This window comes from Eschscholzia californica, unplaced genomic scaffold, assembly GCF_041429995.1.
Source record: "Eschscholzia californica isolate CP2 unplaced genomic scaffold, dmEscCali1.0.p SCAF_6, whole genome shotgun sequence".
Classification (NCBI taxonomy): domain Eukaryota; kingdom Viridiplantae; phylum Streptophyta; class Magnoliopsida; order Ranunculales; family Papaveraceae; genus Eschscholzia; species Eschscholzia californica.
The window spans coordinates 31507893-31641690 of record NW_028238483.1 but is presented as its reverse complement, the minus strand read 5'-3'; the positions used below and the strand labels follow the sequence as shown (position 1 = coordinate 31641690).

General features: G+C 37.5%; 16 protein-coding genes across 18 annotated transcripts; 4 read left to right on the top strand and 12 right to left on the bottom strand.

Moving 5' to 3' along the window:
* Nucleotides 1-323: 323 nt before the first annotated feature.
* LOC147533567 (uncharacterized) lies at nt 324-2778 on the bottom strand. Its single transcript, XM_086648095.1, has one exon. It carries the CDS (start codon nt 2659-2661, stop codon nt 448-450), a length of 2214 nt encoding a protein of 737 aa, XP_086504221.1. The 5' UTR covers nt 2662-2778; the 3' UTR covers nt 324-447.
* A 2867-nt stretch (nt 2779-5645) lies between these two features.
* On the bottom strand, nt 5646-8013 carry LOC147533566 (uncharacterized). Its single transcript, XM_086646487.1, has one exon. It carries the CDS (start codon nt 7972-7974, stop codon nt 5764-5766), a length of 2211 nt encoding a protein of 736 aa, XP_086502613.1. The 5' UTR covers nt 7975-8013; the 3' UTR covers nt 5646-5763.
* A 1187-nt stretch (nt 8014-9200) lies between these two features.
* LOC147533565 (uncharacterized) lies at nt 9201-11280 on the bottom strand. The gene has a single exon (XM_086646490.1). The coding sequence runs from the start codon at nt 11114-11116 to the stop codon at nt 9515-9517; it is 1602 nt and encodes a 533-aa protein (XP_086502616.1). The 5' UTR covers nt 11117-11280; the 3' UTR covers nt 9201-9514.
* Nucleotides 11281-60164: 48884 nt separating this feature from the next.
* On the bottom strand, nt 60165-61887 carry LOC147533564 (uncharacterized). Its single transcript, XM_086646489.1, has one exon. It carries the CDS (start codon nt 61877-61879, stop codon nt 60275-60277), a length of 1605 nt encoding a protein of 534 aa, XP_086502615.1. The 5' UTR covers nt 61880-61887; the 3' UTR covers nt 60165-60274.
* Nucleotides 61888-63276: 1389 nt separating this feature from the next.
* LOC147533563 (uncharacterized) lies at nt 63277-64940 on the bottom strand. The gene has a single exon (XM_086646491.1). It carries the CDS (start codon nt 64908-64910, stop codon nt 63309-63311), a length of 1602 nt encoding a protein of 533 aa, XP_086502617.1. The 5' UTR covers nt 64911-64940; the 3' UTR covers nt 63277-63308.
* A 954-nt stretch (nt 64941-65894) lies between these two features.
* LOC147533562 (uncharacterized) lies at nt 65895-68013 on the bottom strand. The gene has a single exon (XM_086646488.1). It carries the CDS (start codon nt 67904-67906, stop codon nt 65981-65983), a length of 1926 nt encoding a protein of 641 aa, XP_086502614.1. The 5' UTR covers nt 67907-68013; the 3' UTR covers nt 65895-65980.
* A 3054-nt stretch (nt 68014-71067) lies between these two features.
* LOC147533561 (uncharacterized) lies at nt 71068-72981 on the bottom strand. The gene has a single exon (XM_086650042.1). It carries the CDS (start codon nt 72979-72981, stop codon nt 71068-71070), a length of 1914 nt encoding a protein of 637 aa, XP_086506168.1.
* Nucleotides 72982-74310: 1329 nt separating this feature from the next.
* LOC147533560 (B-box zinc finger protein 20-like) lies at nt 74311-76286 on the bottom strand. Its single transcript, XM_086650363.1, has 3 exons — nt 75603-76286; nt 74942-75418; nt 74311-74835 (listed from the first exon to the last, which is right to left on the bottom strand). Exons 1-3 carry the CDS (start codon nt 75783-75785, stop codon nt 74533-74535), a joined length of 963 nt encoding a protein of 320 aa, XP_086506489.1. The 5' UTR covers nt 75786-76286; the 3' UTR covers nt 74311-74532.
* Nucleotides 76287-82159: 5873 nt separating this feature from the next.
* LOC147533559 (uncharacterized) lies at nt 82160-87323 on the bottom strand. Of its 2 annotated transcripts, XM_086647145.1 has the most exons (7): nt 86800-87323; nt 83707-85680; nt 83558-83603; nt 83251-83399; nt 82998-83084; nt 82613-82741; nt 82160-82523 (listed from the first exon to the last, which is right to left on the bottom strand). In XM_086647145.1, exons 1-7 carry the CDS (start codon nt 86866-86868, stop codon nt 82395-82397), a joined length of 2583 nt encoding a protein of 860 aa, XP_086503271.1. In that variant the 5' UTR covers nt 86869-87323; the 3' UTR covers nt 82160-82394. The 2 variants fall into 2 exon arrangements, 1 of the variants encoding a protein (XP_086503271.1); XR_015227496.1 differs by lacking the exon at nt 83251-83399 and having other exon boundaries at nt 86800-87071.
* An 800-nt stretch (nt 87324-88123) lies between these two features.
* LOC147533558 (uncharacterized) lies at nt 88124-90555 on the bottom strand. The gene has a single exon (XM_086647736.1). It carries the CDS (start codon nt 90429-90431, stop codon nt 88197-88199), a length of 2235 nt encoding a protein of 744 aa, XP_086503862.1. The 5' UTR covers nt 90432-90555; the 3' UTR covers nt 88124-88196.
* Nucleotides 90556-102594: 12039 nt separating this feature from the next.
* Nucleotides 102595-105368, bottom strand: LOC147533557 (agamous-like MADS-box protein TM6). Of its 2 annotated transcripts, XM_086647144.1 has the most exons (7): nt 104936-105368; nt 104775-104841; nt 104629-104690; nt 104451-104550; nt 103379-103420; nt 103244-103291; nt 102595-102964 (listed from the first exon to the last, which is right to left on the bottom strand). In XM_086647144.1, exons 1-7 carry the CDS (start codon nt 105121-105123, stop codon nt 102791-102793), a joined length of 681 nt encoding a protein of 226 aa, XP_086503270.1. In that variant the 5' UTR covers nt 105124-105368; the 3' UTR covers nt 102595-102790. The 2 variants fall into 2 exon arrangements, with proteins under 2 accessions (XP_086503270.1, XP_086503268.1); XM_086647142.1 differs by having other exon boundaries at nt 104451-104690; nt 104936-105337.
* Nucleotides 105369-107093: 1725 nt separating this feature from the next.
* On the top strand, nt 107094-111216 carry LOC147533556 (aldehyde dehydrogenase family 3 member F1-like). Its single transcript, XM_086647141.1, has 10 exons — nt 107094-107693; nt 107868-107936; nt 108068-108164; nt 108390-108596; nt 108769-108893; nt 109126-109230; nt 109353-109525; nt 109742-109832; nt 109907-110056; nt 110371-111216. The coding sequence occupies exons 1-10, from the start codon at nt 107508-107510 to the stop codon at nt 110608-110610; spliced, it is 1443 nt and encodes a 480-aa protein (XP_086503267.1). The 5' UTR covers nt 107094-107507; the 3' UTR covers nt 110611-111216.
* Nucleotides 111217-111919: 703 nt separating this feature from the next.
* LOC147533555 (coatomer subunit alpha-1) lies at nt 111920-117548 on the top strand. Its single transcript, XM_086647140.1, has 4 exons — nt 111920-112446; nt 112724-112960; nt 113706-114200; nt 114338-117548. Exons 2-4 carry the CDS (start codon nt 112753-112755, stop codon nt 117283-117285), a joined length of 3651 nt encoding a protein of 1216 aa, XP_086503266.1. The 5' UTR covers nt 111920-112446; nt 112724-112752; the 3' UTR covers nt 117286-117548.
* Nucleotides 117549-121323: 3775 nt separating this feature from the next.
* LOC147533554 (uncharacterized) lies at nt 121324-123192 on the top strand. Its single transcript, XM_086647139.1, has one exon. The coding sequence runs from the start codon at nt 121398-121400 to the stop codon at nt 123021-123023; it is 1626 nt and encodes a 541-aa protein (XP_086503265.1). The 5' UTR covers nt 121324-121397; the 3' UTR covers nt 123024-123192.
* Nucleotides 123193-123680: 488 nt separating this feature from the next.
* Nucleotides 123681-126061, top strand: LOC147533553 (monothiol glutaredoxin-S6-like). Its single transcript, XM_086647138.1, has 4 exons — nt 123681-124105; nt 125385-125458; nt 125581-125679; nt 125808-126061. The coding sequence occupies exons 1-4, from the start codon at nt 123933-123935 to the stop codon at nt 125864-125866; spliced, it is 405 nt and encodes a 134-aa protein (XP_086503264.1). The 5' UTR covers nt 123681-123932; the 3' UTR covers nt 125867-126061.
* A 310-nt stretch (nt 126062-126371) lies between these two features.
* Nucleotides 126372-131144, bottom strand: LOC147533552 (S-adenosyl-L-methionine-dependent methyltransferases superfamily protein). Its single transcript, XM_086647137.1, has 8 exons — nt 129212-131144; nt 128973-129122; nt 128015-128285; nt 127817-127927; nt 127564-127738; nt 127188-127460; nt 126896-127090; nt 126372-126808 (listed from the first exon to the last, which is right to left on the bottom strand). Exons 1-8 carry the CDS (start codon nt 130790-130792, stop codon nt 126592-126594), a joined length of 2973 nt encoding a protein of 990 aa, XP_086503263.1. The 5' UTR covers nt 130793-131144; the 3' UTR covers nt 126372-126591.
* Between the last annotated feature and the right edge of the window lie 2654 nt (nt 131145-133798).

The window sequence follows — 133798 nt, the reverse complement described above, 5'->3', positions numbered from 1 at the left end:
TTGAACTAAAAAATTCTATAATTGTTAGCATATAACATTGACTCAATGTCAATCTATCTGATAATTCCAAAATAACTATCAAATCTTGTGACTACAGGAAAACATATTCATAAATCGAGTGCTGACCCATTTTCTTATTGGATTGACCTTATTCTATTATAAAAAACAAACCTTACTTATTGTGGGTCTAAGGTTTCAAAGACCTGTAACGCTCCAAATCCAGATTTTCACGTCGGCCGCCATGAAAAGTTAAACTTAAAGCATTTCTACCCAGAATAGTAAACACAATCGATATACACAATATCCGCCTTGTAAAGTTTATGTAACAAAGGAAAAACCCAACCATCAACTCTTTTATTTATTGATAATTAAATGACAAAAGCCTAGGACTTTTCCCTTATTTTCTTCGTCGACGACAAGGTGTGGGTACAGTAATTAATTGTGAACTTAAGTTGTCATACAAGGAGGAAGTGGACTGTCGCATAAGCCTATGTTTCCCTCAAAAGAAGATGCTGAGAAATTGGTCGTATGAGGAGGTATTTTCCCGCTTAGCTGATTAACTGATACATTAAATTCTTCAAGCCTTGGCAAGTTTATTACCTCAGAAGGTATGGCTCCCGTAAGTTTATTATTGGATAATATAATTGACTTTAAAAATGTCGCCTTTCTGAGCTCAACTGGTATGTTACCTGATAAGCTATTGTTTTTAAGATCTAAAACTTCCATTAAAACTAAATCTCCTAGGGAACTTGGCAGTGACCCTGCTAACTGGTTATTCGAAAGTACTAATCGTCTAATGTACAACATAGCAGGATAGTTTGCAATATTTTCATCGATAGAACCTTCAAACTTGTTGTTAGATAGATTAAGTCCATTATAAAGGCCAGTTCCTCCATAAGGTGAAATCTTCTTCGCGAAAAGCACCTCCATTCCTCCGGTGAAGTTGTTTGACTGAAGATCGAGTTCCACAAGAAAACTTAGGTTTTTGAAGGAGTCAGGAACAGCTGAATGGAATTGATTGTTTGCTAAATTTAGTGTACTAAGACTAACCATATTACCTAACCACTGTGGTAATTCTCCGGTTAGTCTATTATTCGATAAATCAAGTAAGCTCACTCGAGGAAATGGTGATTCCAGAGGTGGAAGCTCACCTGTTATCCCTGTATTAGCTAACTTGAGTGTGAGAAGATGCTGTAGATTTACTAACAAGTTTGGTATGCTAACTAGACCCAGCGGATTAAATGACAAATCTAGATATTGTAAATTCGTCAAGTTACCCAACTGTTCAGGAAGTGGTCCTGATAGCCTATTTCTTGATAAATCAACATATTGAAGCCTCTGAAGATTGCCAAAACTTGAAGGGATTTCACCCGAAATATGGTTGTTTGCTAAGAACACATTGGTTAGACTCTGCATATCTCCTATGGATGATGGCAAACTACCGGATAGCTTGTTATTGTCAATAACCAAAAATACAAGTTTCCGGAGCTTCCCAATCGATGCGGGTAATCTACCAGTTAGCCTGTTACTGGATAACCAACACCACTCGAGAGAAACTAGATTGGAAAATGAATCAGGTATATTACCGGATAGCCTATTTCCGTCCATATAGAGTCGGACTAATTTGGTCAATCCTCCAACTGAACGCGGAATGGACCCATTTAACTGGTTTCCAGACAAGTGTAGGTACATAAGATTCTTTAAAGAACCAATTGTGCTTGGGATTCTTCCAGAGAGTTTGTTTCCTCGGAAAGTAAGAAATGATACTGACGCTAATTTCCCAATACTTGGTGGAATAGGACCAGATAGTTCGTTCTGGCTTAGATCAAGATCCGTAACGGATGTCATAGATTCGAAAACAGAAGATGGGAGTACACCAGAAAGATGAGTATAAGTGATAGACAACTGGACCAGTTTAGATAAGTTACCAAATGAACTTGGAATGGATCCAAAGATCTGGTTCCTGCTCAAATCTAGGACTGTTAGGTTCTTTAAATTACCTATTGTGCTTGGAATTGTTCCTGAAAATTGGTTTCCATTCAAACTGAAATAAGTTAACGATCCCAATTTTCCAACGCTGGGTGGAATGACACCGGATAACTGATTGAAGCTAACGTCAAGCTTAGTAAGGGAAGTCATAGATGTGAAAATGGAGGGTGGAATTTCACCCGACAACTGATTGTTTTGGAGGTAAAGCTCACTGAGTTTGTAAAGATTTTGGAATTCTGGAATTGAACCTGAGAGTTGATTCTCACTGAGAAAGAGTTGAACAAGGTTTGACAGATTTCCAAGTTCGATTGGTATTTCTCCACTCAACCCAATGGCACTAAGATCAAGAATGCGAAGAAATGAAAGATCGCCTAGAGATGGAGATATGGTTCCAGTCATATCTATGTACTCGTCGCTAGTTATCGACGTTGCTCCAAGTTGAACGCTAATGACACGACCTGTGCTCCGGTCGCAAGTAATACCATTCCATCTGGTGCAACAATCAGAGTATGTATTCCAAGTTATTAACCTTTGATTAATATCATTGGTGATCTTATCCTTGAAACCTAGCAAAGCTGTTCTGTCTATCCCATTACATGCTTGGGTTGTCTTTGAAAATGTAGAGATAATGGAGAAACAAACTAGGAAGTGGAGAAATGAGAAGAATCTCATGATTGGTTTAGAACAATGTGATGAAACTTAATGGATGAATGAAAGATGGGAAAACTAGATCCTTTTGTAGTCGGTTTGACAGGAAGGTTTGACTCGAAAACGCATTGCGTACGGGCACAATCCAAGTTTGGAGAGTTTATCATATTAAAAGAATACCGACGTAATGACTAGTTGCTAAATCTGGATTTAATTATAATATATAATAGATGCATGTGGGATAAAAATATGAATCCTATAACTCTACGTCTCCTATGGTGCATTGGATTGGATAAGAATGCCATCAAAATTTTCGGTTCGAAAAGCATTAAGAGTGGCGGAGTCAACTCTCTTATCGATTCAAGAGCTTTAATGTTTTTACGAAGTGGTATTCATTCATTGATGCTTAAACCAAGTCATTACATAAGACATCAAAGTTGGAATTTTGACTTCTCAAATAAAAAACAAGTCCCATATAGTGTCCACTTCACTAAAAGTAATACAAACTGTAGACAAATACAAAACATCCAGGTTGAAAGGATGCTGCAAAAGCATACAGGGGGATGAAGAAATTTAGCCTAATTAATACAAAATATAGAAACATCAGCAAAATCGAAGAACATAAACAAAATGCAAATTCCAACTAGATAACAAGATTGCACAGTTAACAAATTATTAAGAAAATAAACTATTCGAATTTCTAAGTAGTTTTATGCATTTTCGCTTCACTAGTTACCTCAAAGTATATATTCGAATTGCTTAATTGACGTTTTCCTATGTGGACTTGAAACAAAACTAATGGCGTATCACGCTTATGTGGACATCTAGAAAGCATGGGTTGTGGGTATTAGTCTTCCTCATCATGGGTAGGGCCTTATGGTTAGATTTTGGATGTAGAATAAGTGCTTAAGTTTCTATAGTGTTTTCTATCTTGATATATACTAGTATCAAGATAATGTTGGATAAGCATTAATATTAGGTTTCTTATTTTCTGTTTTCTGTTTTTATTATTTAAAGGAATACTTAGTATTAAGGTCAAACGAAATTATCAACATTAGCATTTGGATCAAGAGTTTGTTCGTTATAGGGTCTGAGTCATATGCTAACCGTTGACCCAGTTGACTACAGACAGTCGTTAACAATCGTTAGTTTTCGGACCCAAATGCTAATGCCGGTACTTTTTCATTGACCCTAGCATTAACTTTACCTTTTAATCATTGGAACATGGACGTCTTAAGGAAAAATGGTGAAAGATGTGTGGGTTTCAGGGGTGTAAACATATCGATGGGGAACTTGTCAGACGTAGAGCAGAGCCTAGTCCTTAGCTAGCCCTTCCATCATCATTAGCGCTACGAAAGACGCAAGCCCTGACCCACGAACCCGCCAGTAGAGAGTCAGAGACACCGACGACCTACCAGTAGTAGAAAGACAAGTTGTGTTAGCATAAGTCACTCCAACGGATCTACTCCTTAGCATATGACCCTTCAATGTATCAAGGAAATAGTCCTGAGAACTTATCCGATGAGATTATTAGAGGGCAACTGTATCAAACGCTCGGGAAGAAAATTAAGTCCATGTGATATTTGTAAAAACTATCTTGGAAAGTATAGAGAGTTCCAGTAGAAGAAAGACGAGTGTCATGAGAACAAAGAGAAAGTGATCTAGAGCATTTGTAGGGAAATAATATGATATTTCCAGCCACTGGTAAAACAATTTTCCCGTCGGCGAGACGCCACTGAATCGAGCCTGAAACATTATGGTGATTGACCACTCCTTTCCTACCGAGACGAATACTACATCTCTCTGAACTAGATGCTTATTGTTGTGGCATCAATAACAAAAGCGACATCCACCCGCACTATCGCTTTTACTGTTGTGGCATCAACAACAAAAGCAACAGTAAGTTGCACTGTCACCTTTTTCACAATTAAAGACTCATTGGGATGAACGTGAGACCATTATGCCTCCCCACCCTTGTGTTATGGTGTTTGGAAGGCGAGTTTTAAATATCGCAACACAATCTGCATTATGGAGTGTTTAGAAGGCCTTCATGACAAGTTTGTTGTCGTTCGTAGCAGTATCCTTCACATGGACCATCTTCTTCCATTCGGGAAAATTTATAATCTTATCAAGCAGGAGTAGCAACAAGATAGCTTTGTTGGCTCTTCCTTCGATTATGCTGCCCTGGGGGCCAAGTTTCAAGTGGCTCACCTACCAACTCCAGATGCTCCACAACAAGGAAGGAAACACCTCTGCTATTATGTTGCAAAATGGTTGGTAACTCCATACAAAAAAGTTCTGACCATGGCAAGAGACAGGGTCATTCCACATTTTGGTCCTTCCTCCGAGGAAGTCCTTGCCCCCCCCCCCCGGGATCCTTCACGCGAATTAACCTCTAGCTTCCACTTTTTCTTCTTCTGTCTCTAGCACTACACCACCTAGTGACCCTATGGTTACTCTCGGTCTATTCAGGATCGACATAAACCCAGCCATTAGGCAGACTACATTCTCTCTAGTTTTGAATCTTTGCATTCCAGAACTCCTTATAGTTGGTTGACTATATCGCCTTTGACAATCTTAGCCCTTCCATAAGGCCTTTCTCACTTCTATCATCACGGCTGAAGAACCAACGTCTTATAAGGTTGCTTCTTCTTCTCCTGTCTGGCGTGAGGCCATGGTGAAGGAGCTGACTTCTGCTCTCGAGGCCAACAATACCTCGACCCTGACTTCTCTGCCACCTGGAAAGCGACCCCTTGGTTATAAATGAGTCTACAAAATTAAATGTCGCTATGATTCTTCCCCTGCTCCAACTTGCTGGGGGGATGGGTGATGGTTAACAAGGGTGCCCCGACCGATGAGCAACCTCAATTCGACCAAAATAGAAGATAGGGATCAAAGATCCTCCCTAATTTGAATATGTATCGTTCTATTTTTGTAATTATCCTTCAAACCTCAATGTAATATTATAATTGACAAATATCTGCCTTGTAAAGTTATCTAACAAAGGAGAACCCCAACCATCAACTCTTTTATTTATTGATAATAATTAAATGACAAAAGCCTAGGGACTTTTCCCTTATTTTCTTCGTCGACGACAAATTGTGGGTACAGTAATTAGTTGTGAACTTAAGTACAAGGAGGAAGTGGACTGTCACATAGGCCGATGTTACCCTCAAAAGAAGATGCTGAGAAATTGGTCGTATGAGGAGGTATTTTCCCGCTTAGCTGATTAACTGATACATTAAGTTCTTCAAGCCTTGGCAAGTTTATTACCTCGGACGGTATGGCTCCCGTAAGTTTATTGTTGGATAATATAATTGACCTTAAAAATGTCGCCTTTTTGAGCTCAACTGGTATCTCCCCTGATAAGCTATTGTTTTTAAGATCCAAAACTTCCATTAGAACTAGATCTCCTATTGAACTTGGTATTGACCCTCCTAACTGGTTATTCGAAAGTACTAATTGTTTGATGTAAACCATAGCAGGATAGTTTGCAAGATTGTCAGCGATAGGACCATCAAACTTGTTGTTAGATAGATTAAGTCCATTATAAATGCCAGTTCCTCCGTAAGGTGAAATTTTCTTTGCGAAAAGCACCTCCATTCCTCCGCTGAAGTTGTTTGAGTGAAGATCTAGGTCCACGAGAAAACTTAGGTTCTTGAAGGAGTCAGGAATAGCTGAGTGGAAACGATTGTTAGCTAAATTTAGCAAACTAAGACTAACCATATTACCCATCCACTCTGGTAATTCTCCAGTTAGTTTATTATTCGATAAATCAAGTAAGCTCACTGGAGGAAATGGTGATTCCGACGGTGGAAGCTCACCTGTTATCCCTGTATTAGATAACTTGAGTGTGAGAAGATTTTGTAATTTTGATAACCAGTTTGGTAGGCTAACTAGACCCAGTGGATTAAACGACAAATCTAGAGATTGTAAACCTGTCAAGCTGCCCAAATGTTCAGGTAGTGGTCCTGATAGCCTATTTCTTGATAAATCAACAGTTAGAAGCTTAGTAAGATTGCCGAAACTTGAAGGGATTTCACCAGAAATATGGTTGTTTGTTAAGAACACATATGTTAGACTCTGCATATCTCCGATGGATGATGGTAAACTGCCGGATAGCTTGTTATTCTCAATAACCAAAAATACAAGTTTCTTGAGGTTCCCAATTGATGTGGGTAATCTACCAGTTAGCCTGTTATTTGATAACCAACACCACTCTAGAGAAACTAGATTGGAAAATGACTCAGGTAAATTACCGGATAGTCTATTTCCATCCATAAAGAGTCGGACTAATTTGGTTAATCCTCCAAATGAACGTGGAATGGACCCATTTAGCTGGTTTCCAGCCAAGTGTAGATACATAAGATTTTTTAGAGAACCAATTGTGCTTGGGATTCTCCCAGAGAGTTTGTTTCCTCGGAAAGTAAGAAATGAAACTGACGCTAATTTCCCAATACTAGGTGGAATGGGACCAGAGAGTTCGTTCGAGCTTAGATCAAGATCCGTAAGAGATGTCATAGATTTGAAAACGGAGGATGGAAGTACACCGGAAAGATGGGTAGAACTGATAGACAACTTGACCAGTTTGGATAAGTTACTAAATGAACTTGGAATGGATCCAAAGATCTGGTTCCTGCTCAAATCTAGGACTTTTAGGTTCTTTAAATTACCTATTGTGCTTGGAATTGTTCCTGAGAATTTGTTTCCATTCAAATCGAGATAAGTTAACGACACTAAATTTCCAATGCTCGGTGGAATGACGCCAGATAGTTGATTGAAGCTTACGTCAAGCTTAGTAAGGGAAGTCATAGATGTGAAAATGGAGGGTGGAATTTCCCCAGATAGTTGGTTGTTTTGGAGGTAAAGCTCACTGAGTTTGAGAAGATTTTGGAATTCTGGAATTGAACCTGAGAGTTGATTCTCACTGAGAAAGAGTTGAACAAGGTTTGATAGTTTTCCAAGTTCGAGTGGTATTTCTCCACTCAACCCAATGCCACTAAGATCAAGAATGCGAAGATCTGAAAGATCGCCAAGAGATGGAGATATGGTTCCAGTCATATCTATGTACTCGTCGCTCTCCGTCGACGTTGCTGATCCACGTTTTAGGCTAATGACACGACCTGTGCTCCGATCGCAAGTGATACCTTCCCATCTGGTGCAACAATCAGTTTGTGAAACCCAAGTTATTAACCTTTGCATAGGATCATTGGTGATCTTAGCCTTGAAACCAAGCAAAGCTGCTCTATCAATGGGATGACATGCTTGGGTTGTCTTTGAAAATGTAGAGATAAAGGAGAAACAGACTAGGAAGAGGAGAAATGAGAAGAATCTCATGGTGATTTTAGAATAATGTGATGAAAGTTATAGCATGAGATGAATGAATGATGAGAAAACTAGCTCCTTTTATAGAAGATTTGACAGGAAGAGTTTTGGAGTTATTATAATATTATAATAGTTTGACCCGAAGACGCATTGAGTACGGGCACAACCTAAGTTCCGAGAGTTGAACATATTAAAATAATACTGACGTAATGTCGTTGTTCACTACTTGCTAAATCTGGATTTAATTAAAATATATAATATAGACATGAGGGGGAAAATATGAATGCTATAAGTCGACGTCTCCCATGGTGCATTGTATTGGATAAGAATGCCATCAAAATTTTCGGTTCGAAAAGCATTAAGAGTGGTAGAGTCAACTCTGTTATCGATTCAAGAGATTTAATATTCTTACGAAGTGGTATTCATTCATTGATGCTTAAACCAAGCCATTACATAAGGCACGAAAATTGGAACTTTGACTCGTCAAATAAAAAAGAAGTCCCATAGGGTGTGCATTTTGCTAAAAGTAATACCAACTATAGACAAATATAAGACATCCAAAAAACAATTGTTGGAAAGGTTGAAAGGATGCCGAAGAAGCATAGAGGGCAATGGATAAGTTTATCAAAATTAAACTAAGATAAAGTATAAGAAAAATTAAGAAAATTGAAGAGTCTAGCTGCGCATAAACAAAAGGGAAATGCTAACCCCAACTAGATAACGAGAGAACGATTATAATCAATTGCACTGTGAACTAACGAAACTAACGTTGAGAAGTCATTGCGATTTTGTTTGTGTCTTGAGTTTGAAACCTAAACTTTACCCTAGACGCTTGCCGTTTTAGCCAGTTTACTTGGATCTAAGATTCCAGTCGAGATATACTTGGTGAAACAAGATTTTGCCTTTGAGAAAACACATAATTGATGTAAATTTTTTTTTTCTAGTGACCTATATTTCTTTATTATTGTAGGACTATGAGAAGAATCTTTCAATTGAGACATGGAAGAATGAAACATTTTGTATTTGCAACGATTATTTTCTCCGTAGAAGTAAATGTGATCATGTGAAAGATGTTGTATTAGGTTTCGTTAATTAGGATCTCAAATGGTTGGCCAATTCAAGCATCATCTTTGTTGGTTGTGTACGTTTTATTGTTGTGTCTACTTCGATAGCAGATCAAAATGTTTGTAGATGTCGAACTAAAAACTAATCGATAATGAGCATAAAGACCCTTGCTATTATTTAAGTTGTCATGAGACTTTTATTTTAATCGTGACAAACTATTCTCACAAGTTGAAATTGAGGTTATTTATATCAACAAAAACAAAATCAACTAATTAAAAGGAAAACCAGAACTAAGTAAATAAAATAAAAAAAAACGTTTTGGTAGAAACTAGAAAGGCATGATCAGCTCTATCTTTATGCTTTGAACAAAAAAAAAAGAACTCTTCTTCATGCTAGGATTCACTATTTTATTCATCCACTGGGCTCAAAATCCCCCCATATTTCCATTTGTTGAGAGCTAATTGTGAGTACAGTTACTTGTTATGAACTAAGTTAACTTACAAGGAGGTAGTGGATTGTCACACAACTCTATGTTGCCTTCAAATGAAGAGGCCGGAATTTCGGCATTATAAGGCGGTATTTTGCCACTCAGATGGTTCATGGACACGTTAAATTCTTGAAGTTTCGGCAAGTTCAGTACTTCTGAAGGTATAGAACCTGTAAGGTTATTATTAGATAACACAATGGAAATCAACTCTGTAGCATTACCGAGCTCAAAAGGTATTGGACCTGATAGATTATTTCTTGACATGTCAACAAATTGAAGTCCTTGAAGATTTCCTAAACTTGAAGGGATTTCACCCGAAATATGATTGTTGAAAAGATACAAATATTTTAGGCTATGAAGATCTCCAATAGATGATGGTAAACTACCTCTTAGCTTGTTGTAGTCAAGAGACAAAGACTGAAGTTTTTGGAGCTTCCCAATTGATGTTGGTAAACTACCAGTCAGCTTGTTATTAGATAAAAACCAATACTCAAGAGAACCTAGGTTGGAAATTGAACTAGGAATATTACCCGATAGCCTATTGTTATTCATATAGGCTCGGATTAAATTTGATAATCCACCAAAGGAGCGTGGAATGGACCCGTTTAATTGGTTACCAGCCAAATTAAGGAAATTCAAGTTCTTGAGATAACCAATTGTGCTTGGGATTCTTCCAGAGAGTTTGTTCTCTTGCAGAGTGAGTAAGCGGACGGACGCTAATTTCCCAATGCCCGGGGGTATGGCTCCAGATAGTTCATTTTGGCTCAGATCGAGCTGCCAAACGGATGTCATTCTCTCGAAAAAGGAGGATGGTATTGCACCGGATAGATGATTGAAGGCAAAAGAGAGGTAGCCTAATTTAGAAAATCCTGTTAAGGAGCTTGGAATGGATCCGGATAGTTGGTTAGCACTCAAATCTAGTAGTGTTAGGTTCTTAAGAGAACCCACTGAGCTTGGAATTGTACCGGAGAATTGGTTTCCGCTAAGAGCAAGATAGGTTAACGATGCTAAGTTCCCAATGCTTGGTGGTATGTCACCGGATAGTAGATTTCCATCCAAACGAAGCTCTGTAAGGGATGTCATAGATGTGAAGATGGAGGGTGAAATTACTTCGGATAGATCATTGTATTGAAGGTAAAGCTTATTGAGTTGGTGAAGATTTTGGAAAGTTGTTGGGATTGGACCATAGAGGCCGTTGTTGTTAAGATGGAGTTCATTAAGATTTGATAGTTTTCCAATTTCTGGTGGTATTGTTCCACCCAAATCAAGGGCACCAAGATGAAGAATGCGAAGCGATGAAAGATTCCCAAGAGATGGAGATATAGTTCCATGCATATATGCTACGTTATCACCAGTCACCGAACCCCCACGTACTAGGCTAATGACACGACCAGTGGTGGGATCACAAGTAATACCAGCCCACTTAGTGCAACAATCGGTGGAGTTAGTCCAAGTCAGTAACCGTGAACTATCATCACTGACATTAGCCTTGAAGGCAAGCAAAGCTTCTCTATCGATGGGATGACATGCTTGGGTTGTCTTTAAAAATTTAGAGATGAAAGGGAAATAGACTATGAAGAGGAAGAGTGAGAAGAACCTCATGGTCTTTAAAGTTCACTACTGAGATGTTTGATGAATGAAAAGATGAGAAAACTTAGCACCTCTTAAAGAAGGTTTTAAGAAGAGAAAGGGTTTGGAAAGAAGCTAAGTTGACAAGTTAAGGAACCATTAATTAATTAAGTTTGGATAATTGGTAACTAATTAACTCACACAAACAGAAATAATAAAGGTTACTTGTTAAATCTTGATTTGATGATGATAAACTATATGCATGTTGGTGAAGAGTCAACTCTTATGGATTGTAGAGCCTCTCATGGTCAAATCCTGCCAATACACAAGGCATCAATGTTGAAACTTGTTTAAAAATGGTTCCATAAGATGTGGGTTGACTTGACTTTGGAGTTGCATATAATTTTCTGATCAAGGATGAACATGTTATCTTTGAAAATAGAACTAAATTTGAAGATTTGAATCACTACTTTCCATTCTAACTCTTTATCTTTTAATGCCCATCCATCATTTATACAACATTCTTCAGCCTAACTTTTCAAATTCTGATTTTTTTTTTTTTTAATCGTCAAATATCAATGCAAATTCTCTAAAGCAGATAGTTGGAGAAAGGGGGAAGAAAAATGATAAAAGAGGCTACAAAAGTAGACCTACGTTCGACCTATATAGGAATTAATCGTCCATAAAGAGTGAACAACTTCATCAAGAGAAAGAAAGAAAGAGTTGAAATTGATCAAAGAATTTGTTTTATTCCTTGATGGTTTACAAAAGAAATATAAGACTCTATTTATAGAGTTAAAATACTACTAGTTTCAAATTTTACTAGTTCCTAATATTTTACTAGTTTCTAATTGTTTTATGCTAATATATTTACTAGTTCCTAATATCTTACTAGTTTCTAATATTTGATATTTCCTAATATTATTATATGGGATATCTTAACATATAGAAAGATATTTCAACACTCCCCTCAAGTTGGTGCATAGATATCGCACATGCCCAACTTGTCTACCAATTGCGAAAATATTCGAGTTGAAACTGTCATCATGGCCCGACTTAGACTTTAAAACATAAATTTCTTTACTGAGCTTGTCATTCTCCTGCTCCAATGATTTTAGTCTTTGTGCTTCGTTGTTTAGCCGTTCATTGAGCAGGTTTATCTCGTTATGCTGGTGAGTCATGACCTACTTTTCTGATAATTTACTTTGCAGTTCTTTGCTGGAGGATTCCTTTCTATCAAGTGATGCCTCCAATTCCTAAATAAAGTTCCTTGCTTTGTTGTTCTCTATATTTCCACATTCTTGTGCATCTTCAATTCAATAGCCTCCTTTTTTACTCTTTCTGTTTCTTCAGTAAGACAATTGATCATCAATTCACACCGTTTAACTTCAGATTCCAAATCTTCTGCCTTCTGGAGTCCTGGTTGGCTAATGAGGCCACAAATTCTACATGTTGTCTACCAAGTTCAGCTACTTTCAGAGTTACCTCCATTTGCTTCATACATGTGAATACTTGACCAACTGTCGTCATATTTTCAATCACCTCTTTCTGCAAGCTTGTGAACTTTATACGTATGTCACTTGGACATGAAAACCAGGAATATCATTGGTTAATGACTTCCATGCCATTAGTTCATTCTCCACTTCGCACTTTTGGTGCAGACACTCGTTTAGTTGATTTCTGAGATTCTTTAATTGCTTCACGTAGCATAGTTTATCTCTAAAGTTCTCTATCTTCGTTTCTACGTTACCTGTAGTGACTACCGTTGCTGAAGCTTGTCTAACAATTGGATTTTCTTCCTCTGTCTCAGCAAGTGTAGCTACAAGGGGTTTCTTAGAGTTTTTCTTTCGATTATGATCCCACCATTCTGGATAACCTACTAATTCGTAACAATGATTTTTGGTATGACCAGTTTTGTTGCAGTGGGTACATTTATAATAAGAAGATTTGTCGGATTGACAAATAGCTCTAACAATATTATTTTTTGTCTTATTTCGAATCAACATTGCGGAAGCATCAGTTGTTTCAGATTCACTGTTCATTGTTGTGCGTAGAACAAGCTCACGACGAACCAAAGCATAACAATCTTCTAAATCGGGAATGGGATCCTTTCTCAAAATTTCACCACGAATTTGTTCAAATTCACCATCTAACCCAGCAAGAAAAATATGCACGCGTTGTCATCGAATTGATTTACGATAAGATACAATATCGTTTTCGTTTTCCATGATCACTTTATCACGGTGATCTAATTCACTAAAGATCTCAACCAGTAATAAACCAAGAGTATCCTCTCATTCTGTTTGGCAGAAAATGCCCTCTGATCCAAAGAGAAGACTTGCAATTCATTAGATCCATCATAAAAAGCTTTAGATAAAGCTTTCCAAATATCACGAGCTGTAGGTAAACGAATGTCTCTCTTCATAATTTCTGGAGTCATTGACATCAACAACCATCTCTTGACTTTTTGATTTTCTGCATACCACTTCTCATATTTAACATCATCTTCAGCAGGTGGTAATGAATTACCTCGAATAAACGAAAGTTTTTCTTTTTCAGCAATATGCATCTCCATAATTTGAGACCACATATCATAATTTTTTTCATTCAACATAATCATTGAATTAAAGGATCCTCCTGACTGAAAAATTGTACCAATTGTCTGATTCATATTTTTTACTATATTAATTATGAAGAACAATTTATATCAGAAAATTTTAGAAACTGAATCTTTGAGAAGATGTGTTATACCAACTCAAAGTTTTGTAAATTGTGAGACAATATAGATCACACAATAACAATTGAAGTTATTGTTTTGTCTTTTTGCCTTCTTTTTAATACCAAAACTGATGAAGGATTTTTTTCCTTCTGTGGAATTAAGATAGGAAAAGAAAATGAAGGTGAAGGTTCTTTCTCCTTCAATCGACAAAATTTTTAACAAAAATAAATTTAAGATCGTTGGCTCTGATACCAAGTTGAAATTGATCAAAGAATTTGTTTTATTCCTTGATGGTTTACAAAAGAAATATAAGACTCTATTTATAGAGTTAAAATACTACTAGTTTCTAATTTTACTAGTTCCTAATATTTTACTAGTTCCTAATATTTTACTAGTTTCTAATTGTTTTATACTAATATATTTACTAGTTCCTAATATCTTACTAGTTTCTAATATTTGATATTTCTTAATATTATTATATGGGATATCTTAACATATAGAAATATATTTCAACAGAAAGTTGAAGACCCCTGATTTCGTGTAGGTCTTGATAGACTTTGACTTGTTGCACTTTAAAAATTACTCAATAAGGAATCATGTTGAAATATCTTTCCATATTATGAGATATCTAATATAATAATTTTCCTGTATTTTTTTTTTTTTTTTTTTTTTTTTTTGAATCCAAGGGAAACATATCCATTAATAAGTGATAAAATCACGATGTTACATGGATGATAATTTATAATTTCTCTCCTCTGAAGACTTCATGAGAGTTACATACCTTTAAATGCAAAGTACCTCATAAAGGGAAAAAAATTTGGACTAGACACAGACACGAAGGATCCTTAAAGATCCGAGAAAAGAGACCCTAAAGATCTGACAAAAGGATCCTAAAGATCCGACAAAAATAACTGAAAAAAACTAAAATAACCATCGCCCATAAACCTTCAATGCCGCCGGAAAACCGCCTTTGTTCACCGACAAACCGCCACCATCACTGGAGAACCGCCGCCACCATAGAAGACCCGTCGGTTCATCATCAACGTCGCCGCCACACTTCTCCATCACCACCTTCATATCGTCTGCAACAAAACACCACCACTGAACCCCCACTACCACCACACCACCATCTCATCAACACCACCACCATCATTATCACCATCTCCAAACACCACCACCATCTTCATTAAAACACCACCACAAAACTGACCCGCAACCCTCTTCTCAACCACCACCCACCCCCATCATAAAAACACCACCACATAAATAACCCCCAACCCTCTTCTTCTCCACCACCACCCACCACCATCAATAAAAACACTCCCACCATCTCTTCACCACCATCCCACCATTAAACCAATCGCTCCACCAACAGATCCGAAACTGACGACACCATTAACCTAACCTACACCACCAGATTTTGGCAAGAACATCTCACGACTACAAAGATTTACGGTAAAAGAGAGAAAGAGAGAGAGGAAAACATAAATTAGGGTATTTTATGGTCCCTAAATACCATTAATGGAGGAAAAACAAAACTACATAGAAAGGATAACGGATTCCGGCAAAGGGATGACCCTTTGCCAGAAGGAAAAAACTAAGAACACAACCGGTTGAAAAGAGAGAGAAGAGGGAGAGAGAGAGAGCAGTTTTTTACTCAATAAGGAATCATGTTGAAATATCTTTCCATATTATGAGATATCTAATATAATATTTTTCCTGTATTGAGATATTAAAAATTAATAAATATTATAAACTAGTAAAAATATTAAAAACTATTAAATATTAGAAACTGTTAGATATTAGCAACTAATAAGTTAGAAACTACAATTTTTCAAACTCTATAAATAGAGTCTTGTATTTAAAAAAAAAATATATCAAAAAGTAAAATGATATTAGAAAATAGTCTTGTATTGAGATATTAAAAAGTAGTGAATATTAGAAACTAGTAAACATATTAAAAACTAATAATTTTTAATAACTATTAGATACTAGCAACAAGTAAATTGGAAACTACTAGTTTTCTAACTCTATAAATAGAGTCTTCTATTTATTTATTTTTTAAATTACCGGATCACTTAGCCTTTAAATGGTGGAAAGTTGGGATTTTATTACAAAATGCATGAACTTCTTCCTCCTCTCCCAATTGGTTTCCATCATTGTGTTCTCAATACTTCATTGGAGAAGCATTGGATGGGTTCAAAGACCATTAAAACAGAAGAATTAATGCAAAGAGGTATATGGAGATTGATGGGACTAATCCTTCATGTATCTAACGTCTTCGCTGAAATGCTTCTTAGAGAGATCAATGAGATAGGTATTTTTGCTACGATACCTTCTACGAAAAGAAAAACTTCGGCCAAAGATATTATTTATGGTGCTATGTTGATTCGGAAAGTAACTAAATTTCCACATCATTACCGAGTTAGCGTATATAAACTTCACGAAGATGAACGTGGGAAGGTAGATTTTGAGTGCCATATCAACACTACACGTTTCGACCTCGAAAACTTAATTGAAGTTGGTTACGTTTCGACTTTGACTCTTAATAACGAATTTTGGGAGGACGGCGAGATGCATGTTCTTCATTCACTAAAGTTAATTTTGCGAGAATCATTGGCATATGAGATTGAGTATGAGGTCGGCGATTTCTTGCAACGTAGTGTCCTTCACTTCCAATGCAAACTTCGTACGAAGTGGAAGTTACGAATCGCCTTGGTGGAATTCCTCTTATGCAGGTACATCAAACTTTTCTTCATCAAACGGTTCGGGACGAACCTCGAGAGAGAAGGGGAGGCTGATGCAGGACCACCCGAGCCGGTCCCGTTTTCCATGGACCTCTCGGCCATATAGGTCAGTCTGCCATAACATTAGGTTTTTGGAAGAGTCCTAGTTTAGTAAGATCCGTATTGAATTTAGGTTTAGGAAGTTGCATTATTTCAGTATTTCTATTATTTAGGAAAGTCCAGTTTGAGTCTATCTAGAAAAGTCTAATATCCTATAAAAAGAAATCCAGTTATTTAGAGTTATTTGATCGTTATTTTATCGTTCTTCGTTTACTTTTATTGTCTTCTTTTAATTCCGCTGCCACTACATCATTAACTCACACCAACATAAATAATAAAGGTTACTTGTTAAATCTGGATTTGATGATGATAAACTATATGCATGTTGGTGAAGAATATGAATGAGGCCATAAGGTGTTTGAGATATCAAAGTGTGACATTGGATTGGATTTCCTTTGAGAAGAAGAAGAGCGGGAAGAGTCAACTCTTATGGATTGCAGAGCCTCTCGTGGTTGAATCCTGCCAATACACAAGGCATCAATGTTGAAACTTGTTTAAAAATAGTTCCATAAGATGTGGGTTGACTTGACTTTGGAGCTGCATATAATTTTCCAATTAAGGATTAACATGTTATCTTTGAAAGAAAGAACCAAATCTGAAGATTTGAGTCACTACTTTTCATTCAACTCTTTATCTTCTCATGCTCATCGATCATTTTACAACATTCTTCAGCCTAATTTTTCAAATTCTGATTTTTTTAATCGTCAAATATCAATGCAAATTCTTTAAAACAGAGAAAGGGGGAAGGAAAATGATAAAAGAGGCTACAAAAGTAGACCTCAGTGACGTGGCTGAGAATTTGGAGGTCCGGTGTGGGAAAATATTGGGGTTCCTTTTCCGATAACGTTAAAACGCAATTTTCTTTTCCAAATAAAATACATTTAGCAAAATTCAAATAAGTTAAGTTAGAAAAAAAAATTATCTCAGATGAATCTAAGTTGTGTATTTCTTTTCTCCAAAAAATTTGTTTACTACGAATAGTTCGAAAGAATAATGAATCGAGATAATAAACAAAAAAATTGATAAGGGGGAGTGTATCGAACTTGTGACCTCATGCTTGTTGCGCAAAATATTTACCAACTAAGCTACAATTCATATTTTAAATTATTTTACATTTTGTTGTTATTAGACTTAATTTAAGATTTAGGGGTCTTCGTCTAAATAAACATGCTTATGAAATAATAATGACATGTCGTCCAGAGTCATGCTGGAACCAACTTACCCAGTATCTACCTAAATGTCTGTGTTGGGGCTACAAAATATTGACATTGGGCCTTATAACATCATATCCCATATCAAGTCTTGTTACCCCATAAAATGGATAAAACAAAAAAGAAAAAAAAAACCTAAATTGTAGCTCAAGGAACTCGAACGCACGACCTTGATAGGAAGAGGCAAGGGACTAACAAACAGAGCTAACATGATCACACATAATACATTGGCTTTTAAATTATAAGTGTGTTGCTTACTTCGATTTTTCAAATATGAGGCCCTTGGGAAGTGTGGGGCCCGGTGCGACTGCACCGGTCACACCCCCTCACCCACACCCCTGGTAGACCTACATCACCTAAATAGAAATGAATAGTCCATAGAGAGTGAAAACGTTCATTAAGAAAAAGAAAGAAAGTTGACTTAGAAATTGAGACTTGTAGCACTTTTAGCATTACTCAAGGAGGAAATCTTGTTGAAATATCTTTCCATATTTTGAGATGTCTCATATGGAAAAGGATACTATGCCAAGCATAGAGAGAGAAATTTCTCTCTCTATATTTGGCCCGACCACGTCACCCCACCGGGATTCACTCGGGAGAGTGGTCGGGCATAGTACCACGGTTTATCTTATATAGTATCTTTCTTATATTTAGATAGTAAAAGTAGTAAATATTAGAAACTACAGTAAAAATATTAAAAGCTATTAAAAATTAGCAACTAGTAAATTGGAAACTAGTCGTTTTCTAACTATAAATAGAGTATTGTATTTCTTTTGAAAATCATTAAGGAATAAAATAATTTATTTGATCACTTTGAACTTGGTATCAGAGTCGGTGGTCCTAAATTTGTTTTGTGAATTTCTATTGATTGAAGGAAAAAAGAGTCTTCATATTCATCTTATTTTTCCTGCTTAGCTAAAGTAAATAAATAAAAAGAACTTTTTGGTAAAAGGCTTGATCAACTTTATCTTCATGCTTTCAACAAAAACAAAATCCCCCCCATAGTTCCATTTGTTGAGAGCTAATTGTGAGTACAATATCTTGTTACGAATTAAGTTATCTTACAAGGAGGAAGTGGATTGTCACACAAGCCTATGTTGCCTTCAAATGAAGAGGCTGGAATTTCGGCATTATGAGGTTGAGGCGGTATTTTGCCACTCAAATGGTTCACGGAGACGTTAAATTCTTGAAGTTTGGGCAAGTTTAGTACGCTTGAAGGTACAGAACCCATAAGGTTATTATGAGATAACAGAATGGAATACAACTCTGGCGTTACCGAGCTCAAAAGGTATTGGACCTGACAGATTATTTCGGCAAGTCCTTGAAGTTTGGGCAAGTTTCGGCAAGTCCTTGAAGATTGCCGAAACTTGAAGGGATTTTACCAGAAATATGATTGTTGAAGAGATACAAATTGTTCAGGCTCTGAAGATCTCCCATAGATGATGGTAAACTACCTCTTAGCTTGTTGTACTCAAGAGACAAATAAAGAAGGTTTTGGAGCTTCCCAATTGATGTTGGTATACCGGTCAGCTTGTTATTAGATAAAAACCAATACTCAAGAGAACCTAGGTTGGAAATTGAACTAGGAATGTTACCGGATAGCCTATTGTTATTCATATAGGCCTTTTTTAAATTGGATAATCCACCAAAGGAGCGTGGAATGGACCCATTTAGTTGGTTATCTTCCAAGAGTAAGGATTCCAAGTTCTTGAGAGAACCAAATAACCAATTGTGCTTGGGATTCTTCCATAGAGTTTGTTCCCTTGCAAAATAAGTAACTGGATGGAAGCTAATTCCCCAATACTCGGGGGTATGGCTCCAGATAGTTCATTTTGGCTCAGATCGAGCTGCCTAACGGATGTCATAGACTCGAAAAAGGAGGGTGGTATTGCACCAGATAGATGATTGACGGCAAAAGAGAGGTAGTCTAATTTGGAAAATCCTTTTATGGAGCTTGGAATGGATCCGGTTAGCTGGTTCCCACTCAAATCTAGTAGTGTTAGGTTCTTAAGAGAACCCATTGAGCTTGGAATTGTACCGGAGAATTGGTTTATATTAAGAGTAAGATAAATTAACGATGCTAGTTTTCCAATGCTAGGTGGTATGGCACCAGAGAATCCATTTCCATCCAAACGAAGCTCTGCAAGGGATGTCATAGATGTGAAGATGGAGGGTGGAATTACACCGGATAGATAGTTGCCTTGGAGGTAAAGCTTATTGAGTTTGTGAAGATTTTGGAAAGTTGTTGGGATTGGACCTGAGACGCCGTTGTCGTTAAGATGGAGTTCATTAAGGTTTGATAGTTTTCCAATTTCTGGTGGTATTGTTCCTCCGAAACTAAGGGCACCAAGATGAAGAATGCGAAGCGATGTAAGATTCGCAAGAGATGGAGATATAGTTCCATACAAATCTGTTATTCTTTCCTCATATACCACTACGCCACGTACGAGGCTAATGACACGACCAGTTGTGGGATCACAAGTAATACCATCCCATCTGGTGCAACAATCAGTTTTTGCAACCCAAGTTTTTAACATTTGCATAGGATCACCAGTGATTTCAGCCTTGAAACCAAGCAAAGCTGCTCTATCAATGGGATGACATGCTTGGGTTGTCTTTAAAATTTGAGAGATGAAGGAGAAATAGACTATGAAGAGGAAGAGTGAGAAGAACCTCATGGTCATTAAAGTTCAGTACTGAGAGGTTTGATGAATGAAACATGAGAAAACTTACCACCTATTAAACTAAAAAGTTAATGATGATAAAAACTTAGTGATAATAAAATAAGAAAGTTTGGATAGTTAATTATTGGTAATTAACGCACACCCACATAAACAATAAATTTTACATGTTAAATGTGGATTTGATAGTGATAAAATATATGCATGTGGGAGAAGAATAGGAATGGGGCTATAATGTGTTTGAGATCTCAAAGTCTGGCATTGGATTCGGTTAGAAAAACCATCTGATTTCCTTGTGAGAGGAAGAACAAGTGTTGGAAGAGTCAACTCTTATGGATTGTGTAAGTTTTCCTAAGAACTTTGATTTTATTTCAATCACTTTTAATCTCAATTACATTTTGTTTATATAGAGTTTAGAGTAAAGAAGAAGATAACAACTAACTCTAACTAACTCTTAACTACTAACTAATTATTAACTACTAACAGAATTAACAAACTTAGTTCATAACTAACTTTGTTAATCTTTATTTATTCAGGTACAAGTGGTGCTTCTATAGTTTGACTGGAGAGCTTGGACTTGCGTGGGCTTCACAAAGACTGTTTTACCCTTTGTATTACTTTAGAGTAAAAACCCTAGAGAACCTGTTTTCATCTTCTATCTCTTTCGAAACCCTAGCTCTTACATCCCCCCTCAAACTGATGATGGCGGCAAGGACAAAGTCATCAGATTGTTCCTTATGCGAGAGAACAGATCATAAGGTAAACCCTTCGTAAATATATCAGCCAGTTGATCCTTCGTCGAGACATGAGTAATCACCAGAGACCCATTCGATACTAAATCACGAACATAGTGAAAATCTACTTCAATATGTTTCGTTCGAGCATGAAAGATGGGGTTGGACGCGAGATGTTGAGCACTGATGTTGTCACAAAAGAGATTGAAAGGCCGATTCAGTGGGCATTTAAGCTCATCCATAAGGTAAGATAACCATACCACTTCTGTTGCTGTGTTTGATAATGCTTTATACTCAGCCTCTGTCGATGACTTGGCTACTGTTGACTGCTTTTTAGAACTCCAGGAGATCAGACTTGAACCAAGAAAAATACAGTACCCACCTGTTGATTTTCGTGAATCAGGGCATCCAGCCCAATCTGAGTCTGAAAAGGCTATTAAAGTAGAAATATTACCAGGGACTACACTAATTCCAGAACCCATTGTCCCTTTTAGATATCTTAATATCTTCTTGACAATAACCAAGTGAACTGTTGTGGGTGTTTGCATGAATTGAGCTGTGTAATTCACAGCAAAAGATATATCTGGACGAGTTAGGGTGAGGTATTGGAGAGCACCCACCAAACTTCTATATTCTGTGGGGTTTTCAAGCACTTCTCCATCAGTAATGGATACTCTTTGTCCACTGGCAACAGGAAGCTTAGAAGGTTTGCATTCTAACATACTTGCTTTCTGTAATAATTGAAGAGTATATTTAGTTTGTGTGAGAAATATACCTTTATGAGAAGTACTTGAGTTAACCTTTATGCCCAAAAAATAAGAAAGAACTCCCAGATCCTTCATCTTGAATGCTGAGCTCAAATCAGATATTAGTTTTGAAATTTGAGTGTTTGAGCTGCCAGTTAGAATGATGTCATCAACATAGAGTAGAAGAATCATCATTTGATCTTGAGAATGATAAAAGAACATTGAGTGATCAGTTTTACTCTTATTGAAGCCATAAGCATGTAAAAAATTTGCAAACTTGTTGTACCAGGCCCTAGGAGCCTGCTTTAGGCCATAGAGAGCCTTATGAAGATGACAAACATACTTTTCTTTCCCTTTTTGCTCAAATCCTGGTGGCTGAATCATATAGACATCTTCATCCAAAGTCCCATGCAAAAAGGCATTTGAAACATCTAATTGTTTCATGAGCCAAGACTTTGTGACTGCAATTGTGAGAACAAGTCTAATAGTGTTTGCTTTTACCACAGGACTAAAAGTTTCTGCATAGTCCACTCCTTCTTGTTGATGGAACCCCTTGGCTACAAGCCTTGCTTTATATCTTTCAATAGACCCATCACTCTTTTGCTTCAACTTGAACACCCACTTGCAGCCTAGAATATTCATAGACTTATGATGAGGCACAAGTGACCATGTCTGATTTTGTTGAAGTGCTAAGAATTCTTCATTCATTGCCTTGACCCACTCTTCATGTTTTGCTGCCTCTTTATATGTTGTGGGTTCAGTAGGTAAATGTAAGATAGATAGAAAAGCCATATCCAACATGTGAGGTGATGAATAATGAGCCACAAAGTCAGCAGGAAGCTGCTTGCTCTTGATTATGCCATTTCTGCCTCTAGTAATCACTTGGTCAGACTGTAAAGTCTGAGAATGCAACTCTGAATTAGCTGGTGTACTAGTGACATCATTAGGTGTACCTAATTCATGAGAGGGCAAGCTCCTATCTCTTGGAATAGTTGGTGAGCAAGTTGAATTTGATGTCCCTACTCCATTGACATTAGACTGACTAGTTGATAAACCAGGCAGAGGTAAAGAAATAATTGGCTGTTTATTCTGATCACTACTAGACTGTTGGGAGGAGATGTTAGCATATGGAAATTTGTTTTCATCAAACACAACATGTCTAGACATATAAATTCTCTTTGTAGTTGGTTCATAACACCTATATCCTTTGTGTTCTTGACTGTAACCCAAAAATACACATGGTAGGCTCTTGGGACTTAGCTTATCTTGTCTAAGTTCTCCTAAGTGAGGATAACATGCACACCCAAATACCCTTAAGTATTTGTACTCTGGTGTGGTATGAAATAAGACCTCAAAAGGACTTTTGCCTTGTAAAATGGGTGTGGGTATTCTATTTATGATGTAAACAGCTGTATTAAAAGCATCAAACCACAAAAACTTAGGCAGAGAACAATGAAGAGATAAGGTGTTACCTAACTCTGTGATATGCCTATGCTTTCTCTCAGCCTTCCCATTTTGCTGAGGAGTATAAGGGCAAGAAGACCTGAATAATATGCCATTTGAGTCTAAGAATTTCCTGAAATCACCTTGTTTCAATTCAGGAGCACCATCTGATTGAAAATATACCACTTTTGTCTTAAGCAAATTTTCTGATGTTGACTTGAAATGGGTGAAACATTTGATGCTATCAGACCTATTTTTCATTGGGTATATCCAGCTGTATCTACTGAAATCATCTAGGAACAAGATGTAATATCTGGCCCCATTTGGTGTGGTAATAGGGGCTGGTCCCCAAACATCACAATGCACCAAGTAGAGTGGAACTTGTGATACTGTAGAAGAAGAATCAAAAGGTAAACATTTACTTTTACCCATAGCACAAGATTGACATAGTTTCTGGTCAATAACAGTAGATAAAGTAATCTTGTTCTCCTGTTGAAGTTGTTTAATAACACCACAATGTGAATGACCTAGTCTAGCATGCCAAGTATCATAAGATGTAGCCACTTGAGCAGTATGAGCAGCTGTCCTAGTTTCTAGAACCCCATTACTGACTTCAATAGGATATAAATTGTTCTTAACAGGTCCTTCTGAGAGAACCTTTTTGGACCAAATATCTTTAATACAATATCCCCATGGCATGAATTCCACTGAACAGGAATTGTCTTTTGTAAACTTGGAAATAGACAATAGATTCCTTTGTAAACTTGGAACACATAATACTTTGTTGAGGTCAAAAGAGCAAGAGGAGGTAGATAATGTAGAATTCCCTATGTTTGTGATAGATAGAAACTTACCACTACCTACCATGACTGCTTCAGAACCCTTGTAAGGCTGAGAACATGTTAAATTGCTTGTTGTGTGTGTCATATGGCTGCTGGCACCTGTGTCAGCTAGCCAAGAAGTATCTTTAGAATATTTTTCTGCTGATTTAGTTGCAGTATAGCATTCATTTACCATATCAATGTCAAAACTATCAGATAGACAATCCATAAAGCATTCTTCTTCTGTTTCAAGTACAATAGCAGTATAGCATTCTTGAAATTCATCATGCTCATCACTACTATACATATATACTTCTGCAGTATTACATTCAAGAAGAGGTTCATCTGCATATGAATAAGATTGAGGATCCACTTGTTCCACTTTTTCTTCAATCTTCATAGATACTTCTTGTTGAGTTTCTGTATGATAACTACTATGTGGTTTATTTTGCATATATCTGAAATAGCATACACCTGCAGCATGGCCCCATCTTTTGCATATCCCACAGGGAACAGAGGAGAAATCAAAATCATCTGCCCTTTGATTATGATTCTTTCCTTGAGGGTTTTGAGAAGTGGATGATGAAATGTTATCTTTCTTAAAATGGGTAGCTTGATTCTTGTAATATGAAGGAGAGGGTCTACCATTATATCTGTTAGAAGGCCTAGGGTACCCTCTCTTGACATAATAAGCCTCTTGTTCTAATTCCTTAGTAGATAACCATTGTTCATGTTGTACTAATCTGGACTTTAGTTGAGCCAAAGAAAGGAATTCATTGTTGGCTCTAAGAGCTATAACAAATTGATCATAATCTGAGTTTAATCCTTGTAAAGCTAATCTTACTAATTCTGAATCTGAAATCCTATCATGCACAGATAACAGAGAATCAGAAATGGTCTTCAGTTCTCTTAGGTATTCTGTCACAGTTGAATTTCCCTTTTTGATGTTTTGTAATTGCTTTCTTAATTGGTCTTTCTTAGACTCAAGACCCTCATTGTTTGTGAGGTCTAGGTATTCCCAGATTTCTCTAGCTGATTTTAATCCATAAGTATCACAATAGATGGATTTTGACAAGGTACTTTTGAGATAAGATCGAACAAAACTCTCCTTTGATCTCCATTGCTGAAAATCAGGGTTTACTTGCTCTACTCCATGAATTATTTTTAGTTGGGGTGGTTCTTCTATAGAACCATTTACAAAACCTAGCATATCATAAGTATTGAGAAGTGTCTCAACTTGATCTCTCCACATGAGATAGTTTGAATCATCTAACTTCTCTGTAATAAAGCTAGTAACAGATGAGATAGGTGGAAGATTACCTGAATTCAAAGAAGCCATGAAAGATCCTTGGAATTTGGTGATAAGCTCGAAAAAACAGTAAGTTGCTGCTGAAAACCTAATTTCCTTTCTTTCTTAATGATGAAATTGAAAGCTTAAATTGTTTTAATATTGATTTGATTCTAATATTTGATCTTGTTTGATGATGAATTTTGTATGAGATGTTGAATGTTGCTGATTGCTATTAAGTTCTTGAAGAAAAACCCTAGTATTTGGATCTAGCCTTGAAATCTGATACCATGTAAGTTTTCCTAAGAACTTTGATTTTATTTCAATCACTTTTAATCTCAATTACATTTTGTTTATATAGAGTTTAGAGTAAAGAAGAAGATAACAACTAACTCTAACTAACTCTTAACTACTAACTAATTATTAACTACTAACAGAATTAACAAACTTAGTTCATAACTAACTTTGTTAATCTTTATTTATTCAGGTACAAGTGGTGCTTCTATAGTTTGACTGGAGAGCTTGGACTTGCGTGGGCTTCACAAAGACTGTTTTACCCTTTGTATTACTTTAGAGTAAAAACCCTAGAGAACCTGTTTTCATCTTCTATCTCTTTCGAAACCCTAGCTCTTACAGATTGTAGTGCCAATACACAAGGCATAATGTTGGAACTTGTTAAAAATAGTACCATATAGTGTTTTTTTTGTTGAGGAAAGGAAACAAAGACAAAAAGAATCCAAGCAGAAACGCCGGGTAGGTAATCCACTCTTTAGATCTCTGATTCCAACGTGCCCAATTAGCTATTTTGTCTGCTTTGGCATTGCTCTTGCGAGGAAAATGAGAGAATCGAATGCTTTTAAAACTTTTTTCTTGTTGTCGAATATTTGATATGAGCACCATCAATTTCCATTGGATGTTCTTGTTTTGATTGTGAAGATATTCGATGATGTTTTTATTATCGCTTTCGATACGGAGATATTCCACTTTATTTGTCGCTGCCCATGTCATGCTGCATAGCATTGCTTTGGATTCGCATTCTTCCGCTTTTATTCCTTTAGTAGTTTCTGCTATTATTGTGGTGAATTGGTTTTGTGCGTTGTAAACAATGCTTCCGATGCCTGCTATCTCTGTGGTTTTTGTAAACGATGCATCAGTGTTCATTTTTATATAAGGATTAGAGTAATTTGCATGGATTGGAGTAATTTGCATGTTTTGTAATTTTGAATAGTTTGCTGTGGGGTTGGGATAGGGGGCGAAAACAAAGGTCGCACCTGGCTTTCCATATAAACCAAAGTATTTTAGCTAGAAGGTTCACCTGTGTAGTATCCAGTTTTTGCCAAGATGAGATCCAGTCTTTTATTGTGATGATTTGGTTTGTGCGGGCTGCAAAATAAAACCATACAAATTTCGCATAGGAGTAGTGATGTAATGCGTGTTCCATTGTTTCTATCTGGTTGCAGTAATCGCAGTTATATTTTTGTTTTATAAACTTTCATATTTCCAATTTGACTGGTAAGCTGTTAGTACAACATTTGCACAGAAATAGTTTTATGCGCGGTATTGTTTGGATGTTCCATATAAAGTGCCAGTTTCTTTCAGATCTAGTTGTATCCATTTGATTTTCTCTGATTTGTCTGTACATTGAGCTTATAGTGTAGTTCCCTGATTTGGTAAGTGGGCCAGCGGATGGAGTCATTTTCTTGTTCCAACAATTCTAGCGCACGAATAATGTTACATATATTAGGATGAAAAATAATAGTAATAGTTATTTCCACCTATTGGTTGTTTTGTATAAGCTATGCCACTCTGAGGTTAGAGTTGGTGTGGTAAGTGAGAGGTGGAGGATGTCCAGGGATCCAATAGTATGTCCAAATATTGATATTGGTGCCTTTGTGAACCTCCTAAAAGATCAGATTATTAATGTTGTCAAGGTTTTTGTAAATATTTTTGTAGACCAAGGAGTGAGCTTGTTTAGGAAGACCGGGTCTAGTCGAGTTCCGAAAGTATTTAACTTTAAGAATTTTGACCCACACCGCTTCCGATTCAGTAATCAGGCGCCAAGCCAGTTTGCTTAAGAAAGCCTAGTTGTCAATCGCCGGGAGGCGGATCCCCAGTCCTCCTAATTTTTTGGGGAGACAAGTCAAGGACCATTTTATGGTGTGGATGGTTTTGGATTTTACCCACCAGAAAGACTGTTGCACAGTCTCGATGCGATTACTTACGCTTTTGGTGAGAGCAAAGCATTCCATCTGGAATTGGGGAACGGTCGCCGCTATCATGGAAAGAAGAATAGTGCGACCAGCTTGGGAGAGAAGATTGGAATGCCATTTGGCCAACTTGTTTTGGATTTGGTTAACTATGGAAGAGAACGATTGGATTTTACGAGTACCAATAAAGAGGTTCGTACCGAGGTATTTGTCGGACGGGGAAGCTTGTTTGACTTTAAGATTCCTAATGATCATACGTTTGAATTTAGGGTGAGAGTTCTTGGAGAAGAAAATATTAGATTTGGCGAAGTTAATCATTTGGCCAGAAGCGAGTATAAGAGGTTAAAAATCTGATTAAGATTGTGAACGTTATCCAAAGAATTAAGCCCGAAGATGATGCAATCATCTGCGAAAAGCAGATCTTTGATGCTCATAGTAGAATGATGGGTAGGAAAACCTATAAAGTTGTCAGGGCCGAAATTGTTTTCCAAAAGTCGGCTGAGACCTTCCATCGCTAAAGTGAACAGGAAGAGAGAGGGGATCTCCTTGCCTAATACTTTGACTAATGTTAAAAGAAGGTCCAGAGCGCTCATTGATAAGGATTGTCACGGAGAGGAGGTGGTAAGACATGATTTTATGGTACGAAATAGTACCATATAGAGTGGGTTGCTTGTTTTTGGAGCTGTATACAATTTTCTAAGTAAGGATGAACATATCATCTTTTAAAGAATGAAATAAATAAATTTTTAAAGACTTAAATCACTAGTTTTGAGTCTAATCCTCCAACGTTTTTCGATCTTTTATACAATATTCTTCAGCCAAAACTTTCAAATCATGTTCCTGATTTTCTTATAATCGTCAAATATCAACACAGATTCTCTAAACAGAAAGGGGGAAATCTCCTTAGGCCTACGATGCCCATGCAATGAAAGGGCGGCCTTAGATCATCCCGCTCCGGCAGGAGGTGGGATACCGCAATGTTCTCCATCTAATGGCCAATCGTTTCATCTGTTGGGTGGATTTCAGAATTGACCTGATGATCACGTTCTCTTTGCGATTATGAGCAAGATCTGACATTCTAGAAGGTTGCTAACCATGATCACATTATAACTAACTCTTTTTAAAGAGATGTGTCACTAAAAACCAAGAGATGTGTCTCAATTGAAGTACCTATTAGATTCCCTTAAATTGAAACCAGAACAACTCCAAATTTCATTCCGGTTTTTCCTCTACTTCCAGCACTAAGAGCTTTATGTTCTCGGTCAAGAATATCAACTCTGTGGAAAAATTCAGGAGCATTTTAGTGTGTATAGAATAGCAACTCGGTGGGAATGTCATAAGGATTGTGTCCAATCTCTTCTTCTATAATTAAGCTTCTAAGTGTGTCTAGAAAATAAGCCTTATATTCAGTAGATGGATCAAGAAAATAGAATCATAAGCATTGTATTATGTCTAGAACATGGAATCAAGAAAATTTGGTACGTTTGGAATCTATAATCAAGAGCATTATGTCGAATCAAAAACTTGGAGTCCGAAGCATTTGATTGTGACAGGAAGAAAAAACTGAGGTTAGGTGTTAATCTCAAAACCAAGTCAAGAGTTAGTTAGAAACCAAGTCAGTAGTGAAAAAGTTCAAGTCAGAAGAAGTCAAAGAGTTCATATTGCTTATGAACATTACAAAAACGCGTCACGTCTGTAACGGCAAAGCCGTTACAAATGCTTGAAAAATCGTTATAAATAATCTTTTGTAACGGTTGTAAACAGTTACAAAAAATTCGAGTCGTTACAAAAAACCCAGTGGCTAGTACATTTGTAACGACCGGTCGTTATTCCTTTTGTAACGGCTTTATAGACAAAAGTCGTCACGAAAAAGTTAACCAAAGTGGCGCTACCAAATTTGGCGCTAAATGTGGATGACCATTTATAACGGTCAAAAGGGAAAGGACCGTTACAAATACGGCTTTTTGTAATGACTAATGCCCTGTTGGACGTTACAAATAACTAATTTGAAAAAAGAAATCAGGCTAGATCTATCCATGCCAGCTGCAATATTTTTGCACTTTTTACTGTTATCCCTGTTTGAAAATCAGAAAGTCAAAACAAAAGAGAACTCAAAGTAACACCAATAAATCAAAGAAAACACATTATATTGATTGATTACTCTTGATATAAGTTTCGATTTCATCGCTTCCAAACCAAACATATACATATATATAGAAACAGTAAGTTATAAACCTGGAGTAACCATTGAAGCTGTATGGTTTCCATTGTTTTCATCTTCCACCATTGAGTTTTGTTGTTGGAATTCTTCAGATTGATCAATTGACATATGGGTAGATATAGCGATGTTCTTTTTGCCTCTCTTAACTACTTGCAAGGTGAATACTATTAGAATCTTCTTAATAGCATAAATGTAGATGAATCGAAAGAGAATCGACTACAAAATATACTAACCAACACTTCCATGATTTAACCATACCTGGATGACATTAAGTTAGAGTAAAAGTATCTAAGAGTAATTATGCCCAACATTGGAATCCTAAACAGCAGTATGTATCCGTGTGAAATAGGTATTTGAAAAATTATAGTCGAGTATTGGTTGCCACTGATGTCTTATTTTGTGAAAATAACATTTTTATCCCTATGCCACCAAAATGGCATTTTCACTCTTATGATGTCAAATAATATTTTTATTCATGTTTTTAAAATGACGTTTTTATCCTTACTTTGCTATTTTGATATTATAAGAGGGTAAAATTGTCATTTTGAGACCATAAGGGTAAAATGTCAGTTTGGTGTCATAAAAGGGTAAGAATGTAAGTTTGACAAAGACTAAAATGTCATTTTTACAACATGAAGGTCAATATGTCATTTTGGTATTATTGAAGGGCAAAATATGTCATTTCTCGATATATAGGTTAAAGTGCATTTCTTAATGTTGATGGGTAAAAATGTCATTTTAAACATACATAAAGAAAATTATTAAGTTTCAAGTTTTCTTTTTTTTTTTTTTTTTTGTTGAAAGAGGTTTCAAGTATCCAAAAGTATTAAAATATTTCTGACTGTTCCATGAAAGCTAATTCCGAGGGATGGCAAAGAATTAGTAATAGAACATTTCGTGGAAATAGATTCTCTAGGCATGGAATTATACTTCTATCAAATAACGGACATACTTATTTCCACGAAAATTCTTTTATTTCCATGTAAATAGTTGGTATCAAACACAATCTTAGAGAATTGACACAATATAATTACAACTAATTCCATCATCAACAAAAACCTATAGGCATAGATCAAAGAACATCAAGACAAACCCACCATAATCTCTTCTAACTGGTTAAGTTTTCAAATGTAGGTGTCAAACACAACAATATAATACAAAGTATAAGCCCCCATCACATTTGGAAGCAGAAAAGTCATACTAGTGGCTAATATTTTAAGAACTGCATAGAGTATTTGATGTTATTTCACAAATTTTAATTATAAGAAAATAATTCCTTAACATTTAATGACAAAATCATCTAAGAGTGTCCTCATTAAGAATCGTACGATAATTCCACGTTGAGATAAATTTGTCACTGAAGTAAAATAGCATAGAGTAACTTGCTGTCAATCTATTGGGCTCAAAATCCATCAATATTTCCCATTGTCGAGAGCTAATTGTGAGCACAGTAACATGTTATAAACTAAGTTGTCTTACAAGGAGGAAGTGGAATATCGCACAAGCCTATGTTGCCTTCAAATGAAGAGGCTGGAATTTTGGCATTATGAGGCGGTATTTTGCCACTCAGATGGTTCATGGAGACGTTAAATTCTTCAAGTTCGGGCAAGTTTAGTACTCTTGAAGGTATAGAACCCATAAGGTTATTATGAGATAATAGAATGGAAATCAACTCTGTGGCATTACCGAGCTCAATCGGTATTGGACCTGATAGATTATTTCTTGACATGTCAACAAATTTAAGTCCTTGAAGCTTTCCGAAACTTGAAGGGATCTTACCTGAAATATGATTGTTGAATAGATACAAATTGTTTAGGCTATGAAGATCTCCAATAGATGATGATGGTAAACTACCTCTTAAATTGTTGTAGTCAAGAGACAAATACTGAAGGTTTTGGAGCTTCCCTATTGATGTTGGTAAACTACCGGTCAGCTTGTTATGAGATAAAAACCAATACTCAAGAGAACCTAGGTTGGAAATTGAACTAGGAATGTTACCGGATAGCCTATTGTTATTCATATAGGCTCGGACTAAATTTGATAAACCACCAAAAGAGCGTGGAATGGACCCGTTTAATTGGTTATCAGCCAAGTATAGGAAATTCAAGTTCTTGAGAGAACCAATTGTGCTCGGGATTCTCCCAGAGAGTTTGTTCCCTTGCAAAGTAAGTAACTGGACGGATGATAATTTCCCAATACTCGGGGGTATGGCTCCAGATAGTTCATTTTGGCTCAGATCGAGCTGCCAAACGGATGTCATAGACTCGAAAAAGGAGGATGGTATTGCACCAGATAGATGATTATAGGCGAAAGAGAGGTAGTCTAATTTGGGAAATCCTTTAAAGGAGCTTGGAATGGATCCGGATAGCTGGTTCGCGCTTAAATCTAGTAGTGTTAGGTTTTTTAAAGAACCCACCGAGCTTGGAATTGTACCAGAGAATTGGTTTCCGTTAAGAGCAAGATAGGTTAAGGATACTAATTTCCCAATGGTTGATGGTATGGCACCGGATAGTCCATTTGCATTCAAACGAAGCTCTGTAAGGGATGTCATAGATGTGAAGGAGGGTGGAATTACACCGGATAGTCCATTTCCATCCAAACGAAGCTCTGCAAGGGATGTCATAGATGTGAAGATGGAGGGTGGAATTACACCGGACAGAGCGTTGTCTTGGAGATAAAGCTTATTGAGTTTGTGAAGATTTTTGAAAGATGTTGGGATTGAACCAGAAACGCCGTTATCGTTAAGATGGAGTTCATTAAGGTTTGATAGTTTTCCAATTTCTGGTGGTATTGTTCCACCCAAACCAAGGGCACCAAGATGAAGAATGCGAAGCGATGAAAGATTCCCAAGAGATGGAGATATAGTTCCAAACATATATGCTATCTCTTCGCTATTCATGGATACCCCACGTACGAGGCTAATGACACGACCAGTGGTGGGATCACAAGTAATACCAGCCCACTGAGTGCAACAATCGGTGGAGTCAGCCCAAGTCATTAACCGTAAACTAGGATCACTGACATTAGCCTTGAAGCCAAGCAAAGCTGCTCTATCTATGGGATGACATGCTTGGGTTGTCTTTAAAAGTTTAGAGATGAAGGAGAAATAGACTATGAAGAGGAAGAGTGAGAAGAACCTCATGGTCTTTAAAGTTCAGTACTGAGAGGTTTGATGAATGAAAGATGAGAAAACTTAGCACCTCTTAAAGAAGGTTTTAAGAAGAGAAAGGGTTTGGAAAGAAGCTAAGTTCACAAGTTAAGGAACCATTAATTAATTAAGTGGTGGCGCAATCTAAGTTATTAGTAATTAACTCACACCCACATAGATAATAATAATAATAATAATAAATATTACCTGTTAAATCTGGATTTGATGATGATAAAATATATGCATGTGGGAGAAGAATATGAATGAGGCCATAAGGTGTTTGAAATCTCAAGGTGTGGCATTGGATTTGATTTCCTTTGAGAAGAAGTAGAAGGAGAGTGGGAAGAGTCAACTCTTGTGGATTGTAGAGCCTCTGATGCTTGAATCCTGCATATAATTTACTGATTATCTTCTAATGCTCATAGATCATTTGACAACATTCTTCAGCCTAATTTTTCAAATTCTGATTGTTTTAATTGTCAAATATCAATGCAAATTCTGTCATATTGTGGGACCAAATAAACAAGTTCCCATTAATGGGAGGATAAAAGTCCAACAGGCTACTCCATCACCCTACTTTGAAAAAGTGTACAACTATCCATTCCTTGTCTTAAGGAAGAAAAGAAGCGCCTTGGTATTAATGGATGGTGAAAAATTGGGAGAGCATTTAATTCTCTTCCTTCATACGGATGAAATTGGAAGCTATAAATTGGCAGTCTTCCTTCCCATTTCAATCATCCCATTCTTTGAAGTTCTCTGTAAGTGAGAGGTAAAAGAAAGAGTGTGAGATCAAGAGAGTTGTAAGTGTGAGAGGGTGAGAGTTGTAGTGATAAGATATTGTAATCGGGGAGTACACTAGACTTTGTGTACGGTAACTCGGGTAAGTTGTAACTTCATATTTATAGTGGATTTGCTTGGTGCGGCTAAAGAGGACGTAGGACTTGCTCCGAACCTCTATAAATCTTGTGTGTCATTATTCTTTATTTGCTTCGTGGTTATGTTTGATTTATTCACCATTTCATCCAAGGTCCTGGTTTTCCGCATTAGAGAAAAACTCTAAGTAGACTGATCACCTATAAGGAGTGGTTATTTTTCTCAACAACTGGTATCAGAGCTTCCGGGTTAGGAATTGCTGAATTTTTCTGTTGTCGGTGGACGGAGTTACTATTCACGTGAATAGTGTTTTTGACGTGAATAGTGTTTTCCGGCGTGAATAGTGTTTTCGCCGTGAATAGTGTTTATATCGGTGTTGGAGCTATGGATGATAAATCAGATAACGTTGCAAGGGTTCGGGTTTTCAACGGTAAAAATTTCTCATATTGGAAATCACAGATGGATGATTATTTATATGAGAGGGATCTTCATGCTCCATTACATGGAGTGGATAAGAAGGGTAAACTCGATGATGAAGAATGGGCTATTCTTGACCGCAAGTGTGTTGGTGTGATCCGTAGGTGTCTTACGGAGGAAGTTTACAACAATGTCGAAGAAATATCTACAACAAAGGACTTAATGGACACTTTGGAGAGACTCTATCAGAAGTCGTCAGCCTCAGGTAAAATTATGTTGTGTGAACAATTATTTAATTTAAAAATGAATGAAGGCGAGACAGTATCTGCTCACCTTGGAAAGTTTAAATCAATTATCTCCCAACTTTCTAAGGTTGACATTACATTTTCGGATGAGGTTAAAGCATTAAGGTTGTTATCATCATTACCGCCGAGTTGGGATACGGCTGTGACGTCTATAAGCAACTCGGCGGGTAGTGAGAAATTAATGCTAGAAAATGTAACGGCTATGATACTCGGTGCAGAAGAGAGGAGACTAGAACGAGGCTACACCGCTTCTAGCTCTTCTTCAGGATCCGTCTTAAGCATGCAATATGATAGAGGCAGGAATTTTAATAAAAATTCAGATAAATCTAAAGGTAAATTTAGAGGTAAATCTAGGGGGAGATCAAAATCTAGACCTAGAGGTGTGTGTTGGACATGTAATAAAGAAGGGCACATGAAGAAAGACTGTCCAGAAAGAAAGGGTGCTAACAATACGGGAAACAGGGGTGATCAAGAGGTCCATGTAGTTGCAGCTACAGAGGACGATGCAGTCTTCATTGTTAATGACAACAATGTGATCACCGAGAGTTTCCTATTACTCTCCGAGGACGGTATGAACGAGTCTTGGATAGTAGACTCAGGAGCTTCTTTCCATGCTACAGGAAATAAGGGGATCATGACCTCTTATAAGGAAGGGAACTTTGGCCAAGTCTTCCTTGGTGATGGTGAAGCATGTGATATCATCGGTGTAGGTGATGTGAATGTGAAAGTCAATGGTTCGACGTGGAAGCTGAAAGATGTGCGACATGTTCCAAATTTGACGAGGAACTTGGTTTTTGTGGGCCAAGTTTGTGACGAACGACTGTGAGGTTCACTTTTCTAAGACAAATTGGAAAGTGACCAAAGGAGCTATGGTATTAGCTCGAGGACTTCGAAATGGTACTCTCTACCGAGCTTCAGAAAGACCTACTCTAGCAGTGGCTAGCAGTGTTGAAGATGTCAGACTATGGCACAAAAGGTTGGGACATATGTGTGAGAAGAACATGAAGATTCTGCATTCGGCGGGTCATTTGCCGGAGGTAAAATCTGTAGAAATGGGCTTTTGTGAAGAATGTGTTCTGGGAAAGCAAAAGCGGGTGAGTTTCAACAGAGGCGGCAGAAGCTTAAGAAAACAAAAGTTGGACTTGGTTCATACAGATGTATGGGGACCAGCTGATGTCTCTTCTCATGGTGGTGCTCAATACTTTGTTACCTTCATCGATGACCACTCGAGAAAGGTATGGATTTATTTTCTGAAACATAAATCTGACGTGTTTGATGCATTTCAGAAATGGAAGGCATTGGTTGAAACAGAAACTGGTCTGAAGCTAAAATGTATAAGGTCGGATAATGGTGGTGAGTATGACAAGAAGGAATTCTTACAGCTCTGTGCTACTAATGGGATACGTATGGAGAGGACGCTCCCAGGGACACCACAGGAGAATGGAGTAGCTGAGCGTATGAATTGGACGCTAAATGCACGAGCAAGGTGCATGAGATTGCAATGCGGGTTGCCTGAAGCTTTTTGGGCACAAGCTTTAGAAACGGCTGCTTATTTAATCAATCGGACACCCAGCAGTCCATTAGATATGAGGATTCCAGAAGAGGTTTGGACCGGCAAGAAGGTAAACCTCTCTTATCTAAAAGTTTTCGGATGTGTTGCTTATGTTCATCTTAATCCTACAGAAAGGAAAAAGATAGGGCCACAGGCAAAGAAATGCATTTTCATTGGTTATGGAGGTGATGCATTTGGATATAAATTGTGGGACTATGAAAGTCACAAGGCAATCCGGAGCAGGGATGTAACCTTCAATGAAGATGTATTATACAAGGACAAGGATGCAACACGGGTCATAGGTGAAGGATCAATTACTCAAGTCGACAAAGAAAAATATGTTGACATGGGTGATACTACAGGGATGACAAGTAAAGTGGTGGAAGAAGCAGAGACTCCAGGTGAAGAGGAATCTCAGATGCAACAGGGAGACACTCCACAAGCAGTGGGAGTTTCTTCCCCAGCTCCACAGGACCAGTCAGGTGTTCAGGCCGAGACATCTACGGTGTTCGTCCCAAGGAGATCATCACGTGTACCAAAGCCGAATCCAAAATATGCTAATGTGATGGATCATTTGTTACTGACAGATGATGGTGAGCCAGAACATTTTGATGAAGCACTACAGGACGAGGACTCAAGCAAGTGGGAGTTTGCCATGAAAGACGAGATGGATTCACTTGTGCAGAACAACACATGGGTGTTGGCAAAATTACCAAGAGGTAAGAAGGCATTGGAGAACAAGTGGGTTTATCGGAGAAAGTCTGAAGCAAATGGTGACATTCGCTACAAAGCGAGATTAGTAGTGAAGGGGTTTCAGCAGAAACCAGGTATCGACTACAATGAAATATTCTCCCCAGTTGTGAAGATGACAACAATCAGAGTGGTACTCGGTCTAGTGGCTTCAGAAAATCTCTTCCTTGAACAGCTAGATGTAAAGACAGCATTTCTTCATGGAGACCTTGATGAAGAAATTTACATGAAGCAGCCAGCTGGATTCGTTATAGAAGGGAAGGAGGAGATGGTATGCAAGCTTCAAAAGAGCTTGTATGGTTTAAAACAGGCCCCGAGGCAATGGTACAAGAAGTTCGATAAATTCATGCTCAGGAACAACTACTCAAGATGTAACGCAGATCATTGTTGCTATGTTCGAAGGTTTGATTCTGGTTACATTATTTTGTTACTGTATGTTGATGATATGTTAGTGGCTGGAACATCTCTACAGGAAATCAAGAACTTGAAGGATCAGTTGGCAGGTGAATTTGCCATGAAAGATCTTGGTGAAGCTCGACAAATTCTTGGCATGAGAATCAGCAGGGACAAGTCTAAGGGTACACTTATGCTTAGTCAAGCTGAATATATTGAACGGGTTCTGAAAAGGTTCAATATGGAGGGTGCCAAACCAGTTAGTATGCCACTTGGAAGTCATTTCAAGCTTTCCAAGTTGCAGAGTCCTGTGACAGATGTGGAAAAAGAATTTATGGCAGGTGTGCCATATGCATCAGCCATTGGGAGTCTTATGTACGCTATGGTGTGCACAAGACCAGATATTGCCCATGCAGTGGGAGTAGTGAGCAGGTATTCTAGCAATCCTGGTAAGCAGCACTGGGAAGCGGTGAAGTGGATTCTCAGGTACTTGAGAGGTTCCACCAATGTACCTTTATGCTATGGACGGGGAAATTCTGTTTTAAATGGATATGTAGATGCAGACTTCGCAGGTGACCTTGATAAAAGGCGAAGTACGACAGGGTATGTTTATACCTTAGGATCGACTGCAGTGAGTTGGAACTCACGGTTACAGAAGCTGGTGGCCTTGTCAACAACTGAAGCAGAGTATGTAGCAGTGACAGAAGCAAGCAAGGAGATGATATGGTTGAAAGGTTTATTAGCAGAGTTGGGCCACGAGAAGAAGAATAGTATTTTGTACAGTGATAGTCAGAGTGCTATTCATCTTGCCAAGAACTCAGCCTATCATGCAAGGACAAAGCATATAGATATTCGATACCATTTCATTCGGTCGCTTCTGGAAGATGGTGAGCTACTATTGGAAAAGATTCTTGGTTCGAAGAATCCAGCAGACATGTTTACCAAAGGGGTCACAACTGAGAAGCTGAAGCTCTGCAAGGCTTCAGTAGGTCTCTCGGTCTGAGAGAGCCGGATAGCCGCATCAAGAAGGTTGTGTTAGCACCAATCCAGGTTGAAAGATGAAGGTGAATATTCTACAACTCTAAGTCACGGGTTTATTTGGCCCCAAGTGGGAGATTGTCATATTGTGGGACCAAATAAACAAGTTCCCATTAATGGGAGGATAAAAGTCCAACAGGCTACTCCATCACCCTACTTTGAAAAAGTGTACAACTATCCATTCCTTGTCTTAAGGAAGAAAAGAAGCACCTTGGTATTAATGGATGGTGAAAAATTGGGAGAGCATTTAATTCTCTTCCTTCATACGGATGAAATTGGAAGCTATAAATTGGCAGTCTTCCTTCCCATTTCAATCATCCCATTCTTTGAAGTTCTCTGTAAGTGAGAGGTAAAAGAAAGAGTGTGAGATCAAGAGAGTTGTAAGTGTGAGAGGGTGAGAGTTGTAGTGATAAGATATTGTAATCGGGGAGTACACTAGACTTTGTGTACGGTAACTCGGGTAAGTTGTAACTTCATATTTATAGTGGATTTGCTTGGTGCGGCTAAAGAGGACGTAGGACTTGCTCCGAACCTCTATAAATCTTGTGTGTCATTATTCTTTATTTGCTTCGTGGTTATGTTTGATTTATTCACCATTTCATCCAAGGTCCTGGTTTTCCGCATTAGAGAAAAACTCTAAGTAGACTGATCACCTATAAGGAGTGGTTATTTTTCTCAACAACTGGTATCAGAGCTTCCGGGTTAGGAATTGCTGAATTTTTCTGTTGTCGGTGGACGGAGTTACTATTCACGTGAATAGTGTTTTTGACGTGAATAGTGTTTTCCGGCGTGAATAGTGTTTTCGCCGTGAATAGTGTTTATATCGGTGTTGGAGCTATGGATGATAAATCAGATAACGTTGCAAGGGTTCGGGTTTTCAACGGTAAAAATTTCTCATATTGGAAATCACAGATGGATGATTATTTATATGAGAGGGATCTTCATGCTCCATTACATGGAGTGGATAAGAAGGGTAAACTCGATGATGAAGAATGGGCTATTCTTGACCGCAAGTGTGTTGGTGTGATCCGTAGGTGTCTTACGGAGGAAGTTTACAACAATGTCGAAGAAATATCTACAACAAAGGACTTAATGGACACTTTGGAGAGACTCTATCAGAAGTCGTCAGCCTCAGGTAAAATTATGTTGTGTGAACAATTATTTAATTTAAAAATGAATGAAGGCGAGACAGTATCTGCTCACCTTGGAAAGTTTAAATCAATTATCTCCCAACTTTCTAAGGTTGACATTACATTTTCGGATGAGGTTAAAGCATTAAGGTTGTTATCATCATTACCGCCGAGTTGGGATACGGCTGTGACGTCTATAAGCAACTCGGCGGGTAGTGAGAAATTAATGCTAGAAAATGTAACGGCTATGATACTCGGTGCAGAAGAGAGGAGACTAGAACGAGGCTACACCGCTTCTAGCTCTTCTTCAGGATCCGTCTTAAGCATGCAATATGATAGAGGCAGGAATTTTAATAAAAATTCAGATAAATCTAAAGGTAAATTTAGAGGTAAATCTAGGGGGAGATCAAAATCTAGACCTAGAGGTGTGTGTTGGACATGTAATAAAGAAGGGCACATGAAGAAAGACTGTCCAGAAAGAAAGGGTGCTAACAATACGGGAAACAGGGGTGATCAAGAGGTCCATGTAGTTGCAGCTACAGAGGACGATGCAGTCTTCATTGTTAATGACAACAATGTGATCACCGAGAGTTTCCTATTACTCTCCGAGGACGGTATGAACGAGTCTTGGATAGTAGACTCAGGAGCTTCTTTCCATGCTACAGGAAATAAGGGGATCATGACCTCTTATAAGGAAGGGAACTTTGGCCAAGTCTTCCTTGGTGATGGTGAAGCATGTGATATCATCGGTGTAGGTGATGTGAATGTGAAAGTCAATGGTTCGACGTGGAAGCTGAAAGATGTGCGACATGTTCCAAATTTGACGAGGAACTTGGTTTTTGTGGGCCAAGTTTGTGACGAACGACTGTGAGGTTCACTTTTCTAAGACAAATTGGAAAGTGACCAAAGGAGCTATGGTATTAGCTCGAGGACTTCGAAATGGTACTCTCTACCGAGCTTCAGAAAGACCTACTCTAGCAGTGGCTAGCAGTGTTGAAGATGTCAGACTATGGCACAAAAGGTTGGGACATATGTGTGAGAAGAACATGAAGATTCTGCATTCGGCGGGTCATTTGCCGGAGGTAAAATCTGTAGAAATGGGCTTTTGTGAAGAATGTGTTCTGGGAAAGCAAAAGCGGGTGAGTTTCAACAGAGGCGGCAGAAGCTTAAGAAAACAAAAGTTGGACTTGGTTCATACAGATGTATGGGGACCAGCTGATGTCTCTTCTCATGGTGGTGCTCAATACTTTGTTACCTTCATCGATGACCACTCGAGAAAGGTATGGATTTATTTTCTGAAACATAAATCTGACGTGTTTGATGCATTTCAGAAATGGAAGGCATTGGTTGAAACAGAAACTGGTCTGAAGCTAAAATGTATAAGGTCGGATAATGGTGGTGAGTATGACAAGAAGGAATTCTTACAGCTCTGTGCTACTAATGGGATACGTATGGAGAGGACGCTCCCAGGGACACCACAGGAGAATGGAGTAGCTGAGCGTATGAATTGGACGCTAAATGCACGAGCAAGGTGCATGAGATTGCAATGCGGGTTGCCTGAAGCTTTTTGGGCACAAGCTTTAGAAACGGCTGCTTATTTAATCAATCGGACACCCAGCAGTCCATTAGATATGAGGATTCCAGAAGAGGTTTGGACCGGCAAGAAGGTAAACCTCTCTTATCTAAAAGTTTTCGGATGTGTTGCTTATGTTCATCTTAATCCTACAGAAAGGAAAAAGATAGGGCCACAGGCAAAGAAATGCATTTTCATTGGTTATGGAGGTGATGCATTTGGATATAAATTGTGGGACTATGAAAGTCACAAGGCAATCCGGAGCAGGGATGTAACCTTCAATGAAGATGTATTATACAAGGACAAGGATGCAACACGGGTCATAGGTGAAGGATCAATTACTCAAGTCGACAAAGAAAAATATGTTGACATGGGTGATACTACAGGGATGACAAGTAAAGTGGTGGAAGAAGCAGAGACTCCAGGTGAAGAGGAATCTCAGATGCAACAGGGAGACACTCCACAAGCAGTGGGAGTTTCTTCCCCAGCTCCACAGGACCAGTCAGGTGTTCAGGCCGAGACATCTACGGTGTTCGTCCCAAGGAGATCATCACGTGTACCAAAGCCGAATCCAAAATATGCTAATGTGATGGATCATTTGTTACTGACAGATGATGGTGAGCCAGAACATTTTGATGAAGCACTACAGGACGAGGACTCAAGCAAGTGGGAGTTTGCCATGAAAGACGAGATGGATTCACTTGTGCAGAACAACACATGGGTGTTGGCAAAATTACCAAGAGGTAAGAAGGCATTGGAGAACAAGTGGGTTTATCGGAGAAAGTCTGAAGCAAATGGTGACATTCGCTACAAAGCGAGATTAGTAGTGAAGGGGTTTCAGCAGAAACCAGGTATCGACTACAATGAAATATTCTCCCCAGTTGTGAAGATGACAACAATCAGAGTGGTACTCGGTCTAGTGGCTTCAGAAAATCTCTTCCTTGAACAGCTAGATGTAAAGACAGCATTTCTTCATGGAGACCTTGATGAAGAAATTTACATGAAGCAGCCAGCTGGATTCGTTATAGAAGGGAAGGAGGAGATGGTATGCAAGCTTCAAAAGAGCTTGTATGGTTTAAAACAGGCCCCGAGGCAATGGTACAAGAAGTTCGATAAATTCATGCTCAGGAACAACTACTCAAGATGTAACGCAGATCATTGTTGCTATGTTCGAAGGTTTGATTCTGGTTACATTATTTTGTTACTGTATGTTGATGATATGTTAGTGGCTGGAACATCTCTACAGGAAATCAAGAACTTGAAGGATCAGTTGGCAGGTGAATTTGCCATGAAAGATCTTGGTGAAGCTCGACAAATTCTTGGCATGAGAATCAGCAGGGACAAGTCTAAGGGTACACTTATGCTTAGTCAAGCTGAATATATTGAACGGGTTCTGAAAAGGTTCAATATGGAGGGTGCCAAACCAGTTAGTATGCCACTTGGAAGTCATTTCAAGCTTTCCAAGTTGCAGAGTCCTGTGACAGATGTGGAAAAAGAATTTATGGCAGGTGTGCCATATGCATCAGCCATTGGGAGTCTTATGTACGCTATGGTGTGCACAAGACCAGATATTGCCCATGCAGTGGGAGTAGTGAGCAGGTATTCTAGCAATCCTGGTAAGCAGCACTGGGAAGCGGTGAAGTGGATTCTCAGGTACTTGAGAGGTTCCACCAATGTACCTTTATGCTATGGACGGGGAAATTCTGTTTTAAATGGATATGTAGATGCAGACTTCGCAGGTGACCTTGATAAAAGGCGAAGTACGACAGGGTATGTTTATACCTTAGGATCGACTGCAGTGAGTTGGAACTCACGGTTACAGAAGCTGGTGGCCTTGTCAACAACTGAAGCAGAGTATGTAGCAGTGACAGAAGCAAGCAAGGAGATGATATGGTTGAAAGGTTTATTAGCAGAGTTGGGCCACGAGAAGAAGAATAGTATTTTGTACAGTGATAGTCAGAGTGCTATTCATCTTGCCAAGAACTCAGCCTATCATGCAAGGACAAAGCATATAGATATTCGATACCATTTCATTCGGTCGCTTCTGGAAGATGGTGAGCTACTATTGGAAAAGATTCTTGGTTCGAAGAATCCAGCAGACATGTTTACCAAAGGGGTCACAACTGAGAAGCTGAAGCTCTGCAAGGCTTCAGTAGGTCTCTCGGTCTGAGAGAGCCGGATAGCCGCATCAAGAAGGTTGTGTTAGCACCAATCCAGGTTGAAAGATGAAGGTGAATATTCTACAACTCTAAGTCACGGGTTTATTTGGCCCCAAGTGGGAGATTGTCATATTGTGGGACCAAATAAACAAGTTCCCATTAATGGGAGGATAAAAGTCCAACAGGCTACTCCATCACCCTACTTTGAAAAAGTGTACAACTATCCATTCCTTGTCTTAAGGAAGAAAAGAAGCACCTTGGTATTAATGGATGGTGAAAAATTGGGAGAGCATTTAATTCTCTTCCTTCATACGGATGAAATTGGAAGCTATAAATTGGCAGTCTTCCTTCCCATTTCAATCATCCCATTCTTTGAAGTTCTCTGTAAGTGAGAGGTAAAAGAAAGAGTGTGAGATCAAGAGAGTTGTAAGTGTGAGAGGGTGAGAGTTGTAGTGATAAGATATTGTAATCGGGGAGTACACTAGACTTTGTGTACGGTAACTCGGGTAAGTTGTAACTTCATATTTATAGTGGATTTGCTTGGTGCGGCTAAAGAGGACGTAGGACTTGCTCCGAACCTCTATAAATCTTGTGTGTCATTATTCTTTATTTGCTTCGTGGTTATGTTTGATTTATTCACCATTTCATCCAAGGTCCTGGTTTTCCGCATTAGAGAAAAACTCTAAGTAGACTGATCACCTATAAGGAGTGGTTATTTTTCTCAACAACTGGTATCAGAGCTTCCGGGTTAGGAATTGCTGAATTTTTCTGTTGTCGGTGGACGGAGTTACTATTCACGTGAATAGTGTTTTTGACGTGAATAGTGTTTTCCGGCGTGAATAGTGTTTTCGCCGTGAATAGTGTTTATATCGGTGTTGGAGCTATGGATGATAAATCAGATAACGTTGCAAGGGTTCGGGTTTTCAACGGTAAAAATTTCTCATATTGGAAATCACAGATGGATGATTATTTATATGAGAGGGATCTTCATGCTCCATTACATGGAGTGGATAAGAAGGGTAAACTCGATGATGAAGAATGGGCTATTCTTGACCGCAAGTGTGTTGGTGTGATCCGTAGGTGTCTTACGGAGGAAGTTTACAACAATGTCGAAGAAATATCTACAACAAAGGACTTAATGGACACTTTGGAGAGACTCTATCAGAAGTCGTCAGCCTCAGGTAAAATTATGTTGTGTGAACAATTATTTAATTTAAAAATGAATGAAGGCGAGACAGTATCTGCTCACCTTGGAAAGTTTAAATCAATTATCTCCCAACTTTCTAAGGTTGACATTACATTTTCGGATGAGGTTAAAGCATTAAGGTTGTTATCATCATTACCGCCGAGTTGGGATACGGCTGTGACGTCTATAAGCAACTCGGCGGGTAGTGAGAAATTAATGCTAGAAAATGTAACGGCTATGATACTCGGTGCAGAAGAGAGGAGACTAGAACGAGGCTACACCGCTTCTAGCTCTTCTTCAGGATCCGTCTTAAGCATGCAATATGATAGAGGCAGGAATTTTAATAAAAATTCAGATAAATCTAAAGGTAAATTTAGAGGTAAATCTAGGGGGAGATCAAAATCTAGACCTAGAGGTGTGTGTTGGACATGTAATAAAGAAGGGCACATGAAGAAAGACTGTCCAGAAAGAAAGGGTGCTAACAATACGGGAAACAGGGGTGATCAAGAGGTCCATGTAGTTGCAGCTACAGAGGACGATGCAGTCTTCATTGTTAATGACAACAATGTGATCACCGAGAGTTTCCTATTACTCTCCGAGGACGGTATGAACGAGTCTTGGATAGTAGACTCAGGAGCTTCTTTCCATGCTACAGGAAATAAGGGGATCATGACCTCTTATAAGGAAGGGAACTTTGGCCAAGTCTTCCTTGGTGATGGTGAAGCATGTGATATCATCGGTGTAGGTGATGTGAATGTGAAAGTCAATGGTTCGACGTGGAAGCTGAAAGATGTGCGACATGTTCCAAATTTGACGAGGAACTTGGTTTTTGTGGGCCAAGTTTGTGACGAACGACTGTGAGGTTCACTTTTCTAAGACAAATTGGAAAGTGACCAAAGGAGCTATGGTATTAGCTCGAGGACTTCGAAATGGTACTCTCTACCGAGCTTCAGAAAGACCTACTCTAGCAGTGGCTAGCAGTGTTGAAGATGTCAGACTATGGCACAAAAGGTTGGGACATATGTGTGAGAAGAACATGAAGATTCTGCATTCGGCGGGTCATTTGCCGGAGGTAAAATCTGTAGAAATGGGCTTTTGTGAAGAATGTGTTCTGGGAAAGCAAAAGCGGGTGAGTTTCAACAGAGGCGGCAGAAGCTTAAGAAAACAAAAGTTGGACTTGGTTCATACAGATGTATGGGGACCAGCTGATGTCTCTTCTCATGGTGGTGCTCAATACTTTGTTACCTTCATCGATGACCACTCGAGAAAGGTATGGATTTATTTTCTGAAACATAAATCTGACGTGTTTGATGCATTTCAGAAATGGAAGGCATTGGTTGAAACAGAAACTGGTCTGAAGCTAAAATGTATAAGGTCGGATAATGGTGGTGAGTATGACAAGAAGGAATTCTTACAGCTCTGTGCTACTAATGGGATACGTATGGAGAGGACGCTCCCAGGGACACCACAGGAGAATGGAGTAGCTGAGCGTATGAATTGGACGCTAAATGCACGAGCAAGGTGCATGAGATTGCAATGCGGGTTGCCTGAAGCTTTTTGGGCACAAGCTTTAGAAACGGCTGCTTATTTAGTCAATCGGACACCCAGCAGTCCATTAGATATGAGGATTCCAGAAGAGGTTTGGACCGGCAAGAAGGTAAACCTCTCTTATCTAAAAGTTTTCGGATGTGTTGCTTATGTTCATCTTAATCCTACAGAAAGGAAAAAGATAGGGCCACAGGCAAAGAAATGCATTTTCATTGGTTATGGAGGTGATGCATTTGGATATAAATTGTGGGACTATGAAAGTCACAAGGCAATCCGGAGCAGGGATGTAACCTTCAATGAAGATGTATTATACAAGGACAAGGATGCAACACGGGTCATAGGTGAAGGATCAATTACTCAAGTCGACAAAGAAAAATATGTTGACATGGGTGATACTACAGGGATGACGAGTAAAGTGGTGGAAGAAGCAGAGACTCCCGGTGAAGAGGAATCTCAGATGCAACAGGGAGACACTCCACAAGCAGTGGGAGTTTCTTCCCCAGCTCCACAGGACCAGTCAGGTGTTCAGGCCGAGACATCTACGGTGTTCGTCCCAAGGAGATCATCACGTGTACCAAAGCCGAATCCAAAATATGCTAATGTGATGGATCATTTGTTACTGACAGATGATGGTGAGCCAGAACATTTTGATGAAGCACTACAGGACGAGGACTCAAGCAAGTGGGAGTTTGCCATGAAAGACGAGATGGATTCACTTGTGCAGAACAACACATGGGTGTTGGCAAAATTACCAAGAGGTAAGAAGGCATTGGAGAACAAGTGGGTTTATCGGAGAAAGTCTGAAGCAAATGGTGACATTCGCTACAAAGCGAGATTAGTAGTGAAGGGGTTTCAGCAGAAACCAGGTATCGACTACAATGAAATATTCTCCCCAGTTGTGAAGATGACAACAATCAGAGTGGTACTCGGTCTAGTGGCTTCAGAAAATCTCTTCCTTGAACAGCTAGATGTAAAGACAGCATTTCTTCATGGAGACCTTGATGAAGAAATTTACATGAAGCAGCCAGCTGGATTCGTTATAGAAGGGAAGGAGGAGATGGTATGCAAGCTTCAAAAGAGCTTGTATGGTTTAAAACAGGCCCCGAGGCAATGGTACAAGAAGTTCGATAAATTCATGCTCAGGAACAACTACTCAAGATGTAACGCAGATCATTGTTGCTATGTTCGAAGGTTTGATTCTGGTTACATTATTTTGTTACTGTATGTTGATGATATGTTAGTGGCTGGAACATCTCTACAGGAAATCAAGAACTTGAAGGATCAGTTGGCAGGTGAATTTGCCATGAAAGATCTTGGTGAAGCTCGACAAATTCTTGGCATGAGAATCAGCAGGGACAAGTCTAAGGGTACACTTATGCTTAGTCAAGCTGAATATATTGAACGGGTTCTGAAAAGGTTCAATATGGAGGGTGCCAAACCAGTTAGTATGCCACTTGGAAGTCATTTCAAGCTTTCCAAGTTGCAGAGTCCTGTGACAGATGTGGAAAAAGAATTTATGGCAGGTGTGCCATATGCATCAGCCATTGGGAGTCTTATGTACGCTATGGTGTGCACAAGACCAGATATTGCCCATGCAGTGGGAGTAGTGAGCAGGTATTCTAGCAATCCTGGTAAGCAGCACTGGGAAGCGGTGAAGTGGATTCTCAGGTACTTGAGAGGTTCCACCAATGTACCTTTATGCTATGGACGGGGAAATTCTGTTTTAAATGGATATGTAGATGCAGACTTCGCAGGTGACCTTGATAAAAGGCGAAGTACGACAGGGTATGTTTATACCTTAGGATCGACTGCAGTGAGTTGGAACTCACGGTTACAGAAGCTGGTGGCCTTGTCAACAACTGAAGCAGAGTATGTAGCAGTGACAGAAGCAAGCAAGGAGATGATATGGTTGAAAGGTTTATTAGCAGAGTTGGGCCACGAGAAGAAGAATAGTATTTTGTACAGTGATAGTCAGAGTGCTATTCATCTTGCCAAGAACTCAGCCTATCATGCAAGGACAAAGCATATAGATATTCGATACCATTTCATTCGGTCGCTTCTGGAAGATGGTGAGCTACTATTGGAAAAGATTCTTGGTTCGAAGAATCCAGCAGACATGTTTACCAAAGGGGTCACAACTGAGAAGCTGAAGCTCTGCAAGGCTTCAGTAGGTCTCTCGGTCTGAGAGAGCCGGATAGCCGCATCAAGAAGGTTGTGTTAGCACCAATCCAGGTTGAAAGATGAAGGTGAATATTCTACAACTCTAAGTCACGGGTTTATTTGGCCCCAAGTGGGAGATTGTCATATTGTGGGACCAAATAAACAAGTTCCCATTAATGGGAGGATAAAAGTCCAACAGGCTACTCCATCACCCTACTTTGAAAAAGTGTACAACTATCCATTCCTTGTCTTAAGGAAGAAAAGAAGCACCTTGGTATTAATGGATGGTGAAAAATTGGGAGAGCATTTAATTCTCTTCCTTCATACGGATGAAATTGGAAGCTATAAATTGGCAGTCTTCCTTCCCATTTCAATCATCCCATTCTTTGAAGTTCTCTGTAAGTGAGAGGTAAAAGAAAGAGTGTGAGATCAAGAGAGTTGTAAGTGTGAGAGGGTGAGAGTTGTAGTGATAAGATATTGTAATCGGGGAGTACACTAGACTTTGTGTACGGTAACTCGGGTAAGTTGTAACTTCATATTTATAGTGGATTTGCTTGGTGCGGCTAAAGAGGACGTAGGACTTGCTCCGAACCTCTATAAATCTTGTGTGTCATTATTCTTTATTTGCTTCGTGGTTATGTTTGATTTATTCACCATTTCATCCAAGGTCCTGGTTTTCCGCATTAGAGAAAAACTCTAAGTAGACTGATCACCTATAAGGAGTGGTTATTTTTCTCAACAACTCTAAAGCAGAGAAAGGGGGAAGAAAAATGATAAAAGATGATACAGAAGTAGACTTACACTCGACCTAAATAAGAATGAATAGTCCACAGAGAGTGAAAATTTCATCAAGAGAAAGAAAGTTGACTCAGAAATTGAGACTTGTAGTACTTTTAGCATTACTCATGGAGGCAATCTTGTTGAAATATCTTTCCATATTATGAGATATCTTATATGGAAAAGGATAGTATACCTGGCCACTCTCCCGGGTGAATCCCGGCGAGGTGAGGTGGTCGGGCCACATATAGAGAGAGAAATTTATCCCTGTATATCTCGCCCGACCACGTCACCCCACCAAGATTCACTCGGGAGAGTGGCCTGGCATAGTACCACGGTTTATCTTATATAATATCTTTTTTATATTTAGATAGTAAATATTAGAAACTAGTAAAAATATTAAAAACTATTAAATATTAGTTTATAGTAAATTGGAAACTAGTAGTTTTCTAACTATAAATAGAGTAGTGTATTTCTTTTGAAAATCATCAAGGAATAAAATAATTTATTTGATCACTTTGAACTTAGTATCAGATTCAACGGTCTTAAATATGTTTTGTGAATTTCTATTGATTGAAGGAGAAAAGTCTTCGTATTCATCTTATTTTTCCGGTTTAGCTCAAGTAAATAAATAAAAAAGAACTTTTTGGTAAAAGGTTTGATCAACTTTATCTTCATGCTTTTAACAAAAACAAAATCCCCCCATAGTTCCATTTGTTAAGAGCTAATTGTGAGTACAGTAACTTGTTACGAACTAAGTTATCTTACAAGGAGGAAGTGGATTGCCACACAAGCCTATGTTGCCTTCAAATGAAGAAGCTGGAATTTCGGCATTATGAGGTGGTATTTTGCCAGTCAGATAGTTCATGGAGACTTTAAATTCTTGAAGTTTCGGCAAGTTTAGTACTTCAGAAGGTATAGAACCCGTAAGGTTATTATTTGATAACACAATGTAAATCAACTCTGTGGCATTACCGAGCTCAAAAGGTATTGGACCTGATAGATTATTTCTTGACATGTCAACAAATAGAAGTCCTTGGAGATTGCCTAAACTTGAAGGGATTTTACCCGAAATATGATTGTTGGATAGATACAAATTGTTCAGTCTGTGAAGATCTCCAATAGATGATGGTAAACTACCTCTTAGCTTGTTGTACTGAAGAGACAAATACTGAAGTTTTTGGAGCTTCCCAATTGATGTTGGTAAACTACCAGTCAGCTTGTTATTAGATAAAGAGCAATACACAAGAGAACCTAGGTTGGAAATTGAACTAGGAATGTTACCGGATAGCCTATTGTTATTCATATAGGCTCCGATTAAATTTGATAACCCACCAAAGGAGCGTGGAATGGACCCGTTTAATTGGTTATCAGCCAAATTAAGGAAATTCAAGTTCTTGAGATAACCAATTGTGCTTGGGATTCTTCCAGAGAGTTTGTTCTCTTGCAAAGTGAGTAAGCGGACGGATGCTAATTTCCCAATACCCGGGGGTATGGCTCCAGATAGTTCATTTTGCCTCAGATCGAGCTGCCAAACGGATGTCATTCTCTCGAAAAAGGAGGATGGTATTGCACCGGATAGATGATTGAAGGCAAAAGAGAGGTAGCCTAATTTAGAAAATCCTTTTAGGGAGCTTGGAATGGATCCGGACAGTTGGTTCGCACTCGAATCTAGTAGTGTTAGGTTCTTAAGAGAACCCACTGAGCTTGGAATTGTACCGGAGAATTGGTTTCCGCTAAGAGCAAGATAGGTTAACGATGCTAAGTTCCCAATGCTTGGTGGTATGGCACCGGATAGTCCATTTACATCCAAACGAAGCTCTGTAAGGGATGTCATAGATGTGAAGGCGGAGGGTGAAATTACATCGGATAGGTCATTGTATTGAAGGTAAAGCTTATTGAGTTGGTGAAGATTTTGGAAAGTTGTTGGGATTGGACCATAGAGGTCGTTGTTGTTAAGATGGAGTTCATTAAGATTTGATAGTTTTCCAATTTCTGGTGGTATTGTTCCACCCAAACCAAGGGCACCAAGATGAAGAATGCGAAGCGATGAAAGATTCCCAAGAGACGGAGATATAGTTCCATGCATATATGCTATGTCATCGCTATTCATCGAACCCCCACGTACTAGGCTAATGACACGACCAGTGGTGGGATCACAAGTAATACCAGCCCACTTAGTGCAACAATTGGTGGAGTTAGCCCAAGTCGTTAACCGTGAACTATCATCACTGACATTAGCCTTGAAGGCAAGCAGAGCTTCTCTATCAATGGGATGACATGCTTGGGTTGTCTTTAAAAATTTAGAGATGAAAGAGAAATAGACTATGAAGAGGAAGAGTGAGAAGAACTTCATGGTCTTAAAGGTCAGTGAGAGGTTTGGTGAATGAAAGATGAGAAAACTTAGCACCTCTTAAAGAAGGTTTTAAGAAGAGAAAGGGTTTGGAAAGAAGCTAAGTTGACAAGTAAAGAACCAGTAATTATTTAAGTTTGGATAATTGGTAATTAATTAAGTTTGGATAATTGGTAATTAATTAACTCACACAAACAGAAATAATAAAGGTTACTTGTTACGGAAGTGCTAGAATCACAAAAGATTTTGACAAAAAAAGTTACCCAGCTGATGTGGCGGTTGTGATTTTCATCTCTCAACGGCCTAGATTTAGTCAAACTTTTAAATCACAACCGTCACATTAGTTGGGTAAGTTCTTTTGTCATAATCTTCTGTGATTTTAGCATTTTCCTACTTGTTAAATCTGGATTTAATGATGATAAATGATGTGGCGTTAAAATGCCACATTTGGATCGCTTAACTTCGAAAAGTTAGTTCTTTTCGTGTTTTATTTCTAATTATTTATAAGTTTTTCTTGGTAGGTATCTTATTTGGAGTTTGACGCTTCATTCGGAATAAAACGGAACATTTATCACATTTTATCTCATGTGGAAGAAACCGGAAAGAAAGAGAGACCAGGGGTATTTTGGTAATTTTGGCAGAGATCAGAGGTTAAGTGGCAAGTGGAGTCGATGGCGAATCCGGCGGCGAAGACGGAAGTTGAATCGGAGTTTGGACGGAGAAGTTATGATAGAAAGAAGTCGAGGGACATTTAAGTTCTTTTTTTTTGAAAATTAGATGTGTAGAAATATATGCTGAAGGCACTCCTTCGTTTCTAAGTGAGAATCAAAATAATAGCCCAAGAGTCCAAAGAAAAAGACCAATGAGAAATTTTATGAGCACCTCATGGGTTCACAAGTCAAGTAGTCTAATGAAGGTGGCCCAAGACTAGTCAAGTCAAAGATTGACTAAGGGTTTTGATTAAAAAAAAAAGAGGGCTTCTTCTCCACAGATTATTAGGGTTTAGAGGAGAGGAGATAGAGAGAGAAAAAGAAAGGGGTTGCCGGCCAAAATTCCGGCCAAAGTTTTGGCCGGCACGGCTGAAACAGCTGGAGTTCGGGACAACACCATTGAAGCTGCTCGGAACTCCATTGAAGCAGCTCGGGTTCATCAACCAGCACGGGACAGAGGCAGCCACAGCTCGGGTTCTTGATGAACATGAAGAACAGGTCGGGAAGCTTAGGCAACTAAAAGACAGCAACTCGGGACCCTAAGGGTTGTGAGCCGGCAACTAGACCGACCTTTTTCCTTGCCGGAACCTTAGTTTTGTTGGCCGGAACTTTCCTCTCTTTCGCCGAGATCTTCAAGGGTTATTCCGGCCATTCCTTTGGTCGGAAAACCTAGGGTTTTACTTGGGAATTTGTTGTCTCCATCTCTTTGTGTTTGCCTTGTGTTTGGTTGTGATTTATTTGAGATTTGGTTGTTGCCAATTTCTAGTGAGAGAAAGCTTGAAGCTATATTTAATGGTGGATTTTGTTTAAGGAAGAAGATGATACTGGCTGATAAGGGGAGGTCAAGTTCTGCTGAGAGGACACCTATTATACACTGTTAAGGGGACCCCTGCATTCTGTTACAGGGAGATCGACAGCACTTGAACACTTATATTTCCCGTCGATCTTAGTCTCGCGCCTCATCGGAATAGGGAGATTCTCACCTTAACTCATGTCTTTCTTTATTTTCTTCCCATTTATTATTTGTATCGCCATGTCTAGCTAACTTTTGTATTCGGATACTCGTGATACATGTTTTGATGTGACAAATGAGTTTTAATGATGAAATCTTCCGGGTTTTTAGACCGTTCATGGACTAGAATCTGAGTTATACAAAGAGTTCGTTGACCGATCCAAGTAAATGGGTGAAGTTAACTAACTTTTCACGCTTATTGATTATTAGTAATAGTCACTATCGACTTTGTGGATCGAAGTATCCTCCTCACTTTATTCTTGCTCGACCATTTTTCCTGAATCTCTCTCACCTCTCACTTTTAGATTAGATCGTTTTATTTGTTTATTTATTATAAATCAACCAAAAACCCAACTTATTATCTTTTTGTTTTTAGTCTGAGTTAGTGACTGACACTTAAACCGGTGGGTTAGACTCTTTCGATATTCGTATTACCTTCCTATCTTCGTGGATCGATCCCGGTCTTACCGGGTTATTACTTGACGCCCGTATACTTGCGGGTGGAGACCTTTTAGGGTAACCTTTTAGGGCCATCAAGTTTTTGGCGCCGCTGCCGGGGATAGGTTTAATAGTTTGGATATTGTTTGTTCGTTTTGTTCATTAGTTTAGTGTTATTTGTTAACTTAGACGTTTTTGTTTATTTTCGTAGTTTCTGACTCTTTCTTATTTTCAGGAACTACTCTAAGGAAAAAGCCGAAAAAAAAGAACATAGGAGCGAAGGAAAAGAAAGGAATCAGAAGGAAGAACGAAACGAGAGGAGCATTCGCTAGTATCGTATTCTATCTATTTCTTTCTACTTATGTGTAATTGGTTGGTAGTTTACATTTATAGCTTGTGTGTTGTTCCTTGAACATTGTGAGATCATGGCACGGTATTCTAACGGTTGGTCATTCCATGATGATGATGATGACCTTGAGCAGAAGAGTTCCATCATTACCCGACCTGATATGACCTTAAGAGAATACCAACAGTTGCGTAGAGCTGAGCTTAACCAACGTGGTATGACCCTAGGAGAATACCGACGGGTTAATGAGGGGAATAGGTCAATTGAGCCTAATCGACCTGGTATGACCTTCGGAGATTATCAACGAATGTGTAGAGATGATCTGATTAGTGAGAGGAATAGACCATCTGAACCTGATCGATCTCGTATGACACTAGCAGAATACCGACAGATGTATAGAGATGGTCAGATTAGTGATGGATATCGTCCGACACCAAATATGTATGAGAGACCTTATATTCCACACTATTCTGAGACCAATGACTTTAGAGGCAGGTATGATCCTAGTATATACGGAGGGAGTTATTATCAAGAGTCTTCATTTTATTACACTGGTGAGCCTTGTTATGAGGAGACTCTTGAAGATAGATCTCGATCAGAGTCCGAGAGTCGTCTTATTGAGATGATGTCACAATTTGCTACTCAAACGAAGCAGAGGATTGAGTCCTTAACTCAAAAGATAGAGCCGCTCGAGTCACAGTCATTTGTCGACGAGGAAGGGGTTTCACCACCCCAAACTCAAGAGGGTACTAGGTACGATGACGAGGGTAATACGTCTAACCCTAGTACTAAGTTAAATGTCGATAAATCTACTGAGAGGACCCAAGAGCCCGAAAATATTGATGACCTTGTTTCGTCTTTACCTCAACTTTTATCGTCTCATTATGATAGGACTATACCAGACTTTGATGTTCAGGATGATGGCTCTATGAGCAAGTTTGAGGATGACACGATTATGAACTATCCGATTTTTGACACATGTAAGGAGTCAGTCTTAGATGCAATGCTAGGAAGGCCTGATATTATAACTGACTGCGAGGCTCCAGATGCCTTTGAGGATGTTGATGACATAGTAGTTAGAGACATGTTGGATAGTTTGTCAGACTATTTACCTAAGGAAACCATGGACCTTGACTTGGTCCCCGAGCATACTGCCTTACCCTTAGAGTCTAGTTCGACTTTCCACATGATCTCAAACTCGGTTGTTGATCCCTTTTGGGACATTTCAGACGTCTTTCCAAAGACGTCTATGGACATAGTGGATATTCTGTCCACTAAGCTTCCAGATGATTTTTTGCCTTCGACTGATATTTTGACCCTTCACGTGTACGTCGATCCTTTTGATGATTTCTTTGTTGTCGTTCCTTCTATTTATGCCTACTTAGTGGACTGTGCACCCACTAAGTTTGGGGATGGCTTGTTTTCTTTTATCGTCTCATGTGCACTTTACATTTCTGATCTTTTTGTGAGACGATTAGCACCGGCATATAGCTTTATTTGGGTTGACCCCCAAAATTTCCGTCTCTTATTGTATGATCTTTGACTGATTGAGATGGGTTTTGATGTTTGTGGGTATCATCTCTGGAAACCCTCCACGAGACAGAACTCGTGCTCTTGCGAAAGCAAGAGAATCAACGGCTAATTGTATAGCTCAATGCAATCGTGTGTACCCGCGTTAGTGGTCATTTTTATGGTCATGATCTTATGTGTTTCATTCTAATATTGCTTGTTGATCATAGGAGCATTTCTTACTTGTTTTGCTTCTGAGGCATAGTTTGTTCCAAGTTTGGGGATGGCGATGAGCTCAACATCAACTTGGAACCTGTTCATACACGAGTCTCGGTAGTAGTATCTTTTATCTCCTCCGGCTATGGTAATATCTTTTCATTCTTCTCTTTAAATTAATATGTCTTATCTTTTGGTGAGTATATGGTTGAAACATTGAGGACAATGTTAGTTTTAAGTTTGGGGATGGGGTATGACTTTCAGCCATGACCATGGGGTTTCAAAAGACAAGAAGGTTCGATAAATTCGACCAAATTTGAAAAATTTTGGGTAGATTTGATATGACTTTAGTGGTATGCTGAAGTATGTTGATGCATGTGTTTCAGTTTTGGTGAATGTTATGCATGTTCTTAGTCTTTTTCATGAATGTCGAGTCCTTTAGCGTTTGTTGTCTGATCATGTGAGCAGCATTCTAAGGAAGAAGAAACATTTCTGAGGGACCTATACTAGTCATTAGTGGAGACTTAAACCCATGTGAGATATCTGAGCCTTTATATTGTTTTCGAGTGTACTCTTCTGCGCTAACTCTGAGTAGAATGAAGAGCTACTCAACCTCGTAACTTTTCAAAGAGCTTAGACGATCTCATGAGCTCAACTTTCTTAGCCACTAGGAGTGACATCAGGATAGCGACCTTACCCTTGTAGTCCATGAAACCCGACAATAGTGTCAACTTTAGGGAAACGGATACTCCACCACCCATTCACATACTACTCCCGAGAATGAAGATTTGGAAAGTATAGAAAGAAGAATGTGAAACAAAGTGAGAATGAAGAAAAATTTGTTTGTTGAGAATACAAGTGTTAGTGTTCTTGTTTTGTTATGAAAAAAAAATGAAAAAAAAAAGAAAAAAAAAGTGAAAAAAAAAGATTGAGTTTACTTGTTATTTTGTTTGTGTTGTGAATAATAAAGTGTTCAAAGCAAAAGCTAAATTTAGTAGTTGTTTGAGCGTTCTTTTTATTGAAGACGTCGACATTCTCGGGTTGTCATCACTTCCATTTCATTACTTGTATCCGTTGACCTTTACGAAGCAATGTTAGAGGGTATAGTGGGTGAGAAGGGTGAGTGAACTTCCTCATTCCATTTTAGTGGTTATTTCCATTCTTTAGAGATCATTTCGCTCTGAAACTTGTTATCCTCATTTGTTTTGTATGTGTTGAGTTTATCTTTATTCCATGCTCACACATTAGAGTGAACCGTATTATCTATTTTTGAGTGATTTCATGTTTAAGAGTGTATAACCGTGAGGCTAAAGTCGAGGCGAAATGTACTAAGATAGAAATCGAAGTTTTGTGACTTTGAACTTAGATGATGCTCATTATGATTGGACACTTACATTTTAGGATGAGACTACTAGTGATGAGGCTTTTAGCATATATATGCGTTTATCGATTTTGATTCGCTTGTTTAGCATGTTTGAGTGTGTCATTAATTGTCATTATCTTATTTACATCGATGTTGAACTCTTTTATGTCTTTGAAATCTTGAATTTTGTGGGTATATTCTCTGGAAACCCTCACGAGACGACACTCGTCCACTAGGGGTAACCTAGGGGTTTAACGGCTTGTTGCATATGCTAAATGCAATCGGGATTCCTCCGAAAGTGAGTTAGGATTTTACTTTAAGTTTGTTTGCTCGAGGACTAGCAAATTCCAAGTTTGGGGATGTTTGATGTGGCGTTAAAATGCCACATTTGGATCGCTTAACTTCGAAAAGTTAGTTCTTTTCGTGTTTTATTTCTAATTATTTATAAGTTTTTCTTGGTAGGTATCTTATTTGGAGTTTGACGCTTCATTCGGAATAAAACGGAACATTTATCACATTTTATCTCATGTGGAAGAAACCGGAAAGAAAGAGAGACCAGGGGTATTTTGGTAATTTTGGCAGAGATCAGAGGTTAAGTGGCAAGTGGAGTCGATGGCGAATCCGGCGGCGAAGACGGAAGTTGAATCGGAGTTTGGACGGAGAAGTTATGATAGAAAGAAGTCGAGGGACATTTAAGTTCTTTTTTTTGAAAATTAGATGTGTAGAAATATATGCTGAAGGCACTCCTTCGTTTCTAAGTGAGAATCAAAATAATAGCCCAAGAGTCCAAAGAAGAAGACCAATGAGAAATTTTATGAGCACCTCATGGGTTCACAAGTCAAGTAGTCTAATGAAGGTGGCCCAAGACTAGTCAAGTCAAAGATTGACTAAGGGTTTTGATTAAAAGAAAAAGAGGGCTTCTTCTCCACAGATTATTAGGGTTTAGAGGAGAGGAGATAGAGAGAGAAAAAGAAAGGGGTTGCCGGCCAAAACTCCGGCCAAAGTTTTGGCCGGCACGGCTGAAACAGCTGGAGTTCGGGACAACACCATTGAAGCTGCTCGGAACTCCATTGAAGCAGCTCGGGTTCATCAACCAGCACGGGACAGAGGCAGCCACAGCTCGGGTTCTTGATGAACATGAAGAACAGGTCGGGAAGCTTAGGCAACTAAAAGACAGCAACTCGGGACCCTAAGGGTTGTGAGCCGGCAACTAGACCGACCTTTTTCCTTGCCGGAACCTTAGTTTTGTTGGCCGGAACTTTCCTCTCTTTGGCCTAGATCTTCAAGGGTTATTCCGGCCATTCCTTTGGTCGGAAAACCTAGGGTTTTACTTGGGAATTTGTTGTCTCCATCTCTTTGTGTTTGCCTTGTGTTTGGTTGTGATTTATTTGAGATTTGGTTGTTGCCAATTTCTAGTGAGAGAAAGCTTGAAGCTAGATTTAATGGTGGATTTTGTTTAAGGAAGAAGATGATACTGGCTGATAAGGGGAGGTCAAGTTCTGCTGAGAGGACACCTATTATACACTGTTAAGGGGACCCCTGCATTCTGTTACAGGGAGATTGACAGCACTTGAACACTTATATTTCCCGTCGATCTTAGTCTCGCGCCTCATCGGAATAGGGAGATTCTCGCCTTAACTCATGTCTTTCTTTATTTTCTTCCCATTTATTATTTGTATCGCCATGTCTAGCTAACTTTTGTATTCGGATACTCGTGATACATGTTTTGATGTGACAAATGAGTTTTAATGATGAAATCTTCCGGGTTTTTAGACCGTTCATGGACTAGAATCTGAGTTATACAAAGAGTTCGTTGACAGATCCAAGTAAATGGGTGAAGTTAACTAACTTTTCACGCTTATTGATTATTAGTAATAGTCACTATCGACTTTGTGGATCGAAGTATCCTCCTCACTTTATTCTTGCTCGACCATTTTTCCTGAATCTCTCTCACCTCTCACTTTTAGATTAGATCGTTTTATTTGTTTATTTATTATAAATCAACCAAAAACCCAACTTATTATCTTTTTGTTTTTAGTCTGAGTTAGTGACTGACACTTAAACCAGTGGGTTAGACTCTTTCGATATTCGTATTACCTTCCTATCTTCGTGGATCGATCCCGGTCTTACCGGGTTATTACTTGACGCCCGTATACTTGCGGGTGGAGACCTTTTAGGGCCATCAATAAACTATATGCATGTTGGTGAAGAGTCAACTAATATTTTGTAGAGCCTCTCATGGTCAAATCCTGCCAATACACTAGGCATCAATGTTGAAACTTATTTAAAAATAGTTCCATAAGATGTGGGTTGACTTGACTTTGGAGCTGCATATAATTTTCTGATTAAGGATCAAATGTTATCTTTGAAAGAAAGAATTAAATTTGAAGATTTGAATCACTACTTTTCATTCTAACTCTTTATCTTCTAATGCTCATCGATCATTTGACAACATTCTTCAGCCTAATTTTTAAAATTCTGATTTTTTTTAATCGTCAGATATCAATGCAAATTCTCTAAAGCAGAGAAAGGGGAAAGAAAAATGATAAAAGAGGCTACAAAAGTAGACCTACATTCGACCTAAATAGGAATGAATAGTCCATAGAGAGTGAAAAAGTTCATCAATAGAAAGAAAGAAAGTTGACTCAGAAATTGAGACTTGTAGAACTTTTAGCATTACTCGGGAAGAAAATCTTGTTGAAATATTTTTCCAAATTATGAGATATCTTATATGGAAAAGGATACTATGCCTGGCCACTCTCCCCGGTGAATCCCGGCGGGGTGAGGTGGTCGGGCCAGATATAGAGAGAGAAATTTCTCTCTCTATATCTGGCCCGACCACCTCACCCCACCGGGATTCACTCGGGAGAGTGGTTGGGCATAGTACCACGGTTTATCTTATATAATATTTTTCTCATATTTAGATAATAAAACGTAGTAAATATTAGAAACTAGTAAGAATATTAAAAGCTATTAAATATTAGCAACAGGTAAATTAGAAACTAGTAGTTTTCTAACTATAAATAGAATAGCTTATTTCTTTTGAAAATCATCAAGGAATAAAATAATTTATTTAATCATTTTGAACTTGGTATGAGATTCAACGGTCTTCAATTTGTTTTGTGAATTTCTATTGATTGGAGGAGAAAGAGCCTTCATATTCATCTTATTTTTCCGGCTTAGCTAAAGTAAATAAATAAAAAGAACATTTTGGTAAAAGGCTTGATCAACTTTATCTTCATGCTTTCACCAAAAACAAAATCCCCCCATAGTTCCATTTGTTGAGAGCTAATTGTGAGTACAGTAACTTGTTAGGAACTAAGTTATCTTACAAGGAGGAAGTGGATTGTTACACAAGCCTATGTTGCCTTCAAATGAAGAGGCTGGAATTTCGGCATTATGAGGTGGTATTTTGCCAGTCAGATAGTTCATAGAGACTTTAAATTCTTGAAGTTTCGGCAAGTTTAGTACTTCAGAAGGTATAGAACCCGTAAGGTTATTATTTGATAACGCAACGTAAATCAACTCTGTGGCATTACCGAGCTCAAAAGGTATTGGACCTGATAGATTATTTCTTGACATGTCAACAAATTGAAGTCCTTGGAGATTGCCTAAACTTGAAGGGATTTTACCCGAAATATGATTGTTGGATAGATACAAATTGTTCAGTCTGTGAAGATCTCCAATAGATGATGGTAAACTACCTCCTAGCTTGTTGTACTGAAGAGACAGATACTGAAGTTTCTGGAGCTTCCCAATTGATGTTGGCAAACTACCAGTCAACTTGTTATTAGATAAAGAGCAATACTCAAGAGAACCTAGGTTGGAAATTGAACTAGGAATGTTACCCGATAGCCTATTGTTATTCATATAGGCTCGGATTAAATTGGATAATCCACCGAAGGAGCGTGGAATGGACCCGTTTAGTTGGTTATCGACCAAGTATAGGAAATTCAAGTTCTTGAGAGAACCAATTGTGCTTGGGATTCTTCCAGAGAGTTTGTTCCCTTGCAATGTAAGTAACTGGACGGACGCTAATTTCCCAATACTCGGGGGTATGGCTCCAGATAGTTCATTTTGGCTCAGATCGAGCTGCTTAACAGATGTCATAGACTCGAAAAGGGAGGATGGTATTGCACCGGATAGATGATTGAAGGCAAAAGACACACGGTCTAATTTGGAAAATCCTTTCAAGTAGCTTGGAATGAATCCGGATAGCTGGTTCACACTCAAATCTAGTAGCGTTAGGTTCTTGAGAGAACCCACTGAGCTAGGAATTGTACCGGAGAATTGGTTTCCGTTAAGAGCAAGATAGGTTAACAACACTAATTTCCCAATGCTTGGTGGTATGGCACCAGATAGTTCATTTCCATCCAAACGAAGCTCTGTAAGTGATGTCATAGATGAGAAGATGGAGGGTTGAATTACACCGGATAGACCATTGTATTGAAGGTAAAGCTTATTGAGTTGGTGAAGATTTTGGAAAGTTGTTGGGATTGGACCAGAGACACCGTTGTCGTAAAGATGGAGTTGAATAAGGTTGGATAGTTTTCCAATTTCTGGCGGTATTGGTCCACCCAAACCAACACCACCAAGATGAAGAATATGAAGCGATGAAAGATTCCCAAGAGATGCAGATATAGTTCCATACATATATGCTATCTCATGGCTATACATCGATACTCCACGTACGAGGCTAATGACACGGCCAGTGGTGGGATCACAAGTAATACCGTCCCACTGAGTGCAACAATCGGTTGAGTCAATCCAAGTTCCTAACCGTGAAGTAGGATCACTGGTGATATTAGCCTTGAAACCAAGCAAAGCTGCTCTATCAATGGGATGGCATGCTTGGGTCGTCTTCACAAATTTAGAGATGAAGGAGAAATAGACTATGAAGAGGAAGAGTGAAAAGAACCTCATTCTTAAAGGTCAGTGAGAATTTTGATGAATGAAAGATGAGAAAACTTAGCACATCTTAAAGAAGGTTTAAGAAGATAAAGAACAACTAGAAAGCTAAGTTGACAAGTGAAGAACCATTAATTAACTAAGTTTGGATAGTTATTGGTAATTAAGTCTCACACCCACATAAATAATAAATTTTATCTGTTAAATCTGGATTTGATGATGATAAAATATATGCATGTGAGAGAAGAATATGCATAAGGCCATAATGTGTTTGAGATCTCAAAGTGTGGCATTGGATTGTAAAGCCTCTCATGCTTGAATCCTGACATTGGAGCTGCATATAATTTTTTGATTAAGGATGAATATATCATCTATCAAAGAAAGAACTAAATTTAAAGACTTAAATCACTATCTTTCAGTCTAACTCCTTATCTTCTAATGATGTTCGGTCGTGTGTACAACGTTCTTCAGCCTAATTTTTCGAATTCATGTTCCTGATTTCCTTTCCATCCTCAAATATTAATGCAAATTTTCTAAAGCAGAGAAAGGCGGAAATCTGTGCAAGGCTATGATGCCCACGCAATGAATAACATAGGAATTTTGTGCATTATCAGGTACAATCTTCAAAGTTCACCACTTGAGAACGTCCCACCTAACTTTATTTTACCTTATGTCCATAAAGATTTAAATGAGATTTCTTCATAGAGGTTTAGATGACTTTGATTTTTAGATCGGTTAGATCTCTTGATGTTAGAGTCTCTCCTTATAATAAAAGGACTCCTAATTGAATACCTCCCTATTTATATCACAAAAAGGAATGAAAGGGAAGAAATTATTCAGACTTTTCAGTACAAAGAGAAGTCAGAGAAAGAGATTTCTGGAGTGGTTTTTTCAAGAGAAGAATATTTACTTGAAGAAAAGAAGAATATTAATCTTGTGAAGCAATTTAGTCTGTGTTAAACTTCTTCAGCCTTTGGTAATTCAAACCCTAAGGAGTAAGAGATTTCTATTTCTTGTTCAATTTATCCATCATAGTTTTGGTAAAGAATTGTTATCCAAGAGTGTTTCTACGCATTTTAAAGAGTTGGTTAATCCCCTATTCGTTTAGGGAAGACTTATGTAACCCATTATTTCATCAAAGTGGAAAATTTATGGACTAGATCCGGTGGTTTTTTCACCTTCTATTTTGGAGGGGTTTTTTGCCACTTTAAATTATCTTGGTGTCTCTGCTTTTACTTTCACATCTTTTATCTTCATATTTGTGAACAAGTTAATTAGGATTTTTCCTAACAAGTCGTATCAGAGCTCAGGCTAGATTTATCGTTCAGCAATATGCTAGGATTCACTAGCCTACTATCAACTATTTTATTCATCCACTTGGCTAAAAATCCCCCATATTTCCATTTGTTGAGAGCTCATTGTTAGTACAGTAACTTGTTATAAACTAAGTTGTCTTACAAGGAGGAAGTGGATTCCCACACAGACCTTTGTTGCCTTCAAATGAAGAGGCCGGAATTTTGGCATTATGACGCGGTATTTTGCCACTCAGATGGTTCATGGAGACGTTAAATTCTTCAAGTTTCGGCAACTTTAGCACTGCTGAAGGTATAGAACCCGTAAGGTTATTATTAGATAACACAATGGAAAGTAACTCTGTGGCATTACCGAGCTCAAAAGGTATCGGACCTGATAGATTATTTCTTGAGATATCAACAAATTGAAGTCCTTGTAGATTGCCTAAACTTGAAGGGATTTTACCCGAAATATGATTGCTGGATAGATACAAATTCTTTAGGCTATGAAGATCTCGAATGGAGGATGGAAAACTACCTCTTAGCTTGTTGTACTGCAGATACAAATACTGAAGATTCAGGAGCTTCCCAATTGATGTTGGTAAACTACCAGTCAACTTGTTATTAGATAAAGAGCAATACTCAAGAGAACCTAGGTTGGAAATTGAACTAGGAATGTTACCCGATAGCCTGTTGTCGTTCATATAGACTCCCTTTAACTTGGATAATCCACCAAAGGAGCGTGGAATGGACCCGTTTAATTGGTTATCGTACAAGTATAGGAAATTCAAGTTCTTGAGAGAACCAATTGTGCTTGGGATTCTTCCAGAGAGTTTGTTCCCTTGCAACGTAAGTAACTGGACGGACACTAATTTCCCAATACTCGGGGGTATGGCTCCAGATAGTCCATTTTGGCTCAGATCGAGTTGTGTAAGGGATGTCATAAACTCGAAAAAGGAGGATGGTATTGCACCGGATAGACGATTGGAGGCAAAAGAGAGGTAGTCTAATTTGGAAAATCCTTTTAAGGAGCTTGGAATGGATCCGGATAGGTGGTTCGCACTCAAATCTAGTAGTGAAAGGTTCTTGAGAGAACATACTGAGCTTGGAATTGTACCGGAGAATAGGTTTCTGTTAAGATCAAGATAGGTTAACGACGCTAATTTCCCAATGCTTGGTAATATGGCACCGGATAGTCTATTTGAATCCAAACGAAGCTCTGTAAGTGATGTCATAGATGAGAAGATGGAGGGTGGAATTACACCGGATAGACCATTGCCTTGAAGGTAAAGCTTATTGAGTTGGTGAAGATTTATGAAAGTTGTCGGGAGTGGACCAGAGAGGCCGTTGTCATTAAGATGGAGTTCATTAAGGTTTGATAGTTTTCCAATTTCTGGTGGTATTGTTCCACTCAAACCAACGCCACCAAGATGAAGAATGCGAAGCGATGAAAGATTCCCAATAAATGGAGATATAGTTCCAAACAAATATGCTATCTCATGTACATACATCGATACCCAACGTACCAGGGTAGTGACACGGCCAGTAGTGGGATCACAAGTAATACCATCCCACTGACAACAATCGGTGGAGTCAATCCAAGTTCCTAACCGTTTAGTAGGATCACTGATGATATTAGCCTTGAAACTAAGCAAAGCTTCTCTGTCAATGGGATGACATGCTTGGGTTGTCTTCACAAATTTAGAGATGAAGGAGGAATAGGCTACGAAGAGGAAGAGTAAGAAGAACCTCATGGTCTTTAAAGTTGAGTATTGAGAGGTTGGATGAGTGAAAGATGAGAAAACTTACCCCCTCTTAAAGAAGGTTTGAAGAAGAGAAAGAACAATTAAATAAGTTTGTAGATAGTTGTTGGTAATTAAAGTCACACACTCACACCCACATAAATAATAGTAAATTTCACCAGTTTAATCTGTATTTTATGATAATAAAATGTGTTTGAGATCTCAAAGTGTGTCATTGGATTGTAAAGCCTCTGATGCTTGAATCCTGCCAATACACAAGGCGCGCAAACTTGTTTAAAAATAGTCCCATATGGTGTGGGTTGACTTGACTTTGGAGCTGCATATAATTTTCTGATTAAGGATGATGAGCATATCATCTATCAAAGAAAGAACTAGATTTAAAGACTTAAATCACTATCTTTTAGTCTAACTCCTTATCTTCTAATGTTGTTCGATCTTGTGTACAACGTTCTTCGGCCTTATTTTTCGAATTCATGTTCCTGATTTTCTTTTAATCATCAAATATCAATGCAAATTCTCTAAAGCAGCGATATGGGGATATCTGCATAGGCCTATGATGCCCACGCGATGAACAGCGCAGGAATTTTGTGCATTATATCTTCGAAGTTTGCCACTTGAGGATAGTCTTACATGGAATAGAGAAAAACTAGTAACCACTTAAATAAAATGTAAGGCCTTTCTAGTAAACGTGAATTTATTTTGAGTCGGATGTTATTGTTGAAAGTGTCTTGAATATGTGTTGATATCTCAGGGCGTGGAGTAGGTCTCACCAACCGAACCACGTAAATCTCTTGTGTTCTGTGTGGTTGTTTATTTCCGATTGTTTTTCTTGGTTTACTTGATTTCGTCGTAACAGTTATCAATCTTAATACGCCAAAGTAATAACACCAACAGATCGATCTATTACATGACATGATCTTGTTGTGTTTCAGGTGAAAAAACGAAGAGCTCATAAGCATAAATTCAAAAGAAAAATAAAACAAGAGTAACCTTTTATTGTGGGCAAAACCAGGTCGATCCAAAGTAAATTCAAAAAGAAAAACCATAAACTATCAAAGATGTTAGCCAGTTTTACAAGGAGGAAGTGGATTTCCGCATAGACCTTTGTTGTTATTAAAAGAAGAAGCGGGAATTTTGGCTTTATGAGGAGGTATTCTTCCGCTTAACTGGTTTATCGAAACGTCAAACTTTTCAAGGTTGGCCAAGTTTATTACTCGCGAAGGTATACTGCCAGTAAGCTTGTTTTGTGATAACAAAATCGAAGTTAGCTCTGTTGCATTGCTCAGCTCCGTCGGAATACTGCTCGTCAACCCATTATTTTTCAGCTCCAAAGTTTGTAGCCTACTCAATTTCCCCAGTGAACTTGGTATCTTACCACCTAAAGGATTATAAGATAGTACTAGTTTGACAATAGAATCCATGGCAACTTGGGTTCCAATATCTTTATCTATAGGACCAACAAACATGTTATAGGAAAGATCTATAGAATTGTAGTGTCCTCTTGGTTCTTGAACTGTTTTCGAAAAGACCATCCCCAATCCTCCAGTGAGCTTGTTTGAGTGAAGATCAAGATCCAGTAAAAGGGTTAAGTTCTTAAACTCATTGGGAATAGTTGAATAGAAACCATTGTTAGACAAATTAAGGAAAGAAAGATTGGTCATGTTGCTTATCCAATGTGGCAACTTTCCGCTTAATCTATTACTCGATAAATCGAGTGTTGATAAAGAGGACGATGATGATAACCATGAAGGGAGCGGCCCAACTATGCCTGTATGCGCTAACCCGAGCGAAAAAAGATCCATTTTTGCTAACCACTTCGGTACGCTAACTAGACCCAACGGATTGAATGACAAGTTCAAGATTTGTAAGTTTTTCAATTTGACTAACTGATGAGGAATTGGACCTGATATATGATTTCTGGAGATATCAAGAAATTGAAGGCTCTCAAGATTGCCAAAACTTGAAGGAATTTTACCTGAAAAATGGTTGTTTGCCAAGTACAAATCTGTTAGGTTCAGAAGATGACTAATAGATGACGGTAATTTGCCGGTCAACTTATTGTTCTCAAGCCTCAGCCTTTGGAGACTCTTGAGCTTTCCAATTGAAGCGGGTATACTACCCGTTAGCTTGTTATCGGCTAACCACCAGAACCGAAGAGAAACTAGATTGGAAATTGAACTAGGAATACTACCGGATAACCTATTTTGAGTTGCGAAAAATTGGACTAATTTGGATAGTCCTCCAATGGAAGCAGGAATTGACCCGGATATCCTATTATCTGAGAGGTCTAGAGAAGACATGTTCTTGAGAGAACCTATTGTTCTTGGAATACTACCAGAGAGTTTATTTCCATGGAAATCAAGCATAGTTAGTGATACTAACTTTCCTATTGTTGAAGGAATGGCACCTACTAGCTTATTTCCATTTAGGCCTACCTCCTTAAGTGATGTCATAGATTCGAAAAGAGAAGATGGAATTGATCCGGTAAGAAAATTATCACTGAGGTAGAGCTTGTTAAGATGGTGAAGGTTTTTGAAAGTTTTTGGAATTGAACCAGTGAGCTGGTTTGTAGCAAGGAAAAGAAGAGTAAGGTTTGACAATTTTCCAAGTTCTAATGGAATTGATCCCTTCAAGTTCTTGAGATTACTAAGATCTAGAAGGCGAAGGGACGAGAGATTTCCAAGAGATGGAGATATAGTTCCATTCATTTCAGTGTCGAAAATTGAATCGTCAGTGGAAAACAATCCCGGACGAGAAAGGTTAACGACACGACCGGTAGAATCACAAGAGATACCATCCCATTTGGTGCAGCAATCAGTTGACTTGTTCCATGTTCCTAACAATTTAGTAGGATCATAAGTGATCTTAGCCTTGAAATCTAGCAGGGCTTCTCTGTCTATTTTATTACATGCTTCTATTGTACTTGTCTTTGAGGAAAAGAAGAAAGAAAAAGAGATTAGAAAGAACAAAAATGAAGTGGATTTCATTTTAAGATGAGAAAGAAGTTTTGGTAGGGAAATTTGGATCAAATATATGAGTGGTGAGATCTCTTGTCTCCTATGCTCAACTTGAAAGCTTATTATGTACTACTAGTTGGCCTGAAATCATGGATGGGATAATAATCAATAATCAAATTTGAGAGAGATTTAAGTTTGACTTTAATTATTATATGTACCCATTTATGACCATGTCCTATGGATCAAGTTGAAAATTTATGTTTCGAAGAATTAAAAAAAAAAACTTGTGATCTTGTAGTTGAATTTGATTTTGAATATAATTTTTGAGTTTATAGCCCAAAAAACGGGTCTTAATAGGAGATTTAGTCCTCTATAATCCTATAAAGGTTTTCAAAACCAAAATAATAATATAAATGAAAATCTAGTCCATTTGGTCTCATCTAGAGAGAAATCACAAATCTCTATAATACTTAATCTTTCTTAATACCGAATATAACCTTCCTTATCTAATGTAACCGATTAACCATAAAAATCTTGGCATATCTCTTTTCCATTTTTATCTCCCTCATTCTCTCTCCAATCACATTTTTATTCAAAGTAATCTTACCTTCATTATATTCTGTAACGGAAATTTTTTATTTCCTCTCTTTTAAACTCGAAGCTAGCTGTTAAACCTTCATTAATCTCAGAACTTTTCTTTCATCTTCATTAGATTGCTCGAAAATCATTCATCTTTTATAAGGTTTAAAATTTTCAGTTTTATATTAACACCATTGTTAAGATCTAATGATGATTCTTTTTTTCCATTTATCAGATTACGATGCTCTATTATTGAACATATTACATTTGTGATCCAACTACATAAGATCTGTTTCCATCTTAACTACCTTCGAATGGAAGATTTATATTTTCTCTCTCTAAAACTTTCATAACTCTTTAAGATCTTTGATGTTTATTTCTTATTTAATGATGTGTTCAATGTTAGTATGTTATTTCTCCTTCCAATGTTCATTGTATATTTCTTCAGATCTACGTTAAATCCTCTTTTTTTTGGTTATTTTTTGCAGATCAGAATCATCTGTCCGTACAGTTCTTGATCTTTGTGATTATCCACACTTATTCCTTTAACAGAATATAAAGTACAGGTACTTTACGATAACTTTCCATGTTTTCTGATACAATGTTCATTGTATATTTCTTCAGATCTACGTTAAATCCTCTTTTTTTTGGTTATTTTTTGCAGATCAGAATCATCTGTCCGTACAGTTCTTGATCTTTGTGATTATCCACACTTATTCCTTTAACAGAATATAAAGTACAGGTACTTCACGATAACTTTCCATGTTTTCTGATACAATTTGCTAATAATATATTGATGTTTATCCTTTCTGATTCTTGTAACAGAATAAAAATTACAGTTACTTTACGATAAATTACCATACTTTCTGATACAATTTGCATACAATTCACATAAGATGATAGTATTAATGAACAAAGGTGCGTAAAGTATGAAAAATTTCTCCAACATTACACGTCCTTTTTTTACCAGAACAGTGGTCATGACAAGCATATAAAACTTCTCTTAACCTAATAAACAATTGTACTTTTCCATACATTATACATAATTTATTGATTTGTACCTGTTATTTATGATCCATCTCATTTGTTTTTTATTAAATGTTTCATTATTAATGTATGTAAATTTGATTATAATTTTTTTTAACTAATATATATGTTTTTTTTTCTTGTAGTAAACCAGCACTGATGGAATTTCTTACAGAATCATCACATAAACTATAGAAGTATAAATTACGATGAAGAAGATTGTTTTTATGATCCTGTTTGGACAACGGAGTCTTACGTGAAGACTTACAAGGAACATATAAACCCTGCCCCTAACTTCGATGAACCGTGTACATTTAATGAAGAGTCAAAAACACTACCATGTTTGATTCGCCGTAAACCTGGAAGACCAAAGACAGTAAGGATCGAGAGCTCGGGCAACATTCTGACGGAGTTTGTTTTTAAGTTACCTAGTCTACTATGTTCTTTTTATTTACAATAAAACACAGATTATTGTTCAATAAAATTTCGTTTCAGTTGTACAAAAGTTGTGTTATTTACTATACAGTATACATAATTTATGATAAACCACATACTTTATAACAAAAAACATGATTTCAGATTTACATTTCCTAACAAGTTACTATAATTTATGGTACATAATGGACATGTACGCGTAAAAAACAAGTAATTTATGTCAGAAAATAATCTAAGTATTCAATGGCACATAATGGATGACACACACACATATGATAAATTACGTTGTATACATGACAAATGATGGTTTCCTCGTCATAAATAACACATAATTTACGAACTTGTTTCATAATTTGTGTGTGTGTGTTTATGTATGAGTAAAAAACAAAAGTTAAGTGAGAGAAAGTTGATATATATGTTTTGAATATTAACCCCCAAATCACGCTAATTGATCTCAGAAAATATACTCATTCCAAATCTGAAAATTAAGTGAGAGAAAGTGATATATAGATTTGGTTTCCAAATCTGAAAGGACGAGAGAGAAAATCTGTTTTGGAAAATATCCGTTTTCCAAATCTGTTTTGAAAAATCTGTTTTGAAAAATATCCTTGATCCGTTACTTCCTATTAAATCTTTTCAGTTTATAACCTAAATATCTCCCCAAATCACGCCCCCTGGTTTGGGAAACTTTCCGGATTCATTCCGAAATTTAAAAACCCCGGATTTTTTAGACGAGGGACATGGAGGGTATTTATCAATAAAGTATGAGTTATTTATGCCCTTATTGTAAAAGAACTAAATGTCCATATTTTGGGAAGATTGGTCTATATACCTATTATGAAAATGATTTTGGTCTATATACCCATGGACTCTTTTGAATAATGTAGTTTGACCATGATACGAAATTGGGCACAATCGCTAAAATGATGGATTTTTTCATTTGTTTGACCGATAAATCGTCGTTATTTATCAGAAAGATGTATTATTATTATTATTATTATAACATAAAATAATGTCGTGCATATCCATACTGATTAAGAAAACAACAATTCCAAAAGAAAAAAAAATTGTGAAACCCAATCTAACTAGTTATTTCCATATTGAACTATAAATATTGATGAACATCTAATGATGCGTAAAACTTTGATGTTTTAGGTTATCACGCAAGGAGGAAGTGGATTGTCGCATAGGCCTATATTGCCTTCGAAAGAAGATGCTGGGAAATTGGCCTTATGAGGAGGTATTTTCCCGCTTAGCTGGTTAAAAGACACATCAAATTCTTCAAGTTTCGCCAAGTTTAGTACTTCTGAAGGTATGGCTCCAGTAAGCTTGTTATGCGATAACACAACCGATTTTAACTCCGCGGCATTGCCTAGCTCAACTGGTATCTGCCCCGAGAGGCCATTGTTTTTCAGCTCCAAAGTCTGAAGTGAAGTCAAGTATGCAAGGGAACTTGGTATGAACCCCACTAAAGGATTATTTGATAATATCAATCTCTCAATATAGTGCATTACAAAATGGTTTCCAACATCTTCATCAATAGTACCAACAAACTTGTTGTCAGAGAGATCAATCGATCTGTAAGAGCTTCCTTGTTGGTATGTTTTTGTGAAGATTGGTTCCATTCCTCCACTAAATTTGTTTGAATGAAGATCAAGGTCTCTCAGAAAAGTTAAGCTTTTGAACTCATTTGGGATAGTTGAGTTCAAACAATTGTTAGATAAGTTTAAGAATGAGAGATAGCTCATGTGTCCTATCCAATCCGGCAATTCCCCGCTTAAGCTATTACCCGATAAATCAAGTACTCGTATAGGAGAGGATGATAACCATGTCGGAAGTTGGCCAGTTATTCCAGTTTGAGCTAACTTAAGATAAACTAGATACAATTCTGATAACCAATTTGGTATTTCAACTAGACCCAATGGATTGAATGACAAATCCAAGTAATGTAAGTTTGTCAAGTTGACTAACTCATGAGGAATTGGACCTGATATATTATTTCTTGAGACATCAAGAACTACGAGGCTCTGAAGATTGCTAAAGCTTGGTGGGATTTCACCTGAAAAATGGTTGTTTGATAAGTTCATTGAGGTTAGCTTGGTAATATGGCTAATGTTTAATAGTAACTTGCCGGTTAGGTTGTTATTCTGAAGACCCAAGTCGCTGAGGTTTATGAGCTTTCCAATTGATGTTGGTATTCTACCCGTAAGATTATTATCAGATAAATGACACAGTGAGAGAGAAACTAGACCGGATATTGAACAAGGAATAATACCGGATAGTCTATTTTGGGTGATACGTAGTGTGGTTAAGTTAGATAACCGACCCATTGAGCGTGGAATGGATCCGTATAGTTGGTTCTGAGACATGTCTAGGTACTTGAGATTTGCGAGACAACCGATGGTGTGTGGGATTCTACCTGAGAATTTGTTCACTGCTAAATCAAGATAGCTTAGAGATTCTAAGTTCCCAATAGTTGAAGGAATGACACCTGATAGTTCATTTTTGGCTAGATTTAGCTCTGTAAGAGATGTCATAGATTCGAAAATGGACGATGAAACTGAACCATTCAGACGATTCCCATTGAGGTAAAGAAGATTGAGCTGGCTAAGATTTTTGAAAGTTATGGGAATTGAACCAGTAAGTTGGTTACCATCGAGACGAAGTTGAGTAAGGTTTGATAATTTTCCGAGTTCTTGAGGTATTAATCCATCCAAGTTCCTTACAAAACTAAGATCGAGAAGGTTAAGAGAAGAGAGATTACCAAGCGAGGGGGATATAGTTCCATTCATCGTTTTGTAGGCGGAATCTTCAGAAGAGTACTCACCTGGAAGATAGAGGCTAACGACACGACCTGTGGTGGAATCACAAGTCACACCCGTAAATTCGGTGCAACAATCATTGGATTCACTCCAAGTTCTTAATTGCTGAATAGCATCAAATGTAATCTTAGCCTTGAAATCAAGCAAAGCTTGTTTGTCTATTTCATTACATGCCTGAGTTGTTTTTGAAAATGTAAAGAAGGATAAATGGACTAGGAAGAGGAGAAGTGAGAAAAATCTCATGGTGATCTTAGAAAACACAATTAATGTAATGAAAATGAACACAAGTAAAGTGAGGGTTGGATGGAGGAAAGATAATAAAAATTTTGTTTCGTTTAAGGAAGTTTAATAGTGATTGAGTATTATCATTTTCGACAATATAAAATTCCATGAGTTGACAACTTGACATTTTGAGATTATTAAGTGCATCGGTGTAAGAGTTAAGTCACGATGTTGACAAAGATCTATAATTAAGAGCCCATGTGACAAAGGAAGTAATCTTAGTTGCTGGTTGTTATAATTAAAAGTTGCGGAAGCTATCAAACCTATCCTAGAAATTGATCCGATTATGAAGATTAATCGAAAAGCCAAGTCAAAATCAATATGCTAACAGAATTTAACGAGGTTCGGCTTTAAAGCCTACGTCCTCGGGCGAACAAGAAATCTTTATTGAAGGATAGATGAAGACGACTAACACAACCCGCAAGTTCGTCCCAAGATGGTACCGTATAGTAATAACCTTCTATACTAAATCTTCGACGACCGAGAAATTAAACACCGCTCAAAATTATGAACACAAAATTTCTCTCTCACTTGCTCTCTCTCTTTAGCTCTCTCTAAAGAAGAGTTGTTGTTGCTTGTGTTGGTGATTAGTGGTGGCATTCAAACCCCTATTTATAATATTATAAGCCGACCTTAACTTTAGGAAATTTGGAAACTCAAAACCGCCATAAGCCAATTGCCAAATTGAAACTGCCTATATGCATCTCTCAAAACCGCCATAAGCCAATTGCCAAATTGAAACTGCCTATATGCATCTACTGAAATTGAAACCGTCTCAAGCTATAGCCGCCACAATTCAAATTGGAAACTTTCTCTTACACTGGTCAATGGCGTGGTTGAGCATATTTTAAAGTTACCCGCTAACTTTTAGTCAATGATCGTTATGTAATACTTATAAACGACAAAAAAGATTAGCTATAGAATACTAAAAGAAAACTTCGATTTAAAATTTATTAAGCAACTAAATATAAGAGTAAACGGGTTCAAATATACATCTATATCCACAGACACAAAATCGGACACTGCGACAAATATGCTCAAGTGAAGATGACAATTTAAGGATTTTTTTCTTTTTCAGTTTGGATGGTCTAGTCCCAATCTTCATTGTGGAGCATTTTGATAAATAATGGGTGCAATAAGGCAACTTTCTTTTATATCGTGTGTCTGAAAACATACCAAAATACTTTTTTCCGAGTAAGATATTAAATCTTACTCGATCAGACTTTAAAATGTTTATTTTTGTCTGATTCTCTGTTTGATTATGGGTACATTTGATTCAGATGATTCAGATCCAGACCAAATAAGTTATTTGATGTATATATACAATTGGATACAAGATGAGAAGATCAGATGAAAAACCAAACACAACAAACCTCATCAACCCCACAAACACCAAACTTCAAGAGATTTCAAGAGAGGATTACACTTGAAAAAAAACATTAAAAGAAGGGAAACAAGAAAGAAGAAAACCAGTCAATTTAACATTTGGGTTTTCTCTTTGTGATATTTGTTTTACCAAATGGACTTTGATCTCTTATTGGATAGAGGTGTAATTTGAGGAACTCTAAAACCTTGATCACTCTGTTTCCTTTTCACTTTCGGATTGATTCCTGCCGTTTCCTTTAATTCATTGAAAACTAAACCGTTCTGTCGATGAAATTCAATTCCCAGATGATGATTATGATTATGATTATGATTATGAGGAGTAAGAGGGATTTCAGGTACCCAAAGGGCTAAATCATCAGAATGGAAACAACCCATGTCATTTATTTGATCAAAATTACTTGCATCAGAAATCGGCAACAGATCTCCATTCTGCAATTGAGAAAAGAAATTTAATCAAAACCCATGATTGAACCGAAATATAAAGATAAACGAAGCGAATATGGAGAATTTAAAATGTGATTTGAGTGATGCAAACCTTACAGAAACCATTAAAATTAGTGGTTGGAACAGAAGAAGAATCAAGAAGGTCCTCCACTTGCCATCCAGGTAACATCTCTATCAAATACTCAGAAATACTACTTGTTGAACCTTCTAAGCTAACTTGATCAACATCTTTGTAGTCACCCAATTTTAATGGTATGAAATTGTTGTTATTTTGTTGATCAAATGTTGGTGTTGTTGTACACCCAAGTGATGAAATTTCTAAAGGTCTTGACTTTTTCATTGTCTTCTTCGAATCGGCAACGATTGATGATGAAGAAGAGTTAATGGTGGTAATGGTGGTAGAAGGTGAGGTTTCGGAGAAGATGGAAGACGTAGAAGATATTTGTACGCCAGTGAGAAGAAATCGGTTGTGTTGTTTAGTGAGTTCATTAGCTGTATGAATTGAGAGATCACATTCTCTGCATAAAATTGCTCGATCTTCTCTGCAGAATAGAAATGCTTTCCTTTCCTACACAAATTAAGAAGGTGGGAAAATTGGTAGAGAAAACTGAGAAAAACAGAGAGAAAACAGAGAGAAAACAGAGGAAAACAGAGGAAAACAGAGAGAAAACAGAGGAAAACAGAGAGAAAACAGAGGAAAACAGAGGAAAACAGAGAGAAATGGGGGAGAGAGAGAGAGAGAGAGATGATACCTGACAGACATCACAAAGAGGAGGTTCAGAAGGATGGAGAAGAGAGAAACGATGGTGTTTACTAGCAAGCTTATTAGCATGATGAACTCGATAATCACAGCCATTACAGAGAGCTGCTTCATCTGCTGAGCAAAAAACAGAGGCTTCATCTTTGTTACAAACATCACACTGGATCTTCATCATTTTGATAAAAAAAAGACACCCAAATTAGAGAGGACAATCAATTATATCTGATTTCAAGTTAATTTAGTTCTTATTTGTAAAGTGAAAGAACATGGGCATTCTCCAATACTCTAGTAAATCTACTGTCTTTCCCACTTTTGTATAAAACCCTGATCTAAATCCAGATTTATATGAAGAATTGAGAGTTGGAGAGAGAGAGAGAGAGAGAGAGAGAGAGAGAGAGAATTCAAGTTGTTCAAGAGAGATAGAGAGAGAGAGAGGGTAGGAGTAGGACTAGGAGGGGAGACTCTTAGCTAGGCAGAGGGCAAAGCTAAGAAGTGGATATCTTTTTTTTTTTATATAGTAGTTTATTTGAAGGAAGATCCACTATGTTCTTTCTTATGAGGAAGAAATATAATATATGTATAAATGAAAAGGGATAGTTATTTGAGTTGTCTGTTACTGGTTGGGAAAGCTCCAAAATAAAGTAAAAGAAAGATGATGGGGAAGATAGGAGAGTTCTAGATTGGAGTATGGGCAAAGGCCACAAGGAAGGTGCCTCCTACTGCACCACCCCGCACTTCACGGGAACTTGATGCCAAGTTTTAATCTTTACATAGATAAAAAAATGTTACAGAGTTTAGATCTCCAATGGTGGATGTGGAAATTTAATACAAAGGACTAAACGGTAAGAAAGTTAATTGAACTGGACCATTCAGCAAGAAGTCAAGTTTATAGGATTAATCTTGAGGCTGCCAAAACTCTAGAGTCTCAAGTTGACTTCATCTGGCAGATCCATACCAGTTCGAAACCCTAAGACTTCACTATGAAGGGTGGAGACTAGTTCGAGTCGATATGTTTTTGAGGCTATAATGTAGCCGGTTGAATCTCTTGCTACAGCCGCATAAGAAGCTTTTGTTAATCTATAAGAACCATCGCACTTGATTTTGGTAGTTCCTAAAGGAGGGTAAATCATTTTTCCATCTGCACAAAGGGGTTACATATCGAAGATTCACGAAATAAAGATACATGGTTTAGGGATTCTTTAGTATTCCACCAGCATCGGACTAGATCTATTGCCTTTGATGAAAAATCAAGTCGTTCCTCATCTTCCATCATTCCCATATGAGATAAGTTGCCAAATACCAAGTTTCGTTATCATTTGATTCATTTAATAGAATATTTTTCGGTTACTAACTGGATCTGGACTTATCCTTCGTAGATCTGAGTTTCCCGTAATGGGAAGGAGGTCTTTGAACTTAGGACAGTCACCGAAGAGGTGAAAAACAATTTCCACTTCATCTTGTCCACACATCTAACAATACTGAAGCATATTCTGAATTCGTTTACCTATATTATTGAGTGTGGCTAACCCGTTGTGAATGAATTTTCCTTAAGGATGGGAATTTAGCCTGGAAGTCCGAAGCCGGCTTGAAACGCCCGAGTCAAAAGGGATAACGTGCAGCCTGAAGTCCAAGACGAGCTATAGCCCATCCGACCCGTTAAATTTTGGTGGGCGAGCTCAGGCTCTACTGAAAAATGTCTTACCCGAGTGCATAACTTGAGTTAACATTAAAAGGAAACAAAGGAAAAATTGCATAAAGCAAATAGTTCGACATCAAAGGAAAAATTGCATAAAATAAACTGATGGAGAAGACATATCGAAAAACAAGACATACTAGTGAATATCAATTTCACAAAAAATAAGACATACTATAATAAATTTTACATACTGTATTATGACAATTCACACTGTAACATTTCTTCACATTATGTAATATGTGCACATTATATTACAGTTTACATACTATAATATGAACCTTCGTACGGTAATATAAATGAATTATTTGGTGTAATGTAATAAGTTATATGTCAAATTTTCGCAATCAATAACATACCACAGTTCATTATATGTTAAAATCATAAAATAATTTAGTATAAAACAACAAAATATGAAAATTCACAAAAATTTGTGGGATGCTGGAAAAGCTAGCATATGAAAGTCATGATACATTATGGACAATTTTTTCAGAAACATCCGTTCATAATACCACCATACTATGTTATGCAGTTTCATATGAGCAAAATGGGTAAAACCAGATTTATGTAATGGCATTGTTTTCATTAAACCATATTGTGTCATGTAGTTTGATAAGATTTCAACAAGAAAAAAAAATGTAGTTTGACACGAGTCATAGGTCACAAAAATATTGCCTAGAAAAGAAAAAAAAAAAAGCAAAACTTAACTTCCATTGTTGAAAGTTGTTGGCCTTGTTTCTCATTATACAAACATTTTTGTACCTATTATCTTATTAGTCCATTTTTATTGTTATTCTACATCTAATGATATATTTTTCGTATCTATATCTCTATCTTTCTTTCATCTTTTTTGCTACTATGTGTAACCTAATGCTAGCATAATATTTCCTCTTTCTGAAATTTTGAATGCAATGGTACAAAGAAACAAATGGAGGGGAAAAGGTGAGTGAGAGTGAAGCACCAGCGAAACAGTGTTAACAATAGGACAACTTCCACCTGAATTAGTGAATATTGTTGACGAGGACTCTAGGGGTTACCATAAGGCAAAGGAAAGGATGGGACTAATGTAAGGGGTTTTTTAGTTGATTGTTTTTTGCTTTCGTTTTATTTTTGCCTTCTTGTTTTGGGCTGGAGTCCCTTACTCCGCTTATCTTAATCAAAAAAAAAAAAAAAAGACAAATGAAGGGGAAAAGGTGAGTGAGAGTGAAGCACTCACTACTCTATGGGAATTGCAAGGGGGTTTATAATGGAATCATGACAGGCTCATGGGCTACCTAACCAAGTTGCTTTCATCTTCCTCATTGGCTCTCTCTCTCTCTCTGTATGCATTTAAAAGAACATTCTCTTATACCACAGTTGAATGTCATTGTTCGTACATTTAAATGATGAATGTCATTGTCCATAGAAGAATTACTCTCCTTAATCATGGAAAACTTAATCTAGGGAAGTTTAATTTCAACTTTGCCCATTTTCATTAGCCTCTAGATATGAAGAAATCTAAATCTTGTTTTTTTATTTTAAAAATCAACTTTCTTATATAAATTATTGATCCTCTATTATTGCATTATATTGCTCAAGCAAAAGTTGTTCAGACAGTGAGAACAACTTTCCTTAAAGTATAATTAATTCTCTTGAACTTATGGTTGCTTTTATTAAAAAAGGTTATTTCCTTAATGGCCCCCTACTTTGTGACCAGCTTCCCGCCTGGCCCCCTACTTTACGAAAAATACCCATATGGCCCCCTATTACCGTTAACTTTAACTTTCCGTCACTCTCTCTCCTCCATCTCTTTTTCTTTCTCTGCCATGTCACGCCACCTCATCTGTTAGGCCACCTCATCACCTTCTCCGGCAGAGGTCGTCGGCCGGCCAAATTTCCGGCCGGCGACCTTCAAACTAAAAAAAAAACAAAAATTCTTTTTTTTTTTTTTTTATCTCTCTCCTCTCTCTCTCTAAGAACTCCGGCGAAGGAACCCTTCGCCGGAGTTCATCTGTTCGTGAGAACAGATCAGGCCCGTGGATGGGCCAGTGCGGGCAGGGCGGCCGCACTGGGCCCACCACCACTAGGGGCCCATTAGTTCTTTGTCTTTGTCTAATTAAACTTATATAATGAAAGAAGACTGACTGTAAAGCACTAGACGAATCCTAACTCAATTGGTAAGGTTGATTGGTTTCTGCACACTAGATCATGGGTTCAACTCCCACAAGAAGCATTTTTTTAATTTTTTTCTTCAATCTATCTGTCTAAACCTTAATTTCAGATTCCATGAAAAAGAAAAATTGAAATTCTAATTTTTTTAAATATTATACAAATTAGAAGACTTTTATTTAGTTAGGACAATCACACAACACACCATTAATTTGGTTCATCAATGATATATTATAACGTTTTCAGGTAAATTATTTCAAATTTGTGCTTATTACTTCGCGTGTAAAAAAAAAATTTTGCCTCGAATTTTTGTAAAAGGGCTTCGATTAAAGTTTGGCACTGGCCCCAAATTTGTCAGCCACGGCCCTGGAACAGATCCGTCTGTTCTCACGAACAGACCTCTGTTCGTGAGAACAGACGAACTCCGGCGAAGGGTTCCTTCGCCGGAGTTCTTAGAGAGAGAGAGGAGAGAGATAAAAAAAAAAAAAAAAAAAAATTTTTGTTTTTTTTTTAGTTTGAAGGTCGCCGGCCGGAAATTTGGCCGGCCGACGACCTCTGCCGGAGAAGGTGATGAGGTGGCCTAACAGATGAGGTGGCGTGACATGGCAGAGAGAGAAAAAGAGATGGAGGAGAGAGAGTGACGGAAAGTTAAAGTTAACGGTAATAGGGGGCCATATGGGTATTTCTCGTAAAGTAGGGGGCCAGGCGGGAAGCTGGTCACAAAGTAGGGGGCCATTAGGGAAATAACCCTATTAAAAAAGTGGAGAATAGTGTAGAATTTCCACTTAGGCACAAATTTGTTTGTTCCTTCCCCATTTCCCAATTAAAGAACGCACTTTGTTTCAAGCCATCATTTTTCCCCGAAAATATAAATATCAGGGATTTTTAAACCCTAGCGAAATTGAGTAATTGAAGATGTCCTTTTTTTATTGGTCAATTTATCACTCCAATCGTCACAAATAAATTGTAAGAATAAATTATGTGACAACATGACTTTTCTAATATCAAATTGAACTTCCCTCTTTTTCTTTGTATTGGAACAAAATCAGTATTGGAACATATGATTAAAGACTTTTATATGTATTGAAACAAAATATTATATATTTGTTTTAGGATAAGAGAGAGATGGAAAACATGAAGATGACCAAGAATTCAAGATGGGGAAGGATTTGAAGATGAAGATATAGTATGATTTGAAAATAAAATGGATCTTGAAGACATAGAAGATGGTAAAGAAGCACAAAAAGGGAAATGGTTTAATCTAGCATTGAAACGAGTAGTTTAGTTCTGCATGAAAATTTATAGTTTATTTGTGACAGTTAGAGAATGTTATCCGAAAAAAACTTCACTACGAGGTGTTTAGTTAGGCAAGTTTAAGATACCGTAAGTATCCAGCTACTAGTCATACCTTATTTTATATTTTAAGATACAAAAAGAATGAACATGACTACCCATTATGGTACCTATGTTAATTGATGTTATTACACATCAAGAACCTACATTTGATGGACCCCAAGGTGGGAACACAAACCATTCAATAATGTAATTTCAATAAAGAACGGCAAAGTGGTATCACCAGGATGAGATAAGTCGGAAAGATAAGAGTTTTCTCATTTTCTTCCTCAGCTATTCAGATCTTTCATTTTACTAGAAAGTTACAAAGAAAAAGATTAACTACATATCTTAAATAAAATTTCGCAATTGGAGATTTATAAATTACAAATTGTATCTCCTTAAGGTCATCCACTTTTAAGAGCTTCCTTGCTTCTCAATGCTCAAGGCATCCATTAGTGGCTAGTATGGGCTCTTTGTTTTATATGATATTTAGGTGGGATACCTCTTTGAGATGAATAACATTAGACAAGAGACGGTATGACCCACCCCAAACCTCATTTTGTTTGAGAAAATATTTAGTTGGACAAAAATGTAATAGAAGACAAAATAGCACTTTTCCCACTCAAGATATGAGTGATGGTAAGAATCTTAACAACTCTTAAGAAAATGAAGATAGGAAATAAGTTGTCGGCATCCCAAAACAAAAATGAAGAGATAAGAAAGGAATAAATAACATAAATTAAGTAGTTCACTACAAGTTGTATGATTTCATGAGCTGTGGGGAGAAGTACTTTTAATGCCTGACCTGATTTTGGATCAAAAGGGTTATGGTGATGCCTCACAACATTACAAAAATCATGTGATGTTATCTTTTAATAGATACTACCAAGTAGTAGGAGAGACTTTCAACAAAAAAAAAAAGTAGTAGGAGAGAGAAATTATGAGGGAGTCCTCACAAAATTCTTAGGGAACTAACTTTAAAAGGATAAATTCTCAAATTTTAATTTACCATTTTTGTATTCGATAACTTTGAAGCTTAAGAAAATTCTTTATCGGTATGCAGGGGTAGACGGTATGATGGCCCCGCATCACTTTAGGAGAGCTTTTAGAGCCTGGACGTAAGTGCAAAACCAGTACGTTGAGATGTGTGTCGGAGAGCTTCCAAAACTTGGGCGTAGGTGCAAAACCAGTACGTTGAGATGTGTGTTGGAGAGCTTCCAGAGCTTGGAAGTAGGTGCAAAACCAGTACGTTGGGATGTTGACGCATTTTGGGTGAGCTTGTGAGGTCTTAGGCTAGGAAAAAACACCGAAGCAACAAGTGGTGGCTAATCTAGGACAATATGGACAAGTCACAAGGGTAGACACGCTATAGATGGTGGCTAATAACAATTCAACTAAAAAATTGGTCTGAGTTGTATCTACATATAAGTATTTACTTTTGTCGAAATGAAATGAAAAGAGAAGGGTATTTACAATAGAATAGAGTTTGAAGAAGAAACCAAATTATCTACACTTAGAAATAAGCTGTACATAACTCTGATGAAAAATTGGATTTTCCTCATCTAAACATGAGATGAGATTGATAGCTTACCCACACAGTATTCCAACTTATGGCACCAAGTCAGCAGCTGCCCATTCAAACTTCATACTTGTATCTCGATTTCTTCTAGCATTCTTAGCCAAGTGCTGCCTCACTGCATTTTGATTTACCTCGAACAAGAACCGCATTCCTTGTATCTGTAATTTATCTTACATATTATTATATGCATTTGTGCAATTTATCTTTGATATAATAAGTCATGAAGATATTAGATAACAATTTTTACCTCTACAACAGAATTTGAACCAAGTCTTGTGCAATATCCACTGGTTAGTTCCTTCTTGTTGACAAAGATTGAGCCTTTGGCAAGATTAATCAAATAAAATGTTCCATCTTCCTCCATTTTTATAATTGCCTAAGCAAATAAAACAATCATAATCTCAAGATGTATACAACAAACATGTTATTATAGAATATCAGGAAACAGTGATACATTTCCAACGCAGTTTTCGAAATCCCAATGCCCAAAATAATATATTATGTACAGCAGCAAGAACATATTATGGTTTATCTTCAATGACAACTCATTTTCTCGATACTTTATCTTCAAGAACATAAGATCCTCCATAGTCTGCAAAGGATGAATTAGAGGTGATAAAAGCAATCATTACCTGCCGTCGAGAAATTTTATTGGCACGTCCTTCTCTCTCTAGGTTGATGTCGACGTGATTATCTTGTGTTTCTCTCCCAAGAAGGATCTACGTAGTCAAGGAGATTGTATTCAGAATACTGCCATTTGGGTTCTCTAAATTTACGGTTCATTTTATGTAAATACTTTTTGTTCAAATGATAACCCAGAAACATTTTCCATACTAGCTCAGTTTTGTTTTAACAAAAGGAACTACTGGAGTGTGTATGTTGTACCTCAGATTTCCTAATATAATGCTTGGAATGACGGCCGTACAAAAGAGCAAATGCTCCATGAGATACTATGGTTTTTTGCATGTAGGAATTGACACCCTGTTCTAACCTTATGATTGCCTTCTTTGTGTCCTCGTGTCGATAATTTGACACTTAAAACAAGGAAATCACAGAAAAAAACGTATCAGAGTACAACTCATGAAGAAGGTAATAATCATAATACTCATGTGTTGGATTCATGTGTACTTGTGTACTAACTTATCATGTATAAAAAAGTTAAAACTAACACTTATGCTTTTCGCTTCCTTACCTAAACTGGAATCCAGATTGCAAGGACCCAGATCCATATTAAGTATCTGCAAGCAATATCACTTTATGAAATGGAGAAACAAGCTTAAGAGCAAAAGATGAACCAAATAGAGATGATCGAATAGCCCTTAAATAATGTATAATATTTACCATTGCTTCAATATCAGCAACAAAAGGCACATCGTCATCTTCGGAAATATGCTCTTCCTGCTCTGGTATTAAAGGGCCCAGGACAGGATCTGGAGAAGTCAAGTCAGCATAACCTGATTCTGCCTTTGTGGATGGTAGACTTTGAATTGCCGCAGCAAAATATGCCTCCTGTTTACAACCACCAACAGTATTATGGGCTGGGATATCAGAACCATGAATTGGCATCTCTATAATGTCAGAAGGGTTATCAGAGTCACTATATTTCCTCATTTCGTGAACTTCTAAATTGCCTACGTCTGGTTCCCCCGCTGGGATGTATTGTTGAGCGGGAAGCACAGATCTGAATGGACTAGGAACTCCTTCACCACTACCTGTTCTCGGGGAGGCCAAAGCCAAAGAGTCTCTCTCAGGCAACTCAGATTGCCCCAATGAGGTAACCGTTCCAGAAGGTTTCTTTTTGTTGACTAGGTGGAAAGAGGGGATTGAGCTAATCGTAGATTTATGTTGCATGCCAGAAGAACCAGATGGTGGGGAGACCAGACAAGGCAAAAAAAGATCATCATTGCATGGGATTTCAGGGTCCTCAGTATTCAAAACGCAGCAAATAACCCCATCAACGCGTTCAGGGGAATGAAGGTTGAGGGCTGAAGTTCTTGATGGCAGTTGCTCCATAACAATGTCTGGATCTAAAGCCTTATGGCTTGAATGTAGTGGGTCATCAACAACTCCTATTTCTACTGTAGATACAAGATCAGTTATGTCATTATGATTAGCATCAGCAGGGTTACCAAGAAGAAATGAGTTTAAACCATCAAGACAAGACCTATCTAACATGCCTTCCCCATTATCATCATCCATAAAAAGAAGTTCCTCCTTTGTGAAGTTCAAGAGAGAATTCTCAAGATCAATGAAATCAGTTTCTGATAGAGCAGCTGAAGTTGCTAATCCATCAGATTTACCTCCCTCTTCCAAATGATTTCCTGAGAACTCAACTTTATATCCAGATAGACCCACTTTCTCAATATAATCAACATTACCAGGCTGTGTCAACGTGTCTCCGGCGCCGTTATACTTGTCACCAATGCTCTCACCAGCGGGAGTGGTTTGCATGGCAATATCTTCAACTGTTTTCCAAATCGGCGAGCCGAAGTCATGATTCCCTCCAAGTTCAGAGCAAACATTATCTGGGTTATTCCCATATGAATTTAAAGCAGATACCATACATTCTTGGTGTGATCCTATTTCCTGAAGACTAGAGTTATTGTTAAAGCAAAGCAAACTCTCTCCTATATCAGTGGGAGTGCCTTTTTGTACGTTATCATGGTCAAAAGATACACCTATGTCATTTCCCACTGCTTCATTAACTATGACAGGGGAGAAAGTTCCTGCAAATCCGTATAAGGAGTCCCTACCCATGATTCCATCTGGAAGATTTTCGAACGCATTCCCATTATTACCACAAACAAAACCTGCAGCGGGGTCAACATCCGTGATGTGTGGAAAATCTTGACAAGCTATATCAAAATCTGAATCTTGAAGTTCAAAGTCACCAAGAATAGGATCTTCAATATTGTAATTACCATTTGGATGCTCACCATCAAGTGTCAACTGCTCTTGACACCCATCTCCATTAACAGCATAGTCGTCAAAAGTTGGTAGAACAAGAAAACTTAGATCAACAGAATTTAAGGTTTCAGTGCAAATTCTCTTCCGCATAGCGTAGTAAAGACTGCGGACGCTTTCTTCTTTCCTTTTCCCAGGAAGAGATTCATTTCCTTTCGGAACACCAAAGTTTGTAGAATTTGACAACACACCAGAAGCAGAATCCTGAAGCTTAGTCATGTGATCAGAAGCTTCTACTGAAATAAGTGGATCATAGAGAAGAGAGTGCCACCTTTCCTCCAGTTCTAGAATATTAAATCGGCGAGAAAACTGCACTGCGCCTTTAGCAAGTGATTCCAAAGAAGCACCAGCCTGCAATAAAGAAATGCTAACTGGTCATGCAACACACTATAATTGAACATGGTTTACGAAAATTCCTTTGTGTAATCCCAAACGATACAGGCTTTTAATGGGCTCTATTATTTTATTTCTTATTCTTTATCTGGCTTCATAATTGCTACAAGAATAGCACCGGTAATGGATTTCTTCTCCCTTTCTCAAAAGGGGTGATGCAAGATACCCGCAAACAGTGGTAATCATGGGAACTACCGTAATACGGGGTACATCCAACACAGAAAAGGAAAAAAAATACAAATCAAAGAGACAAAAAATAGAGAATCGCAACAAAGAAAGAGGGCCTTAGGCTACAGAGTATAGAGAAGTTCTTTATCAATAAAATCATTCTTGTAACTATGATTTCCAAAAACGTAAAATCTTTGTATAAGTAATATTTTACACAATCCACGTCTTTGGTCAAGTCCAATTGTGTTCTTCTGTCATTAGAATGATAAAATGCACAACCCTCACTCTATCTTTGAAAATGCCTTTCTTGCTTATAAAAAACACCAAAAAATTGCAAACAAAATGGATTCCAAATAATCAGGCTACGAGGTGGAGTATTAACCTTAGTCACCGTATCCCACTGAACTAGTGCATCCTTTACTGTCCTCAGGGCACACCGGCATAGATTTAAAGAATAAGCTAGGTCGGAGCTCAGAAGGTGTTAAACTGATCCGTCGTGGCAGCCTAGGAGTACCCATGGGGGGCAAGTTTCAAGTAAATTTTCTAACAAAAGAGGTCTAGTTGAAATAATCACCCATTTTGTTTATATTACTTTACACAGATTGAAATAGAAAACTAAAGCTAAACAAATATTCAAAAAAAATGGAAGGCAGAGATGATCATAAATTTTTCAGGTTATTGTTCAATAAACACAAATTACCCTAGATTTGATGTACAGAAACCAAAACAATAAGAGTGGAAAAGAAGTTTTACCCACATTACATAATACAGCAAATTATAGGAAAAGGGCAAAATTCTTCAATTTCAGAAAACTAATCCTACTTTCTCTAAACACCCACTTCTCTCATTCATAGATAAAAAAAATTTAAATAGAGATACTAAAGGAGAGAGACAGAGAGAGAAGATTACCTCGACGGCGTTCATCAACAAGACATCGTCTTCAGGGATCCATTCAGAAACTGGAGGCATCTCTCCCATGTCCAAAACCTAAAACCTCTTTTTCTCTCTCTATTCTCTCCCTCACTCTCTCTCTCTCTCTCTAACTGTTCCTCTTGGTTAGGGAAGAGAGAGAAACGAAGAAACTGCTATAATCCGAGTGTTGAGAGCTTCTTCATCTAAAAAGGCGGGGAACAATTCTTTCCGCCACTACCAGTTCCTAATTCGGTATAAAAATATACAACGGGTCGGTTACATTGATTGAGCCTCCTATTAAGCGACGGTGATCCAAGATTCGCCGTTCGGGGTTAAGGGTCGGGTCCATCGTACTGGTTTGTAGAGTGATCCGAATATAATAAACCAAAACTCACCAAAAAGGTTGCCTAATAGAACCAATTTTGTGAAATTCAGATGCCTATGGGATATACATCTATACATAATACATCTAAACAGGAAATTTGATCAAAACTTCTTAAGAGGTTGCAAAACTGAGCATTAATTTTTCATAGTCTCAGAGTTCTTACATATTTTTTGTTTTGGTGAAAAATGACCACCAATTTTTCTAGTTTTTAATTCTTTAGGTATTTTCGTAATTTATAACGGGTTAGTAAAAGAATTGCAACTAGTGGACAAAAGGATTGCAACTGCTTACATAAAGGTCTCGACTTCTTGCAAAAGAGTTAGCAAACAATTACAAAAGTCTCAACAAAAAAAAAAATTACAAAAGAGTTACAAAAAATATTTGACTTTTATCAAAACAAATTAAAAACACTTGTCTTTTTAACTTAAAAGAACTTTAAATTTTGGGCCCAATTTCTTCAATCATATGAGCCACAAAGAAAAAAATGTTAATTACTTATTATTTAGTATCCTCGATTATTTCAGACGTGTAACTATAGCAAAGATAAAACCAATTCTTCTGATCCAAACTTACTTTCAAAATACAAATAACCCAATGATTTTCAAATGTGGTATAACTGTAATATGAGAAGTATGGATAATATTTTTTTTTTTTTTGGAAGACGACTACGATCTACGTACATCGTGATATTGGCATTTGATACATCATAGATGTGATAAGCTCGATAACTGCCCACTCAAACATTTACAACACCGGACCTATAGCCCAACAAAGACAATGGCCTGAAGCCTGACAACTTTATTAATACCTATATAATCCCAATTCAAATAACCAAAAATTCCACCTTCTCTGGGAATCGAATCTGAGACCTCCAAAGATTTCTGGAGTTTATGTCAACACTTTGGAACCACTTGGGCTACCAACTGTTGACAAGTATGGATAATATTGATCACAAGAAATTTTATTTTTCTTGTGTGACTATTTCGCACGAGAAAACGAGATACAGTAATTAAGTCTTACAAGGAGGAAGTGGGTTGTTACATAGACCCATGTTGCCTTGGAATGAAGACGCTGGAAATTTTGTCTCATGAGGAGGTATTTCACCGCTTAGTTGGTTCACCGATACATCAAATTCTTCAAGTATTGGCAACTTTAATACTTCTGAAGGTATGGCTCCGGTAAGCTTATTATTCGATAACACGATCGACCTTAAATCATAATCGCGATTACCAATCTCAACTGGTATCTTCCCTGATAAGTTAGTGTTCCTAAGATCCAAAATTTGTAGCCTACTAAGTTGTCCTAGTGAACTTGGTAGTGAACCACCTAAATGGTTATTAGATAGTACTAATTTCGTAATTGTAAACATAGCCGGTCGGCTCCCAATACGTTCATCTATGGGACCATCGAACATGTTATAAGAGAGATCGATAGAATTGTAAACTCCCATACCTTGATCCACTGAAACGTCTCTCCCAAAAATCACATCCATTCCTCCAGAGAAGTTGTTCGAGTGAAGATCTAGGTCTATAAGAGTACTTAAGTTCTTGAAAGATTCTGGAATAGCTGAACTAAAATGATTGTTCGATAAATTTAGTGTATAAAGACCAAAAAATTTTCCTATCCAATGTGGAAATTCTCCGCTTAGTCTATTACTTGATAAATCAAGTAAGGTCATACGTGGAGGGAATGGCGGTGATAACAACGTTGGAAGCTCACCCGCTATCCCTGTATTAACTAACTTGAGTTCGCGAAGATTTGGTAGTTTGAATAACCAAATTGGTAAGCTAACTTGATCCAATGGATTGAATGACAAGTCTAGGCCTCGTAACTCCGTCAAGTTGGACATATGCTCAGGAAGTGGACCGGATAACTTATTTCTAGTTATATCAACAAGTTGAAGACTCTGAAGATTGCCGAAACTTGAAGGGATTTTACCCGAAATATGATTGTTTGTTAAAAACAAGCTCCTAAGGTTCCGAAGTTCTCCAATTGATGATGGTAAGCTCCCGCATAACTCGTTATTCTCAATACTCAAACTATCAAGCTTTATGAGGTTCCCAATTGATATCGGTAAACTACCCGTCAGCCTGTTATTAGATAAAAGGCACCACTCGAGAGAAACTAGATTTGAAAATGAATTAGGAATATTACCGGATAGCCTATTCTCACTCAAAAAGAGTCTCTCTAATTTGGATAATCCTCCAATAGTGCCTGGAATGGACCCGTTTAGTTGGTTCTCGGCCCAGTCTAGGTACTTGAGGTTCTTGAGATTACCGATCGTGCTTGGGATTCTTCCATGAAATTTGTTTCTTCGGAAGTTTATAGATGTTAACGACACTGAATTTCCAATGCTAGGTGGAATGGGACCGGACAGTTCATTTTCGCTTAGATCAAGGTCAGTGAGGCAAGTCATAGATTCGAAAACGTAGGGCGGGATTACACCTGAAAGATTGGATGAAGGTAAAACCAACCGAACCAATTTGGATAATCCTCTAAAGGAACCCGGAATGGGTCCTGATAGTTGGTGGTTCCTACTCAAATCTATAACCCTTAGGTTCTTAAGAGAACCTATTGAGCTTGGAATGGTTCCTGAGAAATTGTTGTCATTCAAACTGAGATGGCCTAGAGATCTTACTTTCCCAATAGTTGATGGAATGACACCAGAAAATTCATTATAGCTTAGATCAAGCATGGCAAAGGATGACATAGATGTGAAAATGGAAGGTGGAATTTCACCGGAAAAACGGTTGTTTTGAAGGTGAAGCTCATTGAGGTTATGAAGATTTCGAAATGTTGTAGGAATTGAACCACCAAGATGATTATCATTGAGCACGAGTTGAGTAAGGTTTGATAAGTTTCCGAGTTCGGATGGTATTCCTCCATACAAATTTCCTAGACGATTAAGATCAAGAACACGAAGATACGAAAGACTACCAAGAGATGGAGATATAATTCCATTCATAGATAACCCATAATCATCGTCAGATGACATCAATGCTCCACGGTTGAGACTAATGACTCGACCGTTGGTGGGATCACAAGTAATACCGTCCCATTCGGTGCAACAATCAGTGGAGTCAATCCAAGTTCCCAAATACCAAATAGCATCATAGTAAATATTGTTTTTGAAATCAAGCAATGCTGCTTTGTCAATGTCATGACAAGCTTGTGTTGTCTTTGAAAATATAGAGATTAAGGAGATATAGAGATTAAGGAAGAGATAAAGTGAGAAGAATGTCATTGTGGTGGTCCTAGAAACCTTCTTTAATCACTTTGATGAAGTAACTGGATCACTATTAGTGAAGTTAGAGACTGGATGGATGAAAGCCTACTTGGTTCATTTTAAAGAAGGTTGACAAATTTAGAAAAGTAAACAAAATAACTTCTAAATTTGGATCAAAATAGATGCATGTGGGAGAAGGGTATGAATGCAATCATGTGTTTGCAATATCTAAAAAAAAAAAATTATTCAGACATGTTAAAGTGTGCCGCGAATCAGACAAAGCAAAAAATTTCAACTTTAAATTGAGTCAACGAGGACCTCGAACAAAACTTTAGAATTGGTTTGGAAAGAGTAAACGTCATCAGAGAGCCCACTCTTATGTTAAAATTGGTTTGGAAAAAATAAACGTCATCAGATAGTCCACTCTTATGAATTGGAGAGCCTTTCTTACCAAGTAGTGTGGTTCATTGATGCTTGAACCCCGCCAATACAGAATCCCTTTAGACGAGTTAAAGTAAATCACAAATCAGACAAAATAAATATTTTAAAATTCAATCGAATCAAGTGAGACTTCAAACTACATTTTAAATTTGACTTGAGAAAAAATGGACACAATGAAGAAGTCAACTCTTACTGATTGAAGAGTCTTCCGCGCCATGTAGCGTGGTTGATTAATACTTGAACCCCCAGATCTTAGGAAACCATGAATGTTGGAATTTTGACTTGTTAAAAAGAATCTCGTAGAATGTGTTAATCATATACTTTGGAACTTCGTACAGTATAATAATTAGAGATAAGATCCACTAGATGATGATATGAAAAGTTGTAATAAACTAATTTCAAGTTTCTCTAAGTCGTTATTCGGGCTCTAATTTAACATTAAATATGAATTACTCTTCTCTTACGATATAGTTTCTATCCAAGTTGTGAGCCCCAGCCCAATTCAATAGACCTAGCAGGAACAAATGTGGGCTTATTTCATATTGTAAATAGCCTAAAAACTGAAGTGTAAAATGTCTTGCAGACATTAAGGCCTCGTTTTGGGTACATTTATTGTTTATTTTAAAAGTTTTTCTATAAACCTTTAAATAAAAGTAATTTTAAGAAATCCATTTTGAGTTGTTTGGTGTGCTATATAAAGAAACTAGGTTTCCTCCCCGTCCTACGGACGGGGAAGACCCCTCTTGGATAACGCCATTAGATCGTATATTTCTTATTTCTTCAACCCTACAGAAACAATCCAAATTAAATTAATGGTGAAAAGTTTTTTGGAAAAGTAGTTTCTTTGTGAACAATTTTTGAGTATTAGAATCTTTAGAATAAATTTTGACATAAATACAAGGAGTTTTAGAAACTGATTTTCAAAACCAATTTACCTCTCTTGAAGAGTAACCGTGAGGATTAGTGGAGATATTTGAAGGCACAACCTCCCCCTTTTTCTCTCTATTCTAAAGGTGGGGTACTTTTACTTAATTACCCCAAAAATATTTATATAATTACAAAAAGGTGTTTAAACGGTTTTTATTCATGAATTATCGTCCGTTGGATCAGGCTCCAACCAAATCTCTAAAATAAAATGGACGGCCAGACTTATCCCCTGGATAACCGACCGAGTTGTTTTAATATAATAGATGTTGTTATCTCTTAAAAATCTATGATGTGTGTGGTAAAAATGTAATTTTCATGTTGGGTTATTAAAATAAGAAAAAATGAGTGAAAACCCCAAAAATCTATACCCTAATAAGAAAAAAACTTACTCAAAAATAATAATGTCAAAAAAACCCATTTTTTGAACATTTTTCAAAATGTTCACAACATATGTAATTATGTTGTTAACAAGACAACATATTTTTTTCATAATTCCATTTTTACCCTTATATGTTGACAACATATATCATTGTGTTGTTATAAAATGTTGACAATATCTATAATAATGTCTCGACTTATTATAAAATGTTAACGTCATATATAATTATGTTCTTAACAACATATGTAATGTATTAGTCAAAATATTATTTGTTCGTTAACGGATTTGTTAAATACAAAGGATAATATGCATAACATTTTAATTTTTGTAAATGACAAATAAAAAAATTAGTCTTTATATTTATGTCGAAAGCAAAACAAAAAATACGGCAACCTTTTATTTTTTTACAAGACAAATCGAAAAGGGTCCATGGGTTTTAAGTCCAAAATCAAGTTCAAAAAGGGTTTAAGGTCCAATCTTCTCAAAAAATAGGTTTTTAGTCCATTTCCGTTTTGAAGAAACATTGTTGATACATAATGTGTTAACACATATAAAAAAAATGAAATAAAGTATGAAAAAAATGAAATAAAGTATGAAACTTTAACAATAAATAACAGGTAATTTATAAAACAAAACAAGAATCAATAAACAGAAAAACACTTTAATCTTGACATATAAACATACTTTAACTAAGTTGGACTAAATATCCATTATAATTATTATTTTGGCTTAAAATCCTATATTAATATTAGGGTGGACTAAATGTGTGTTTAGGGGTAGATTTTTGGACTAGAAACTCAAAATTTAAATCGAAAAATGGTGTAACCAAAATGTTTGTGTTAGTTTGTCTATGTAAAATGCAAAAGAAAAAAAATGCGAAATATTTTGGCAAATCAATGTCTAAGCAAAAACGAATTTGTTCAAAAATTTACAAATTGTTGAGACAAACTAAGATTTGTTCAGAAATTTACAAAATTGTCGAGAGCAAACCAAGAATTGTTCAGAAATGTTCAAAATTGTTTTTTGACGTTGATTTGGGCGGAAATTTTCATTTTGGAGCCTAAAATTGTATTTTTACCGACTGGGTTTTTTCCTCATTATTATTTAGTATTGGGTCTTATTCTCTTTAACTTCCCCATTTTGGGCCTTATTCTCTTTAACTTCTCCATTTTGGGCCTTATAATTACTGGCAATAATATACTTGTATCACTGTATTAGTCTGAAATACATAAATAATGAAAATCATGAAAAAAAATTATAAAATGTAAACTGAAGAAGTTTTGACCAAATTTCCCATAGCCATCTGAATTTCACAAAATTCCAACCTCTTCATTCGAGGGCAACATAGGCCTATGCAAAAATCCACTTCCTCCTTGTAAGATAACACAAGTTCATAACTTAACGTTGTATCCACTATTATGTATGTTAATTAAAGTAAGGGACATGTGAGGTCGTTTAGTAGGGAGCAATAAAATAAAAGGTTATTTTCATTTTGGCTCCATAAGTGTCTGGCAGTTCGATTTGACTTACGAGGGTTAAAAAAATTTCAAGTTTTTTTGGAACTACCCCAGAGGTCAAAATAGAATTAATTCCAGAATAAATTTAAAAACGTAAATCCCTCCGCATCTCTCCATCTCTCTTCCACTTCAACTTCTTAAGAGGTTTGCAAAAATGAGCACCAATTTTTGTAGTCTTGACTTCCTATATATATATTTTGTTTTGGTGAAAAATAACCACCAATTTTTCTAGTCTTCAGTTTTCTAGGTATTTTCGTAATTTGCAACTGGTTACAAGTGGTCTATAACTGGTTTGCAAAAAGATTGCAACTGTTTACATAAAATTTCAACTGCTTGCAAAAAGGTTGTAGAAGGTTATAAAAAGTATTGAACTTTTATCAAAACAAATTACAAACGCTTGTCTTTTTAACTTAAAAGAACTTGAAATTTTTGGCCCAATTTCTTTAATAGTATGATTCACAAAGAAAAAACAATGTCAATTACTTATTATGTAGTATCCCTCATTATTTGAGACGTTTAACTATAGCAAAGATAACCCTTTCTCTGTGCGAAAATAACCCTCTCTTTCTCTCTTAAAACCGTACTCAGATCTACGTCTCTTTCCTCCGAAACTCTTTTATGTTTTCTTTGTAGTTTGTTCTCCATCAAAAAATAGTTTCTAGAGTTGTTTTACTTCTGAGATTGAGTTTCTAGGGATTGTTTTCTAGACTCACCACACATCGATTCTTTCAATTTATTATAGGATTCGAAAGATTTAGTATCAGATTGATGGAGTGAGAGAGGAAGAAAATAAGAGAGATTTAGGATTTCAAGGGTTCAACAGGAATTGAAACAACAACATTTGGTTGATTGAAGCTTCTTGAATCTTTGGGTCTATCAAGTAACAAGCCTAAACAGGAGGACTCAAAGACTTGTTCGGCATTGATGGTGCTGGTTGGCCTTGCGAATTACATTCATCGGCGGCGGTGGTTCTCTCGGTTGGAGCAATTTTAATATTAATTCCATATATTTTGTCGATCTTTAGGGTCTTTTCATTCTCGATCTTCTGGATCTTTGGTCGACCTTTAGGGTTTTTTGTTTGAGTCTGTGTCTGGTTAATTTTTTTCCCTTCATGAGGCGCTTTAAAGTTCTATGAACTTATCGTATGTAACTCTCATGTAGTTCTCAAAGAAATAAAAATTATCATCCATGTAACTTGTGATTGAATTACTTATGAATGAAATATGGTTTCGCTTGGTTTCAAAAGAAAAAAAAACTATAGCAAAGATAAACCAAGTCTTCCCATCCAAATTAAACTTACTTTCAAGATACAAATAACCCATAAATTTCAAATGTGGTATAATTATTAAGGTGAGAGCCTATGGATATTATTGATCCATGTGACATTTTATTTTTCTTGTGAGACTATTTTCACATTCAAAATGAGATACAATAGTAATTAAGCGTTACAAGGAGGAAGCGGGTTGTTGCATAGGCCTACGTTACCTTCGAAAGCATACGCTGGAAAGTTTGTTTTATGAGGAGGTATTGCACCGCTTAGTGAATTCATAGATAGATCAAGTTCTTCGAGTATTGGCAAGTTTAATACTCCTGAAGGTATGGTTCCAGTAAGACTGGCTGAAGGTATCCACAACCGAACCAATTTGGATAATCCTTTAAAGGAACAAGGAATGGGTCCTGATAGTTGCTGGTTCCTGCTCATATCTATAACTCTTAGGTTCTTAAGAGAACCTATTGAGCTTGGAATGGTTCCTGAGAACTTGTTGTCATTCAAACTAAGGTGGCCTAGAGATCTTATTTTCCCAATAGTTGATGGAATGACACCAGAAAATTCATTATAGCTTACATCAAACATGCCATACGATGACTTAGATGTGAAAATGGAAGGTGGAATTTCACCCGAAAAACTGTTGCGTTGAAGACGAATCTCCTGGAGGTTGTGAAGATTTCTAAAAGTTTTAGGAATTGAACCACTGAGATGATTATCATCGAGAACTAGTTGAGTAAGGTTTGATAAGTTTCCGAGTTCGGGTGGTATTTCTCCATGCAAATCCCCTAGATGATTAAGATCAAGAACACGAAGATATGAAATATTACCAAGAGATGGAGATATAGTTCCACTCATATATAACCCATAATCCCCGTCATATGATGATCCACGGTGGAGTCTAATGACTCGGCCGTTGGTGGGATCACAAGTAATACCGTCCCATTGGGTGCAACAATCAGTGGAGTCAATCCAAGTTCCTAAATACCCAATAGCATCATAGGAAATACTGTTTTTGAAATCAAGCAATGCTGCTTTGTCAATGTCATGACAAGCTTGTGTTATCTTTGAAAATGTAGAGAATAAGGAGATATAGAGATTAAGGAAGAGATAAAGTGAGAAGAATCTCATGGTGGTGGTCTTAGAAACCTTCTTTAATTACTTTGATGACTGGATCACTATTAGTGAAGTTATTAGAGACTGGAAGGATGAAAGCCTACTTGGTCCATTTTAAAGAAGGTTTAAGGTGGAGAAGTTTGGAACAATTAAAAAAGGGTTGACTAATTAAGAGAAGTAAACAAAATTACTTTCTAAATTTGGATTAAAATAGATGCATGTGGGAGAAGGGTATGAATGCAATCATGTGTTTGCAATATAGAATTGGATAGAGGTGCCATTGGGTTTTGGTTTGATAAGAAGAAGAGAGGAAAGTGGGTTTGTTTCAAAATGTTTTTGATGTGACTTATCTGATTTGTTTGAATCTCAAATCCAACGTATTTAACTTACAATTAATGTAAGAAAATTATTTAGACAAGTTAAAGTGCATCGCAAATCAGACAAAGCATACAATTTCAAATTTAAAAAATTGAGTCAACGGAGACCTCGAATCAATTTTAAAATTGATTTGGTAAAAAATAAACGAGAGTCCACTCCTATGAATTGAAGAGCATTTCTTACCAAGTAGTGTGGTTCATTGATGCTTGAACCCCGCCAAAGCAGAAGCCATTTAGACGAGTTAAAATAAGTCATAAATCAGATAAAATAAATATTTTAAAATTTTAATCGAATCTAATGAGACGTCAAACTACATTTTAAATTTGACTTGAGAAAAAAATAGAAACTATGATGAAGTCAACTCTTAAGGATTGAAGAGTCTTCCCTGCCCGAGCAGGCGAGCAGTGTGGTTACTTGTTACTTTTTTTTTTTTGTGTTGAAGAATTGGTTAATTGATACTTGAACCCCCAACTTAGGAAACCCTGAATGTCGGAATTTTGACTTGTTAAAAAGAATCTGGTAGAGTGTGTTAACCATTTGACTTTGGAGTTTGGAGCTCCATGCAGTATAATAATTAGAGGCAAGATCCACAAGATGATGATACGGAAAGTTGTAATTAACTAATTTCAAGTTTCTCTAACTCGTTATTTAGGCTATAATTTAACATTAAATACGAATTACTCTTCCCTTACTACAGAATATAATTCCCATCCAAGTTGTGATCCAAGTTGTGAGCCCGAGCCCAATCCAATAGACCTAGCAGGAAACAATGTGGGTTTATTTCATGTTGTAAGTAGCTGGGCAAATTGTCTTGCCGACATTAAGGCCTCATTTGGGTACACCAATTGTTTATTTTAAAAGTTTTTCTCTTAGTCATTAAATAAAAGTACTTCTCAAAAATCCATTTGAGTGGTTTGGTATGCTAATATAAACCCTAAAAAAAGTGTTGTTATTATCTTAAAAAGATAGGATGCGTGTTTGGTAAAGAAAATGTAATTTTCATGCCGGGTTATTACAATAATATACTTATATCATTATATTAGTATGAATATAAATAATGAAAATGTTAAAAAAAAATTTCTTGAACAAATAAAAAATCAAAATTCGAGAAACTTAACACCTTATACAATGGTGACGATGGTCTAGTATTGAGGTGGTAGTAATATATTAAGAATTATTATGTTGGGTTGATAATGAGGAAGTGATAGTGGAGTGGTGGCGGTAGACATGCGTTGGTGGTAATGGACTTGTGACGGTTCTGGTGGTGATTAATGATGGTGGAGTTGTGGTAGTGATGGTGGTGGTGGAATGGTGTTGGTGGAGGTGGCATAATGTGGTGGTGGAGTGGTTGATTGGTGGTGATTGTGGTGAAGTGGTGGTGGACTTGTGGTTGCCGGCTGGGTGAAGATAATGAAGTGGCGAGAAAGTTGAAGTGGAGGAGAGATGTGATGATATGGAAGAGAGAGGGAGAAATGAGGTGGCGTTTATGTTTTTTTTAAATTAGAAGTTATTTCATATTTGCCCGAGGATAGTTCCGGAAAAACTTGATTTTTTTCGTCCCCGGAGTCATATCGAACTGTCGGACACTTATGAGAGCCAAAACAGTGAGTTGGTCACAAATTGGGAGCCAAAACGGAATTAACCACCTCAGGTGTCCCTTACTTTAATTCGCATACATAGTTGTCGATACAACGTTTAGTTATGAACTTGAGTTGTCTTACACGCAGGGGAGGATCCACAGGGGGTGTGAGGGAACTAAACTTGAGTTGTCTTACAAGTTACAAGGAGGAAGTGGAATTTCGAGATTGTAAGGAGGTATTTTCCCGCTCAATCGGTTGGTTGACACTTTAAAATCTTGAAGTTTTGGCAAGTTGAGTACCTCTGAAGGTATAGAACCTGTAAGCTTATTATTCAATAAAAAGATCGAAAGCAACTCTGTTGCTTTACTTAGCTCAACTGGCATGGTACAAGATAGATTATTTCTTGAGATATCAACAACTTAAAGCCACTGAAGATTACCCAAACTCGAAGATATTTTACCTGAAAAATGATTGTCTGCTAAATACGAGTTGTTAAGGCTTCGCAGATCTCCAAGTGACGATGGTAAACTACCGTTTAGTTTGTTAAATTGAAGAGTAATATGTTGAAGGTTCTGAAGTTTTCCAATTAATGCTGGTAAACTACCGGTTAGCTTGTTATGTGATAAATAACATTGCTGGAGAGAAACTAGGCCGGAAATTGAACTAGGAATGTTACCCAATAGCCTGTTGTCATTCATATAGACTCCCTTTAACTTGGATAATCCTCCATAGGAGCGTGGAATGGACCTGTTTAGTTGGTTACCACCGTCCAAGAATAGATACTCAAGGCTCCTAAGCAAACCAATGGTGTTTGGAATTCTTCCAGAGAGTTTGTTTTCGTAATGTCCTAAACCTTCACAGTTATCGATATTGTCCCCCCTTTGACCACCTCACACAGTTACATGTAATAGTTACATTGCTCGCAAGAGTGTCCAGAGACTAGGTTATAGGTGTACGCTCAAGTTTAGTAAGTACTGAGGCCTTTGAGTGGGCTCGTGGTGCCTTCGCCAAGAACAAAACCCCGTACCTGCGTGAGGTGGTCAAAGCGGGGACAATGTCAGCAACTGCTAAGGATTGGGGCGTTACAGTTTCCCCGGAAATTAACCAACATAAGGGGTGTTAATCCCCCAATACTTGGGGGAATGTGACCAGATAGTTCATTTTGGCTCATGTCAAGCCAATTCAGGGATGACATAAACTCAAACATGGAGTTGGGTAATGAACCGGATAGAAGATTTCCGATCGTAACGAGATAGCTTAACTTAGATAATCCTCTAAAGGAACTTGGAATGGCTTTGTTAAGTTGGTTCCAACTCAAGTCTAAGGTCGTTAGGTTCTTGAAAGAACCCAATGAGCTTGGAATGTTTCCAAAGAATTGGTTTCATTAAGAAGAAGCTTTCTTAACGATGTTAGTCTCCCAATACTTGGTGGAATAGAACCTGATAGACCATTTCCGCCCAGATTAAGCTTGGTAAGGGACGGTATAGACGTCAAGACTTTGGGTGAATTACACCAGAAAGTTGATTGTTGTGGATGTATATATTATACTAGGGTATATCCCGTGCCCTAGGGCACGGACACTTATATCAATCAATTGTTACAAAATTATTTTATATTTTACTGAGAGAGAGAGATTTTTGTTAGTTACTTATTATTTTTTGGTATCATTTTTTTGTTTCTTTTCTCTTAAATTAGTTATTATTTTATTGAGAGAGAGATTTTAATTTCTTTATTTAACCCTTGAAATTTATTTTTTTTCTTTTTTTCTTAAATTAGTTATTTTATTTCTAAGAAGGAAAGGATTATTGTTTTTTAAACAGGTAACTTTATTTCTACGAAGGACTATATTTTAAATTTTGAGAAGGGCTTCTAGACAATATGCATAATTAAATAAGGATGTTTGTCCCAGTCATCGTTTTCCCTTCTGTTTTATATAATAGATATTCAATGTTGAAGAAGAGTAAGAGCTCTGAACAATTACAGAAGCCAAGTTGACAAATTAAGAGCGATCAATCAAGTTGGTCTCAACGGTTGGTAATAGGATACGTTACATAAGACGGATCGAAAATAGGAGATTCGGCGGTCAAGATAAGTTGCAGAAATAATATACGTGTGTAACACGTGTATGTACGTGACGGATCGAGAAGACGAGATCCGACGATCAAGAAGAATTCAGAATATTGAAGATATATTGAAGATATGTGAAGATATGTAATATTAGTATAATATATTCAGAATATCTCTTGTAACTGTCTAATGGTAATATTAGATAGATTTTGTATTATTTCCTAGTTTAGTAATCAGAAACTAGGAAACCCTAAACCCTAAGTCATCTATAAATAGGAGAGGGTTCTAGGATTCAAACTCATCGAGTTATGTCTGACCAATGTAACCGATCCACCCACATACAATTGTATCTGGTGATTATCAATAAAGAATTATTTCTCCGTGGATGTAGGTCTTGAGTATCCGACCGAACCACGTTAAATTATCGTGTCATTAATTTAATGTATTTCCCCGATTATTATATAATCGTGAATTTAACATGATATCAGAGCTATTCAATATTCTGAATTCTTCTTGATCGTCGGATCTCGTCTTCTCGATCCGTCACGTACATACACGTGTTACACACGTATATTATTTCTGCAACTTATCTTGACCGCCGAATCTCCTATTTTCGATCCGTCTTATGTAACGTATCCTATTAGTTGGTAATAAAATAACAACCGGCGTAAATTCATCATCATGAATAAAATATATGCATGTGGGAGAAGAATATATAGATATATGAATGCCATAACGAGTTTGGTATCTCCCATTGTGTAGTATTGGATTGGATAAGAAAGCCATTCAGTTTCTGTTTGAGAAGAAGAATAAGAATGGAAGGAAGAGTCAACTCTTATGAATTGAAGAGCCCTACAGTTCCCAAGTAGTGTGGTTCCTCGCTGCTTGAACTCGGCCATTACATAAGCCATCAACATTGGAACCTCGACTTGTTAAAACAAATGTTTTGAATAATTTGACTTCGGAAACTGCATGCACTATAATAATATTTACAGAGCTACTTTGGCCATTTAGAGTGTCCAAAAGTTACAATATTTTCACTTTCTCTGTAAATAAGATTTTGCTATTTACATACATAGCACATAGGGACTAAAATCAGATTTTAGTAAGGATCAAACTGAAAAAAATATATATATTGATTATAGAGTAGAAGATATTTTATCTCTTTCATTCATAAACCCCACCACCAACACCTTCCACCATCCCAACAATCACCATCACAACTATGAACAAACTACTAAAAAAACTAACAATGAGAAAGGTACATTAATGGAGTAGTTTGGTTGTCAAGAAGCTTCATTAATGGAAGAGTTTGATATAGAAGAACTCAACTACAACTTTTTATTTGGACTCATATATAACAACATTCTAAGTGAAGGTATAATTTTAGATGTAAGATAAACTAATTTGTGATGATTATTCCAAAAGAACTTAGATTTTTAGGTCAACTTTTTTCATAACTTTTATAAACGACCCAAATTTTCGGTGAAATGATGCTTAGAACGATGAGCGATTTTTATGACGTTTTTACCAAAAAAATTCGGTGAAAACCAACAAAAAAATAAGAAAAAGACGGCAACCAAAAAAAAGATAGATTTTCGGTAGGAACCACCGAATTTAAATCGAAATTTTCGGCCATAACTAACAAAAACTATAAGAAAAATACGGCAACAAAAACGGAGGGATTTTAGGTAGGAACCACCGAATTTAAATCGAAATTTTCGGCCAGAATCAACAAAAATTATAAGAAAAATACGACAACAAAAAATAGGGATTTTCTGTAAGAACTACCGGTCAAAATTTTCGGCCAGAACCAACAAAAAATATGACAACAGAATCTCATTTCTTCTATGACAAGATTTCTTTGAAAACTACCTAAAGAGCTAAAGAGAAATCTACTTCCATAAGTATATATGATTCTAGATAAATCCATAACAAGATTTCTTTGAAAAGTATCTAAAAAAACCTTGAAATCCTATCACATTAAGATAAAAGTTGAAATTCTTTTAAGAATTCTTGAGAGGGAAGAGATGAAGGGTTTTAGTCTTTTAGATGGAGGGAAGGACCTATCTATAAAATAGGGGTTTAATTCTAAATACCTAATAAGATGTGATAAAGTCAAACTCTCTGTAAATAGCAAAAAGTGTATCTACAAATAGTCAACTCTCTAAATAGCACTAAATAGCTCTCTAAACAGCACCGGCCTTCATTACATCATGATATTTGTCCAAAATTGTCATTATCGCCTATTTCAAGTCCGTCCAACTCGTTATTTAGGCTCTAATTTAACATCAATATGATTTACTACTATTGTTCGTCTAAATTTCAATATGCATTTTATCCTAGCTGTGAGCGCAAGCCTAACTTGAAAGGCCTAGCCCAAACTAACTTACTGGCATCGCGTCTATCTATCAGACTTTGAACGCTCCCCCAGGCAATGTGGACTTACTACGACCTAGCACAAACTCAGTCTGGCTGAAACAAGTCCTATTAAGAAACTCTTAGGTGGTGTTCATTAATTCCAAGCCTATATATTTATAGCTTCAAAGGAATTAAATAGGCAGAATTCAGAAGCATAGTAGTTCATAGGTAAGTACAGAACCTAATACATGCATGATTCAGTTTCATAAAACACCGCCATCTCCGTTCAAATTCATCCATATTAATATATATATATATATTATGTAATTCATCCTCTTACGTACTTATGCAAGGCGTAGATCGTGAGAGTTGTATCGCGCTCCATCATGAAGATTAGGCTGGCTTGGTTGCAGACGAAAAGCAAATATGTTAACACCACCATTCGCCATTTCTATCGCTGATTCACAGTCCAGATCTTGATTAGCTAAGGTATAGTAAGCATCCTCGTCTCTTTCTTCCTGAAACAAAGAAGAATATTAAATATTACACTTTCAATCTTGACAACAAGACAGTACCCATGAAAATAAAGAAACAATAGTGCTACCATTAGCTTTCAACTTGCTCGTTCGAACTCATCTCACCTTTCACTGCCAACATGTCATACAGATAAGTGTATTCACTCATGGAAATATTGAACCCAGATGTTCGAAGAGGTCAAGTAAGCAGGGGTTGATCTAGGCATCTAGATGTATAACCTTATAGAGAAATTAAGATGAAGAAGTGTGGAATATGCTTACCGCAATTCCACGCAGGAGATTTTGATGTGTTTCTGCGTGGTTCCTTATCTGCATTATCCCGATATTTGCATGAAACGTTGTTTTATATCAACACATGAAAGGATGATGGTAGTATTTGGAGAATAATGAACTTACTTTTTTCTTGTATGTGTCAGACTGAGTACTAATTACATGATACTGTTTAGACAAAAAAACAAATAGTTATGAGCTTATTAGTTACAAAATATCCGATAACTTTTTATTTCTAGCTAACCCAAAACAAAAAACACTGGTAAGAAATGCAACCTCAATTCACAAGAACAAAGTAGACAAACTACCATCCCATTGAACAGTTTTTAAACCTCAATGATCTGATAAAACTGATAAGTTCATAGTAGGGGATTCAAGATCAACAAGTAGAAGATTTAAGATGAAGAAAAATCATTGAATCCTGTATTTTCTCAGAAATGCTTCATTACATAAAGTGAAAACCCATGACATTGCGAAAAAGAAAAAGAAAGAAAAGGTACAAAGAAAGCGTCACATGTATGTTTGTCTATATAGAATGTCATCTATTCGAACCAGAGGTACCATGTGGAAGCTCACGTTGGGTTGTGCCGTGGCAGCACCCTATGGTTCGTTAATAGGTGTGTTGGGTTGTCTAGGTATGTGCCCAGCCAAGCCCCATGATGAGTTCTCTTGTATCTGCCAAATCAAGGTGATCGAACATATACTGACTGACATATAGGGGTCGTTCGGTGGGTTGCTTAGTTTGTGAAAATTCAACTTCTAAAGGCCTAATCAAACCTCAACTGGTACACTTTTTTTTTGTAAATATGAAGACAATGAAGTGGAATCCTAGTGAATGTAATTTGAGCTTAAGAACATAAACCTAATTTTCTCATCTCAGTGAAAGAAACAAGTAAAATGTACACCACCCTTTGGTGTAACGGTTGGACACCCCTCTTAAGACCATGAGGTCGTGGGATCGAGCCTCGGTGGAAGCAGTTGCCATCAAGATTTATCCTATGTAATTTAGGCTATGAATAATGTAATAATTTGTCGGGTTTTAGGCCACTTCGTTGTCGGGCTTTAGGCCTCTTTCATTCTCAGTTTAAATTAGGCGGTTATCGTGCTCATTACATCTCCATGATGCATCAATGCCTTGTAACGACTAACGTAGACCGTAGTCGAATCCTCAAAAAAAAAAAATCTAATTACGTATTACCTTTCGCTCACGAACAACCTTCAGAGAGCTTTCCAGATTTTGCTCAAGACTTCGAAGTTCATTGCTGCTCAGATCATCCAAATCCTCTCCCATCCTCTGCCTATCATTCATTTTTTGCCCTAAAATTAACATCCTAACCAAAGAAAATACAACAACAAAGAAGTACTTTGATAAATACCTAATTTCTCTGCGGAGTCTATTGTTAATCTCCATCTGCTTGTTCAAGTTATTTTGCAAACTCTGCAAAATCAACCAAGCACAACAGATCATGTTTCAGTCAAATCAAGAGGTAAGAGAGAGATCTAGAGAGAGAGAGAGAGAGACCTCGTAGTGAGAATTCCAGAGATTAGTTTCTGAAACTTGTTGATACCGATCATACATCCTCTTTGTCCTAAAGAAAACGAAAGAAGATCGTCAAGGGGGAAAATGAAGGAAGGAAAAAAATCAAGGAAAAAGCAATAATTAGATGTAGAAGAACTTCTTACGAAACAGAAGGACTGATATATTCAGAGAATTTTCCAGTAGTTGAGAACATAATAAGTGAAACTTCAGCATCACAAAGAACAGTTAACTCACGAGCTTTCTTCATAATACCAGCTCTTCTCTTTGAATAAGTTACTTGTCTGTTCGTCGAATTCTCGATTCTCTTAATCTCTATCTTTCCTCTTCCCATTATTTTCCTAACAAATTAGAGAGAGAAAAATGAGAAATGAAAGGTGGTAAGATGAAAATCTCTTCATCTTTCTCTCTGTGTGAATTGTGATGATAATAATGAGATTTGAAAGTGGATGAATGATGAAAGAAGGAAATGATGGAAAAGGAGTAGAAAAGAGGAAGAAGAGGTTCCATTTTTTTGAAGTTTCTAACAGTAGAAATAAAATTGCTATATCTATGAAAGGTTTGCAGTTACTTTGAAGCTGATCAGTCTGGTGATCAACCAGTTTTAGAATCGGTCACTATCAACTCACTGAGCCCCACTTTAATATACGACAAACAAGAGAGATTTACTGTTTGGATATGCTGTTTTGATTTTTTTTTTTTTGAGTTAATTCCTATTTGGCCCCTACTTTGTGACCAGATTCAAATATGACCCTCAAATTTCTATAAATTCAAAAATAACCCCCTATTTTCATACAAATGTCATAACTACCCCTCCCATTAATGTATTTTCAAAATAAAATAAAAAAGAAAACCTAAATTCCACCGCACTTCCATATCCACCACTCATCTCTCTCCACGTCACCTCTCTCTCCAACTCACCTCTCTCTCTCTCTCCACCTCACCAATCTCTTCACCGATGAAGGTCGTCGGCCGGGAAATTTTCCAGTCGGCGACCTTCACACAAAAAAAAAATCTAGTCTGTTCTTCAACAAACCAAAACTCCGGCGAAGGGAAACCTCCTTTGCTGGAGTTTTTAGAAAGAGAGAGGGATGAGAGAAAAAAAATAAAAAAATTTTGTTCGGAGAAGAGACTGGTGAGGTGGAGAGAGAGATGAGTGGTGGAGAGGGAAGTGAGGTGGTGGAATTTAAGTTTTCTTGTTTATTTTATTTTGAAAATACATTAATGGGAGGGGTAGTTATGGCATTTGTATGAAAATAGGGGGTCATATTTGAATTTACAGAAAAAAATTTAAGAAAAAGATTGATATCCTAGCTTTAAGAATATAAACAACAAACCAATGCACGGTGCAATAATCTATCGTGAAAAAAAAAACGAGAATATGGTAGAAAGAGATCTATAATCCATTGAGCACCATGTTCTTCTTGTTTTCTTCAAGTGAAGACTAAAAAGTATGGATGAATTTTCTCTGCAATTTCTTTAGGTTTATCTCGGTGAACTGAAGAAGAGAGAGTTATGGTCGATTTTTTTTAGTCAAAAGATTAGGGAAACATTCCTTCAAAAGAAAAAAGAAACTTTTTTTAGGAGTAAAAACTTCTTATTCAAGAATTATTTTCATGGAACTTAAAAGCTATTTATATCTTCTAATATGGGCAATTTTATTTAACCTGGGATAGGTTAGGTAATAGTAGAGAAAAGAGAGGGTAGACATGTAAATTACTCCTAGTGGATTTATTTTCTATTTAATATTATCTTTGGATTCTAATCCCATTGGCTGTGAGATTTTGGACCTAAAACTCATCCCCGGATCTTTTTATAATATTCAAACTATTTCATAAAGATGACCTTGAGTTAGGAGCGAATTATTTAATGCCTAATTGACTAACGGAGTAAATATGTTTGGATATCTCTGAACTAATTGATGAAGTCAATAACCAAATTGGGTCGTATATATGCGCTAGTGATGAGACATTTATCTCAATCACAAGTGATTTATAATGGCAAGATTATAGGATAACGTCCAATACACAAGAATATTAATCAGTTTCTGACTTCTTATAGCATGTCATATGTTTGCGATACATCCTATATCACTATCTAATATGCTTCAGAACATATTAGCGCCTATAGGTCACATGTTATACCTTTTCGTGTACCATTTTGTAACACGTCTCCTCAACAAAAAAAAAAAAAAAAAAAAAAATTTGTAACACGTTCACGTACTACAGTATTACATGTGCTCCATAAGGCGTCGGTACTTATGCCTTGTCATCTATATCATTAATATCGATGGGGGAGCAAAATGGGGACCAACCAACTCAAACCGAACTACATTTCATCCGCATGAGAGAAACCATACAAAAGGTGTGTGATCATATGTAGTGTTTGAAAAAGATGGGACTTTGGTACCTGCTTCTTTCCATCTCCACCATAAAATTAGCCCCCCCTAATAAAGAAACTTGAAATTGAGCCTTTCTTGACAACCTTTAATTTTTCATGAGTAGTTTATGGTTGTGCATTTATGATCTAACCCACCATATTAACTTGACAAGTAGTACTCCATGAATAATACTCTTAGTACTAATTAATAAGTATAGGAGCAGAGAGAGTAGACAAGATGGGAATACAAGAAGTGAAACAATAAACTAGGAAGAGAAAAAAATAAAGTTGTTATTAGAAAGAGAAATTTAGAGAGAAGAAGAGAAACAATTGATTTTGATGGATATTGAAGGAAGAATGAATAAGCTAAGAGAAACTTATAGAAGTGGGAAGACAAGAAATGGTAGTTGGAGGAAAACTCAATTACAAGCACTTCTTAAGCTCCTTCTTGAAAAAGAAGAAAGCTTCTACCAAGCTCTTGATGAGGATCTAGGCAAACCTCGTGTCGAGAGCTATCGTGATGAGGTAAGTTTTTTTTTTTTAATTTGAATTCATTTTGTGTAGATCATTTCGTTTTACGAGTTAGTAGTCCTAGGTTGTGGTAGAGTCAATCTGTGGGGGGCATATAAATATATGTTTGTCAAAATAATTTATTAGAAGTCGAAAAATGCTAACATATTCATTTATGTCTTGATATAGATAGGAATTTTGGTAAAATCTTTGAAATTTTCTTTAAGCAATTTGGATCAATGGATGTCACCAAAATCTGTGAGTATTTCTCTTTCCTTCTGAATTGAATTTATGTTGTTTGTTAAGCAATTTGGATCAATGGATGTGACTAATATGTGTAATCAATTTGAATTGTAAGACTATTTTGTGTTACATATTTTTCGATTCAGGGTCGAATACCACTGCTTTTTTTTCCTAGTTCTGGGCAAATCTTGCCTGAACCACTCGGCCTCGTTCTCATATTCTCCTCTTGGAACTTTCCAGTCGGTACGTAGTTAAAATCTTAACTTATTGGTAAATATTTCCGAATCAACATATATATAACCTGTTTTTTCGAATATGAGATCGTAAAAAGTTTATGTTGATATCAACCCATCACTTGTACTAGTTCGGGGCAAAGTTTTCCTTACAGCCTAACACTCGGTTTAGATTAAACTTCTATTGGTAGATGAGTTCCAATAAATGACTTTGATTATAATATATTCGGTACAGGGTTAGCTTTAGAACCATTAATCGGAGCTATATCGGCCGGAAACTCAGTGGTTCTAAAACCTTCAGAGCTTGCACCTTCATGTTCTTCACTTCTTGCAAATCTCATTCCTCGGTATCTAGACAGTGAAGCCATCCAAGTCATCGAAGGAGGGGTTAACGTCGGGGCTCAACTTCTAGAACATAAATGGGACAAGATATTCTTCACCGGTAATACTTGTTAAGCATAATTGTTTAATAACTTCTTAAGAAATGTTTCTTATTGTGAAATGACCCACTTCAGTTGGTAGATACGAAGATTCAAATCTTACTGTATTAGGAAAAAAAAGGAATGCTTCTTACTGACACTTTGCTCATTTTTTGTTTCCGTTCTAACTCATAGGGAATCAAAGAGTAGGACGTATAGTCATGTCTGCTGCAGCCAAGCATTTAACCCCCGTTACTCTAGAGTTAGGAGGAAAATGCCCTGTCATCTTTGATCACTCCTTGAGCTCTTCCGACTTAGAGGTACGGATCATTACCTTCTCTTTACTTGTTTCTCTTTCGAGAAAAAGAAAGTATTTAGGCTCTATCTGTCATTTAGAATAACAATGTTTTATATTCCACTAGCAAAATTTCCTCGGATACCAATTACCAAAACAATAAGACTTGATAAAATATGATTCACGTTCTCAAGCCTTCCTAAAAAAGCAAATTTAAATGTTTTTTTTTTTTTGTGTACGTTGTCATGATGGAGAAGGTAGCCGTGAAGAGAATAGCTTGGGGAAAATGGGGAACTTGTAGTGGTCAAGCATGTTTAGCTGTTGATTATATACTCGTCGAAGAAAAATTTGCTTCTAAATTGGTAAACATTTCATTACTTATTTTCAGTATATATGCTTCTCTTCTCTTTATAACCTTGCTAATCTCAATCAACTTGTGGTATCTTGATTAACCCTGCTAAGATTTAAAATAAACCAATTTCAGATAGAATTATTGAAGAAAACTATCAAAAAATTCCACACTGATCATCCAAACGAACCGAAAAATGTTGCAAGGATTGTAAACAAGCGCCATTTCGGAAGGTTGAAGGGTCTCATTGAAGAACCTGCAGTTGCATCTTCCATAGTTTATGGTGGTACACTTAATGAAGAGAAAATGTAAATACTATCCCTACTACCTTATCGTCTGATTCGAAATAAAATGTTTATACCTTACAAGTCTTTGACCGGCAATAGTTTCAGTCGACACGAAGTTAAATGTCAAGTACAGCTAAAGCAGTACTGGTCAGATGATCTGCTTGTTTAGCTTTTATCACGAAAATTTTTTCAATGTAGTGAATAATAACCATTGTTTTTTTTCCAAATTTTTACTAGGTTAATTGGGCCAACAATTCTACTAGATCCCCCACTAGAAGCTGAAATCATGACAGAGGAAATCTTTGGGCCATTGCTTCCAATAATCACAGTAACAAATCAGCCTCTACCGCTAATAAATTTTAATTGGATTTGAGTCATTTGAATTTCCGTCTTCGTTTGCAGTTAAAGGACATTCAAGAAAGTGTTGAATTTATAAATTCAAGGCCCAGATCTTTGGCAATATATGTTTTCTCCCACAACGAAAATCTAAGGAGACGGGTGTTATCAGAGACGTCTTCAGGAAGCGTAACACTTAACGACGTCAGTCTTCAGGTACAAATAGTTTCATATCGTTTGAACATTTTTAAGCATAGAGTGCTTTCATCGATGATATTAAACAATATTGAATTTCTTAACTCGAAAGTTTTGCCTAAAATGGGTGACCAAAATAACATAATTGAGCTCCTCATTGAGGAATTCCAACAAAAAGATGTCAAAATTCGCTCTTTTTAAAACATTCATCCCTTAACAAACTAAAAGTTCAATCTCCTTTTTAGTAGCTCTATATAATGTAAAAAAGCTCTCGACATCTCTGCAACGTCTGGTTTTGTGTCTATTGGATCATAAGGTTATATTTTAATTTGCAGTATGTGTGTGACGAATTACCATTCGGAGGTGTTGGTGAAAGTGGGTACGGGAAGTACCATGGGAAATTCTCGTTCGACACTTTTAGTCATGGGAAAGCAATTCTTCGAAGAAGCTTTTTGGTTGAAATCGAGCCTAGGTATCCTCCATGGAGTGACTTCAAGCTGCAATTTGTAAAATTGGCATATGACTTCGATTACCTTGGATTACTTCTACTCATGCTGGGTCTCAAGAAATACTAGTCAATCAAGTATTTCTCTGATTAGATTCAATGGTTTAGCCATTCCCAATGATGATACTATTTAAGTTATTTTTGTAAGTCCCGTGATGTATTTCAAGATTGTATCTTGGCGATGTGATAAATGTAATGTATTGAATCTTGAAGTCCTCGCTCAACCAATAAATGAGGGTGTTAAAAAAGGATTAGACTCTAATAACCTTCGGAGAGAAATTAGAACCTCTGATTTGGCTATAGACACTCCCAAACTCAAAATACTTCCCGATTTCGAAGTCCAAACTCTGTAATTTGAAAAGAGCCTACATTCTGTCAAGTGAAGTAGGCATCAATATCATCATCAGTTGGACTGGACGGATAATATGTACCTTTGGCTATGAGCCTACCAGAGGACTGAGGCGGATTCTACGACTCAGGGTGGCCTTTTGAGAAGTTCCTACAGCTCAACCCCCCGCGGCCCCGCCCGCCCCCCCCCCCCCCCCCCCCCCCCCCCCCAAGATGCCTCTATTTTTTTTTTTTTTGTTGTTGAAACCCAGATGCCTCTAGGATAGTCCAAAATTTCTCATCTTGTATTTGTAAAAGAGAACTCTAATGCACTCACTATTTTATTTTATTTTTTGTACAGAATCACATAAAAAATATTTTTTCTTCTCAAATGAGATGAGATGTGAGTGCATATAACCTCAAGGCATTCATCAAAAAAAAAAAAAAACTCAAGGCTGGCGCGTTGGGGAAAATAAGAACATTTTCTTGGGCAATAAAATTTCATCTTCTCTTCCATCCCCAATCACCGTTTCCGGCCACTACCTTTGACCTCCACTACTTCTGGATTTTTTTTGTTTCTCTCTCCTCCTTCGTCCCACTCCCTCTCTATTTTTTTTTGACGCCAGAGCACAACCAGTGGTTTAAGGGAATTCTCCTCAAACCAATCGGTGTTCCGATGAGGGGGTCTCTTTCCTTCGCCAAACAGTTAGAGAGAGAAAGAAGATGAGGAGAAAGGCATGAAGAGAGAAAGAGGAAGAAGAAAGAGAGGAGAGAAATGGTGATATAAGTGGTGGTTGGAGGTGGCTGTGGTCGGAGGAGGTAAAGGTCGTCGACAATGGTAGTTTGTTAGCGACCCCTGCCGACGTGACATGAAATGGTGTTGGGGGCTTGAGAGAAAACAAAAAGTTTTGTTCAAAACTTTCCATCCAAAATTTTGTACTCTGGAAAATTTTTTTGTTTCCTCTACTCTCTCCGACAATTTTTTTCTTTTTTTGAATATTGACTACAATGGTCTTTACAAAGGCATTGTGATAAATCGATACGATGTGTTTAACACGATAACTGTTGAAATACTACTGGCATAAAATCCGACGAAATTATCTGGCATAAAGCATGACGAAATTAAATGGTCTAAAGGCCACAGAAACTACTTTATTTATACCTAAGTTTAATACGTTTGGATTTGCACTTCCAGTGAATCCAAACCCGAGACCCTTGCGTTGGGGACGAAAATGGTGAGTGCTAGGTTCAAATGTGAAGACCGGTCAAGGACCATTCTCTTATTTCCCTTTTATGCTTGTTGCGTCTCCCTTTAGAAACAAAATACACTCAAAGCCCAAATCTAGATCTGCCAGAAAACGATCTATAAAAATTTCAAAACAAAACCCTTTTTTTCTATTTCACTCTCTTCTCAGATCTTTCGATCTGAGGCTTCTCCTTAACCTACACCCATCTGTCTGCTTATCCTTCACACCACCTAGTTTTCCTTCACCGACTTCTTTTCCTGCTGCCTTTGCCGTTGTGATTGCTTAGGCGATGATAGGTTTCGTTTGATATACTAGTCTCTATCAGATCTAAGGTAAAATTTTCTCTCTCTAGATCTTTTCTGCGTTCAAATAATCTTTGAACTTTGATATTTCTAAATTGTTGATCTAGTCATTTTCCGAACATTAGGTTTTATCAAATCAAATGCTTAAGACCAAATCTTGATTGGTAATTCAATTCAATTCAATTGGATCTATGTGGTTTTGATTGTGATTTTGTTTGGTATGTGTATGTGTCTATGTGGTGGTAGGGAAGATAATTTTGTTCTTCCGTTACTGACAGTTGTGATTGAATATCATTCTTTTATGCAGTTTTCATTAGTTAGGATTTGATTTGCGAGATGTTGACGAAGTTCGAGACAAAGAGTAATCGGGTGAAAGGATTGAGTTTTCATAGCAAGAGGCCATGGATCCTAGCCAGTCTTCACAGTGGTGTGATCCAGCTATGGGATTACAGGATGGGGACTCTCATTGACAGATTTGACGAACATGATGGACCTGTTCGTGGTGTTCATTTTCATAAATCTCAGCCATTGTTTGTTTCTGGAGGTATTAATTTATATCCCTGTGTTGTAATGTGGTGCATTTTTTAAGCATTTGGGGTTCTCCATTGCTAGTATTCTCTGGGGTTTCTTCTTGTTATTGCTTATAGCATGCTAGTAATGTTATCTTAAGCGAATCCTGAAATGGGGTAGCAATGTTTAAAAAGGCGTATAAGAATATAAGATGTGCATCAATGTGTACGCCTCGAGGCAAAGTATAGGTGTAGCACATCGGAACTTATGTCTCGGTTTTGTTGTAACTTCCCCTGTTTTTCTTTAACTTCTAGAGGTTGTCAAAAGGGTAGGAGTGACCAAAAACATTCATATCCTTTAACATTACTATTAAAATATATGAAATTGAAGCTACGCCTCTCTACCGCTATTGTCAAAGAAAACCGCATTGTGGCCTAAAAAACGCTTTTTAAACATTGTGGGTTAGTTTCATACCACAGTTATGCATTATCACAATTAGTAAAACTTTATCTTCTAGATTGAGGGAAACAAAGTGAATTATCGCCTTCTATGTCAGGACCTTGTTTTGTTGCTTGTTGATTTAAATTCTTCGGGTTGAAAATTGATCTGATTTACGTTCTACTCAATTCATTGTTAATGGTAACCCAATTTGACTATTTCTTTAAGTTACACAGCAATCAATTACAGTGGATACTTGCCTTTCTGTTACGTGTAAGGTTTGTTTGTCGATTGATTTCTAAGACAGTACTTGATATGGAATTGAACACTGAGTTTTGCAGGAGATGATTACAAGATTAAAGTCTGGAACTACAAGATGCACCGGTGTCTGTTCACCCTTCTTGGGCATCTTGATTATATCCGTACTGTTCAGTTTCACAATGAGTATCCCTGGATTGTTAGTGCAAGTGATGATCAGACTATAAGAATATGGAACTGGCAGTCTCGTACCTGTGTTTCTGTTTTGACCGGGCATAATCATTATGTTATGTGTGCCACCTTCCACCCTAAGGAAGATCTTGTTGTTTCGGCTTCTTTGGATCAGACTGTTCGTGTCTGGGATATCGGTGCATTAAGGAAGAAGACAGTGTCCCCAGCAGATGACATCTTACGGTTGAGTCAGATGAATACTGATTTATTTGGTGGAGTTGATGCTGTTGTCAAGTATGTCTTGGAAGGTCATGATCGGGGTGTCAATTGGGCTTCATTCCATCCCAGCTTGCCTCTAATTGTTTCGGGAGCAGACGATCGTCAAGTGAAGCTATGGCGAATGAATGGTAGACCTATGAAAATATCTGATCATATTCCTCAGTTTTACCTGTATTTTTGGCTTTTCCATTCTCCATATAACAGTGTAACTTAGGACTTCATAGACTGATACAAACAACTTATGTCAACTAACTTTTCTTTTCAGATACAAAGGCTTGGGAAGTAGATACACTAAGAGGACACATGAATAACGTGTCGTGTGTTATGTTCCATGCCAGGCAAGACATTATTATCTCCAATTCAGAAGACAAGAGTATCCGTGTGTGGGATGTTACAAAGCGTACCGGGGTTCAGACTTTCCGCAGGGAACACGATCGGTTCTGGATACTTGCACTGCATCCCGAGATGAACCTCATGGCTGCAGGTCATGATAGTGGTATGATTGTGTTTAAGTTGGAAAGAGAGCGCCCTGCATTCTCTGTCAGTGGTGATTCTCTATACTATGTCAAAGACAGGTTTCTACGCTTTTACGAATTTTCAAGTCAGAAAGAGGTTCAAGTTATCCCAATCAGAAGGCCTGGGTCAACTACTTTGAATCAGGGACCAAGGACTATGTCTTATAGCCCTACTGAAAATGCTATCTTGATCTGTTCTGATGTCGATGGAGGATCTTATGAACTATATATAGTGCCCAAAGAAAACTCGGGCAGGGGTGATACGTTTCAAGAGGCAAAGAGGGGACTTGGAGGATCAGCGATCTTTGTAGCTCGAAATAGGTTCGCTGTTCTGGATAAGAGCAACAATCAAGTGTTGGTTAAGAATCTTAATAACGAAATTGTGAAGAAGAGTGGACTTCCCATAGCTACTGATGCTATATTCTATGCTGGGACTGGCAACTTGTTGTGCAGATCAGAGGATAAAGTGGTGATCTTTGATCTCCAACAGAGGCTTGTCCTCGGAGAACTTCAAACTCCATTTGTTAAATACGTCATCTGGTCAAATGACATGGAGTCTGTTGCATTATTAAGCAAGCACGCTATTATTATTGCCAGTAAGAAACTGGTGCATCGATGCACACTTCATGAGACAATCCGTGTAAAGAGTGGAGCCTGGGATGACAACGGAGTCTTCATATATACAACATTAAACCACATCAAGTATTGTCTTCCTAATGGGGATAGTGGTATCATTAGGACTCTTGATGTCCCAATATACATGACCAAGGTTAGTGGAAATATTATCTTTTGCTTAGACAGGGATGGGAAAACCCGTGCCATAGCTATTGATCCGACAGAGTATGTTTTCAAGCTCTCCCTTCTCAAGAAGAAATACGACCAGGTTATGAACATGATCAGGAGCTCACAGCTTTGTGGACAGGCCATGATTGCATATCTACAACAGAAAGGCTTTCCTGAGGTTGCTCTTCATTTTGTAAAAGATGAAAGGACCCGATTTAACTTGGCATTAGAGAGTGGTAATATCCAAATAGCTGTTGCTTCAGCAAAGGAGATCGATGAGAAAGATCACTGGTATAAATTGGGGGTAGAGGCTCTTCGTCAGGGAAATGCTGGAATTGTAGAATATGCATATCAGAGGACGAAAAACTTCGAGAGACTATCCTTCTTGTATCTCATAACAGGTAACATAGACAAGCTATCAAAAATGCTGAAAATTGCCGAAGTCAAGAATGATGTGATGGGTCAGTTCCATAATGCCCTGTACTTGGGAGACATCCGCGAGCGGGTCAAGATCTTGGAAAATGCAGGTCATTTGCCCCTTGCTTATGCTACAGCTTCTGTTCATGGGCTCCAGGATGTTGCTGAGAGGCTAGCAGAGGAGTTGGGAGATAATGTACCCTCTTTACCGGAAGGGAAAGTGCCTTCACTACTAATGCCTCCAAACCCCATTATGTGTGGTGGGGACTGGCCCTTGTTAAGGGTCACGAAAGGCATTTTCGAGGGAGGCCTTGACAACTTGGGCAGGGGAGTAGAAGAAGAAGAGGAAGAGGCTGCCGATGGTGACTGGGGTGAAGACTTGGATATCGATAACGTGGATCATATGCAAAATGGAAATGTTGAAGTAGTAGATGAAGATGGGGAAGTGAATGAAGGAAATGAAGAGGAAGGATGGGACCTAGAAGACCTAGATCTCCCGCCAGAACATGATACACCAAAGGCTTCAGTTAATGCCCGTTCTATATTCGTAACTCCGACTCCTGGCATGCCCGTAAGTCAGATATGGATCCAGAAATCATCTCTCGCTGGTGAACACGCAGCAGCTGGCAACTTCGACACAGCAATGCGCTTGCTGAGCCGCCAACTGGGTATAAAGAACTTCACTCCTTTAAAACCCATGTTCCTTGATCTACACACTGGAAGTCACACCTATCTACAGGCTTTCTCTTCGTCCCCAGTAATCACATTGGCAGTGGAAAAGGGGTGGAGTGAATCTGCTAGCCCTAATGTTAGAGGCCCACCAGCTCTCGTGTTCAAATTTTCGGAATTGGACAGCAGACTCAAGTCTGGCTACAAGGCCACCACAAATGGGAAATTTTCAGAAGCTCTTCGTATCTTCCTTAGTATCCTGCACACAATTCCTCTAATTGTAGTTGAATCAAGAAGGGAAGTCGATGAAGTCAAGGAATTGATCATTATAACAAAAGAATACGTACTTGGGTTACAAATGGAGCTTAAAAGGAGAGAGCTTAAAGACAATCCAGTACGCCAGCAGGAGTTAGCTGCCTATTTCACACACTGCAATCTCCAAATGCCTCACTTGAGACTTGCTTTGCTAAATGCCATGACCATTTGCTACAAAGCAAAGAACTTCAATACTGCAGCGAACTTTGCTAGAAGACTCTTGGAAACAAACCCAACCATTGAAAATCAATCAAAAACAGCACGGCAAGTTCTGCAGGCAGCTGAGAGAAACATGAAAGATGAAACCCAGCTGAACTACGACTTCAGGAATCCATTTGTGGTTTGTGGGGCAACTTACGTGCCAATATACCGTGGACAGAAGGATGTAACCTGCCCATACTGTTGTTCGAAGTTTGTACCAGCCCAAGAGGGACAGATTTGTACTGTTTGTGATTTAGCAGTGGTTGGATCAGATGCTTCGGGACTGCTTTGTTCTCCTTCCCAGATAAGATAGATAACCATTTTTATGCTCCCCATAATCGGTTCGCTTTACATACTTTCCATGGTATCGTTGGTCATTTTAATACTTCGAAGCAAAGATAAAGTAGGAATATTAAACATGAGTTTCAGTTTCAGTAAATTGTTTTGATTTTTCCCTTCTTTTTTTTTCTGTCCTTTCACTTTTTTGCTTTGTATTGTTTCTTAATTTCAGTTATCATGAATTTCAGCCAGTGTAATAAACAGAGAACTTCAGAATTTTGGCTTTTGGTTGGTTTCTCTCTTCTTCTTTTTTTCCCTTCTATATACTAAATATTTGTAGCTTTCTCACAATACAAAGATATTGCCCACTTTTGTTTCTCTTACGTTTATGTGTTAGAATGATCTTATATAGGTATTGAAAAAATGATGCAAGTTATAAAGGATCTTATTTAAGAGTTAATCCTTCATTTGACATCCATATGGGGACCAACCAAATCACTCTCCTTGTAGGCGTAACTAATCCGCGCTAAATTTCATTTCATATTCTATTTGACTCTTGTTATTGTTAATGGTTGTAATTTCTAATTGATAATTAGAAATTTTATCTGTTTTGCGAAGAAAGAAAGGAAGTGTAAAGAGAATTGCCCAAAAGGGAGAATTTGACAATCTTGAAACTCAATCACTCTACTTGTGTGGCAGTGTCGGTAACATGTATATCTATCCACTTGAGAAACTAGAGTTCGAATCTTATTATATCTGCAAAAGAAATAGAAATTCTAGACACGTTATTTGGATCTAAATGAAAATTTCCTTCTACATATTGCAGCTCCAAAACAACATCAACCTCACAACCTACTTTAGTGCCTTGGCCCTTGTGTATTGTTCAAGCATGACATTTTTGTAAGAAAAGCACTTGAATACATAAGAGTTGCCTCTACCACTCTTATGCTTGTATATATATATATATATATATATATATATATATGAAAGCACTTGATTCCATAAGAGTTTTTTTTTTTTTGGAAGTCGACTACGATCTACGTATGTCGTTACATTTGGCATTTGATACATCATAGATGTGATAAGCTCGACAACCGCCCACTCAAACACTAACATGACCGGGCCTATAGCCCAACTAGAACATGCCTGGGATTCGAACCTGGGACCTTCAGGGCTTTCTGGAGTTTATGTCAACACCTTGGAACCACTTGGGCTACCAACTGTTGACGATTCCATAAGAGTTGACTCTACCATTCTTATGCTTATATATATTCTAATTAAGTTAATCGAGATTTAGCAAGTAACTAATGACTATAATTACGCCGGTAGTATTATAATATCAACTTTCCAAACTTATTAGTATAATTTGTTAACTTATTAGCTTCTTTAAGTATTCCAAACTCTTCCTCCTCTTTCATTCATCCAATTCTTAACCCTTCGATCCAACCATATTACTAGTGAAGTTTTCACTTTCACTATGAGTACCATGAAATACTTCTCACTCTTCATCTCACCTTGTTTGTTTCTCCTTCATCTCTACATTTTCAAACACAACAACCCAAGCTTGCAACGAAATAGACAGAGCCGCTCTGTTTGATTTCAAGGCTAAGATGACTGACGATCCTTCTCAATTACTTGTAAATTGGAAGGACTCCACTGATTGCTGCACCCAAATACCCAATGGTTTAGTGTTAGTTGTGATCCCACCACTGGTCGTGTCATTACCCTCGTTCCTGGTATACCTATAGATTATGATTTTCCATCAACTATGTCTGGAACTATATCTCCGTCGCTTGCCAATCTTACGTCTCTTCAAGTGCTGCATCTCGGTGGCTTCTGGGACTTGCAAGGACCAATACCACCCGAACTTGGAAATCTATCAAACCTTACTGAACTCCATCTTAATAACAATCAGATCGCTGGTTCTATTCCTACAACTTTCAAACATCTTCGTAAACTAAGTAAGCTTCATCTCCAAAACAATCAGCTCTCCGGTGTAATTCATCCCGATATCTTGACATCTATGACATCCCTTACTGAGCTTTATCTGGGCGGAAATGGACTATCTGGTTCCTTTCCACCAAGTATTGTAAAACTAAAGTCGTTAAGCAAGCTTTTTCTTAATGGAAACCAATTCTTTGGAAACATTCCAAGCTCACTGGGTTCTCTCAAGAACCTAACGTCCTTAGATTTGAGTTGGAACCAGTTTAATGGATCCATTCCAAGTTCCTTTACAGGATTATCTAAATTAGGCTATCTCTCTATGGTCGGAAATCGTCTATCTGGTTCATTACCCAGCTCTATGTTCGAGTTTATGTCATCCCTTAATTGGCTGGATATGAGCCTAAATGAACTATCTGGTCCTATTCCGCCAAGCATAGGGGGACTAACATCTGTTATGTGGGTTACTTTCCGGGGAAATAAACTCTCTGGAAGAATCCCAAGCACCATTGGTTTGCTTAGGAGCCTTGAGTATCTATTCTTGGACCGTGGTAACCAACTAAACGGGTCCATTCCACGCTCCTTTGGAGGATTATCCAAGTTAAAGGGAGTCTATATGAACGACAACAGGCTATCGGGTAATATTCCTAGTTCAATTTCCGGCCTAGTTTCTCTCCAGCAGTGTTATTTATCACATAACAAGCTAACAGGTAGTTTACCAGCATCAATTGGAAAACTTCGGAACCTTCAATTTATTACTCTTCAGTTTAACAAACTAAACGGTAGTTTACCATCGTCACTTGGAGATCTTCAAAGCCTTAACAACTTGTATTTAGCAGACAACCGTTTTTCTGGTAAAATACCTTCAAGTTTGGGTAATCTTCAGTTGCTTCAACTTGTTGATATCTCAAGAAATAACCTATCTGGTACCATACCAGTTGAGCTAGGTAACGCCATAGAGTTGCTTTCGATATTTTTATTGAATAATAAGCTTACAGGTTCTATACCTTCAGAGGTACTCAACTTGCCAAAACTTCAAGACTTTAAAGTGTCAACGAACCGGTTGAGCGGGAAAATACCTCCTCACAATCTCGAAATTCCAGCCTCTTCATTCGAGGGCAATATAGGCCTATGCGACAATCCACTTCCTCCTTGTAAGACATCTCAAGTTCATAACTAAATGGTGTATCCACCATTATCTATTGACAAAGATAGTAAGGGAGGGATCCAAGGGCCCTTATAGTAGCAAGCAATAAATAAATAAATGAAGAGTAGATGTTAATCTTATTATACATATAGTTGATTTTTGTTTACCTAACTCTTTTTTGACTCATCTAAGTTATGATTTTACTTTTGTTGGGGTGTTTTTTTATTGACGCAAGTAATCTCAACTTACTTGAAATTGTTTTTTTGTTTGACTTCAAACTTTTACAACTGAGTATTAGAGTTAGGTCTACACGTGATTGTCGTTCAAATAATTTCACTTTCTCCATACCATCCAACAAAATGATAGTATATGTTAATGTGAGTATCCATATGGACCCTATTTCAAACCTTAGTTAGAACTTATTTCTTCCTCTAATGATGGGCTTTCAACTAAATCAAACCCTGGCTATCAACTATCCTTCGGCGTTCGTACAGAACGTTGTTTACTCCAAAATGGTCGCTGTCTTCTCCAAATCCTACTGCCTGTTATTTGCTGTTGAATTTCCTACTGCCTGTAATCTTCCAAAGGTTGAAATTTTAAGGAAGCTTTTCAATTTTATTTTTGTATTCATAAAATTGTTCCTTCCTTCTACACATTATAAGAAAAGAAAAATCATCACTTGAATCCATAAGAGTTGACTCTACCACTCTGATGGTTCTCAAACCGAAATCCAATGTCAATGGGGTTCTTATCCAATCCAATGCCACAATGAGAGATCTCAAACAACAAATTATGACAATCATATATTTATCCCACATGTGTCTACATATTTTATCTCAATTAATCCAGATTTAGCAAGTAATTAATGACACTATAATTACGCCGGTTGTATTATATTACCAACTCTCCGAACTTAATAGTATAATTTGTCAACTCATTAGCTTCTTTAAGTATTTCAAACTCTTCCTCCTCTTAATTGACCTTCTATAAGAATAAGCTCATTTTTTTCTCATCTTTCATTCATCCCATTCTCAAGTATTATTAGTGAAGTTCTCACTATGAGTAGTACCATGAGATTCTTCTCACTCTGCATCTTCCTTATTTCTTTCTCCTTGATCTCTACATTTTCAAACACAACAACTCAAGCTTGTAACGAAATAGACAGAGCCGCTCTGCTTGATTTTAAGGCTAAGATCACCTACAATTATTATCGATTGTTTGTAACTTGGACGGAGTCCACTGATTGTTGCACCCAATGGGCTAGTGTTAGTTGTGATCCCACCACTGGTCGTGTCGTTAGCCTCGTTCCTGGGATACCTAAAGATTATGATTTGCCATCAACTATGTCTGGAACTATATCTCCATCTCTTGCCAATCTTTCGTCTCTTCAAGTTCTGCATCTCGGTCGCCTCTCGGACTTGCAAGGACCTATACCACCCGAACTTGGAAAACTATCAAACCTTACTGAACTCCATCTCAATAACAATCAGTTCTCAGGTTCTATCCCAACAACTTTTCAAAATCTTCATCACCTTAATAAGCTTTATCTCCAAAACAATCAGCTTTCCGGTGTTATTCCACCTAACTTATTCACATCTATGACTTCCCTTACCGAGCTTCATTTGGGCGACAATAGGCTATCTGGTTCCTTTCCTTCGAGTATTGAGAAACTAACATTGTTAAACTATCTTCGTCTCAATGGAAACCAATTGTCTGGGAACATTCCAAGCTTTGTGGGTTCTTTAAAGGAACTAATACTCCTAGATCTGAGTTCCAACCAGTTTAACGGATCGATTCCGAGTTCCTTTAGAGGATTAGCCAAATTATACCACCTCTCTATGAATGGAAATCATCTATCCGGTTCAATGCCCACCTCCATGTTCGAGTCCATGTCATCCATTACTTGGCTCGATCTAAGCCAAAATGAACTAACTGGTCCTATTCCTCCAAGTATTGGGGGATTATCGTCGGTGTGGTGGCTTACTTTTCAAGGAAATAAACTCTCAGGAAGAATCCCAAGCACCATTGGTTCTCTCAAGAAGCTCAAGTTCCTATATTTGGATGGTGGTAACAAGCTAAATGGGTCTATTCCACGTTCCTTCGGAGGATTATCTAGTTTAGTCCGAGCCTATATGAATGACAATAGGCTATCCGGTAATATTCCTAGTTCAATTTCCGGATTAGTCTCTATTCAGTACATCTTCTTATCTAATAACAAGTTGACTGGTAGCTTACCGACATCAATTGGAAAGCTGAAAAATCTTATCCATTTAACTCTTCAGTTTAATAAACTACGCGGTAGTTTACCATCATCAATTGGAGACCTTGAGAGCCTAAACAATTTGTACTTAGGATACAATCATATTTCAGGTGAAATACCTTCAACTTTAGGCAATCTTCCGTGGCTTCATGTTCTTGATATCTCAAGAAATAATCTATCTGGTCCTATACCAGTTGAGCTAGGTAATGTTCCAGAGTTGTTTGAGATCTATTTACAGAATAATAAGCTTACAGGTTCTATACCTTCCAAGGTACTTAACTTGCCCAGACTTGAAGTTTTTAATGTGTCCACGAACCTATTGAGCGGCAAAATACCTCGTCACGATATTAAAATTCCTGCCTCTTCATTTGAGGGCAACCAAGGCCTATGCGACAATCCGCTTCCTCCTTGCAAGACGACTTGAGTTCATAATTAACTGTTATTCAACAATTATATGTCAGATAAAGGAGAAGATCGCAGTGGTTTTGCATCTTGTTTTTGTATTGTAATGAGAAATATATTAAGACAAAAGTACGCATCTCGCCTCTTTGTTTTTTTTGTTCTCTTGGAAATTAAATTGTTCTTTCTAATTATCTTGCTAGAACACAAAAGAGTACCCGAAGTTTGATTATAACCAACACTATAATGTCCAAGATATTTTTGAGTTGTATGCAGAAATTTAACGTGGAAACTAGATTAACACATGTAATAGGGTCAACAACAACCTGTATTCCAAATTTTACCCTGTAGACAAACATGTAAAAAAACACCCCACATGAGAAAACTTACGAGAAGAGTCTCATATAATAGAAAGTCTCATAACTAATAACGATATTTTTTTTTAGCATTGACTACAATGGTCATTACAAAGGCATTGATATATCGATACAATGTGATAAACACGATAACTACCGAAATACTACTGGCATAAAGTCCGACGAATGAAATAGCCTAAAGTCAACAGAAACTACTTTATTTATACCCAAGTTCAGTATTTCTAGATTTGCACTTCAATGGGATCGAAGTTAGAACCTCCGCATTGCAGAGTATATGTACTTACACTGGGCTACCAGTTGTTGGCAACTAATAACGATTGATATTGAAGACGCTGCCAGGGACTGTGTCACCTGCCATCCTATATGTAATAGTCGACCTGAGTCGGGTAGCGATTGCCTGTAGGCTGGCTCGGAGTCTGCAGGAGAGGAGGGTCAGGTGGTGGGCTCTCGAGCTCGGCACGTTTATCAAGCCCTGCCCGAGCCTGACGATATTCCTTTTCTCTTTCCTCAAGTTTCTCGCTTTCTCTTCCTCTCTCGATCTCTGGAGGAAGGCAATCATGACGACAAGATTGGCCGGCAATATCTGCTCGTCATTTACTCTTGTTGTTGTTGTTCTTCTAATGTTGGGTTTTCAACTAAACAAAACCCTAGCTATGAACTCTCCTTCGGCTTTTGTACAGAACGTTGTTTACTCCAACAAGATCGCCATCTTCTCCAAATCATACTGCCCGTAACTCTTTCTCTCTCTCTCTCTCTTTCTCATTTAATTTTCCATTGGAAATCTCCATAATTTCTCAACGGGTTTACTCAAATTATTGGAAGTTAGTTATGATTGTAGAATATTGGTAAGGTAACAAATATATTTTCAGTTCAAATCACACCCTAATTCCATTTTCTAAAGGTTGATATTTTACCAGTAAACATCGGATTACTAGTTTGAACTTAATGTGTAATTCAGCTCTAGCATTTTTTATGCCCTAGGGATAGATAGGTAAGCATCCGATGAATCAAAGTTTCGTCATTTTCTCCACACTCAGGTTCAGGTAGATTGGTTATCAATGAATCGATTGCCTAGTAACGTTTCATTACCACAAATGCCTCTAGCTTCTCAAACTCTCCCATTCCTGAAAGAAGCTCGAAGTTTCACCATCACTAGCTTGGTTAATAATAATCACTAACTTTGATGTGGCACTATGATGTGTAAAGCAGTTTAGTATGATGGAAGTCGTCGGTTCAAATTGATTAGAGTTTACTGGAGGCTAGTGAGTTTGTTGGCTATGGTTTGAGCCATTTTCAAATGAATGTGTATAATTAATAACTTAAGTGATCTTTGACTAAGTACATCATATGGGAAGTTTCTAGGGTATTTACCTTATTCATTCGGGGTATGAGTCATCCTACACATTCATTTGGACATAAGGCAGATAGTAGTCAAGACATTCAAGGAATTTACTCTCATTAAGTCGAAGTGCATGAATTAGTTTAGGAGTGCTTGTTTGTAGCAGAGGATATTTCCTTGTTTCACAGATTCTATATTGGTTTAGGGTTCGAAGCCTTATATTTCCGCTTCTTTTTGGTACTTCCGGAAAGATGCTTGGGGTTTCTATAGATTATAGTTGATGACAAGGTTGTTAGAAACAAAGGTACACCACAGAGGGAGGTTTTCGAATTTATCAATATTGTTGTACCTTAGGAGAGGAAATACACCAGGGTAGTTAAGTTGCTCCTAGAGACCTAACTGAATTGACCTTGTCAATGCCTCTTCCTTTGTCGAAGACATGAAAGACGGGAGGTATGAATTTATCTTCCAGGAAGGAAGTTCGAAGAATGCCCTTATTTCTCTGGTGGAATACTATTTTTTTTTGGCTGAGAACTTGTTAACTGATTTTATCTGCGCACCTTTGATAGCTTAATTTATGTTAGTTCGCGATAAAAATATAGTTTAATTTATGTTACTTTTCGTAAGTTCTTATAGAAAATATAGAATTAACCTTAATCTCTGATGCTAGGTACTCGACACGCGCAAAACGCATATTTAGCGAACTACACGAGAAACCTTTTGTCGTGGAGCTTGATCTTCGAGGTACCTCTTTCCTTCCATGGTAAATTATCCACTAAAGCTAATTCTGATTTTCTTTCCAAATAAAAAAATTTTGCTTCTGTTTTTTACGGGATTAATATTCTGTGTCGGTGTTTGAGACACAGATGATGGGTGGGAAATCCAAAACATTCTTCTTGATCTAGTTGGCCGTAGCACTGTACCACAAGTTTTTATTAACGGAAAGCATATTGGCGGCTCTGATGGTTAGTACTTTTATGTTTCCGTCAACCTTATTATCATCGGCAAATACTCTGTTTATTTAGCCCTTGTTTCTTCTTCACCCTCATGAATCATGAACTTTCTAATGTTCATTCTATTTTGAGTTTCACAGATACCAAAGCTGCACTTCTGAATGGCGAACTTCAAAAACTTCTTGACACAAGTGTGTGAAATTTTGGTTCGAACATCTCACAGAAGTTGTCAACAAAAATGCTGAAATTGTATGTGGAAGTCAAGATGTAATTTCATGTGGAACTCGGATGTAATTTTACAACTTGAGAGTGTAACAAATGTTCATCGATGGTTTAAATCAATAACAGACAATTACTATTAATGAAGTTATAGTTCACTTTCAGTCTCTTTAAACTACGGGCTCTATTAGTGAACTTGCTAAATGATGGTCTCTGCTCATCACTGCAAAGTGAAGCATAACTATAATAACTTCAACTCGAACATCCATTTCTGTGACACCTTATGAGGCCGAATGTTTGATACATGAAGATCTGGGGGTTGAAATCGAATATTGACAACCAAAAACCTTCTCAGAACAGAGAAGTGCCATCTGCAAACGGCACCGGCGATAAGAGATTTGGCCTCCTCTACGTTCTCTTTGGTAACCTTTGAAAATATCGAAATAGCGGCCAATCTGTTCTTCCTAATTATGAGAAGATTGTTATATTCAGTAAATTTTCATTAAAAACTACAAAACCTTCTCATTGTTTATACAATTCTCATTCTTTTACATGCAATCTGAAAACAATACAGAAGTGTTTATCTCACTTGATTCGACGAATTTAACTTACCAATAACTCATGGTTTAATGTTGCTAACGAAAAAAAAAAGGAAAACTGTTGGATGATCTACTAAATAGACGAAATTACAACATTGATCCTTAATCAAGAAGAAACTGCATATGTATCTGGTCTCCATTCGGATTTCTGTGCACTGAGTATCCCTTCTCGATCTTTAGAAAATGTTAAATGGATCTCCCAATGCAAAGACTTCAACATGTTCTCAATTTCTTCTAGCACGTTTGATTCGTCACGAACAATAAATTTACCACCCGGTCTAACTATCCTATCTACCTCAGCAATCACAGGCACAAGTTTGCATCTGAAATGTCCGAAAACCATACTTTAGGTATAACTTGCTGAAATAGAAAAGTGGAAATGATAAATAGTGTTGAAGTTAGAACTGTACCTTTTCTTCAACCTCGAGAAGAGATGATCAGCATGCAGGAGATCATAGGTTCGGGGATACGTGCTGAAGGATTCACACCAATCGTGGTACATTCCGAAAAGGCCTCGCTCGTAAATAATAGGAAGTGTATCAGGTGAGTCTACATTTACTATATTCATAACCCACACGTTAAGATCCTTCAGAGCTGCAGCAAACCTGTAAACAGAACATATATATATATCACGTCAGACTTTTTGTGCATATAATCGTCTTAGGTCATAAAGGTGAAGAAGAACGAAACAGATTGACTTACCCTCCATAAACGGCTCTCATGTCCATGATGTTTCTCACGTTCGACCAACTGATACCTAATCCTGTCATATAAGACTTGGTTACTACTCTCTTCCAGTGCTCATAATCTGCTGCAAAATCATCAGGAGCTGGTTTGCCATAGATTCCTTTCTGAGAACTGTTCAACCAATATGGAGGCTTATGAACTCGAAGAGGCCATTCTTCTGGCCAGCGGGAACCTCTTTCAACTTCATTGGTAGGGACTCGGTGGATACACGCCTGGAGAGGTACATACCTAAGAATATGTACACATATACGAGTAATTAACGACAGAGGAGAACAAATTATTTCTTCGAAAAGAAATGAGGAACTTGATAACGAAATGAACTTGAGTTTACCAAGCTGCATTTGCATCATCATCCTCTTTGCACATAGGAGGATTATTCTGCTTTCTTTGTTCATAGCATTCATTTGAGGTAGGTTTACGATAAATAGCAGCACCAATGCCGTTAAATTTGTCCTTCTTGATAGTGAAAAGTTCCCAACACATGGATTTCGTGAGCGAAGACATAGCTGAAAAAACAATCTTCTTTGTCTCAGCTCAACAAGATCCCCATATGAGTACAAGAGGAAATAAACCAGTTATCTTACCCTTCCAGATCTCCACATCTTCTTGCAACTTTTGGTAAACAGGAGTAGCTGACCAGACAAAATAACCTCCAGGTCGAAGAACCCGATTTAGCTCCAAAAGAAGACGACCACCTGCACCAAAGTTCCATGTATTCACAGCAATTAACGGGCTGAAATGGAAACTGAGTTCATAACAGAAGGTGAAGAAGATGATCAGACCTTCAGCATGCCAAGGTACTCTACAACGAGCACAGTGAACAATATCAAAGACTCTGCTTGGAAAGGGAAGGCGTTGAGAACCCATAACAGCAGATATTGCAGGAATTCCTCGTTCAAGAGCGAACTGAACTTGGGCTTCATGTTCATCCTTCGGAGCAAGCGACATCGCAAGGACATCCCTTTGGAAAAGATAACCACCAAAACTAGCAACTCCACACCCAACATCTAGAACAACACGAGTTCGCTTTCCCCACGCAATGTTTGGTACTGACTGCTCCCCGAAAATGGTTAATAAATCATAATCAAATTATATCCTCTTCATTCGACAATATAAATTTTCATCAACTGTCCTAAGGGGTCTTGGAACAATGTACACCTATCCTTCATTTCTTTGCAGATTTTGAATTCTCATTCTATTTTCAGTAGTGTATGTAGATTCTCAAAAAAAAAAAGCAGACCAAGGTAGTGCCTCTGTTTTCCCTATGTCGTTTTTTAAATCTAACTCAGAGTCAAATTTGTTTATTTTTGTTTAACTCGTGATGTGTAACTGGTCCGAATCAATAATAAGATGGTTCGGGCTAGGGATGGGATTTTCACCCGGAAATCCGGAACCCGCCCACGACCGTCCGAGTTCGAAGGGTTTGTGACCGTCCGATGCCCGAATCGGTCCGTAAGAGCTTAAGCGGACGGACGCGGGCATAGGTCCTTACCCGGTGATCCGACCGAGTCCGCCTACTTATATAGTCCGCCCGACCGAACCCCTCCATACCTGTCCCTTTATCCTACTCGTTATACTTGCCTGCCTATATGATTGATTTTAAGCCTTTAGATTTGTAGATTAGCTACAACCGTCAGATTCATGTGATCTACCGAGTCAGGCAAGTCAGATTCAGACTGAGACTAAAAAGAAAAATCCACTCTGAATTTCATTGAATAAAAGAGGAGATGATTCTGTTACCTTCTGGATGAAATCAATGTAGTGTAAAGCACCATGAATAAACTGGGTCCCACCACCAGGGAATGTCAGAAATTCACCACTCACCTTCACCCAATTCTGGTGCCCTTTCACCTCCGCCAGTTTTGTGTGAGGCACATTATGATACCATATCTATCATTCAAATCCATTTTATTAACCAAATTAAAATGATGTTTCAATAATCAAGTAAAAATGAACGGCTGAGATCAATTTAATTTTACCTTGTCTCTGCTTGTAGGCCACTCGATTGGTTTCTTATAACCCTGAGGAAGTGGAACCAAACAAGTAGGTGCATCTTCAGGGCAATGTCTCTCTCGATGTTCAAAATGCCCAGTGAACCGAATTTTTTTGATGGCTTTTTCGTTGTCTAAACACGGGATGTAATCCTGACCGGCCGTTACATTACACAATTCCCACGTGTATCCATACATACTCCCATCTTGACCGTCCGTTGATCCATCTTTCCTCCTCTCCTTTTGATTCTCTGACTGATCAGCTTGTGTTGACCATGCCCTATTTGACTCTTTTGATTCTTTTGGTATACCACCAGCATGGGATCCATCTGGGAACGAGTCACCCGAGTTTGACTCAGTGGGTTTCTCACTATTACTCTCTTGAGATAATTCTTGATTCTCAGTTGTTTCTGAGTTTTTTTCTTCTGTTTTTTGTTGTTGAGATTGTTCTTGATCATCATTGCTATTCTGGGTATTTTGAGATTCTTCCTCCTGATGTTGTTCTTGTTGTTGTTGTTGTTGTGAATCTGGATTACTTTCTTGTTGAGTTTCATGTTCTTGAGAAGATTCTTGATTACTTGTAACTTCTTGAATCTCTGGTTGTGAATTTTGTTGTTCTTGATCACTTGAAGTAACAGAACTTGTACTCTCTTCTTCTACTTTAGTATTCTGATCTTGATTATTTACTTCTTCTGATTCTGATGATTGGGTATTTTCTTCAACCTTCTCATTCAAATTCTGTTGTTGTTGATTGTTATCCTGAGTTTCTGGATCTTGTTGGGTTTCACTTGGATCTTCCCTATTTTCCTTTTCTGGATCTTGTTGTTGTTGGGTAATTTGATTTAGGTTTTCATTGCTTTGAATCACCTCTGGATCTTGTTGGATCTGTTGTTCATGATTGTTACTGGTAATTTCTTCATCTTTTGTTTCTTGGGTAGCTGTTAATTGATCATCATTAGTAGTATCAGTGTTGGATTGGGTAGAAATCTCCAATTTCTGATTCTCATTATCATTATTATTATCTGTACTCATTTCCTCTTTATGCTGATGCTCTTGCTTTTGTTCTTCTTCTTCTTCATTAGATGATGCAGATCCCTCTTTCTCTTGTTCATCACTGACAACATTACTATTATCATTATTATTATTATTATCAATCTCTGATTCATGATTAGTAGTACTATCATCAGGTTTGGATTCATCTTGAGAAGATTTGAATTCATCATGGGTATTGTCCTGATTGAGTTGTTCACTATCAGATTTAGTATTATCAGATTGATTATTATCAGAATCATCTTTAAGGGCATCATCAGGGAGATCACCAGGAGTATCATCAAAAGATGGATTATCTTTATTCTTGGAAGAAGAAGAAGAAGAAGAAGTAGTAAAGTGATGAGAATTAGTAGTATGTGAAGATGTACGGATAGATTGAGAAGGAACAAAAGAAGAAGAAGTAAACATCCAAACACCAAGAACACATAAAGCTATAAAAACAAGCATAGTAATGGTGGATGTATAAGATGATGATGATTGTGAGTTTCTCTTACTTGAACGTGGCTTCCCTGAAGCCATTTTTTCTTCTTTGTTTTGGTGAGAGAGAGAGGTGGGAGATTTCACATCAAGTTTGTTTGTGGAAGAAGAGAAGAGAAGAGAAAAGAGAGAGAGAGATGAAAAAATGGGGAGTGTTTTAAGGTGTAGAGATCCCAAGGAGTCGGGAAAGAGTTTGCACCGACAAACAGCAAACAAGTTAAAAGGAGAGAGGGAGAAACATTAGGGGGATGGGTTGGGAGGGAGATCCCTCTTGTAATTTGGGTATGAAGAAGAAGAAGAATCGGACAAATTGGTCTTCAAGTCCACCCACTTGGTTGAAGATCCCCTACTTGTTACCCACAATCAATCCCTTAGATTTCCAATCACTGTAGGCGCTTTCAAAAATTGCTCTTGGCTCCCCATCTAGGAGATTGACTGAAGTCAATGTCCTTTGACCCATGACTAGGAGGGCTTTTTCGGATTGACCCGTCCCATAGTCAAAACAAGGTCTCGGACTGGTCAGTCTGAAGGTGCATACCATTTTGAGTGGTTCTGTTCGTAAGCCTTGATGATTCATAATTCTTCCAACGACAATGTCTTGCCCACTTCGATGCCAAAACCAATCAAATTGTCGCAACGATCTAGTGTTTTTGTAAAGGAGCTTGAAACATATCAACCCACTTCTTCATTTCTTGATCAAAAAGTATACTCAACCCGCTTTTTAAGATTTCCATTTGAACTGTCTGTAAGAGAAATAATGGTTTCTATCTCCTCTCGCATGTTCAGTCACGTGAAATAATGGTTTCTATCTCCTCTCGCATGTTCAGTCACGTGGGAGAAATCCTTGCTTCTCTCACAGACGGTTCAAGTGGGAGCCTAAAGAAGCAGATCATGTAGACTTGTTTCTTGATTTGAGTCTTTAAACACAATTTGAAATTGAAGGATGAGAACTCAATAACCAAACTAGTATATTTAAATGAAGGGATAGGAATTGTTAATGGAATATGTGAGTTTCATGATAAGCATAATGTGCGCAGAATCCCTTAGATAGGGGTTGGGGGGGTAACCTTTCTTTGATTGTTTGAAGATGAATAGTAAGTAGTCATGAATTTTTTTTCTCTCAAACTTGGAAACTTCAAGTTCAGGAGTTAAAATTAGACATTTAACAATGGATGTTCTTTCTCAATAAAGTTTGATGTTTACCCAAGACTTAAGAAGAGATTTTAGAGAAAGAAAGAGAAGACACGAAAAAGAATAAGAAATTAAGGCAGTTGGTTTGGGATTACGGGGGCAGGAACGTGGGCGCCTTCTCCAATTCCATATGGGGTGCCAATAGAGGTCGGGCGCGAACAACAATTTCGGAGGGCATCTTTAGCCGGACCCAAATTTTATCTCATCTATATAATAAAGGATGAGGGTCTCGTTTTTAGTGTACAACCTCCTCTTCAATGGTTGAGATTATATCTCCCAACATATGTTGAATAGGAGACTACATCTCTCGTATTTATACCTCCCAAACTTATGTTCAATGTCTAAGATTACACCTCCCAAACTTATCTCCAAATGTTAATATTATAGAAATGTTCATGCCCACCGAACACAGATTACACCCTCGTGTAATTAATCTTGTCAGAATATTCGACATCCGATCTGTATCCGTATTCGAATTTTAAAAAAATATCTGAAATTTCGAATATCGAATCGGATATTACTTATCGGATATCAAATACGGATACACCGATATCAGATCCGATAAATATCTGTTTCCGATAAGTAATGTAAAAAAATAATAAAAACAAAATTTCATTAATAATAATATATAAAATGTACGGTTAAAATTTATTATTTAGACTTAATGGTTAAAAATTTAAATCTAAAATATAAAATTTTGTTTTTGTATCGGCTATCAGATATTATTCGTTAATATTATCATATTCGGATATTGATATATGGGTTATTTCCCTAATGGCCCCCTACTTTGTGACCAGCTTCCCGCCTGGCCCCCTACTTTACGAGAAATACCCATATGGCCCCCTATTACCGTTAACTTTAACTTTCCGTCACTCTCTCTCCTCCATCTATTTTTCTCTCTCTGCCATGTCACGCCACCTCATCTGTTAGGCCACCTCATCACCTTCTCCGGCAGAGGTCGCCGGCCGGCCAAATTTCCGGCCGGCGACCTTCAAACTAAAAAAAAAAATTTTTTTTTTTTTTTATCTCTCTCCTCTCTCTCTCTCTCTCTCTCTAAGAACTCCGGCAAAGGAACCCTTCGCCGGAGTTCGTCTGTTCTCACGAACATATCTGGTCTGTTCGTGAGAACAGACGAACTCCGGCGAAGGGTTCCTTCGCCGGAGTTCTTAGAGAGAGAGAGAGAGATAAAAAAAAATTTTTTTTTTTTTTTTTTTTAGTTTGAAGGTCGCCAGCCGGAAATTTGGCCGGCCGGCGACCTCTGCCGGAGAAGGTGATGAGGTGGCCTAACAGATGAGGTGGCGTGACATGGCAGAGAGAGAAAAAGAGATGGAGGAGAGAGAGTGACAGAAAGTTAAAGTTAACGGTAATAAGGGGCCATATGGGTATTTCTCGTAAAGTAGGGGGCCAGGCAGGAAGCTGGTCACAAAGTAGGGGGCTATTAGGGAAATAACCCTTGATATATAATAATTATCGATATCGAATAGCTTATCGAACACAGATATGTCTATATCTGATGTCGATAAGCTAACGTTTCCAGGCGTACGTGTAATCATAAGCATCAACGCCGAAGAATGAATGTCACATGTGCATCGACATCCATCCCCCTCCAAAAGAATTTCATCTGAAAGAACGAGGGCTTTCACACAACTAACTCATATAAACTTTTAACAGAAAAAAAAAAAACTAACTCATAAAATTTTGTAATGTGTAAATCATGACAAGAACTTATTTGTAATTTAGAAGTGTCATCAATCAAATAATTCTTTCCTAAACCAAAATTGAGCTCTTACAACCCCTCTCCCAATCTACACCACTCAAAAAAAAAAGAAATGGGTCCCACCAGACTTTTTTTTATTT

Bases quoted from the DNA above. Each gene is read 5' to 3' on its own strand.
- LOC147533562 (XM_086646488.1), bottom strand. From the start codon at position 67,906: ATGAAATCCACTTCATTTTTGTTCTTTCTAATCTCTTTTTCTTTCTTC.
- LOC147533556 (XM_086647141.1), top strand. From the start codon at position 107,508: ATGGATATTGAAGGAAGAATGAATAAGCTAAGAGAAACTTATAGAAGT. The intron at 107,937-108,067 runs GTGAGTATTTCT...TTTTCGATTCAG, and splicing joins AATGGATGTCACCAAAATCT to GGTCGAATACCACTGCTTTT. The intron at 109,526-109,741 runs GTAAATACTATC...AATTTTTACTAG, and splicing joins ACACTTAATGAAGAGAAAAT to GTTAATTGGGCCAACAATTC.
- LOC147533554 (XM_086647139.1), top strand. From the start codon at position 121,398: ATGAGTAGTACCATGAGATTCTTCTCACTCTGCATCTTCCTTATTTCT.
- LOC147533565 (XM_086646490.1), bottom strand. From the start codon at position 11,116: ATGAGGTTCTTCTCACTCTTCCTCTTCATAGTCTATTTCCCTTTCATC.
- LOC147533566 (XM_086646487.1), bottom strand. From the start codon at position 7,974: ATGAGATTCTTCTCATTTCTCCTCTTCCTAGTCTGTTTCTCCTTTATC.
- LOC147533559 (XM_086647145.1), bottom strand. From the start codon at position 86,868: ATGGGAGAGATGCCTCCAGTTTCTGAATGGATCCCTGAAGACGATGTC. The intron at 85,681-86,799 runs GTAATCTTCTCT...TCTTTATTGCAG, and splicing joins TGTTGATGAACGCCGTCGAG to GCTGGTGCTTCTTTGGAATC. The intron at 82,742-82,997 runs GTAATGATTGCT...TTATTTGCTTAG, and splicing joins ATAAAATTTCTCGACGGCAG to GCAATTATAAAAATGGAGGA.
- LOC147533557 (XM_086647142.1), bottom strand. From the start codon at position 105,123: ATGGGAAGAGGAAAGATAGAGATTAAGAGAATCGAGAATTCGACGAAC. The intron at 104,842-104,935 runs GTAAGAAGTTCT...CGTTTTCTTTAG, and splicing joins TATATCAGTCCTTCTGTTTC to GACAAAGAGGATGTATGATC. The intron at 103,421-104,450 runs GTAATACGTAAT...TTGTCTAAACAG, and splicing joins AGGTTGTTCGTGAGCGAAAG to TATCATGTAATTAGTACTCA.
- LOC147533553 (XM_086647138.1), top strand. From the start codon at position 123,933: ATGACGACAAGATTGGCCGGCAATATCTGCTCGTCATTTACTCTTGTT. The intron at 125,459-125,580 runs GTACCTCTTTCC...TTTGAGACACAG, and splicing joins CGTGGAGCTTGATCTTCGAG to ATGATGGGTGGGAAATCCAA. The intron at 125,680-125,807 runs GTTAGTACTTTT...TGAGTTTCACAG, and splicing joins GCATATTGGCGGCTCTGATG to ATACCAAAGCTGCACTTCTG.
- LOC147533558 (XM_086647736.1), bottom strand. From the start codon at position 90,431: ATGACATTCTTCTCACTTTATCTCTTCCTTAATCTCTATATCTCCTTA.
- LOC147533567 (XM_086648095.1), bottom strand. From the start codon at position 2,661: ATGAGATTCTTCTCATTTCTCCACTTCCTAGTTTGTTTCTCCATTATC.
- LOC147533563 (XM_086646491.1), bottom strand. From the start codon at position 64,910: ATGAGGTTCTTCTTACTCTTCCTCTTCGTAGCCTATTCCTCCTTCATC.
- LOC147533561 (XM_086650042.1), bottom strand. From the start codon at position 72,981: ATGAGATTTTTCTCACTTCTCCTCTTCCTAGTCCATTTATCCTTCTTT.
- LOC147533555 (XM_086647140.1), top strand. From the start codon at position 112,753: ATGTTGACGAAGTTCGAGACAAAGAGTAATCGGGTGAAAGGATTGAGT. The intron at 112,961-113,705 runs GTATTAATTTAT...TGAGTTTTGCAG, and splicing joins GCCATTGTTTGTTTCTGGAG to GAGATGATTACAAGATTAAA. The intron at 114,201-114,337 runs GTAGACCTATGA...TTTTCTTTTCAG, and splicing joins GAAGCTATGGCGAATGAATG to ATACAAAGGCTTGGGAAGTA.
- LOC147533560 (XM_086650363.1), bottom strand. From the start codon at position 75,785: ATGATGAAGATCCAGTGTGATGTTTGTAACAAAGATGAAGCCTCTGTT. The intron at 75,419-75,602 runs GTATCATCTCTC...TAATTTGTGTAG, and splicing joins CTCTTTGTGATGTCTGTCAG to GAAAGGAAAGCATTTCTATT. The intron at 74,836-74,941 runs GTTTGCATCACT...TCTCAATTGCAG, and splicing joins ATTTTAATGGTTTCTGTAAG to AATGGAGATCTGTTGCCGAT.
- LOC147533564 (XM_086646489.1), bottom strand. From the start codon at position 61,879: ATGAGGTTCTTTTCACTCTTCCTCTTCATAGTCTATTTCTCCTTCATC.
- LOC147533552 (XM_086647137.1), bottom strand. From the start codon at position 130,792: ATGGCTTCAGGGAAGCCACGTTCAAGTAAGAGAAACTCACAATCATCA. The intron at 127,928-128,014 runs GTCTGATCATCT...ACTTTGGTGCAG, and splicing joins AGTACCTTGGCATGCTGAAG to GTGGTCGTCTTCTTTTGGAG. The intron at 127,461-127,563 runs GTAAACTCAAGT...ACATATTCTTAG, and splicing joins GATGATGCAAATGCAGCTTG to GTATGTACCTCTCCAGGCGT.